At 48.7% G+C, this 121896-nt stretch overlaps 1 protein-coding gene and 1 long non-coding RNA gene across 3 annotated transcripts; one reads left to right on the forward strand and one right to left on the reverse strand.

Annotated features, from left to right (window-relative positions):
• Positions 1 to 34078: 34078 nt before the first annotated feature.
• On the reverse strand, positions 34079 to 81661 carry LOC110350695 (uncharacterized). Its single transcript, XR_002397424.2, has 5 exons — positions 81500 to 81661; positions 71146 to 71254; positions 68440 to 68646; positions 35013 to 35085; positions 34079 to 34920 (listed from the first exon to the last, which is right to left on the reverse strand). It is a non-coding gene; the product is annotated as an uncharacterized LOC110350695 (long non-coding RNA).
• Rgma (repulsive guidance molecule BMP co-receptor a) lies at positions 81608 to 120823 on the forward strand. 2 transcript variants are annotated; one of them, XM_087188351.1, is made up of 4 exons: positions 81608 to 81753; positions 98293 to 98420; positions 111265 to 111779; positions 118555 to 120823. In XM_087188351.1, the coding sequence occupies exons 2-4, from the start codon at positions 98339 to 98341 to the stop codon at positions 119260 to 119262; spliced, it is 1305 nt and encodes a 434-aa protein (XP_087044477.1). In that variant the 5' UTR covers positions 81608 to 81753; positions 98293 to 98338; the 3' UTR covers positions 119263 to 120823. The 2 variants fall into 2 exon arrangements, with proteins under 2 accessions (XP_087044477.1, XP_004852770.1); XM_004852713.4 differs by lacking the exon at positions 81608 to 81753 and adding an exon at positions 82268 to 82586.
• The last annotated feature ends 1073 nt before the right edge of the window (positions 120824 to 121896 follow it).

Consider the following 121896-nt stretch of genomic DNA (forward strand, 5'->3'; position numbering starts at 1 on the left):
ATTCTTGCATTTCTCCCTACAGGACTTTCAGAGTCACCACTGTGCATCCTAATTTCTTCAGCCTAATTCAGATAGTAGCTGGGTATGAGTTTGTCATAGTTTATATCAAGAATGTCCCTCAAAGGCTTCATGCATGCATAGGTGGGGCTTTCAGAAGAGGACTGATCCATGAGGATGCTATAGCTGACTTGCTGTTAGGAGGTGGAGCCTGGTCAGGGGAGACAGGTCACTGGGGCATGACTGGAAGAGTGTATCTTTCTCCCTGGCTCCTCCTTTCACTCTTTGCTTCCTGGCCACCATGAAGGGAGCAGCTTTTCTGCACTATGCCCCTCTGCCACACTGGCCTGCCATGGAGCCAGTGGACTCCACTAGAGACTAAAAACGTGAGCCAAAGTAAGCCTCTCCTCCTGTAAGCTGTGGGTGTTGGATATTGTGTCCCAGTGACAAGAAAGTGACTGAGACATAGTTGCTTCCACTCAGCCAACGTGGAGCCAGGTGGAGCTTGGGCCTGGGAGTGTCCTGGGGGACCAGACACATACATTCTCTCACCTTTCTCTTGTCTCTTCCCCTTCCTGACTCCAAAAAGTCCTGATTTCATGGTTGAGATCTCACATTAGAGCATCCCAAAGTGAACAAGCAAAATACAAATTTTCTCCTTAACACAAGCCAAGATCTTCCTCCCACCTTCCCCCTATTATCATGATGAGTTCCTCAATATTCAGAGAACAAACTCTAAAACAAGGTGAACTACATAATTGTGATTTCAAATTGGACTTGGAATGGAAGTATGAAGAATTGAACAACAAAATTTAAGACAACATTGACCTAGAACTCATTTCATCTTTAAGTAATAGAAGGTTCTACAGAAGTAGAAGGATGTTCCCTTTGAGTTCTGCAGAAAACACATTGTCTGGGAAGGTTTTAGTATGCAGCTGTAAGTGGAGGGAACATGGGAGCTGGACCAGAGCCCTGGGTTCAGGTCCAGATCCTTTACATAACTCATTCCAAGTCTTCACACCTCAGTTTGCACACTAGCAAATTGGGGATCATTACCCCAGCAGGGTGAAGGAGTTGATTTTGAAATGGTGAGAAGCTCTGCAGATAGGAGCTTTTTAACTTTTCTAGTCCATTTGAACATCTTTGCAAAACAACCAAGCTTTCATCTTTCAAGCAAGGTTGTGGCTCCCAGATGTCCCTGTGGTATGTCTATGTTCCTCTTTTGGCATTTTCTTAACCCCCTTCCTGAACACCTGAGTTGCAATAAAGCCTTGAAAAAGGGTCCAAAGAACCCAAAGTGTTGCACTGAGTTTTGGCCTGTGATCCATGCCATTAACCAAAGCCCATGGTGTATTGAGGCCAGAAAACCTTTTCAGTGTAATTTGTATGTACGTACAAGGGGGTGATCAAACTATATAGTAAATGTTTACATTTTTAAAATATGATTACAGTAGCAGACATGTTGTCAAAATTCCCTTCAAAATATTCCTTCTTGTTTTGAACACACTTATCCCATCATTCTTGGGCCTTTCTGAAGCAGCTCTGGAAGTCTTCTTTCATAAGTGTCTTTACCTATGACCAAAAATACAGTGAATGCTGTTGTCAAGTGCCATCCAATGGAAATGTAGGCTTGTACAATCATTATTGTGTGTCCTCATACACTTTATTCATCAGATCTGGCACCATGTGACTTGTGGCTTTTCCTCAAAGTCAAGATGATAGCAAAAGGTAAATGCTTTAAATGATTCAAGATGTCAAGGTAGCCACAACAGCACAACTAAAGACACTCAATGAAAGAGGACTTCCAGAACTGCTTCAGAAAGTGGAAAGAATGAAGGGATAAGTATATTAAGGGGATTCGTAGTGAAGTGTTGTTTACTATAATAATTTTTTTTAATTTAAACATTTACCATATATTTTAGTTACTTTTCTCATAGCTGAGACAAAATACCCAACACCCACAAGTTAAGGGAGGAAAGGTTCATTTAGCTCACAGTTTATGGATGTTTCAGTCCATAATCAGCTGGCTCCAAGGCAGGGTGGACAGCAGACAGGCATTGCAGAGGAGAAACTGTTCATGGCAGGCAGGAGGTAGCAAAGCAACAAGAGACGACCACAGCTCTTTCTATTCCTTATATCTCATCCAGGCTACTTAGGGCAGGTAGCACTCACACCCATAATCCTAGTGCCCTTGATCCTAGCATTATACTATGAATCAATTCCAACATCACACACTCTAGATCCAGCCACCTCTGAAAAAGCCCCACCTATGACCACATGAGGCTTTGGGGAGTCTTCTAAACACAAGCCATAACACTGTACATTTTGATCACCACTGTGGGTGTGTCCCTACTCTTAGCAATCTTCTTGGAGAACTTCCCAACACACCAGGGACGTTTTATCTACTTGGCCTCTTCTAGTAATCCCATTCCCACCAGCCTGGGAATTTTAACAGGATAGGATGATTACTTTCCCCATCCCAAAATTCAACTGAGTTTCCCTTTTCCAGGCAGCCTTTCCCTAATACTATCTCTACTCCAACCCCTCTAAATGCCCCAAAGTAATATGGGGAAAAGTCTGGAGATGACTCTTACCCTGTACTGGAATCACAAGTTGAATGATAAGCTACTTGGTAGCAAAGGTTGTACTTTCTCTTCTTATTCACATCTCCAATCCAAACCCAGGGACATTGGTATGAACCAACTAATTGATATCAAATGCTCATTTGGTATTTATTCTCTCTGAGTTCTAGCATCCCAGGTGACAATTATAGCAATGGAGAAATATCCCAAAACAAAGGTGAACATTTTTCTTGGAATTATTTTAGATGAGAATTTGAGAAATCAGTGGTAAGAAAGTTATAGGTCAGAAAAGTGAGCTTCAAAAAGAACGCTTCAGGGTCTCCTAAGGATTGCAGCTGACACAGGGGCTCAGAGTGGCAGTGACTTTCCCCAGAAAAGGTAGGCCCAGATGCTGTGGAGCCAGCCTGGCTACAAGACACTCGGTTTTCTTCTTGGACTCAGGGATGACTTCTGACATGGAGAGAGCTGCAGAATCCACAACAGTGTAATGGGCCACTCCTCCATCACCCCATCTGCAGTTCATCATTTCTGAAAACACTGCAAAGGCATTGGAGAAGCCAGTTGCAAATGAAGAGATGCAAATGGTGTAAGCATATATAAAAGGATGCACTGTTTCCATGATCATTTTAAAAGCAAATTAAAATAAGGAGACATTTTCTCCCAATAAAATTGTAACTGATAATATATTTCATCAGTTTTGGAAAATATACAAATAAGTGAGCACATTTGTCTACTGCATGGGGGAATGTAAAATGGTAACTTTCTGAAAAATTACTAAAAATTTTGAGTCAAAATCTGCAAAACACAGGGCTGGGGATTTAGCTCAGTGGCACCATGCCTGCCTCGAAAGCACAAGGTCCTGAGTTTGATCCCCAGTACCAAAAAAATCTGCAAAACATAGGCCAGGGACATAGCTCAGCAGCACACTGTCTGCTTGGCAAGTGCAAGGCCCTGAGTTCAATTCCTGGTACCAAAGAAAATCTACAAACATACCCGTTCTTTGATTCAGCAATTCCCCTATTATCCCACTATCTAAGGAAATGATCAATGATTATTTTGTGATATATATATATATACATGCAAGCGTCTATATAGCTGCATTGTTTAAATGGGAAAAATCTAGAAACAATAGAGTTGAACAATATAAGCATAAGATTGTAACAATATGTACATATGATTAAAAATTATACATATTAGTGCTTGCTTCGGCAGCACGTATACTAAAAATTATACATATGAATAGAATGCAGCTCTGAGAGAAAACAAATTGCCATAACTTTTCTTGGATTAAAAAAATATTTTTGGACAAAATGCAAAAAAGGTTGGATACAGTATTTTTTGTAATACAGATCAACAAGGGAGAAGAATTTCATTCTTTTTAGACTAATAACATTTTTATTAATTGATGTTCAAAGTCAGTTTTCCTTATCATCAAATTGATTTCAAATGTTTACCTGTAAAAAAAAAAGTCACAGCTCCAGTAAAAGGAGACAACAGGCCAGCTTGTTCCTGTAGTTTACAGATGCCTACAATAAAAGAACACTTGCTAACATGGAAGAATATTCATGAGATACTGTTTTGCAGATACTAAAATAGGATGAGCAGGGTGCATGGCGATCCTTACTGTAATTCACCAAATATTTCCAGATTTCTGACTTTTCAGGCACTGCACTTCCCAGCTCCTGGTGATTTCATGGGTCCATGTCACCAGTCCTGCTCAGTGGGTCTCAAGTGGAAATAATGCTCCACTCTGAGGCCACAGGCTGCCTTAGTCAGCTTCCCAGCCCTGTAACAAATACCTGAAATGATCAATTTAGGAAAAGAAAAGGTTGGTTTTGGAAGTGTCAGTCCATGGTTGGTTGAGCCAGGATGCAAAAGAGAGGAAGATGGAGCTGGACACCGATCAAAGGCCCCCCAGTGACCTGCAGACCCCGCCACTGTACGGACCAAGCCTTGAACACTGAAACCTTTGGGACACATCCCAGATCCAAGTTATAGGACAGGCACTTTGGGAAAGTATGGCCATTTCTTATAAAGTTAAATATCCCAGGTACTTCTAGGGTGTAGGTATGGGAGGAGTAGGTGGCTATATACAAGAGGGCAGCAGGAGGGAGTTGGGGTGCGGGGGTGATAGGACTGTTTTTATCTTGATCATGGTGTGGTCGCATGAGTCCATGCATTTGCCAAAACTCATAAAACTACACCAGCCAGGTGTGGTGCTGCATGCCTGTAATCCCAGCAACCAGGAGGCTGAGGCAGGAGGAGTGGGGAAAAGATGGTGCTCACAGCAGGCTCAGCACCCCAAGTTGAATGGATTGCTGAGCCCAGGTGGGCTGCATGGAGGTGACACAGGTGTCCTGCCAGCCCTTTCACCCAGCGGCCGTCCTCCCTGCCAGCATGTGCAGCCTGCAGGGCCAGCTCTGTGCTCTGCACATTAAATGAGACCAGCCAACATCTGCCACCAAGAAGCCCCAGGTGAATGGCTGCTGATGTCAGCTTTCCTCCTGCCCCTGACTCAGAGGTCCACGTCCCAGCCTGAGCCCTGGTTGCAGGTGGAAAGTAAAATAATCCACCAGTGGGTCTGAGGCCCCTATGTCCCAGCTGCTTCCTCACCCCTTACCCCTCACACCCCACAGCACTCGAGGCTGCGTGCTCTCAAGGACCAGCCTTGTGCACACAGCCAGACCCTCAGCAAGCTGCAAGCCTCAGTCCCAGGCTCCCAGGGAACTTGGCAACCAGCACAGGTGTTGTCACATCTGCTGAAAAATGAATGAATGGACCCCGCTGCAGAAAGGCAGGTCTGCCCACACCCTACCGAGGTCCCCAGTCGCGCGGAACACACGCCAAATCAGCCCGCTGAAGACAGGTCCTGAGTTGCACAGAACACGCTGAATCAGCCCGCAGCAGAGAGGCAGGTCTGTGCACCCCCTACCGAGGTCCTGAGTCGCTCGGAAGATGCCTAATCACCCCTCTGAAGACAGGCCCCAACTGATTCCACACTACAAAGACACACAAGACACCAGACCACCAGACCAAGGTACTGAGTCCCACTGTTCCCGGCCCAGAGGTAGGGGCTTCTGAGCCATCCTCCCACTGCTCCTGGTCCAGAGGAAGGGGCTTCCCGGTCACCATCCCTCCGGCTGCTCCCAGCCCAGAGGAAAGGGCTTTTGGGCCACCTTCTGTCCCACTGCTCCTGGCCCAGAGGAGGGGACTTCCGGGCCACCATCCCTCCCACCATTCCGGCCCAGAGGGAGGGGCTTCTGAGCCACCATCCCACTGCTCCTGGTCCAGAGGAAGGGGTTTCCCGGCCACCATCCTTCCGGCTGCTCCCAGACCACAGGAAAGGACTTTTGGGTCACCAGCCCTACGGCTGCTCCCGGCCCCTGTGCCACCTCACCCAACTCAGAGGAGATAATCTGTGCAGGCGCTAAGAGCCCCCCGCCCCAGTCGAAATTAGAAAACAAGTAAATAAGTCTCAAAACCAGACTTTCAGATCACCTACAGCAACCCCAAAGGGAAATGAGATGGAAGACTCTGACACTCAACCACCTGGACCCACTGAACTGACAACAAAGGGGATCTGGAAAAAATGAAATCAGAAATAATTTCTCAGATAATAGGAGAAATTGTGCCCCTAGTGCAAGACATGATGAATAAATCTAGAGAGGAGCTGAGGAACACGATGGAATCCCAACATAAGAAACAAATGGAATCCATAAAACAGATGCAAATAGATTTCCAGGACATGAAAAACTCCACTGAAAGTCTACACAACAGAATGAGCCAATGTGAGGACAGAATTTCAGATATAGAAGATAAGGTTGCAATTAGTGACCAGGAAAAGAAAAATTGCTTCAAAATTATAAGGGACCATGAGAAATCAATCCAGCAGCTGCTAGATGATGCAAAAAAGAATAGCATAAGATTGATTGGGCTCAATGAAGAAACAGGAGAGAGTGCACATGACATAAAAAATCTCTTCACAGAAATAATGGCAGAAAACTTCCCAAGCAGGGGAAAAGAGCTTGACATACAGATAAGTGAGGCATATAGGACTCCAAATAGCCTTGATCAAAAAATATCTACACATAGGCATATAATTGTTAAGATTCCAGAAACACAACAGAAGAACAAAGTTCTCCAAGCAGTCAGAGAAAAGAAACAAATCACATACAAAGGAAAGCCCATCAGAATCACAGCAGACTTCTCAACACAAACCATCAAGGCAAAAAGACCTTGGAGTGACATATTCCAAGCCCTAAAAGAAAACAGCCTCCAACCCAGATTGATGTACCCTGCAAAACTATCTTTCAAAATGGATGCAGAAATAAGATACTTTCATGACAAAGAGCACCTCAGGAACTTCGTGAATACCAAACCAGCACTCCAAAGAATTTTACACAATAGCCTAGGAACAGACATTGAGGATCACAACCCCAGGAAGCAAAGCAGAATGAACCCATCTGGCATGACAAGAAATTAAATGGAAAGGGGGAGAACCCAACAAAAAGAAAACGTCATGGCAAGGACAAGTCAATATGTTTCAGTTATAACCATTAATGTTAATGGTCTCAATTCACCAATCAAAAGAAATAGACTGGCAGAATGGGTCAAGAAGCAAAATCCAACAATATGCTGCATACAAGAAACACACTTCATTCAAAAGGAAACTCATAGACTGAAAGTTAAAGAGTGGAAAACAATACACCATGCAACAGGAACCCGAAAAAAAGTAGGAGTACCTATCCTCTTTGCAGATCAAGTAGATTTCAAACCAACACTGATCAAGAGAGATGAAGAAGGACACTACATCCTTGTAAAGGGAAGAATCCAAGAGGAAGAGGTGACAATCATAAATATCTATGCACCAAACTCTAGTGCACCCAACTATATAAAACAAATACTAATGGACATGAAAAGTCATATATGCACTAATATAATTGTAGTGGGGGACCTCAACACCCCACTGTCACAAATAGATAGATCAACTAGACTAAAAGTAAGTAATGAAATACTAGAACTCAATCAAACTCTTGAACAACTGAACTTAACAGATGTTTAGAGAGTCTTCCACCCCACAAAATCAGAATACACATTCTTCTCAGCTGCACATGGGTCATTCTCAAAAATAGACCACATACATATAGAACATGTTTAAGTAAGTGCAAAGGAATTGAAGTTATCCCCTGTATATTACCAGACCATAGTGTGGTGAAATTGGAGATTCATAGCAAAAGAAACTCAAAACATTTCATAAACACATGGAAATTGAACAATACACTTCTGAATAACTAATGGGTCACAGAGGAAATTAAAGAAGAAATCAGACAGTTCCTTCAATTAAATGACAATGACAATACAACATATCGGAATCTATGGGACACAATGAAAGCAGTCTTTTGAGGGAAACTCATAGCAGTGAATACGCATATTACGAAAACAGAACGAGCCCAATTAAACAACCTGATGCTGAACCTCAAGCTTCTAGAAAAAGAAGAGCAGGACAAAACCAAAGCTCATCCAAGGGAGGAAATTATAAAGATCAGAGGAGAAATCAATGCAATGGAGACTAAGAGAACAATACAAAAAATCAATGAAGCCAAGAGTTGGTTCTCCAAAAGAATAAACAAAATTGACAAACCTTTAGCCAACCTTATCAGAAAAAGGAAAGAAAAGACCCAAATCCATGCAATTAGGAATGAAAAGGGTGAAATGACAACAGACCCAGCAGAAATCCAGAGGATCATCAATACCTACTTCCAGAACCTATACGCCAATAAGATGGACAACACAGAAGAAATGGACAGATTCCTAGATACATATGAATTACCAAAGTTGAACAAAGAAGACCTAAAAATTCTGAACAACCCAATATCAACCAATGAAATTGAAAATGTAATTAAAAACTTATCAACTAAGAAAAGCCCAGGCCCTGATGGCTTCACTGCTGAATTCTACAAGACATTTAGAGAGGAACTGCTGCCACTACTGTTGAAACTCTTCAATGAAATTGAAAGGGAAGCAATACTCCCAAATTCATTCCTGGAAGCAAGCATCACCTTGATCCCCAAAGCAGAGAAAGACCCAACTGAAAAAGAGAACTATAGGCCAATCTCACTAGTGAACATAGATGCAAAAATCCTTAATAAGATACTGGCAAATGGAATGCAGAAGATCATCAAGAAGATCATACACCCTGATCAAGTGGGATTCATCCCAGGGATGCAGGGATGGTTCAATATACACAAATCAATCAATGTAATACACTATATCATTTGAGCCAAGGACAAAAACCATATGATCATCTCCATAGATGCAGAAAAAGCATTTGACAAAATAGAACATGCATTTATGATAAAAACCCTACAAAAAATTGAAATAGATGGTCTCTACCTCAAACTGATAGAAGCCATCTATGAAAAACCAACAGCCAATATCATACTAAATGGTCAAAAACTGAAATCCTTCACACTAAAATCAGGAACAAGACAAGGATGTCCACTATCACCACTCTTGTTCAATATAGTTCTGGAAACATTAGCCACGGCAATTAGACAAGAAAAAGAAATAAAAGGAATAAAAATAGGAAATGAAGAAGCCAAATTGTCCTTATTTGCAGATGACATGATACTCTATGTAGAAGACCCCAAGAACTCCACCAAAAGTCTTCTAGATTTAATAACCAAATTCAGTCAAGTAGCAGGTTACAAGGTCAACACACAAAAATCAATAGCTTTCCTCTACACAAATGACAGACTCACTGAGAGAGAAATAGGGCAAATAATTCCTTTCACAATAGCATCCAAAAAACTGAAATACCTAAGAATCAACCTAACAAAAGAAATCAAAGACCTCTTCTCTGAAAACTATGGCACTCTGAAAAGAGATTGAAGATGATATCAGAAAATGGACAGACATCCCCTGCTTCTGGGTAGGAAGGATTAATATAGTGAAAATGGCCATAGTTCCAAAACTGCTATATAGAGTTAATGCAATTCCAGTTGAGATCCCAGCAGCATACTTCATGGACCTTGAGAAAACAATCCAAAAATTCATTTGGAACAAGAAGAGACCCAGAACAGAAAAAGCAATTCTAGGTAACAGAGACATGGCAGGGGGTATCACAATCCTCAACCTGCAACTATACTACAAAGCTACTGTGATAAAAACAGCATGGTACTGGCCAAGAAACAGACCTGAGGACCAGTGGAACACATTAGAAGATGCAGAAACAACACCAGTCATACTCAACTACCTAATCTTTGATACAGGAGCCAAACACCCTCACTGGAGGAAAGATAGCCTCTTTAATAAATGGTGCTGGAAAAATTGAGGTTCAACTTGTCAAAGATTAAAACTAGACCTATATCTCTCACCATGCACTAAACTAAAATCAAAATGGATTAAAGATCTAAATATTAAAATAGAAATTCTGAACCAGTTGGAACAGAGGTTAGGTAGAACCCTTGAAGACATCAGTGTAGGAAAAGATTTTATGAACAAAACCTCAGTTGCCCGGGAACTAGCACAAACAATCAACAAGTGGGATCTCTTCTTATTAAAAGGCTTCTGCACAGCAAGAGAAACCACCAGCAGTGTGAAGAGACAACCCACAACGTGGGAAAAAATCTTCACCTGCTCTTCCTCAGACAAAGCTCTACTATCTCGAATCTATAAAGAACTTAAAAAGATCAGACCTCCCAAATTTAAAGACCCGATCTGAAAATGGGCATCTGAAATGAACAGACATTTCTCACACAAAGAAGTACAAATAGCAAATAAATATATGAAAAATTGTTCAACATCACTGGTCATTCGAGAGATGCAAATGAAAACAATGCTGAGATTCCACTTCACTCCAGAAAGAATGGCTGCTATCAAGAAATCAACCAATAACAAATGCTGGCGGGGCTGTGGGGAAAGAGGAACTCTGCTCCACTGCTGGTGGGAGTGTAGACCGGTGCAAGCACTGTGGAAATCAGTATGGAGATACCTCAAAGAACTAGGACTGGAAGTCCCATTTGACCCTGCTATTCCACTGCTGGGGATCTTCCCCAAAGAATTAAAAGAATCATACCACAGTGATATATGTGCACCCATGTTCATAGCAGCACAGTTTGTGATAGCTAAAACTTGGAAACAGCCCAAATGCCCATCAACTGGAGACTGGATGAAGAAAATGTGGTTTTTTTATAAAATGGAGTACTACTCAGCCATAAAAAATGAGAAATTAGAGACATTTATAGCTAATGGATGCACATTGAGGCAATACTCTTAAGTGAAATAAATAGGACACACATGTATAAATACTGAATAGTTTCTCTGGTGTGAGAAACTGAAAGTGTAAATAAGGACTATAATGTATAATAGGTAATGTGAAATAGGAAGAAAAGGGGCAAAGGGAAAGGAAGTGGGATGGCTGGGGAAAGGATAGAAGGGAATGGGATTAATATGAGAAAATGGAAAAATAGGGACAAAATCTTTGTAAATAGGGAGGAATGGAGGGGTTGAAGGGAGGGCTGGGCAAGGGTGAAAAATAAGAACCAAGAGAGATTATGTAAAGGTGCAAATTTCCAATGATGAATGTCATTATATTGTATACCTAAAATGAACCAATGATTAGAATGAATAATCAATAATGTAAAATAGGAAGAAAAGGTCCAAAGGGGTAGGGGTAGTGGGAGGGGCAGGGGAAAGGAAAGAAGGGAAAGGAAAAATGATGAGAAATGGAAAAAATGGAAATATAATCTTTGTAAATAGGGAAGGGTGGAGGAGGGGAAAGGAGGGCTAGGAATGGGGAAAAAACAAGAACCAAGATGCATTATGTACAGGTACAATTCCCAATGAGAAATGTAATTGTGTTGTATACCTACAATGTACCAATAAAAGAATTTAGTAAAAAAAAAAAAGAATGAATGAATCAATCCGTCAATGACTGAGAAACTAGAGACATTTATAGCTAAGTGGATGCACATTGAGGCCATACTCTTAAGTGAAATAAATAGGACACACATGTATAAATACCGAATAGTTTCTGGGGTGTGAGAAACTGAAAGTGTAAATGAGGTCTAAAAGGTATAATAGGTAATGTGAAATAGGAAGCAAAGGGCCAAAGGGGAAGGAAGTGGGAGGGGTAGGGGAAAGGAAAAAAGGGAATGGAATTAATATGAGAAAAAGAAAAAAAGGAAACAAAGTCTTTGTAAATATGGAGGGATGGAGGGGTTGAAGGGAGGGCAGGGGAAGGGGGAAGAAAAGAAGAACCAAGATGCATCATGTAAAGGTACAAGTTCCCAATGAGAAATGTAAATGTGTTGGATACCTAAAATGTACCAATGAAAGAATTTTTTTTAAAAAAATCAGTCAATGACTGTGTGCACTGTCACCAGGCTCAAACCACAAGCAAATGATCAAGCTCAGTGAGCACCAGAAAGCCTAGAACTCAGGTAAGCACTATTGAGGGCTGCCCCAGCCACATGGGGACCACAGACCCCACCCAGCCACTTGCTGGCTATCTGCGGCTGGACTGACTCTGAATGCTCAGTTGCTTCACTAGTTCAACATGGGGATTTGTGAGGCCCAGCCCCTTCCATCATGGCCATGGGGGTTAAAGGAAGTAATTGTGAGAAGCACTCAGGGCAAGGCAGGAACAAAGCAGGCGTAGCATTATCAATGTCATAATCATCGTCACTGTGCAGATGTATTGAGAGAAAGGAGCAGCAAGAGTTGAAGCAGCAAAGTGGGAGCCGTTGGCCTGGAACCCCCAGACTGTGGACAGGACAGGCTTAGTGAGAGGGACGGAATTAGTAAGTTCCCTCGCAGTGTCTCAGCTGCTGTTATAAGGAGAGAGTGCCTGGATGGTCCATTGTAATGCCCCTTTTTCCTCTGATGCCTCCCAGAAAGGAAGACAATGACAGTATCAGGCTCAGCATCCATGCTATTGGTGCCCTGTTTGCTTATTTCTCCACCGCTCTCCTGGGAAAATTGATCCCCGAATCAGCTGGAGGCAGACAGGGCACTGTGACCTCAAGCCTTTGGAAGGTCAGCTCAAGAGGCAGTGTCTTCCTAGCAACAGTTGCCAGGGGAGATTATGAGGGTGGACTCACCTCCCGGGGGATGTGAGGATCTGGAGAGCTAAATAATTGGCGTTTATTGCTGAGGAGGCTGGGCTTGCTGCCGTGAAGGGTATGGACAACCTCCCCAGCTAGCCTGTGGGTCGCTCCCTTTGTTAGGCGGTCTGGCTGGACTTTGTGTTTTATTTTGTGTCATTTTGTTTTCCTCAAAAATAAGAGCTGACTGTGGTGGTGCACAGCTCTCCTCGCACAGCATTTTGGGAAGCTGAGGCGAGAGGATCACAAATTTGAGCCCAGCCTGGGCCACTAAGCAAGATCCTGTCTCAAAATTTAAAAATTAAAAAGAGCTGGGGCTATAGCTCAGTACAAAAGCCCTGGGTTCGATCCCCAGTACACATATGTGTGAATCTGTATCCGTACATGTATGTGTACATCTACAAGTAAGAACTGAGGGCCAGGGATTTAGCTCAGTGGTTCCAGCACCTGCCTCTCAAGTGCAAGGTCCTGAGTTCAATCCCCGGTACCAAAAAAAAAAAAAGTGTTTTTGCAGGGGATTTAGCTCAGTGGTTTTGGCACCTGCTGTGCAAGCGCAAGGACCCAAGTTCGATCTCTGGTACAAAAAAAAAAAAAAAAAATTCAAAAGTAAGAGCTGAAATTATTCAGCTCAAAGTTTCTTAGTCCTACCAGATCCAATATCACATTTTATAGGAAATACTTTGCCATATTCCCTTTGCTATTCTTAAATGAAATTACAGACATATAATCAAAGTACATATTTTTAAACATAATGTCCTATAATATAATTGAGAAATAATATATAATAAAATAAGATTCATTTCCAATATACAAATGCTTGTGAACAATATACCTAGAAAACATAGTAAATACGTAAGACACTTATACCTGTTTATATGATTCACAGTTTTTTCCTCAGTTAACATTTGGAAATAAGGGCTACATTGGTGCATTAATGGCATAGACTCACCTAGAGCTCAATGCCAACAGATACAGAACAAGAGGACACTGATACCTCAAGCGCCAGGAAGGGTACCATCCCCAGGGTTGCAGTTTGTCAAATGGGGAGTTGACTCCCCATAAAGGTACAAACAAAGCAAAGCACATACTTTCTTCATTTATACAGTACTAACCTGGCCCAGGGATTTAGCTCAGTGGTTCCGGTGCCTGCCTTGCAAGAGCAAGGTCCCGAGTTCGATCCCCGGCACAAAAAAAAAAAAAAAAAGTGAACATTATACAGTACTAACCTTCCCAGAGAGTGCAGTATGCATTAGGACCATGAAGAAAGGTTTGGGTTCCTATGTAAAATAGCGTTGAGTCTGAGGCCTGGATAATTACACACAACTCATTCATTCCTTGGATGGCCAGCAGGAAGAGAATCATTGGCCAAGGATGCCTTGTGCACTCTAGGACACCATGACACTCTGGTCCCCACCCACTGAAAGCCAGCAGCACCCTGACCCATCACTGTGACCACCAAAAATGTTTCCATGGATTTCCAGAATGTCCCCAAGGAGTATCAGTGATCGGGTCCAATCTCCCCATGACAAAAGTGGATAAAGTGAGAATCTGAGGGGCAAAGTGGCTGGTACAAGGGGAGCCCAGTGAAATCCAGCCTTCAAGCGTCCGGATCAGGGATTAGAACATTTCACTAAGATTTTGTGACTCCTGCCACTTCCTGGATGTGTAAATACCAAGCTATGACAATATACTGATGCTATTCAGAACGTATTTATCATCTCCTCTTTTAGATCAACCTTGCTTTCCAATGGTCCATACTTTCTGGTCACAGACTAAATTGTGCTATTCTGAAGCTCTGCTTTTAGTAGAAGGACATTGCCTTTTGGAGAAAAGTGCAGTTTCTCCACCTTCATGCTTATCTCAGTTGGAGGAGCTCAATAATAGAATCTGATGCCTAACCAGGAGGCCACAGAGAATACAGACCGGGTGTGAGGGCACCATGAACAGCTTTGACTCACTGTACTACATGTGAAGGAAAGAGTTTAAGGACAAGAATTTTATCATCTAACTTACTTTATAAAAATTTTCATGTTATCATTATTATTGAAAAAGGCATCTATTGATTGGGAAGAGAGGGCCAAGGTAGAAAATGAGGTCAGACCTGGAGGTCACCTGACCAGCCCAGACCAGCCCAGCAAGCCAGCAGGACAGAACCCTCAGGTAAGTCCATGTTTGGGCATCACTCAAAGGCAAGATGCTAAGGAAGGATGCTGAGAAGTAACAGGGCAAATGAAGAAAGTACTGTCATAAAGGATACCTACTGCCAGGTATTGTGGCACACACCTGTAATCCCAGCTAATTTAGCAAGACCTTCCTCAAAATAAAATTTTTAAATGGAGGGGGCTCCGGCTGTAGCTCAGTGTAGAGCACCTCTGGGTACAACCCCCAGTACCACAAAAAAACAAGCTGACTAGCCACAAAGATAGGCCTGCACTAAGAGCTTTTTGACCCTCATCATCTCCTTTGTTCTTCACCCACCCTAAGGGGGGGTCAACTATGACTTCCCCAGTCCATACTTCGGAAACCACAGCAAAGGAAGGTTAGATAAGGTTAAGCATCCAAGAACACACGTTACCTTAAGAAGGTGCAGAACTAGAATTTGAAGCCAAGTATTGCCAACAAAGATTGCCCTTTAACCTTCTGCAAAATTACAGAAAACCAAGAGGAAGGGGTTTCCCAGCCACCATCCCTCCCACTGCTCCCAGCCCAGAGGAAAGGGCTTTTGGGCTGCCTTCTGTCCTGCCGCTCCTGGCCCAGAGGTAGGGGCCTCTGAGCCACCATCCCCCTACTCCTGGTCCAGAGGAAGGGGCTTCCTGGCCACCATCCCTCTCGTCGCTCCCAGCCCAGAGGAAAGGGCTTTTGGGCTGCCTTCTGTCCCACTGCTCCCGGCCCAGAGGAAGGGGCTTCTGGGTCACCATCCCTACCGCCACTCCCGGCCCCTGTCCCACCTCTCCCAGCTCAGAGGAGGTAAGCCGGGCAGGTGCCAACAGCACCCCCCCTGCCCCCCCAGTCAAAAATGAGAAAACACGTAAATAAGTCTCAAAACTAGACTTCCAGAGCACCTACAGCAAACCCAAAGGGAAATGAGATAGAACACTCTGACACTCAACCACCTGGACCCACTAAACTGGCAACAAAAGGGGATCTGGAAAAAATGAAATCAGAAATAATTTCTCAGATAACAGGAGAAATTATGTTCCTAGTGCAAGACATGATTAATTAATCTAGAGAGGAGCTGAGGAACATGATGGAATCCCAACATAGGAAACAAATGGAATCCATAAAACAGATGCAAATAGATTTCCAGAGATGAAAAACTCCATTGAAAGTCTACACAGCAGAATGAGCCAATGTGAGGACAAAATTTCAGATATAGAAGATAAGATTGCAATTAATGACCAGGAAAAGAAAAATTGCTTCAAAATTATAAGGGAACATGAGAAATCAATCCAGCAGCTGCTAGACAATGCAAAGAAGAATAACATAAGACTGATTGGAGTCAATGAAGAAACAGGAGAGAGTGCAACTGACATAAAAAAACTCTTCACAGAAGTAATGGCAGAAAACTTCCCAAGCAGGGGAAAAGAACTTGACATACAGATAAGTGAGGCATATAGGACTCCAAATAGCCTTGATCAAAAAAAAAAATCTACACATAGGCATATAATTGTTAAGATTCCAGAAACTCAACAGAAAAAAAAGTTCTACAAGCAGTGAGAGAAAAGAAACAAAATTACAGAAAACCAAGGACCAAAAGTTGTGCTGTGCCTGTAGTATTCATAACAAAATCCTAAGAAAAATTTTGGGCTTCAACTCCCATGTTGAACTGGGGGCTACAACTCCTGCCCCTGAAAGCTCTCAGAGAAGGGCAGATCAGAATAGAGCAAGCTCCATGTCCTTCACCCACCATCACCACCCTCCTGCTGGCACAAGTGTGAAGATGGAAAATTTCTCATTATGCCTTACATTGTCTTCTCAGTAAAACAAAAATTGCTCCTCGAGCACCAAGAAGGTAGGCCTCTCGGGCCCCCATACCACTGCCCCAGAGCACCGAGGAGGTGAGCTGCATGGCACCAGCACCACCTCCCCCCAGCTGTGCCGAGCCATTACCTGGATCCACACCACTGAGTTGCAGGGGCCATAAAGGACATTGTTCTGAGCTTGAGAAGATAGAGTAGAAGTGAACAACAGAAAGAGGGCCTCTCAGAGGCTGCTTGATGAAAATTAAAGCCTACCAGAAAAGTGAAGTAAATCTCTGCAATAAAGGCACACCAGACCACCTTAGTTGGGAGAGCAGCAATGTAGACCAGAGCAGTGAGGCTGCAAGGAGATCCCAGCCAGGGCTCTCCCCCAACCACAGAGGCTAGGGCACACTAGCCCAAGCCAAGGGTCTGCCTGGAAAAGAGCTACACAGGCACACAAGGTTCACCCCAGTACCATCAATAAGTGCACAAGACCCTAGCCAGAAGCTTGCTCACACAACAGGAACTGTGGTGCACAGCCCCCAGCCAAAGGCCCTCCCAGACAACAGCTACATAGGGGCCCTAGCCAGTGGCACACCTAGATACCATCCCAAGTGTGCACAGGCCCCAGCCAGAAGCCTGCCCAGACAACAAGTCAACTCGGATAGAGAAGGCCACTTTTCTGAACTCAGAAATTAGTGTACTGGTGTGCAGCAGAAAAAGGCAGTTCTGTGGCTTGCTGAGAATTGAAGAACACTGGGTGAGCAAAAAGTTGCCTCAACAAAGGCACAACAGGCTGCACCTGTTGAAATGAGAAGACACATAAACAAGTCTCAAAACCACACTTCCAGATCACCTAAGGCAACCCCAAAGGGAAACAAGATGGAATAATCTGATACGCAAACACCTGGACTCCCTGAACTGGCAACAAAAGAGGACCTGGAAAAAATGAAATCAGAAATAATTTCTCATATAACAGCAGAGATTGTGCCCATAGTGCAACACATGATTAATAAATCTAGAGTGGACAAAGATTAAAAAAAATAGAGGAGCTGAGGAACATGATGGAATCCCAACATAGGAAACAAATGGAATCCATAAAACAGGTGCAAACAGATTTCCAGGAGATTAAAAACTCCACTGAAAGTCTACGCTGCAGAATGAGCCAATGTGAGGACAGAATTTCAGATATAGAAGATAAAATTGCAATTAGTGACCAGGACAAGAAAAATTTCTTTAAAATAGAAAGGGACCACAAGAAATCAATCCAGCAGCTACGAGATGATGCAAAGAAGAATAACATAAGACTGATCAGAGTCAGTCATTCCAGAGATCCAGATGAAAACAACACTGAGATTCCACCTTACCCCAGAAAGAATGGCTGCTATCAAGAAATCAGCCAATAACAAATGCTGGTGGGGGTGTGGGGACAAAGGAACCCTTCTCCATTGTTGGTGGGAGTGCAGACTGGTCCAACCACTGTGGAAATCAGTATGGAGATACCTCAAAGAACTAGGGCTAGAGGTCCCATTTGACCCAGCTATTCCCCTGCTGGGTATCTTTACCAAAGAATAAAAAGAATCATACCACAGCGATATATGTACACCCATGTTTATAGCGGCACAATTTGTAATAGCTAAAGCTTGGAAACAGCCCAAGTGCCCATCAACTGGAAACTGGATGATGTGGGTTTTTTTATAAAATGGAGTACTACTCAGCCATAAAGAACGAGAAACTAGAGACATTTATAGCTAAATGGATGCATATAGAGGTCATACTCTTAAGTGAAGTAAATAGGACACACATGTGTAAATAGTGATAGTTTCTCTAGTGTGAGAAACTGAAAGTGTAAATAACAATTAAAATGATTAAATCAAATAATTGATAATTTGAAATAGGAAGAAAAGGTCCAAAGGGATAGGGGTGATGGGAAGGGAAGGGGAAAGGAAAAATTATGAGAAAAGAAAAAAAATGGAAACAAACTCTGTGTAAATAGGGAAGGGCAGAGGGGATGAAGGGCACACAGGTAATGAGGAAAAAAGTAAGAACCAAGATACATCATGTACAGGTACAAGCACCCAATGATAAATGTAAATGTACTGTACACCTAAAATATACCAATAAAAAATTTAAGAAAAAAAAAAGACTGATCAGACTCAATGAAGAAACAGGAGAGAGTGCAGATGACATTAAAAAAAAAAACTTCACAGAAGTGATGGCAGAAAACTTCCCAAGAGGGGAAAAGAACTTGACATACAGATAAGCGAGGCATATAGGACTCCAACTAGCCATGATCAAAAAAAAAACTACACATTGGCATATAATAGCTAAGATTCCAGAAACACAACAGAAGAACAAAATTCTACAAGCAGTTAAAGAAAAGAAACAAATCACATACAAAGGAAAGCCCATCAGAATCACAGCAGACTTCTCAACACAAACCCTTAAGGCAAGAAGAGCTTGCAGAGATGTATTTCAAGCCCTAAAGGAAAACAGCCTCCAACCTAGATTGATGTACCCTGCAAAACTATCTTTCAAAATTGATGGAGAAATAAAATACTTTCATGACAAAGAGCACCTGAGGAACTTCATGAATACCAAACCAGCAGTAAAAAAATTTTAGACAATATCCTAGGAAAAGACAACGAGGATCACAACCCCAGGAAGCACAGCAGAATGAATCCATTGGGCACAACAAGAAATTAAACACAAAGAGGGAGAATCCAACAAAAAGAAAAAGTCATGACGATGATAAATCAATATGTATCAGTTATAACTATCAACGTTAATGGTCTCAATTCACCAATCAAAAGAAATAGACTGGCAGAATGGGTCAAGAAGCAAGATCCAACAATATGCTGCATACAAGAAACACACTTAATTTCAAAAGAAGCTCATAGACTGAAAGTTAAAGTGTGGAAAACAATACTCCATGCAATAGGAACCCCCAAAAAAACAGGAGTAGCTATCCTCTTTGCAGATCAAGTGGATTTCAAACCAAAATTTGAAACACTTCTGGTCCTAAGAGTTTCAGATAAGGGACCGTCAACCTGTATATATAAATCTAGTGTGAACATGTGTTTTCATTTCTCTTAAGTAAAAACTTAAGAACACAACTGTTGCTTCTTAACAGTAATACAAGAAATTTCCATATTGTTTTCCAAAATGGTTTTATCATTTTATATTCACATTAACAGTATTAGAAAGTTCTAACTTGTTCACACCTAAGCTGACATTTGTTCTTTTAAAACTTTTAACTTAATCTCCCTAATGAGTATATAATATGATCTTGTTATTGTACTGATTAGTATTTTTCTGATTCTAGTGTTGCACACCTTTCCTTGTGCTGTACTGGCTATTTATCATCTTCTTGTGTCTACTTTTTAATTGGGTTGTCTATTAATGAACTGTAAGAGTTCTTTATATATTCTGGTCATAGGTTATATGTATTATAAATATGTTCTGGTTAAGAACTACTTGTCATTTTCTTAACGATGTCTTTTAAAGTTCTAAATTTTTGATGGAACCTCATTCATCAATTTTTTTCTTTTACACATCATGTTTTTTGTATCCTAGGAAATTCTTGCCTACCCTAAATTCGTGAACATTTTCCCTTATAATTTCTTCTTAAAGTTTTGTAGTTTTAGTCTTTCACATTTAGGTTCATAGTTCCTTTCAAGTTATTTTTATGTATGGAAATAAAGGGTTGAGGTTAATTTTTTACACGTGGATACCAGGTATTCTAGTACCATTTGTTGAAAACATTATCTTTTCTTCTGCTCTTGAGTTGAGTTTATGTTCTATAAAATGTTGATGTTAAATTATCTTTCAAAACTCAGTGGATCATATATGTGTGGTTCTATTTCTAGATTCACTGTTTTATTCCAATGATCTATATGTCTTTCCTTACACCAACACTGCCTTGATTACTGTGCTTTAGAAGAAGTCTTAAAATTAGGTAATAAATGTCTTAAAACACTGTTATTTTTTTTTCCTTTTACTTTTCCAGGTCCCTTGTATTCCTACATAAGTTTTAAATTTCAATATCCAATTCTTCATTTATAGCAAGTATACATAGACCTGGATTTTTATATATACCTTGTGTTTTCTAATCCTGCTAAATTCAAATACAACTTCTAGGGGCTCCTAGAGATTTCTTAATATTTTCTCTGTAGATGATCATTTCATCTACATATAAAGATTTTACTTCTACCTTGCCAATCCTATGCTATTGGTTTATTTTTATTGCCAGACCATTTTGATTTGGGCCTATGTTTCAAAGTTTAATGGACAGATGAAGAGTAGGCATATCTGCCCTTGTTCCCCACTTTAAGGAGGAAGCATTGTATCTTCCATTTATATAAGGTGTTTTTGCTGGAATTATACAGTACATGACTTTTATCTGTTGAGAAGGTTCTGTTCTACTTCTAGTCTCCTGATAGCTTTTACCATGAACAGCTGTAGAATTTAATCCAATATTTTTCCTGCAACTACTGATAGGATCATATGACTTTTTCCTTTCCTTTGTTAAAATGAAGATTTATGGGGGTGGATCTTCCAATGCTGAACCAACACTTCGATCCCTATAATAAAACCACTTACTACATACTGCTAGATCTGACTTCTAATAATTTGTTTTGTTAAACAAATTTTTATTTATGTTCATACTTTTCTATTCATATTTTAGTATTAGCACAATGTTAATTTCCTAAAATGAGGGGAGAATTGCTCCTTCTTTTTTCTGCTTTAAGTGTTTGATATAATTTATCAGTTAAAATGTATGTGAGGGCCGAGGATTTAGCTCAGTGGTTCTGCTGTCTGCCTTGCAAGTGCAAGGTCCTGAGTTCAATCCCCAGTACCAAAATAATGAAAATAAAAAATAAATTTAAAAACTGTATATGAGTCTGTTGTTGTCATATAGGTAGGTTTTCAAGCTAGGAATATACTTTCTTTAATAGGTGCTATTCAAATTTTATATTTCCTCCAGAGTCAGTTTCATGAACTTGTCTTCCAAGGTACTTCTCAGAAGTTGTCAAATTTATTTCAAAAAAGATTTTTGTAACATGCTTTCTATATCCTTTTAAATTCTATAAAATCTGTGGTAATGTCCTCTAAATCATGATATTGTAATTTTTTAAAATGTATAATTGATATTGTGTAATAGGAATAAAAGGTCTAAAGGAGTAGGAAAAGTGGGAAGGGTAGGAGAAAGGAAAGAAAGGAAAAGAAAAAATATGAGAAAAGGAAAAAATGGAAACAAAGTCTTTGCAAATAGGAAAGGGTGGAGGGGGTGAAGGGAGGGCAGGGAATGGGGAAAAAATAAGAACCAAGATGCATCATGTAAGGGTACAAGATCCCAATGATGAATGTAACTGTATTTTATACCTAAAATGTACCAATAAACTTAATGGAAAAAATTGCTCCCCAAAATAGAACTTCCCAGACAAATAAGTAAATGGATCAACAAAGAAAACATGTGTCCAGGCTATTACATGGAGCAAATGAATTGGATATTGAAATGAGGAAAGCCAAGCATCAATTGTGTCTCTGACACTTGGTAATTCTCACCTTTCTCCTGGGCAGTCTGCTCATCCACTTGAAGCAGCGATTCCCCCACTCTTAGGAACAATTTCCTGGCAGGCAGCAAGAGATGAGCTCCAACTCCACCCCACAAAAGAAAACCAAGCCCAGCCTTATGGGTCCAAGCCATTCCACAAGAATGGTTTCCCACCACATCCAATGAAAGGATCCTTATAGGAAAACTGCAATCCATTGTTTATTCTAGACTTTGAAGGATACTTGGCTTTGCCAATCTCCTGAAGTAGAGGAAAAGTCAGGTGAGGCTCAAAGCCAGCCCTAACAAGCACAGCCCTGCTGAGGTTGTGATGATGGTGAAGTGTGCAGATTTGGGGACATGGAGGAGCTGCTCTCCTATGCTCTACTCTTTGCTCTACTCTGAGGCAAGCTTGGCAGAGCTGGACCAATCCCACCCAGGGTTATGGGGATGGAGAAGCAGGCCCATGGGGACTCTGGCTGTGGGGGGCACTGCTACACAAGGTGCTTTAAGGCCCAAGAGAGGCTTTGGCAGAAGTCTGTATGGTATGAGCATTGAAATAGGGGACAGGACACTGCTGGGAAGGGAGCTATCAACTGTGCTGCAAGGGAGGGGTGCCAGGAAAAGCCACTGAGGTTGTGACAAGGAGCTGAGTCTTGACATGACACTGAGGTTTCATCCCACAGATCATGAGGACCAAGCCACATCCAAGTGGAGGGAGGCTCAGGGCAGACACTGGACATAGCAAACTCTGGGGAGACACTAACACAGTGACTTGCCGATGTGCAGGCAAGTCACTAGGGAACCCGATTAAAAATTAAACAGCTGATTCTCCAGCCCAACCAACAAAAAGAGTCCAATCCTGTAGGTGTAGGGAGGGCCTGGAAATCCACATGTCCAGCTGTCATCCCTGGTAATAACTGTGCAGGGGTCCCCAGAGGGAACAGAGGTGCACTGGGCAGTGGTGCACATGGCTGCCTTTCTGGAGGGAGGAGACAGATGCAGAAGACAAGGATGGAGAAACTGCAGCCTGTGTTCCTGGAGGCTGGGAGAGCAGGGGACGTGTTGGTTTTGGAAAGACCACCCTGGGCAATGGCTGCTTCTCCCACCAAAGGACAAGCCTGGGGGTCTGGATTTGCTGCTACTCTGTTGCTCCCTGCATGCTTAGCACATGGTAGGTCCACAGAAGTGTTCCATGGATGGATGGATGGATGGATGGATGGATGGATGGATGGATGGATGTGGCAGGGAAGCAGATGGGCTGGAAGCAGGTTGGGAGCTGAAGGCTCTTCCTGTCATCTGAGCCTAGGATGAGGCCCAGCTCTGTGGTGGGGCAGGAGGGATGCGGGGCTTGTGGAGCCCACAGTCATCCTGGCATGTTCGGGGCCAGACAGGCCTTGCAGTGCTTCTTGGAAGCTTTTCTATATTTCTGGCATCTTCAGAAATGTCTCCGAAACTAAAAACTCCGTGAGATATAATCGGAATTGAAATGCATTCCCAAGCTTGGCCTCTGCCCCACCCACGTCTGGGAAACAGCGCAGAGGGCTGGGCAGTAGGAAGGGGCTCCTGCCTGACCCAGACCAGAGCACACCCAGCCCAGCCGCGGCGCTGAGCTCATTCCAGCCCAGCTTTCATTCTGGGCTTGGCAGTGGTTTGGGGGTTTTGTATCCCAGACACACTTAACTCTGTACTTAATTTAGGTTCAATAGGCAGCTATTATGTTAAATAGAGACCAGCTGAACTGATTATTTAAAACACAGTTATGGTCGTTTAACAACTATGCGGCTTGACTGTTACATTTCAATAAAGGCTTTCCAGTACCCGCCTATTATGATGATTTTGTACTTGGTGAGTGTCCTTATCTACTGCTGCCCTCTCTATAACTACTGCCTGACAGTCTGGCGGTTTCCAGCTCTGCTCGTTCCCTCCGTCCACTGGCTTCTTGGCCAATGTCTGCGTATCCGTGAGTATCCATGGCGATCGGGAAGGTAGCATTGAGCCCACAGGTGCATAGCTCATGGCTGCAGGCCAAGCTGCCTTCCGGACACATGTGTCTCCCGAGGGCAGTGTGGCTTTGTCGGGAAGCTCAGAAGTCACAGCTGGGCCCAAGAGGTGACTAAGACATCTGCGATTCTTCTAGGCGAAGTCAGTATACAAGAAAGAGAATCCGGAAGAAAACCACAAGGGCTCTAATTCCCTAGAAATATCCTCTAACATTATGGTACTTGTAGTGTGAGTCATAGACCCATGCAAGCCTGAAATGCATTCTAACTGATTTGCAAACTAAGAATGAGAAGTTCAGGACCTGAAGAGCAATGTGGAATTGCCAGAAGCACAGATGGACTGAGCTGGCTCACTGAAGGAGGGTGGACTGGAGAGGGCATCTTGCAGCCCATGTGTGGAGACACCTGCGGCCCAGGCTGCAGCCCGCCGTGCGTGTCAGGACCACACATCTGTCCACCAAAGACTGCACAGTAAAACACAGTCTCCCAGCTCCGACGCTGAGACACTGAGACCGCTTTAGCACCGTCGCCCTCACCTCGTGATCTTCCTACCCCATGTGCACACTTTGGAAGACAGGACTTGAAACACATTCTTTACGCATATCTAGAAATGGTTAAAATGAGAAGCCTGTGTTATGCATATTTTACCAAAATATGAAAAATATCTTTGAACTGATTCCTCCTATTTCCATTGAAAGGGACCTACCTGCTGCTTTAGAAATAAGAAAGACTGAGCAGAATTATACACTTTAAAGGGGTGACTTTATGGCCTGTGAATTATATCTCCATGAAGCTGTCTTTAAAAGATTAGACGGATGGATAGATAGACAGATAGGTAGACAGGCCCACCCTAAATGTCTTTCTGTGTCAAAAAAAATCAAGGAGGTTAGGCACACGTGTGTTTGCTTCATCTGGGCTGGGTCATCTCCAGTTGCCAATTCCAGATATCCCCCATGCTGCCTTGCACAGATGCATCACTCTGAATACCCTCGAAAGGATGTTAGAGGGCAGGAGGGCCTGGCATTAACCCCTCCCCGCCAGGCCACAGCCAGGTGGTGCTGCGCCATCCCCTACAGCTCACTCTAGCTCTGGCTGTTAACAGCCCCCTGCTACTTGCCCCAGGCTGCTTCTTGATTCCCATTTGATACACCAGCACCACTCACAGTCCACCGGGCCTCCCCCTAGATCCTCCCCACTACCTTCCTAAATGTCATGTGCCCTCCTGGGACCCTGATAGATACAGGGTACAATTCACTCCAGGTCCCATCAGTCTTTCCCAAGACACATCGATTTTGTGCTGCCCCATTAAAAATGAAGTCTGTTCTCAGTGAGACACAAAATACTGGCTCATGAAACTAAGGGCAGATATGAAATAAAGAAAATGTTAGTTGTAGAATTATTGGATACCTTATTCTGGGTAAATTCACAAAGCTGTTTTAAATCTGCTGTTGTAGTCAGGGTTTGCAAGGGAGTAGATTTAATACAGGACAAATAATTTATAGGATTATTTTATAATAGTCACCCAAAAAGTCAAATGCAGAGGAGAGCAAGAGATCTGTGCACACATTAGAGACCCGAAGAATCCTGCCTTGGGCCTAGATCCCATGGCAATGTCCCACACAAGTCCAGCTAAAGGCCTAGAGCCCAAGGCAATGTCCTCCATGAGTCCAGCCAGACGCCTAGAGCCCACAGCAATGTCTCGTGCAAGTCCATATGAAGGGTCTGCTCCTGGAAGACCCAAAGGCCAGTGTTGGAAGCCAAAAAGTCTATACCAGCAGGGTGAAGGCTCTGTGCCACCAGGCTGAGGGATCTGCACTGGAGCCAGGAAGCTATGCTCACAGTGAAGATCAGAGCTCCCCCAAAGAGAGCAGCAGCCATTCCTGGTGACAGCAAAGATCCAAACTCCTCGGTCAATGAGAATGGCTGAGTTTGTATCAGGAAAACCAGCTGCAGCGAGCTTCTCCAGGAAAATGAACAGCATACACTCTCCCCCTACCCCACTCCAGTTCTTTTATGTCTTTGGCAACAATTCTCAGGTGGATCTTCCATGCCCAAACCATGCTCAGTTCAGCTGGGCATTCCAAGCTGATCCACCACATCTGCTGTTATTCAACCTCACTGATGGGGAACACAGTCTCCACCCAGCCTGGAAGTCTCGTGCCTGCCTGCTAGAAACGCCACATGGGAAGAGTATTTAGAAGAGAGTCCCAAAGGAAGCCTGAGTCTATCACGTCATTGCCAAGTTCATTCTTTTCAAACTGCCCAGAGTTCTTTCACCTTGATGTCCCTGAAGTGCCTGAGAACTCCACAGAGCCAAAGCCAGGACTGGGATTCCTCCCTTTCCTCACCTCCCCCAGGCAGCCCACTGTCAGACTTTCCTAAACAACTTCAATTCCACTGAATCCAAGGATTCAGATTTCATTGGGGTTTGTGCGTACTGTAGATGCTTAGCAAGTGGCCCACAAGGGGGATGTGGATGGGCCGAGACTTCAATGTTTGACAATTTTTCATCTAATATCTTCACTGCCAAATGTTTTCCTGTAAAGTATATTTCATTTGCTTCATCTTAAAACTCAATATTATGTAACAAACCATGGTAACGCCAGTCCCATCCTCTGCAATGCGTTCAGTTGTCTGCAGTTGACCACTATCCAAAAATATTAAATGGAAAATTCCAGAAATAAACAATTCATAAGTTCTACATTGCACGCTGCTCTGAGCAGAATAACATCTATCTCCATCCTGCAGAGTCACAAATCATCCCTTTATCCAGAGTATCCAGGCTGCGCTACCCATGTGTAAGTCATCTAGTAGCCGGCCGGATGATCAAATCAAGTGTTGCAGTAACGCAGTACTTGTGTTTAGTACCCTCATTTTAGAGAACAGTGGCCCTGGAATATAGGAGTAGTGACCCTGGCAATTTGAATAACCAAAGAGAAGCCATAAAATGCTTTGTTAAATAGCATTTCTCAACATCACCAAGAAAGTAAACATAGTACAAGATATTTTGAGAGCAAGAGAGAGATTCATGTATCTTTTAATTATAGTAAATTGTTACAATTATTCTATTTTATTATTATTTTACACTGTTACTCTCTTGTCTAATTTATAAATTAAACTTTATCATAGGTGTTATGGCTCTTATCTACATGTCCCCTCAAAGCCTCATGTGCTCATAGGTGGGGCTTTTGGGAAGTGGTTGGATCATAAGTGTGTGATGCTGGATTAGGGTGTATGAATATGGATTAAGGGTGTGTGATAGCTAAATTAGTCCACTGATTTGTTTAGCATAGTTCTGGATATGGATAATGGGAAGCCCCACCCTGGGTGTGGGGAGCACCAACCACCTGAATGGAATAAAACAGAAAGAGAGGCTGCTGCTTGGAGCTTCCTGCCTACCCTGCCATGGACTGTTTCTCCTCTGCCATGCCACTCTGCCTTGGAGACTGCTGGCTATGGATGAAAACCTCTACAAACTGTGAGAGAAAATAAGCCTTTCCTCCTTTACCTTGTGGGTGTTGGGTATTTTGTCCTAGCAACAAGAAAAGTAACTAAGAAAATAGGTGTCAATAATACAGAGAGGGGCCGGGGATTTAGCTTAATGGTTCCACCACCTGCCTCGCAAGTGCAAGGTCCCAAGTTTGATCCCTGGTACCAAAAATAAGACAAAATAATATATAGAGAGAAATGTAATCTATGTAGGGTTCAGTAGTATTCCAGGTTTCACACATCTTCTGGGGGTCTTGGAACTTATCCCCAGGAGATAAGAGGGGACTTTTCTCCTTACACCTCTCAATAAAGTGTCCCATACCCTGCATGACCTTGAGATGTACTCACAGACTCCTGTAGGTGAAACATCTCCTTATAATATTTACGCTGAAAACCGAACACCAGCTTAGATATGTAACTAAGGTGATGATGTTGTAGAGAATCCTCTTTCCAAGAATGTAGCTGCCTCAAAGAATTACTCTTTGTTTGGTCTAAAACTTTCCAAATGTCTTTCACCATTTGGAAAAAAATCCTTTCACCTTCAGCAATGCCTCTCGGTGTAGCTCAGCTGCTTGTGAACAGGTCCATATCTGAAGTCACTGTACCTTCAATAACCCTATGAATATCCACAAATGGACATATGTGACCTTTATTTCAAAAGATCCTAAGAGGTTAGAGTTTTGAAATTATTCAATTTAATATTGTCTTACTGGTCACAAATCCAAATTCATGCACCAAAACTCTTGCACTTTGTTGTGAAATTCAAAATACTTTCTGACAAAATATTTCCTATTATTTCTTCTTTAGATAACAGTGAGCCAGGATTACAAGTGGCACACACTTGTAATCCCAGCTGGAGTATAAACAGGTGTTTCAATACAAAGCCAGAGAAAGCAGAGGTGGATCTGGTGAGGTTGGCTTGCACTGTCCTGGATCACTGGCTGTCACTGTCACTACCACGTGGTTTCAGATGGATCTCAAGTGAAGTGAGCTGCATACCAATGGCCTTGGCCCCTGGGCCAGTGATGGGTAATTCATTCAGTCATTCAACAACCGCCTATGATGCCAACTCCTTGCCAGGAGCCAGGATAGACTCAAGACACAGACCTGCTGTCCTGGAGCCAACAGGAGCTGGCAGAAGACAGAAATCAGTGCTCAGCTAACCATGCTTCTAGGCCAAGGGCATAAAGGCTTCGGGGAACAATGAGCACCGAAGACAGAGCGACAATTGTTTTCCTGCCAGTGTCAAACTCCACATGACAAAAACCAGCAAAAGAAGGAAAAGACAGAAATTGTTACAATTTTTTTAAAAGCTCTACTTATGTGGTGACAGTTTACCACTGTGTCTCTTCTGGTTAACAGGATTTTGGCTGCAGTATTTTGACCCCTGCCACACAGCCATTTAACCAACCACCTCACTTGATTCACCCCGAATCCAGACCACTCTGAAGCTCAAGGGCTCATCAGGCACAGTGACTCTGGACTCTTGGACTCTGGCTGCAATGAGCTGTGACATGCTAGAGCCTGAGACAAATCTGGAGGAGGACGGTCTCCCCTCGGGCTCTCAGGGCCAAGCTACTGAGCACCAGAAACAGATGTTTTCATCAGAGTCTCAAGGAAATGAGAGGCGGAAATCTCAAAAACAGCAAAGAGAGGGAGGCAGAAAAAAAATCCAGGCCCAGGCAATCAGAGATGTCTGGATGATGATATCCCAGCAGGGTTTTCTCATTCGTGGTCCAAAAAAGAATCCTGATGCAAACTTAGCTGATAAATTTGGGGAGAAAATAGTTAAAGGAGGGGCTTCCCCCATGGCTTTTCAAAAGGAGGACAATCAAGCACATGGAGGCGAGAGTTCTGGAATCATCTCTCTCAGGCCTTAACGACACCCAAGCAGAATCTCTGCAGGGCACAGCTTGCTGAACGCCTGAGAACAAATCAGAGGTCAACCTGGATTCTGTCTTCTTGTCAGGGTGGGTGCAGCGTGGATGATTTTACCCCTAAAGCTGGCCCGGTGCCTCCATCCACCTCTACCTCCTCTCAAACAGTTCTCCCAAAGCCATTGATTTACTCACCATGAAACAACCCCACATACATTGTGAGCTCTGTCAGGAGAACACTCTGCTCACAACTCTTATTTAAGTTTTTCCTCAAATATTCCACCGTGTGTGTGTGTGTGTGTGTGTGTGTGTGTGTGTGTGTTTGTTTTAGAGTTTCTTTAACAGAGGCAATTTAACTGAAACTATGATTTCTCATTCTTGCTAGAGAGTTATTGACTAACTTGTGAGTCAAAAAGCTGATTCTCGCCAGCTCCTGCTTCCGGGGAACGTGCCCTCCCCATCTTTCTGCAGATCACAAACACAGGGCTGCTGTCCATCACAATCCAACTTTTTATCATAAATTCTGAGAGAAAGGTCTCGCCTGGGTGTCTCTGCTGCCCCAGCCTGTGTTCCCAGACAGTTCCCAGGCATCCCGGGCTACGCTCGTCTCCCCAAAGGCCAGCATCGCAGACCTGCCAACAGCTGAAAGTTATAAATAGGACGGCCTGGGACAGCGGAGGGAGGGGTGTCAAGAAACGAAGTCTAATAAGTACTCAGATGCAGCAGCCAAGAGAGCACTTTGGAAGGCCAGGGAAGAAAAATCCTGGTGCAGTGCTTCTAATCCCAAGGAGCCATCATAGGAACCCCATCCACCAAGCCTGAGGCCACAGACCGTCTGCCCGGCCAGGGGAAACTGAGGTATTGTTGAACTTGGGAATGAATGTCACTTCCCCAATTAGATTCTTACCCAGCTCTTGGGCCTTTGGGAAACTAAGCCTGGTCATCCAGGCCAAGAGGCTGATTTGGGGGCACAAGTGGTACCCCCAGAGCAAGGGCACGGCCGGAAGCCGGAAGTGTGGCTCGGTTTCTCCCAACACCCAGCCCATAGGGCACACCGCGGGTGGCCAGGTACCACCTGCTCATGCGCCAGCTCTGTCACTCGCCATTCAACCCCACTGCCTGGTGCCTTCCTTGTCTCTCTATGTCCTTGCGTGGTGGGAGGGGCTGCTCACCGCTCTGATGGCACTGACCGCATTCATGGTGACTTTGTCCTCACAGCCTGATTGCCTCCCAAGAGCGGGGAAGAGGATTAACAACACAAATCAGGAAAGACATGGCATTCAAATACGACTCCTCTTGGCCTCCGCTCGCATCTTCTCCCCGGCACCTCGGGTGAACTCCTCCTCAGGAAGACACGCGATTGAAGACACCCCACTTGCGCGGCTTTCCTATGCTATGCATTAGGAATTTATGGCTTCAGGCTGGGGATTTAGCTCAGTGGTTCCACCACCTGCCTTGCAAGCAAAAGGTCCCAAGTTCGATCCCTAGTAAAAAAAAAAAAAAAAAAGAATTTATGGCTCTTTGTTTATCCGTGGTGTCAGCTATTCCTCACCTAGAAGTATCTGCAGCTTGGGAATTAAGAGTAAGCCGTTCCTTTCTAAAACAGCTCAGGAAAGCCAGGCTGTGGAAGGAGAGGTATAAAACTGCAGAAGGGAAACAGCTCGCTCTGGGTCCTACTCACACTGTGTTCCAACTTTCCTGACATATCAGGGTCAGGCAGTTCTGGGTGACTGAGCTTTTCCACTCATGGGAATACGTGCTACCTCTTGTTTTGCTGCTGCTGCTGCTGCTGTTGTTGTTATTGTTGTTATTGTCATCATCGTCATTTTGGATTTTTTTTTAGACAGGGTCTCCCAAAGTCCCTAAATTACCTGAACTGGACTCAAACTTGGCAATCCTCCTGCCTCAGCCTCCCAGAGTGCTGGGATTACAGGCATGCACCAACACACTGGGCTTACGAGAATGATTGAGGGAGAGCAAACCCAGGCTGTGTCCAGTGGTTCTTCCGCTTGCACTGAGTGAGGCCTCCCATCAGCCCCTGGACTGGCTTGAACGCCTGTGCTCGGGGGTGAGGGGTAGGCTCAGGCTCACTACCCCTGGGATCCCCTAAGAGACGAGGACAGGAAGGTGGCTGCCTTGCCGGGCTCCCTGGAGAACAGAGCTTCATGGGACAGGCTGTTCCTCTCCAGGAGCAGAGACAGCCAAGAAAATCCTTGGCAGGGGCCCAGCTGGAGACAGCACCGTGGAGCCTCGAGACAAGGCTTTGGCAGTAGGGGCCATACGGCTCAGGGGCGGGCCTTCTCCAGGGAGCAGCTTCACCTGTCACTCAGTGGCCCCACACAGGTCACTTCTGCTGGTGGCACCCCCTCTCCACCCACACCCCACAGACACACCTGGGTGTCTGCCGAGACTGTGGCAGGAAAACCCAACACTCCACAGTCCTGCCTCTCTTCCTCTCTTTCCAAATCCCATGGTGCATCTGCCTGGGGGAAGCAGGCCCAGGCCAGGGCCCAGCTAAGGGGTCGGAGACCTAGAGCCCGTGCTTGGCAGCCCCCCAGGAGGACCATGAAGGTCCCTCTGCAGGGCCACCTCACCCCACTTCCCACATATATACAGGCTGGCCAAAAAATACAGTGAGTGGGGCTAGGGATTTAGCTCAGTGGTTCCGCCACCTGCCTCGCAAGCGAAAGGTCCCAAGTTCAATCCCCAGTACCAAAAAAAACCCAGAAAATACAATGAGTGTTTACGTTTTTAAATTTTACTACAATAAAAGACACATTGCCCTTAATCCCCCTCAAAACATCTTCCCCACCACCAGCAGCACTATTGTTCTCACCACTTTTGAAGCAGTTCTGGAAGTCCCCTGTGGTGAGTGTCTTCATGACATGTGATCAAAAATATGGTGAAGGCTGCTGCCAAATGCCATGGCTAGAAAGGAAAGCTTGAAAAACATAGCAATGTGTCCTCCTCCACCTTATTCCCTGAGTCTGGCACTATGCAACTTCTGGCTCTTCCCCCAAATCTAAATGACCATGAAAAGTAAAAGTTAAAGTTTCAAATCAATTCAGGACATCAAGGCATCCATGAGAACATAACCAAATTCACTCAGGAAAGAGGACTCCCAGAACTGCTTCAGAAAGTGGCAAGAACGATGGGATAAGTGTGTTCAAAGTAAGGAGGGGTAGTTTGAGGGAGATTCATGGCAATGTGTCTCTTACTATAATAAACTTTTTAAACAGACATTCACTGTATTTCCTGATCATTCCTCACATCTTGGATCATACAGACAACCAGACAAACAAAAACCCATCGTTGCTGAGCGTTTAGGACTCACTGCTGGCCTGCTAAAATCTTTGGGGAAATGATACCAGATAGAAACCTTGCACGGTCGCTGGCTGTTAGGTAGAAGAGGCAAATGTATGTGGATTAAGAGGAAGTAAGAAGTTTCCACCCTTTCTCACTTCCTGCACCTAGATTTAGGGATAGAGTCAAATAATAGTGCAGCTGTCTTGAACTGTAGAGCACTGACTTTCAAGATACCAAAATACTTTACTTTTTATCCCTGACCCCTCCCTCTACCCACCTGCAAATCATCCACATGGTTTAATGGCACAGGCTCTGAAAGCCGACTGCTTAGGTCAGAATCCTGGTCTCACCATAGGTCGCCATGGGACCTTGCATAAAGTATTAACCTCTCTGAGCCACTGTTTCCCTTTCTTAGAAAACAAAATGAAATGCAAAGAAATGAAAAGAGCATAGCGCCCATCTCCATAAATGCGTTGATATAAATAAAGCCCTAGCCCAGTGCCCAGTGCAGTTAGCTGCTGCTGTGACAGACTGTGTGCCTGCTTGGGACCAGAAGTCAGCCACTGGAGGTCAGGCGCTGAGAAGGGCAGTAGGAGGGGCTGGCCCAGCAACATCAGCCCTGGCAAACCTGTCACATCGGTGACAGTGGTGCAGATATAGTGTGGGTTCGAGGGGGGAATTAGGAGTTTATGGGAGCCCATGAACTGGCACTACCCCCAGCTGAGACATGGCTGGACTCTGTGAGCCCCATGGTGAAAGCGCCAGGAGACAAGGAGCTGTCCCCATCAGACTCCACGGGTGTGCGGGGTTGCAGAGCTGCTCCAGATGTGTGACCGTGCACCAAGGGCGGTCTTGGTCCAGGGAGAGCAGAGCCCTAACCCTCTCAGGCTGGCGCTGCCGGGTCTGCCACAGAGGTAACTCAGCCAGCAGCTGGCCACCAGCTCCCTGCTGAGAGCAAGGGGAAGAGGAGCCTCAGTCCTCTTGGACTCCCTGCCTCCTGGACTCCAAGTTCCTGCACAGGCTCTGGCTGCCACCAGAATCTGTTTTCTGCATCTCATCGCCTCTGGGAGCCAGGGGTCCTGAAGCCCCTCCCTGGTGTGAGATGGAGGGCGAGTGAATTCAACATCAGGAGCAGCTGAGTGTTGAGACCCCACTGGGACAACCCTGGAAAGCCAGGCTGGGCAGTCCTGTCCATACTCAGAAGAAGGAGTTTGTGTCCCCTCTGGCCCTTCACCCACTTCCCTGGGGACAGACACTCACACCTCTCAGGGGAGGACCCTGAGTCCTTGGGACAGCAACCAACAGTCTCCTCCTCTCAGGAGCAAGGACTTTCGCAGGAATCCAGGGGCCACCGCCATGTGTCATTGTAAGTGAGCTTGGGGACTGGAGAACAATGCGAGGCAGAATCATGGTCCCTTGTGCGTCAGCTCAGGTGTCTGTGCTGTGAGTGAGAGGACCATCAGATGCCATGATGTGAGCGTCCTCTGTCCTCACAGGTCGCTGCCACAAGGGGCCCCAACAGCCACGGAATGAAGACAGCGCTGCATCACCGGGAGAGGAAAGGAACGCAGTGGGTCTCCCGCCCTGACCTGGAGGGGCTGCCGTCAAGGGAAGGGGAGGCAGCAGAGGCCAAGGGCCAGCAGTCCCAGCCTCTGGGGAGGAAGGCAGGTGGGCAGGTCTGGAGGGAATTTGAGGCCAAAATGTTACACTGGCTGAATTTTAATAACTCAGAGTACCCGGAACCCTCCAAACACAGGACACCTGTGCAGTTCAGTCACGTGACAGGAAGGACACAGCACGGCTGGCAAGAAGATCCGTGAATGGGGTGTGTTGGTCTTCCTGAGTTTTCAGTATTTTCCTCACTTTCCACAAGCATCTATTACTTTTTGATGCAACTGGGGATTGAAGCCAGGGCTTTTGTCCTGAGCTACATCCCCAACTTTTTTTTTATTTTGAAACAGTCTTGCTCAGTTGCCCAAACTGGGCTGGAACTTTCAGTCCTTCTGCCTCAGCTTCTCAGAGTGCTGGGCTTACAGGAGCACACCTAAATAGGACAAAAATTGAGATGGAAACCAACCTCTGTGGACTATATGTTTACCATTTAAGGAATGCTGGAAGGAGGTTGTGGTGTCTCACCTGGAGAAGATTTAGAGGAGATTTATCATCACAGATCTAAAGGAGTATCCTGTATCCTTTGTAACCGCCAACTCTGTGAACACAAACACATGCACTATAAATCATAATAATAATGTTTGGAAGAAAAGAAGGCTGATTCTATGACCTGCAAGATGACAGAAAAAAAGTCACTGGTTTCCAAACTTGGGGAGACAGATTTCTGTCCCACATGAGCACAACACATCTGTCATCACAGGATGAGACAGAATCAGCTGTCTGCCCACGTTCCCCGCTGGCTGAATTACTGACCCCTGAGGAGTGACCTCCATGGCCCATCCAACCACAGCATTTCAGGATTCCCTGGCTACCGGGGCTGGCCTAGAGCTTATTATTCGTGCTGGTCAGCTTTGTGCCACTGTGACCAAACACCTGAGAAAATCAACCTATAAGAAGGAAAGGTTTGTTTCGGCTTATGGTTTCAGAGGTTTTGGTCCATGGTTGGCTGTTTCTGTTGTATTTGGTCTGTACCAAGGCAGCACATCATAGTGCAGAGCGCAAGACAGAGCACAGCTGCTCAGCTCGTGGTGCCAAGAAGTGAGGGAGAAGAGAGAAGGGCCAGGGTCCCAATACCTCCTTCAGAGATATGCCTTCTCCTGCCACTGGGCTCCTCCTCCTCCAAAAGGTCCCGCCCCCTCCTGTTGGCACCATAGTCTGGTGACCAAGCCTGTACCATATGGACCTCAGGGCACATTCAAGATCAAAACCGTAACACTGTTTAATGCTAGATCCAGCTGAGGAGGAACAGCCCATAATCAGTATCATCCATAAACTGTGGTTCTGAGACTGTCCATGTATTCGGGGTGGCTCATTGCAGATTAGGAAGCCAGAGGGACTGACAGGAAGGGGGGCTTCCTGCTTGCAATAAAAGGAGCAAGTTTGGTGAGCACAGAGTGCACCTGACATGAGTAGTTTCCTGTGTTTCTAGCACACAGACATCCCCAGAGTATTGGAGGTGTTGTGGGCAGTGCTACAAAGAATTGGGTCACTGAATTCTCCAAGTTAGAGAGCCACCGATGGATTAATCCCCTTATAAGGCGGTGGTTGGGTAGCGTGAGGCTCCTTGACAGGCACAAGGAACCCTGCCACTGTGCCCACAACCATTCCAGAAGCCCCTGACTCCAGTCCTCCAGCAAGTCTCTGCCTGTGCTTGGGGCCCAGCCCCTGTCATCCTGCTCTTTGGATCACCCTCTGGAACCCCTCAATGTTCCTGAACGTCTGCTTGTGAGCCAGACCACACCCTACTGGTCCCTGTCACTGCACCTAAGACATTCCTTCCTTTGTCATCAGCTGCCCACCTCTAGACCCTCAGCACCTTGCCGTGGGACTTCTGTCTTCTCAACCCTGCATCCCAGCACCCACCCAGCAAGCTCCAGCTGAATGATAGAATAAAGGAACCACCACCCAAAAGGTGTTGTCTTTTTACTACAACCTATGGACCAATTCAGAAGCCAACTAGATTGCATTTGGAAGGAGCTTAAAATCCTGGTCTCTCTGTCCCTTCCGTAAGTCTCTGATGCACACTCTAAGCCAAAGACATCAATCACGGCGGACACGATTATTGTGCACTTTGGTTAATTGCAAACTCCATCAGTTCCAATAAAAAGCTGGCATTTTACTAAAGTAAAAACAGGCCATGGTTTCCAAAGTACATGTGATGTGGTTTCCTGATGGGCGGAGGAACTTCAGAGCAATATTTACTGTGCTCATGGATGATATCCTAGCTATTGTCTGTGTTCCTTTTTATGGAGACATAAAGATTACGTTTATGGTCAGGCTGGCTGACATCTTCATCCAGTTCCCTCCTGAGCACATTCTCTGGGGCTCTCAGGACCACAGAGTAACATTCTGCAACATTCAACAAAGGTTTATTGAGTGCCTCCTTTGAGCAAGGCGCTGGGTAATGGGATTTGTCTCCAAAGCTTTCTAATTTGCTAAAAATATTCCCAATTCCACAAGCAGTCAGGACAAATATATATACATAGATAGATAGATAGATAGATAGATAGATAGATAGATAGATAGATAGATATTTTGCTCCAGTCTCCCTTCGGGGCTTACTGGGTGGATGTGCACCTCCAGTTCACCAGGGAAATAACACCTCCCTTCATGGACCCTCCAGATCTCTCCAAAGGTTTTGCCTCCAGCTGTCTCAGGAGAGCATGCTCATTAAATTCAGGGCACAAGCGATGAGTCTAAGTAGCTGAGTTTCATGGCACACAGAAGTCCATCGCCCCCAGGATCTTGCCTAAGCTGGGTCCCAGAGACCACAGGAACCACAGAGGGTCCCCAACACCCCCTCCCTCCCTAGGTCAAAACCTTCCAGGCAGAGGGATTGGCACAGCTGGTTACCCATCTGCGCCCCAGTTCCCCCTTCTGCAAACAGGGCCGACACTCCCCCCAAGGTAATCTGGCTGTGCCCTCTGTGTGCAAGGCATCCCAGACATGTGCTCAGAAGCTCGCCTCTGTGCCATGACCAGGTAAGACCCTGGGCTGCCATGCACATGTGGCAGAAGGGGTGGAGAACCGGGAACAGACAGGCCAGGAGCTCGCCACACTGAGACCCAGTGACGGGCCTGGCTGGGAAGGGAGGGAAAAGAAGGTTGGCAATGGTGCCGAGGTTCCAGCCCGATGACCACGTGGACAGTGACACCATGGACACCACCCAGGAGGCCCAGCCCTGCTCTGAGAGCTCCGTGGCCTGGCTTCTGCTCTAGCCTGTGCCCTCTTCACCCACCCACTCTGCTCCCCTTCTAAGCCCCATGTTTCCTCCTCCAGGAAGCCTTCCCTGATTGCAGGGAGACCATTCCTCTCTCTCTCACTGTGTTTTGTTTGTCGCTCATTCCATAATCACGGACTCCAGTCCCTCTCCTTAGGCAGGAAGGATGGGATGTGCCTAGGTCTGGGACAAGCAGGCAGAAGACAGACGGGACTGAAAGTGTCATGAATGAACAAAGTATACCCATCAACTCCTGGAAACAGAATCCAACTCGGACGGTTCAGTGGAGAGACCCTTATTAAGAGTGCATTTCAGAGGGGTGGGCAGGACTGAGGGGTATTGAGGTCCCCAGAGGTGGACACCAAGGAAGCTGTTACCAGCCCTGGGAGGAAGGTGCTCCAAAAGGCAACTAGCAAGGAGATGCCTGTCCTTCCCCATCCACAGTGAAGGCTCAGGAGGGGCCAGGAGAACACCCTGACCTCCTTGCTGTCACCCTCGGAGCTCTGGCACATGGCCACTGTTATGGGCTGGATCTTAGCCCCCAAAATTCATAAGTTGAATTCCTAACCTCTAATACCTCATGCTGCAGCTCAATGACCACATGGACTATATCTTTAAAAGAAAGAATTATGTTAAAATGAAGTCTATCAAATAAGAAAATGTGGTCTATACACACAATGGAATATTATTCAGCCATAAGAAGAATGAAATCATGTCATTTTCAGGAAAATGGATGGATCTTGAGACCACAATGTTAGGTGAAATAAGTTAGACGCAGGAAATTAAATAGCACACAGTTTCTCTCTTTTTCTGCTGTTTTGTTTTTATGTTTTATCATTACATGAGTGTAACACATAATGACTACATTCCCTGTGGAGAGTTGACACGTGTACAGGACACATCCTAATTCTGTTTTCACCCCTTCCCCTCCCTTCTCTCCCCCTCCCCCCAACTCGATTTCCTTCCCCTTAGAAAATGGTCTATCTCCTGACTTCTTATTATCTATCTTTTATTTTTCTCTTTATTTAAACTTTGGGTTTCTCATACAAGAGAAACCATATGATATTGAAGCTTCTGTGTCTGATTGATTTCACTTAACATTGTGGTCCACTTTCCTACAAATGCCTCGAGTTTATCTAAACTAAAGAGTAACTAAGGGAGAGATGGTAGGAACCAGTGAGGCAGACCTCTTGGAGACAGAGGAAGGGACCAGGTGAAGGGGGAGGAAGTAGGGAAGGGCAGGGATGGAAAGTTATTAAGATATGATATACACACGTATATCATACACCCCATTCCCCAACACGAATCCAACTATGATGTATGGCAAACATACACTAATAAAAAAATAATGATGTCATAAGGGCCACCATATAAGAAGAGGCGATCAGGTTGTGGACACATGCAAACCAAAGTCCACGTGAGGACAGAAATGAGCAAAGAAAATGCAGATGATCCCTGACAATACCGTAAAGAGGGATGAGCAGAAGGACCAAAGGAAGGGAGACCCAAAAGCCAAAGGAGAGAGAGGACAATCCTGCTGTGTCCCACCCCACACAGGTCTCTGGACACTGTGGGACCTGTCTCAGAGTGGCACGGGCAGGCTCAGACGCAGTGAGGAGGAGGGGCCAGTCGTAAGGGCAGCACTGGATGAGGAGGAGCAGGGCCTGACTGCACAGCCTTGGGGATGTGTTAATAAAGCCCACAGTGAGGTTATTTGTAAGTCAATGGAACAATTTGTAGATGTTAACAACAATGAAGTGGACATGTGTGCTGCTATGGGGAAGAGTTGGAAGACATTAAATGACATTAAATGAAAAAGACAAACTGCAGGGCAAATATATACGTTCCAAATTCAAATGGTCCCCAGTGTACCAATGCCATGTTTCAACACTATGATGGTGCCAATGTGGTACCATTTCAGTGGAAATCACACCCGGAATTTTGAATTTTGACCTTTTTCCAAACCAGAGCTATTTGGTACAAAACTCTCCTGAGATGCTGGGCACCAGCAGCTCCTGCTCAGCCCTAGCACACTGATAAACTATGGCGCTTGGCAGGCTAGGTGTATCAGACACATTTGCATTTGCTACTAACAATATTTTCAACTTATTATGAGCTTGTTGGGTTGTAACTCCATCCTAAGTCAAGGAGCACCTGCATGTGAAAATAGAGAGAGAGAGGAAGTGCACTAGTAGCCACTGAGCTATGTGCTGAAGAGCCACAAGATTTCTTTAATCCATAGCAGCTAAAATAGAGAGCAAAATAAAATATCACCACATAGAATGAACTTCTGAGGTTCCAAAGTAAATCTCCGTCTATAAAAATCAATTTGTACTATTAGAAATGAAGAACCAAATCGTAACAGTTTGACATTAAATACTGTAGGTAAAGAATTATCTATAAATGTGCGGGTGCATGCATGTGTGAGTGTCTGTGTGTGTAATAGGAGGACTAATCTTTGTCTAGTTCTGCCGATGGTAAAATGAACACCAAGTTACTGAGAATCCTTTCTTCCCCGGTAGTAACTGTCCACTAGAAAGATACATCTCCTCCTCTCCACCTGTGACAGGTTGGATTATATTCCCTCCTTCCTGTCCCCTCCATTCCCCATATGACTTTGTGGATGCTCCCTCTACAGGACACCCCAGGGTTGAACCTGACCACATGACCTTCGTTAGCCAATGGTGTGTTAGCAGACTTAAGAGCAGAGCAGAAGTTTAAATGTGCTCACTGACTGCCACTTGCTATGAGAAAAGTTGTCCTGCTGACTGCCACTTGCTATGAGAAAAGTTGTCCTGCGTAACCACTGCCCCAGAACAAGGGAGACACATGGAACAGACCTGAAACCAACCTGAAGGCTGGGGTCCAGCAGCACCCAGCCAAGGCTAGGTGCACCCAGCTGAAATCAGTTTAACCCTAAGCTGCCTTGCAGATTCGTGAACAAAACCAGCAAGTGGCGGTGCAAACCACTAAGACCCTGGCATCGTTTGTTCTACAAAATTACTATAGCATTAGTTGACTAATAACACAGATACATACTACACATTTTCAGAAAAATGAGAATTACGATTTAATTTTTACTATTTTGCCGTATATTATTTAAACTTTGATAAACATTTGTAGGCTCAAAAATAACTTCATAAAGTTATCCTAGACTATCTCTCTTAATAGTTGAATTAACCATTCAACTATGTCAATCCATTTTCTTTTTCTTTTTTTTTTTTTTTTTGGTACTGGAGATGGAATTTGGGACCTTGCTCTTATGAGGCAGGCAGCACAACCACTGAGCAAATCCCCAGCCCATTTTCTTATTTAACTATTTGAAAGTTTTCAATGGCAGTTTTGTATGTCAGATGAAGTATCATCCACAATCACCAAGTATTGCAACAATTTAACTTGCAATAAATAAATATGCATTTATACTGCTGTTGAGTAACAGTTTGATATATAAGACATATAGATTTTCACTCTAGCTCACATCCAAATACCTATCTATATTTAATGTAACTATTTTTGTAGTATCTGCTCCAAGTCCCAGTGACAGGTCTTATTCATTGTGTGGACATGTTACCTTTATTAGAAATGATGATTTCCAGGAACACAAAATCACTGATCATAGACAAGCTCAAGACTGCCAGAATACTGACATAAGCACAAGATGAAGGCCAAGGCAGAACCCAGTTCTTTCCTTGGCTTCAAAGCCTTCAGTGGCTCCCACTGTCTGAGAAATGAAGTCTAAACTTGCAAGCAGTTTGAAAACTGCCCTCACCCTCTTCCTTCCTATCCCTTTACGTCCCAGACACCTGTCTGGGGTGTGCATTACTGAGTGCCTGGGGTGTGCATTACTGAGCCCCACTGACTTTGCTCTGCTGTTCTTCAATCCCAGGATGCCCTTGCCAACACCCATCCCTCTCAGCACGGTCTGTGAATCTTTAAGTTGTAAGGCAGGCTCTCATGGTGGAGTCCCACGACAACTATGTCCTTCTATCATTCACTTTACTTCACCATATGGCAATTAGTTGTTAATGCATCCACCTCCTCCTCTGGTTTTGGAGAGCCCAGAGTTTGAGGCCTGGGCTACGTCATCTAGATCAGGACCCCCAAACCCAGGGCCACAGACCAGTACTGACCCATGACCTGTTAGGGACTGGGCCTAACTACAGGAAGTGAACGGTGGGTGAGTGAGAGAAGCTTCCTCTGCATTACAGCTGCTCCCGATGGCTCACATGACCACCTGAGCTCTGCCTCCTGTCCAGCATTGGTGGCATTAGACTCTTAGGAGAACAAACCCTACTGTGAACTGTGTACAAGAGGAACCTAGGTTGTGTCTTCTTTGAATTATCCTGAAATCACCACTACCGCCTACTCCTAACCATGGAAAAAATATTTTCCACAAAAACCAGTCCTTGGTGCTGAAAAGTTTGGGGACTATTGATCTAAACATAGCACAGTACCTCATGGTAAGCACATTTTAAGGGAAACAATAGCTTGCTGAATAGATGTGTAAATGGATGGATCTTTCTTCATAGCCACAGCCAATCCCTTTAGCAGATAAAAGAAGATAACAATATAATAAGGGTGGCAATAATAACCCAGCTATTGGGCACGAGTCCTCTGTGTATTAGGGGAATAGAGATGGAGTCCAATTCCAAGCCTTCTCCGCCTTTCCAGCAAGAGACCATGGTTCATCTCAAATCCCCTGCAACTGGCAGAGGTCACCTGTGGAAGTCGGCTCTCCAACATTCATCCCTGGTAGCACAGCACTGACCCCCACACAAACCCACTCCCCATTCCTCCCTGCCTCCAGGGGGCAGAAGGCCCTGCTGTCTTCTAGCCCTTCCCTTTCCTGAATGCTCCCCCCTACAGGGACAACACTACTGCTGTCATGACCATGCCATTCGCCTTGGAGGTAAATCATGCCACCCACCTGAGCAGTCCCCGATCTGCCTGCTGAGATTCCAGAGTTCCCAGTATCCTTGTCCCATGGAGTTTTTGAGACCCTATGGCCACATTGATTGGCTCAGGGGTGGACAATTGGTCCAGCCAACCCAAATGAGATTCAGTCCTGGGACTTTGGATGGGGCTTTCTTTCCATTGTTAACCTGTATGAAAAAAGCCACAGCTGCTGGTAGCCACTGTGCCTCTGTGTGGGAAAGGCCTGTCCAAAGTGGACCCACAGAGAGGAAAGAGATAGGCACACAATGCTGATGCCTCCATGGATGTATTCATGGCTACTCATGCCTGGTGCTAACTTACCCCTGGACTTCTCAATGACCTGAGGCAGTGACATTACTTCCCTTCACTTGAATCAGTTGAGATTGGGTTTGTATATAATCCTTCAGGCAGCTGAACTACCCCTGACCTAGCTTTGTACCTTAAAATATAAGGTATGATCAGAACACAAGGTGAATGTTTTAACTTTTATTATAGTATAAAACATATAGCCGTAAACCACTCTTGAAAATACTTTTTCTCCCTTTCAACAAAGTTACCTTTTCACTCTTTCCCCTTTTGGAAGCAGTTCTGGAAGTTATACTTTACCAATTCAAAGCATTTACATTGCAGGGTCATTTTTTACTTTTGGGAAAAGCCAGAGGACACACAGTGCTAGGTCTGGTGAATAAGGTGGGTGAGGACAGCACAATAATGTTTTCATGAGCCTGCTCCGCTGAAAGGTACTCAGCATCAGTGTTCACCATAGTTTTGATCACACTTGGTAAAGACAATCTAAAAAGAAGACATACAGAAGTGCTTCAGAAGGTGGTGAGAACAATGGGATAAGTGTGTTCAAAGAAAGAGGGAGTGAGTGCAGAGAAGGCTTCCGGATCAATGTGCCACCACTCCCAGTGCAAAGGAGGTCAATGTGCCACTGCTCCCAATGCAGAGTAGGAGGCTTCCAGGCAAACATACCACTGCTCCCAGCACAGAGGAGGAGGCTTCCAGGTCAATGAGCCAAAAGTCCCAATGCAGAGGAGGAGGCTTCAGGGCAAATGTACCACCGCTCCCAGCAGAGAGGGGGTGAGCCATGTGGACGCCAACACATCTCCCCACCCCATCAAAATGAGGAGACATGTGAACGAACCTCAAAACAAGACTTCCAGACCATCTATAGCAACCCCAAAGGGAAACAAGATGGAACAATCTGATACTCAAACACCTGGGCTCCCTGAACTAGCAACAAAAGAGGACCTGGAAAAAATGAAATCAGAAATAATTTCTCAGATAACAGCAGAGATTGTGCCCATAGTGCAACACATGATTAATAAATCTAGAGAGGACATAGATTAAAAAAAAATAGAGGAGCTGAGGAACATGATGGAATCCCAACATAAGAAACAAATAGAATCCATAAAACAGATGCAAATACATTTCCAGGAGATTAAAAACTCCATTGAAAGTCTACGCAGCATAATGAGCCAATGTGAGGACAGAATTTCAGATATAGAAGATAAGATTGCAATTAGTGACCAGGAAAAGAAAAACTCCTTTAAAATTGTAAGGGACCACAAGAAATCAATCCAGCAGCTGCTAGACAATGCAAAGAAGAATAACATAAAACTGATTGAAGTCAATGAAGAAACAGGAGACAGTGCAGACAACATAAAAAGACTGTTCATAGAAGTGATGGCAGAAAACTTCCAAAGCAGGGGAAAGGAACTTGGCATACAGATAAGGGAGGCATATAGGACTCCAACTAGCCTTGATCAAAAAAAATCTACATAGAGCCAGGGATTTAGCTCAGTGGTTCCACTGCCTGCCTTGCAAGCTAAGGGCCTGAGTTCAATCCCCGGTACCCAAAAAATATATATAATAATAATAGTAATAATGATAATAATAATAATAATCTACACATAGGCATATAATTGTTAAGACTCCAGAAACCCAACAGAAGAACAAAATTCTACAAGCAGTAAGAGAAAAGAAACAAATCACATACAAAAGAAAGCCCATCAGAATCACAGCAGACTTCTCAATGCAAACCCTCAAGACAAGAAGATCTTGGAGTGATGTATTTCAAGCCCTAAAGAAAAACAGCCTCCAGCCCAGATTGATGTACCCTGCAAAACTATCTTTCAAAATTGATGGTGAAATAAGATACTTTCATGACAAAGAGCACCTGAGGAACTTCATGAATACCAAACCAGCACTCTAAAAAATTTTAGACAATATCCTAGGAAAAGACAATGAGGATCACAACCCCAGTACTCCCAGCAGAATGAATCCATCAGTCAAGAAATTAAATGCAGAGGGCCAGAGATTTAGCTCAGTGGTTCCACTGCCTGCCTCACAAGCAGAAGGTCCCGAGTTCGATCCCTGGTACCAAAAAAGAAAAAGAAATTAAATGCAGGGATGGGGACTTAGCTCAGTGGTTATGCCACCTGTCTTGAAAGCACAAGGACCCGAGTTCAATCCCCAGTACCAAAGAAAGAAATGAAATGCAAAGGGGGAGAATCCAACAAAAAGAAAAAGTCATGACAATGATAACTCAATACGTATCAGTTATAACTATCAATGTTAATGGTCTCAACTCACCAATCAAAAGAAACAGACTGGCAGAATGGGTCAAGAAGCAAGATCCAACAATATGCTGCACACAAGAAAGACACTTAATTTGAAAAGAAACTCATGGACTGAAAGTTAAAGGGTGGAAAATATTACTCCATGTGACAGGAACCCTCAAAAAAGCAGGAGTAGCTATCCTCTTTGCAGATCAAGTGGTTTTCAAATCAACACTGATTAAGAGAGACAAAGAAGGACACTATATCCTCATAAAGGTAAAAATCCAACAGGAAGAGATGACAATCATAAACATATATACACCAAACACTAGTGTGCACAACAATATAAAACAAATACTAACAGGCATGAAAAAATCATATAAGCACTAATACAGTAGTAGTAGGGGAACTCAATACCCCACTGTCACAAATAGATAGATCAACTAGACAAAAAACAAGCAATGAAATACTAGAACTCAATCAAACTCTTGAATAAATGAACTTAACAGATGTTTACAGAGTCTTTCACCCCACAAAATCAGAATACACATTCTTGTCAGCTGCACATGAGTCGTTCTCCAAAATAGACCACATACTCGTTCACAGAACATATTTAGGTAAATGCAAAGGAATTGAAGTTATCCCCTGTATATTGTCAGACCATAGTGTGATGAAATTGGAGATCCATAGCAAAAGAAACTCGAAAAATTTCATAAACATGTGGAAATTGAACAATACACTTCTGATTAACCAATGGGTCACAGAGGAAATTAAAGAAGAAATCAGACAGTTCCTTCAATTAAATGACAATGACAATACAACATATCGGAATCTATGGGACACAATGAAAGCAGTCTTGTGAGGAAAATTCATTGCAGTGAATACTCATATTAGGAAAACAGAACGAGCCCAATTAAACAACCTGATGCTGAACCTCAAGCTTCTAGAAAAAGAAGACCAGGACAAACCCAAAGCTCATACAAGGGAGGAAATTACAAAGATAAGAGCAGAAATTAATGCAATGGAGACTAAGAGAATGATACAAAAAAATCAATGAAGCCAAGAATTGGTTCTCCAAAAGAATAAACAAAATTGACAAACCCTTAGCCAACCTTATCAGAAAAAGGAAAGAAAAGGCCCAGATCCATGCAATTAGGATTGAAAAGGGTGAAATTACAACAGACCCAGCAGAAATCCAGAGGATCATCAATACCTACTTCCAGAACCTATACACCAATAAGATGGAAGACACAGAAGAAATGGACAGATTCTTAGATACATATGAATTACCAAAGTGGAACGAAGAAGACCTAAAAATTCTAAACAACCCAGTATCAATCAATGCAATTGAAAATGTAATTAAAAACTTACCAACTAAGAAAAGGCCAGGTCCTGATGACTTCACTGCTGAATTCTACAAGACATTAAGATAGGAACTACTGCCACTACTGTTTAAACTCTTCAGTGAAATTGAAAGGGAAGCAACACTCCAGAATTCATTCCTGGAAGCAAGCATCACCTTGATCCCCAAAACAGAGAAAGACCCAACCGAAAAAGAGAACTATAGGCCAATCTCACTAATGAACATAGATGCAAAAATCCTTAATAAGATACTGGCAAACAGAATGCAGAAGATCATCAAGAAGATCATACACCCTGACCAAATGGGATGCATCCCAGGGATGCAGGGATGGTTCAACATACGCAAATCAATAAATGTAATATACTATATCAATAGAGCCAAGGACAAAAACCATATGATTATCTCCATAGATGCAGAAAAAGCATTTGACAAAATCCACAATGTATTTATGATAAAAACCCTACAGAAAATTGGAATAGACAGTCTCTACCTCAATCTGATAAAAGCCATCTAATGAAAAACCAACAGCCAGTATCATACTAAATGGTCAAAAACTGAAATCCTTCACACTAAAATCAGGAACAAGACAAGGATGTCCACTATCACCACTCTTGTTCAATATAGTTTTGGAAACATTAGCCATGGCAATTAGACAAGAGAAAGAAATAAAAGGAATAAAAATAGGAAATGAGGAAGTCAAATTGTCATTATTTGCAGATGACATGATACTCTATATAGAAGGCCCCAAGAACTCCACCAAAAGTCTTCTAGACTTAATAACCAAGTTCAGTCAAGTAGCTGGATACAAGGTCAACACACAAAAATCAATAGCTTTCCTCTACACACACAACAGACTCACTGAGAGAGAAATAGGGCAAATAATTCCTTTCACAATAGTATCCAAAAAACTGAAATACCTAGGAATCAACCTAACAAAAGAAATCAAAGACCTCTTCTCTGAAAACTATAGCACTCTGAAAAGAGAGATTGAAGATGATATCAGAAAATGGACAGACATCTCTTGCTCCTGGGTAGGAAGGATCAACATAGTGAAAATGGTCATACTTCCAAAACTGCTATATAGATTCAATGCAATCCCAATTGAAATCCCAGCAGCATACTTCATGGACCGTGAGAAAACAATCCAAAAATTCATTTGGAACAAGAAGAGACCCAGAATAGCAAAAGCAATTCTAGGTAACAAATACATGGCAGGGGGTATTACAATCCCCAACTTGAAACTATACTGCAAAGCTACTGTGATTAAAAACAGCATGGTACTGGCCAAGAAACAGACCTGAGGACCAGTGGAACAGATTAGAAGAGGCAGAAACAACACCAGACACACTCAGCCACCTCATCTTCGACAAAGGAGCCAAACACCCTCACTGGAGGAAAGATAGCCTCTTTAATAAATGGTGCTGGAAAAACTGGGTTTCAACTTGCCAAAGATTAAAACTAGACCTATATCTCTCACCATGCACTAAACTAAAATTGAAAATGGATTAAAGATCTAAACATTAAAACAGAAACATTAAACCAGCTGGAAAAGAGTTTAGGAAGAACTCTTCAAGACATTGGTGTAGAAAAAGATTTTACGAACAAAACCTCAGTTGCCCATGAACTAGCACAAACAATCAACAAGTGGGATCTCTTCTTACTAAAAAGCTTCTGCACAGCAAGAGAAACCACCAACAGCGTGAAGAGACAACCCACAATGTGGGAAAAAAAAAATTTCACCTGCTGTCCCTCAGACAAAGGTCTACTATCTCAAATCTATAAAGAAATTTAAAAAATCAGACCTCCCAAATTTAAAGACCCAATCCAAAAATGGGCATCTTAAGTGAACAGACATTTCTCAGACAAAGAAGTAGAAATAGCAAATTAACACATGAAAAAATGTTCAAGGTCACTGGTTATTTGGGAGATGCAGATGAAAACAATTCTGAGATGACACTTCACTCCAGAAAGAATGGCTGCTATCATGAAATCAACCAATAACAAATGCTGGCAGGGCTGTGGGGAAAGAGGAACCCTGCTCCACTGCTGGTGGGAGTGTAGACTGGTGCAACCACTGTGGAAATCAGTATGGAGATACCTCAGAGAAGTAGGACTGGAAGTCCCATCTGACCCCTCTATTCCACTGCTGGGGATCTTCCCCAAAGAATTAAAAGAATCATACCACAGTGATATATGTGCACCCATGTTCATAGCAGCACAGTTTGTGATAGCTGAAACTTGGAAACAGCCCAATTGCCCATCAACTGGAGACTGGATAAAGAAAATGTGTTTTTTTAATAAAATGGAGTACTACTCAGCCATAAAGAACAAGAAACTAAGACATTTATAGCTAATGGATGCACACTGAGGTGATACTCTTAAGTGAAATAAATAAGACACACATGTGTAAATGCTGAATAGTTTCTCTAGTGTAAGAAACTGAAAGTGTAGATAAGGACTAAAAGGTATAATAGATAATGTGAAATAGGAAGAAAAGGGGCAAAGGGGAAGGGGAATTGGGAGGTGTGGTGGAAATGAAAGAAGGAAATGGAATTAATCTGATAAAATGAAAAAATGGAAACAAAGTCTTTGTAAATAGCTAGGGATGGAGGGGTTGAAGGGAGGGCAGGGGAAGGGGGGAGAAAATAAGAACCAAGAGAGATTATGTAAAGGCGCAAATTTCCAATGATGAATGCGATTATGTTGTATACCTAAAATGTACCAATAAAAGAAAATTTTTTTAAAAATGAAAGAAAGGGGGAGTATTCTGAGGGGAGTTGACGGCGATACATCTTTTACTGTAATAAATCGTCTCATTCCAACATTCCCTGTATGTTGCGATCACACCGTATATGTTGCCCATCCCCTCCCAGACAGCTCCAGCAGTTGATGCCCCCAGCCTCTGCCTCCTAGGCCCATGCCTGTGAGAACATCAGGATCTCCTCTGTCCTTTCCTTCTCCAGGGGCTGCTGTCACAGGCAGCTGAGCCTTCCTGTATCCACAGCTCCCTCTGCAAGCCACCTCTTCAGCCCTTACCACCGTTGTATTTGCCTTGGGTGACTTAAAGAAAAAGCTGAAACAATCCACTCAAAAGCAAATACCAACATTCTTTCACACATTGCTTTTCAGTGCCTAATGCCCAGGGCTGCCTGGAAGCCACACCTGTCATTAGAGAGCAAAGCGCCTGGGTCTGAGCCAACGGGGACACTTAAAGTGGTGAGAAGAGTGATCGATTGTTGGCGTGCGGCTGGCTCCTCAGTGCAGGACATCAATAGCTCATCAATGCCTCCTTGCAAGTGTTTAATAACTCGCCTCCTTTGCTACCTCGGACAGAGCACATGCGGCTCCAGCCATGGGAAATAAAGAAGAGCTCAGCCATGTAGCACAAGCAGCAGATCGTCACAGAAATATGCTTCTCCCTCCTAATCCGTTTCTTTGTTTCAAATGCTCTGAGCCCCAGTGGCCCAAGACTTAGTCACCACGATCTCCTAGCTGAGGTTTATCCATTTACCTCACAACTACCCACCCTGATGCTAAACCCACTAAACACAAACCCCCTGCCCTCCACCGAGAAACCATGCCCTGCTACAAGGTGCTCGGAGTCAGACTTTCACTGGGTCTTGGCTCTGGCCCTGACAGCAGAACAAGCCTCTCCCACTAAGTCACTGGGATTCAGCTTCCTCTTTCCATTTCACTGGGATACTGATGTAAGAAATTTCAATGCAACTGTTGACTAATCAGGCCCAGTGTAATCTCCTGGGCAATTGCACCCACTCTGGGATCCATTTCCACTCTAACGCTATTTCCAAGGTCAGAACGCATGTCTGGTGTGACTATGTCTTTGAGCCGCAAACTGGAGCTCCCTATCTTCAGGACATTCTGCAAACACCTAAAGGCAATATGTCCAAAATCGAACTCAATATCGTCCCCCAAACCTGATCATCTAGCTGAATCTCCTCTCAGTCTATTGAGCCACCCATGTGCTCATGCCATATCCACGACAATTATTCTCCACTCGTCATGTTGATTATGGCATGCTCCGTGTCTCTTTGCCACCCCTCCTCTCCATCCCTGCAGCAGCTCTGGCTGGCTGTTGTGGCTTAAATAGAGAATGTTCCCCAAAGGTCTTGTGCACCCCTAGGCAAGGCTTTTTCCGGTGACTGAATTATGGGGATGCTACAGCTGACCTGCTGTCAGGGTATGGGGGCTCCTAGCTCCTTCCTTCTCTCTGCTTCCTGGCCACCATGACATGAGCAGCTTTCTAACCCTGTGCCCCGCTGCCATGGACCCAGGAGTTGACCGTAGACAATAAAAGTGAGCCAGCATAAACCTGTCCTCCTTTAAGCAGTTGCAGGTGTCAGGTATGGGTCTCAGTGACAAGAAAGTGACTACAACACTGGCCTAGAACAACAGCCTTCTATCCCATTCCCTGTGTCCCCCAATCCACCTGGCCCTCGTAGCCATGATCTTCTCTACCATGCACATCTACTCTGCCTAGTGCTGGTCTCTAGGGTAAACTACTTCCAAATGTAATGTTCCAGCCAGCGAGATCTGCACACAATTCCCCAAGCCATTTCTGCTACCTCCAGTCCCTCCTCGTTCAGGCCCCACGCTCCCCAGAAGGCTCACCTTCCCCGACTCCTTGCCTAACACTCGTATCTGTGTCACCTGTAACTCGAATGTTCCATGTCACTTCTCAGGAACATGAGTGCCACATTTTACCCCCAGCTAAATCCCCACCAGGAAATCAGCATTCAGAAAATTCCTTCTGACTAAAGATCAGAAAGAGAGTTTCTGCCCGGTCGATAGCATTTCTCTTGCTCCTAGGATGACAGGCTGACCTCAGAAGGCACTGGTCTTGGTGCACAGGCCCTTGTGTGCAAGGCCCCACAGGGTCCCAGGGCCTGGGCTAAAGGAAGGTGACTCATAAGTTTATGCAGGGGACCTGTCTGTTAAGGGGGAAGAGCAGTAGTGCAAGCCCCCTCCCTCTGCAGCAATTCCAGGAGCTCTCAAAAAGCGCCCAGTGCCCCGTGCATTATCTGTGGTCACCTAGGAGCACCCCTGGTATTTACAAGTGCAGGGGCTATGGCTATCGGGCTATTTAACCTCCAAAGACAGCGCTCTGCTTTTGAGTGCACTTTTCTCCTCTACCTCATTAGCCGGGAACATTTTTATGGCTTAATGCTGGCTCCCCTTCTCAGACACGGAAATGTTCGGGGCTCCTTCCTGGAAAGGCCTCTTCATTCCCGAGCCTCATTTCACCCTGAAGTAACCGACAGGAGGGTGCTGCAGGACCTCCGCTTGGCCTCTGAGGGAGGTGGCCTCAAACCCCAGGGTCCCCAGCTCCCATGACAGCTTAGCTTCCAGATGAAAGGACAGAAGGGTTGGAGAGGAAGCACCAAGGCTTCTCAACAAATTGCAGTCTAACATGTAATATCTTATCATAAGGTATCCAAACAGGATGATTGTTCCAGCCCAGCCTGCTGGGCAATATAGCAGATGAACAAGATCCTGTCTCAAAATAAAAAAAAATTTAAAAGGGCTGGGGATGTAGCTCAGTCCAAAAGCCCTGGATTCAATCCCAATACAATATATATATATATATATATATATATATATATATATATGGATATATCAGAGCATATATCTTGTGTTATAGTATTAATACTTTCCAAATAAATGCATTTAGCACAAAAATATCCCTGCAGAGTCAGCTTCACTCACAGTCCTGGAATCCACAGCCAGTGGCAGGTCGGGGAACAAGCAGTCAGGAGAAGCAGCAGAGAGGCTGAGACAGGAGCAGAACCTGTAGTCCCAGTAGGAGCCGGCACGCAGGAGGAGCTGTGGCTGGACTGAGTGGTGGGCTGTGGATTCTACTCCTGCCTTACCTCTCTGCAGTTAGGAAGGGATGGGCTGTAGGGGCAGCTGTGGAAGCAAGGAGCTCACTTCAGGTGGCTGCAGTCGGTCCAGCACCAGGGCTATCATTAGAGTGGGTGCTGAGCAGACACCAGGTTGGAAGGACTGCAGGTGTCCTCGGGGCACAGTGAATGCTGGGTGGAAGCTGAAAGGGGGGAAAGCATTCATGGCCCCACCTGGGCTCTCCACAGGAGCAGCTAGCAGGACAGAGGTGCCATTTCTGAGACATGCGAGTAGGTGACATCCAGAAAGCAGTTGGACACCCAGAGACAGCAGAGCAGAAATGTGTTACGATCCCAGCCCCCAGGAGGAAGGGACCAAGCTGTCGGAGGGTCCCAGAGTTTCGCTCTAAGAGACAGGCTGGTTTCAGGGTAAAACTGAAAAATTTCGAAAGGGAGGCACCACGTCCTGGCAACCAGCTGCAGATTTCCTGTGCTTTGGGACAGGGGCAAACCAGCCCTGCACCCCCAGGCTGCCACACTCTTTTGAGACCTTGGGCAACCCACGGTGCCTGTTCCAGCCTCAGGGTCCTCCGCTGGCCAGTGACTGAGCTGGATCAGGGCTGTCACTGTGGCCCCTTCAGCTCTCACCTAAGTCATCCTTGGACTCACACCTTAGGTCGGTGCAGTGCTACCTATGGTGGGGGTCAGAGGGGGTGCTGGGCACATTCAGCTCCGTGGGTCAAGAAGCCCTTCCCTAAAGCTGGGAGCCGGCCACGAGTGAGGAACGCTGGCCAGGTGACACGGGGACATCTCGGAAGGTCCGACTTGTGAGCTCTCCTCTCCTCATCTGGACAGCTGGGGGCCTGGGCAGGTGAGGGGGGGAGAACTCCCCTCTTCGTGGTGGAGCAGTGATGGCACTGAACACTGTCTCGAGCACCAAGTCTGAGCTGTGGGCAGAGCCACCGTGGAGCGTCCAAGGGGAAGGAGTGAAGAAAATCACCTGCTGGGTCCTGACTTCCTCTGAGCTTGGAGATAAGACTCAGGCTACTCAAGCACTCCATCAGACCCTGGGTCCCATTACAGACATAGGGACAGGGCTGGGGGGAGAAGGAGAAGGCGGAAGAAGGATAGAGAAGGAGGGAGAGCAAAAGGAGAGACGATATTGATGCTGAATCATCGGGGCGTGTGTGTGTGTGTGTGTGTGTGTGTGTGTGAGAGAGAGAGAGAGAGAGAGAGAGAGAGAGAGATCTGGGGATCAAGCCCGGGGTTTTACACATGCCAGGCAAGCATTCTACCACTGAGCTGTATCCCCAGCTCTTAACTATCTATCAATATCAACACGCAGAGAGATTTTAGAAGTAAAAGTGCCATGGTGAGGGAAAGGGAGTGAGAAAGTAAATGCAAGTGAGAGCTGGCCATCAAGAAGAGGGAAGTGCTGACAGACACAACAGCGTAGATGAGCCGTGTAAACATGCTACCTGAGATGAGCGAGGGACAGAAGACCGCACCTGGCATAGCTCCATTTGCACCAAACATATCCGATGTCTGGAAGGGGCAGGTGCATGAAAACAGAAAGTGGCCTCATGGCTGCCTAGGGCTGGAGGGGAAAGGGGAATTGGACCAGGGTGATTGAAGGTGGAGCATTTCTTTTTGGGGTGATGGAAGTGTTTTAAACTTGATCACCATCATAGCTGCACAGGATGTGGACATACTAAAGATCATGGAACTGTATACTTTACCTGGGTCAATTCTCAGTAGAGCTGCATATGTAGATATTTTTACTATGCTGAAGCATTTGCTTAGCCACTGCCTAATTCCAAACAGTGAGAACTGAAACACTGTTCTTTCAATTGTTGAAGCGCCGAGGACTCTGTCACCCGAGAGCGGAGACTAACCAAGGAATGTTGTCCTCAAAAATGACTCGCCGAGCTCATTCTATTTCGGGATTTGTTGTCGGGTTGGAAAGAATGACATCGTTGGTTGTTTGGGAGGTGTGATAAAATGAAATACATGTTTTAGGATAAATGTCACCACTGTCAGCTCTGGCAGTTGCAATATGGGCACAAACAGGACTCTTTCTGCGGGGTGTCAGAGGGAAGGTGTCAGCAGGGCTGTGGCCCCGGGCCAGAGGGAGGACCCACGCCAGGGGACAGGATGCTGGGTGTCACCGGCTGGCGGCATGGGACGGAGCAGATGCAAACCTGCCGCACATCAGAGAGCATGACCCGGCTCCACTTCCTCCCACTCAGTTATGCATCCCGGTCCTGCCTGCCCTGGTGGCCTGGTGGGCCTCATACTGGAGTGCACATCAGAATCTCCGGCGGGATTTAGGCCACAGCTTACCGGGCAACCCACCCCAGAGTTCCCGAGTCGACAGATCTGAGAGCTTGCGTTTCTGCTTTCTCCCCACCTGACTCCCCAGGACTAGCGATCGAACCCAGGGCCTTCCCACTGAACTACATCCCAAGCCCTTGTTTCACATTTTGAGACAGTGTTTTGCTAAGTCCCTAAGTTGCCCAGGCTGGGCTCTCACTCCTGCTCTCAACCCTGGGAGTCCTCCTGCCTCAGCCTCCCAGAGTGCTGGAATTACAGGTGTGCACCACCATGCCTGGCTGAGAATTTCTTTTTTTTCTTGTTGTTGTTGTTGTTGTTGTTGTTTTTGGTACCGGGGATCGAACTCGGGTCCTTGCGCTTTCGAGGCAGGTAGCGGAACCACTGAGCTAAACCCCCTGCTCTGGCTGAGAATTTCTATTCCTAACAAGGTCCAGCTCAGAAGGTGATCCCGAAGCCCCTGTTGATGAGGAATCAGATAATCTGCGGCCCACACTTCGAGTAGCAACAGCGAAGGTAAGCTGCCAAACACCCTTACTCCAGTGCCAGAGACACTGCCCTGAGAACTCTTCAACAGGCATTTCCAAAGCCCATTCTCAAGATGCCCCAGGGGCAGAAAGGGTTAAGGTAGAAGGGGCTGTTCCACCCCGGCAAGACAAGCCAGGCCCTCACACACTTCAGATTGGATTCCCAGCTTCTTGCTTATTGATTGTAATCAGTCAAGTTATCCCTGTAACAAATTGCTTTAAATTATTAAAATAGTAATAAGCACAGCTGGGTAAATAACACACAGGATGGTGCAAGTCTATATTCATTAAGAGGCAGCCCACACTCCCCAACTCCCCAAGGCTGGCTCCAAATGTTCCCTTCCCACCAACCGACGTCCCTGGGGGCGGCTGTCTGCGCACCCTCCAGGTGAGGATGTGGAAATCCCTCAGGCCCTTCATACAGGTCCCTGAACCCAAGGTTTCGATGCACATATCCGCGAAGTAGCCACACAGACTCGAATCCAAGGGTCTTTAAGCTGCTTACCAACATGTATGCTAAGAGTGTTTAATATCTCCTGATGATAATGAAACTAACGATTAGAAAGAGGTATTCTCAATTACAGGCCGCAATAGGAGGAAATTAATGAATTTGAATCCAAGAAGCCTGTTTTCAAAGTGCAAATCATTTTTCTTCAAATGTTGAGATTTTGAGATTCCAATATTTATCCTGGTGAGACAAGTACTAGGAAATGCATTGGGTTCTTAAGGAAACTTTCCCTGTAACGAGATAGGGCCGAGACTAGCCATGGCAGAGCAGGGGAGGATTAAGATAGGCCCCTTGGAAAGCACAGAACATGCAAATCACCATGGAAACCAACTCCTGTAATTATTGCATCATAGGTTTGCTAATTATTCTAAAAAGGCAAGAAAGCCCCCTGCCTAAGGGGAGATCAGGGTGGTTATTAATGAGTAAGACAGCAAGAAGAGGGAGGAATAGGCAGCTAACAACATCCACCTCTGCCTGACCTGCCTGGTGGTGGTGTTTTCAGGCTTGGCCGGAGAGTGTCTTGCAGTGCCCCTGGAGGCAGGGACGTGAGGACCCGTCCTGGCCTAATGTTCAGTTTCCTCAGCCTCTGAGGCTTGCTGCCACCCGGCTGATTCTGGTACTCATGGAGCCTCCTGGGGTGGGGGGATTGGGCTGCCACTGTCACATCTTGAAAGCCTGGCCCCCGTGTGAGACTGGAGCAGAATCTGAAGACAGAGAAGGAGGGCATGTCTCCTGAAGCAGGCAGACCCAGCCCTAGGACCTCCCACCCCACATCAGATGCGCTTTTAAAGCCCAGGAAGCACAAGGTATCTGCCGGGCAGCCGTTGAGTACCCAGCCCTGAGCCCTTTCCACATCTGACAACCTCAAGCCTGCAGGACCACAAATGAGGGGTGGGACAAGCTCTCGGTAGGTAAGCACAGACTCCACTTAACAGATGTAAAGTTGCCACATTGATTTCGGAACTTTTTACTCCTTCATGCACAGATTCCTCACATGATCACAGTGACTTACCTACAGTCAGGTGACTCCTTCCTTCTGGGTCTTCATGTTTTTTACTAAGTACTTATCATGAGCAAACAAATAACACTGTGTGTCTTTCATTTGACATAAGTGGTATCATACCGTATTCTGGAGCTTAATGTTTTCATTTGATATCAAGTGCTTCAAGATGCTGACCTATGTGGTACATTGCTAGGTCTACCCCATGAATAAAGGGCCTGCAAGGAACGGAGTGTGAATGATGTGTATCCTTAGGATTCCAGGCCTCGAGCCCTCCAACAGTGGCCCACTTTTCGTAAATTTCCCATGTAGGCCTGAGAATTTCGCACTGCCTCTGTCTATTAGCTTCTGTGTACATACACAGGTCACCAAAATATGCAGTGACTGCTTAAATAAAAGCCTTTATTACAGTAACAGATACATTGCCACTAATCCCCCTCAAAATCCTCCCCCTCACTTCAAACACATTTATCCCATCACTCTTGCCACTTTTCTAGAGTGGTTCTGGAAGTCCTCTTTCATGAATGTCTTTATGAGGTGTGTCCAAAAATACAGCAAATGTTGCTGCCCAGTGTCGCCCAACAGAAAGGCGAGCTCATAAAATATGACAGTGTGACCTGGTCTACTGGCACTGTGCAACTTCTGGCTCTTCCCCGAAGTCAAAAGGATCATGAAAGATAAACGTTTTGTTTCACCTCAGGACACTGAAGCAGCCTCAGCAGGGCATCTAAAGATATTCATGCAGGGTAATTAGTTCACCAGTTACTCACCAATCCTAACCCAATGTCTTCTCAGCTTTACATATGGGTTTTTCTGCCTGTAAACAGTGGAGACTAAAATGGCAGACTCACCAGGACACTAATGTAGCTTGGAAAGAGCCTTCTCAGGCCCTATACTCAACTCTGTATTTGTAATTATTTTTTCTTCTCAGAACAGACTCAAAAAAAAATCTTACAAACTTTGGGCTGCCCAAAGCCTGAGTCCAACCTGCAGAGAGAACTCCTTTGTCTTGGTGAAGTCCTAGTCACCAGCGAGGTGCCTGCAGAGTTCTAAGGCCTGCTCTTGGCATTAAAGCTAGATCAGAGGTGCATGCACAGCCTGCCTCTGTCTGGTACCATCCACACGCTTGTCAGCCTTGGCACCACTGCCCATCTCCCGGGATGTGCTGACCTTAGTCACCCGTGCTCCACTGAAGCCTTCAAGCTGGAAGGAAGGCCCTGGCTGAGCTCAGCAGTCTGCCCGGGCCTGCCCTGCTCCAGCTGTGTCCACTGGGCTCTTAGGGAAGGGCCAGGCCCATGCCAGATGATCTGACTTGCTGGAAAAGGGAAATTCTCAGCATTCCTTCTGCAGGAGACATTTGCCAACTACAAAGCAGTGAGGAACAGCTGGCTAGGGTTCCCTTGAGCAGCCAAATGCATCTTCAACCCCAACAGAGTCCAGGATGGAAAAAGCGGGGTCAACTCTCAGTAACTGAAGTTCGTTGGCGAACATGCATCTGCTGTGGAGCAGGGACCCAGGAAAGGGGAGGCAGTGGGAGAGACCATGGGAAGACACAGGACCACGCCCTGAAATGCCCTCTCCATGAACACAGACTTCCATTTTGGGGAAAATGTCTTCGTATTCCCAGAAATGACCCAATGGAACAATCAAATTATATTATTTTCTCCATCAATGCACAGTAACAGTTCCAGATGGAAAGGGCCAAAATCCTATTTTTAACCCCATCCTGACTCTCACACTCACTGATGACCGGAAGTGCTCAGAAAGGTCCTTTCCCCAATTCCTCGCTTGCTTTTCTTACTGGAGAGTGCTCAGTCCACCAGTGTGAACATCCCAAGCCAGCCTAGACTGTCACATTTCCCCTGGGGCATTGCAGGGGTGTCCAGAGGGCTGCCAGGCCCTCTTCCCTCCCCTCCCACAGCCAGTGGGACAATCTCCTGCCCACGAGCTACTTCCTAACAGACCCTCTTAGAAGCCTGTGCATTTAGTTAAGCCTTATATTATTGTGGTCTTTTGGCAAAGACAAATTTTTCTTCTGGTCTCAGCAACCTGTCCACAAAGCCCTGTCTGACCACCTTCCCAACACGAGGCTGAACCAAGCCTCCCTTCCCCCTGAACATCTCCGTGTGCGTCCGTCTGCTTCTGTATCCAAGGACTCCACATTCAAGGATTCAAGCAAACACAGATGGAAAATACAGTGTGCAGAGGAAACTTGTGGCACCTGAACATCAACAGGCTTTTTTCTCTCCTGATTATTTCCTTAACAATATAACAGAGCAATGATTTGCCTAGTATTGACGTTGTGTCAGGTATTACAAGGCATCTACAGATGCTTTAAGGCCTACAGAAGGAATTGTGTGCATAAATTCTACACCATTACCTTACACATAAGGAACCTGAGCACCTGTGGGTACTGGCAGACAGCGTAAAAGCGGTGTGCTTTTACAACTGCCCGTATGGCCTCTACCATCCTCATTGAGCTGGAGACGTCGCACTTCCCTCTCCCCTCCTGTACTTCCTTCTATCCCTACTATCCTGTTGAGTTCGCAGACACATCTGCTGACGGCTTATTTAATCGCCATGATGATGAGCTGACAGCTTGCACAAGGGAAAGCTGTGACCTGGAAAGATTGTGCAAGTGTGTAAGTGTAAGGGTAAGTGTCAACACCCAGACAACAACAGGTCTGATTTTGAGTGTGGAGTCCCTTTCACTGTCCAGAAATGAAGATACTGTCACAGGAGAGAGGAGGGGACAAAAAATCTAAAACACAGCGTTCTGCTCCCAAACAGATTAGATGACAAAAATCAGGGACAAAGTTACAAAAACTATACTCGGTCACCAACTAAAACCCCTGCCGAGGCCGGGCAGGGGGCTGTGAACGGTCGAGGGGGCCCAGTGGGGACCTTGGCCCACTGAGAAACTGCACCCACCTGCAGGGCCCAGGCTGGGTTCCGAGCCCACAGATCGCTGCCACCTGGGAACACAGGCCCAGAATTTCTCATTTTATGTTTGTAGTTGGAACTGAGCTTGGATATAAAATCTTCAGTGTCCTTTACTGGAGGGAAGTATCCCGAGTCTGCAAAAGCACCGAGGACCGAATCCATCTTTAAGCAAACATGGGGGAAAGGCCACCAGTTAGCAGCCTCTGGGTGGAACCTGAAGCTCAGATCACCCATGGGACTTTAATCAGCCCCCCGCTGCTGCCTCGCTTGGGGACAAGAGTTTCCGAGACGCCAAACAGAAATGCGGCCCTCGCCAACAGGCCACTGCTTCAGCTTAACTCCTTGCTCTTTCTCGGTCCCACGTTGCACAGTAGAATAACCTCCCGACCTTCCTCTGCCCTCGCTCCGTTCATTCATGTCCACAGGGCATTTACCTTGCTTTCCTCACCCTTGCGGCTACTTTCTTTCTTTTTTTTCTTTTTTTTTGCTTAAATTCTTTTAGTGGTACATTTTAGGTATACAATACGTTTCCATTTATCATTGGGTGCTTGTACCTGTACATGATGCATCTTGGTTCTTATTTTTTCCCCATTCCCTGTCCTCCCTTCACCCCTCCACCCTTCCCTATTTACACAGACATCGTTTCCTTTTTTTTTTCTTTTCTCATAATTTTTCCTTTCCATTCTTTCCTTTCCCCATCTCCTCCCACCACCTCTACCCTTTGGACCTTTTCCTATTTCAAAGTATCAATTATTAGTTATTAATCCTTTTTATCCTTATTTACACTCTCAGTTTCTCACACTAGAGAAACTATTCGGTATTTATACATGTGTGTCCTATTTATATCAGTTAATAGGATGGCCTCGATATGCATCCATTTAGCTATAAATGACTCTAGTTTCTCATTCTTTATGGCTGAGTAGTACTCCATTTTATAAAAAAAACACATCTTCTTTATCCAGTCTCCAGTCGATGGGCACTTGGGCTGTTTCCAAGCTTTAGCTATTATAAACTGTGCTTGCGGCTACTTTCTTATGGGGTCTCTTTAAGATTCCTCTTCAGGTGCCCTCAGGACCTCACACGGTATTTGCCCAAAAGTGAGCACAGACGTGCGATGCAAGAGCAAATGACTTCCCAAGCCTCCTGTGATTCCCTACTTCCTGTTCCTCTTTGGGCGTTTCTGCCGTAAACCAGCTGCAAGCCCAGGGTTCCACACCCAGATGCGCCCACGCTGTTCCTCCCATCACTCAGCACTGGCCACAGGCCGGGCACCCTTCCTCACCAAACCCTCAGAGCAGCCCTCCCAGGCAGATCCTGACCGGGCCTCATGGTACAGCTGAACAGGCTGAGGCCGGGACAAGCCAGGCACCCTGAGCAACAAAGCTGGGATCTGAACCCAAGTCACTGTCCTTCCAGAGTCCATACCCAGGAATGCCAGCTGTGTTCAGCTCACTTTACAGGTGGGAAAAGAGCCTCAAAGAGATTAGAAGACTTCCTCGAAGTCACTCTCACCTGTGTGTAAAAGTTCATGGTTGCATGGGGTTAACAGCAGGCTCAGACGAAAGAAGCTCAGAACCAAGATCCCCTTCCAAATGTCAACAAAGGCTTAGGTGAAATGAAAAACATGATCCGCAGAAGAATAAGTTGTAATGCTACCTTTGCTCTAATCCCTGTTAATTGTGAATCTAATTAAAATCTAAACATACAGTCCAGCTCGGCACGTTTTATCTTCCCATTCACCTGTGAGTCCGATTTCCTCCCTGCTCACAGGAACACCCTGTCTCCCAGCCTCCCCATACCGTGAAGCAGCAGTGGCAGCCCTGGCTGTGAGGTGAGGTCCTGAAAGGGGTACAACCCGGACCTCACTCCAGACCCACTGAGTGCGCCAACAAAACCCCTGGGTAGTCCGAGTGCATGGTGAAGCTGGACAAGCCGGGACCCCAAGAAAGCTTAGCTATCAGCAATTAGAAGGTCAACTTTCCTTGCTACGTCTAAAGACAAGACTGACTAGTAAATGCTGGGATTTTGTTTGTTTGTTTGTTTGGTACTGGGGATCAAACTCGGGACCTTGCACTTGCAAGGCAGGCGGTGGAACCACTGAGCTAAATCCCCAGCCTTATGATGGGATTTTTCATAGAAAAATTCTTCCAAAGACACCGACCCTCAAACAAGAACCACTTGTGTGGCCCACAGTGCAATGCCTCAGAAAGCCCATTTTCCTCCCAGGTCCAGAGGCCCATGCCTATAGTGCCGGCACTGTGGAAGGCTGAGACAGGAGGATTGCAAGTCTGAGCCCTCCCTGGGCAACTTAGCAACTTAGCAAGACTGTCTCAAAATGAAAAATGTTTAAATGGACTGGGGATATAGCTCTGTGCAAAGGTCTTGGGTCCAATCCCCAGTATCACAAGGGAAAAGAAAAGGAAGGAAGGAAAGAAGGAAGGATGGAAGGAAGGAAGGAAGGGAGGAGGGAGGGAGGGAGGGAGGGAGGGAGGAAGGAAAGAAGGAAGGCAAGCATGTTTTCCGGGTGGGATTCTGCCTTAACCCAGAGCCCCCAGGCCCCTGCACCTGGCCCCACCATTGCTGCCTGGTGGGTCACCCACCCCTCTTCCTGCAAGTGTTCTGGGCCTGTAACTCCCAGAGCTGCAGGGAGGATGCTGTGGGTTTATCCAAAAATTTGGAAAAACAAAAAAAGTAGCTAAATGACTAGAGAATAAAACTGATGTTCTGCCATATGGAAAAACCCACCCCAAAATGAGGTAATGGGGGAATAGCCATGAACCTTAAGGGCTGTCCATAAACTCAACCTAGGATGAGTTTGAAAATGTCCTTATAAAGCCACATCGGATGTGCCACTGGAGATCCCTCGGTGGCCAGGCTGTGTGTGGTATGGGGCTGAGACCAGAAGCGTGGAATCCTGGGTCACAGGAAGGTCAGAGCATTTCTGTCACCAGCCAAATCTCCAACTGTCCTGGGGGGAGGTGCTTAAGAAGGGACTCCCGGCTGCAAGAAGGACCCCGGGCTGGAAAAACCACAAGCCTTCTCCAGGAGCGGATGGTACTTGGCTCTTCAGGGGCTGCTGGAATTTCATTAGCTTGTTCACACAGTACAGATGGGAATTTAATAATTAATTAGGGAATAGTTCACCCCAGAACCCGTACAGGGGGATTATGCAAATCAACCAAGATTGTGGCAGGGGGCTGAATATTTTACAGTGTGTTTAATTTGCAAATATTACCCACTGAGAAGGCTTAGGCAGGAAACCATCATAATAATTATTATTACTCATACAAAACTACTTGAGCTTTTATCAAGCCTTCATCCTTTCAACTGCTTTCACCAAACACTTTCCCCCAGAAATGTAATATTTTTTAAATGAAAAACCAGAGGGTGCAATGCAAAAGCATATTAAGAATGAAGTGCACCTGTCTGGATAAAATAAAAACTAACCTGTCCTCTATCTTTTGCCCACCTTACAACTCTTTTACCACCCACATGCTCTCTGTGCTGATGACTTTCGCCCGAACACCCTCTGGGCCCCAGCTGAGCTGAGGCGCAGAATATTAAATAAGAGCAATGTCCTGCCCCTTTGCGCTCTGCACACTATTAAGGCATTAATTAAGCCACCCACTGATTCTGTGAGCACCCCCCTATCCTTCTAGTAAACTCTTCTTTGCTTAAATAGCTGAGCAGTTTTCTACACCTCCCGACAAGAACCCTAACTGCTCTCTCTCGGGTGGATAATGGAAACCAGAAAACCACACACCTCAGGGGCTCCTAGCTAACTCTACTCCTCCACCACCAGCAGCAACTCCATTGAAAACTCAATCACCCAGAACAGGGTTGGCAGATTTTGCTGTAAAGGGCCAGACAATAAATATTTTAGGCTTTCAGGGCTATATGGTCTTTGCTGCAGCTTCTCAGCTCTGCTGTGTGGCACAAAAGCAGCACCGGCCAGTATGTCAACAAATGGGCATGGCTGTGTTCCAATAAAGCTTTATTTATAAAAACAGATGGTGGGCCAAATTTGGCTGCCATCCAAGCCTTCTGTCAGTTGACAGTCTACAGTTTTTAAACACTTTATGTAATTTTATTCTTTTTTTTAAGTCGCACTATGATTCTGACCAAATGTATATAAACTTAAATGGATTCGTTTAGACCAGTGGTTCTCAGTGAAGACAATTTGGTCCCCCAGAGGACATTTGGCAATGTCTGGAGACTGGGGTCATCTCTAAGGGTATGGAAGTTGTATGGTCACGTGGGGTGCTGAGCTTAGAATAGCTTCAGGTACAGGGAATAGAACCCAGGGCCTCATGCATGCTGGGCAAGCGTCCTACCACTGAGCCCTTTATCTTGATATTCTTAATAGATGTTTGTCCAAGTGGCCCCATATTTTTATTTTGCTCTCAGCCCCACAACTTATGTTCCCCATCCTGCTGAAGACATAAAACCCTCAGTTTGATAAGACTGGGGAGGTACTACTCTGGGGGCAGGGGCTGCTGAAGCCATCCTGCAAGGGGACTTGCTCCCAACACAACAGAGAATTACCCAAATGTCAACAGTGCCAAGGTTGAGGAACCCTGGGTTACACCCAGTGACAATGGCAATAATCTATGATTGCTGATGTACAGATACAGCCATTTTTTGTCTTTATAAGACATAAAAATTTTATAACCCAAGAAAATAATCATCTCCTGATCTAAGCATATCTGATTTATTTTTGCTCACCACAATAAATGCATGCCATCTGCCCCAATTTCTATATTTGTGGGTTGACCTCTTCATTGTTTTTTCTAAATAAGTAACGCATGCAAATGCCACAAATTTGATTCAGAAATGAAAGCAGCACAGGTGAATTTCCCATCTACCCCTCCCTTGTCTCTGCTCGCCTCCTCAGATAGATTCTATTGATCCTTCCTTGATCTTCCACAAACTTTTTGTAGACAGAGACATTCTGCTCTTATTTTCCTTTATACATCCACTCAGAGTGTTCACAAAAGACCCTAGCACCTGGCCTCTCCCTGCCCTGCTCCCCATTTTTCTGGGGCCACCTACTTCGCAACAAGGGCTCCAATTGCCCAGGGGCCTCCTGTTTCAGGAACTTTGCCTCCTGGAACTAACAGAAGAGAGCTTTCTGCTCCCCTTCTGTGGAAATCCCCTGGCTGAATTAAAAGTTGCCGCATTCCCTTTTCCAGCCCAAATTTCTCTCCATTGGAACTCTTTGTCACAGAAAGTATCATCGCTCTATTTAAAGTCTGCTGGGACCCAGTGCCTGTCAAAGCCACTGAACAAAGTAGAAGGCCCTTGCACTCCGATCAGGCCTAACTCTGGGATTGGCCAACGCTCTTTCCAGTCCAAGAAGAGCAGGGAAGAGGCGCTAACTTCCCAGTGTGGGACCTGAAGAGGGAAGGAAGGGCAGCCCCTCTGCTGAGTGTGAGCATGGGTGTGTGTGGTCACGCACATGCTCCTACACTGTTAATACCACATGTAAATTAAAAAGATAAAAAGACCAGCAAAGGCACCCAGAAAAACGCAAGCAGGTCGGGAACACCAATTCGAGAGAGTGATCAATTATTTAGAGGTATTTAACTCTATCTTGATTCAAGGGCAACATCTCCAGCTGGGAGAAAGGGGAAAGCGTGGCTTGGACCCTATCCTTGGCAGATGGCGGCTGGGGAGCAGCAGGTCCCTGGGGTTCTGCACTTCTTTCTTTCTTGGCCTTTCCAGGGCACCACGGCCCGAGGTGCTTTGTCTCCCCGGAGGAAAGCGGCAGGCTTACATTTCCCCAAACTCTCCAAGGAGGGGAGAAGGAGACACACAGGCCGCTGTCCAAGCTAACAGCCCGGGTGGACAGGGAAAGCTCGGACTCAGAACCTGCGCGGGATGGCTCTCCTCTCCCCAAGTCTGGCTGTCATTGCCCTCCATGGCCTGAGGGCTGGTGGCAACAGCAGGACAGGCAGGAGATGGGCGTTGCCAGCTGCTGGCAGGGGAACCCTTCTGCCTTGCAGAGCTGCTGCCGCAGGGCCTGCTGGGAGCACCGGCCCCTCCACTTCTAGGCTGCCCCACTGGCTGCAGGCCCACCTCAAGGTGGCAGGGTGGAAAGGCAGGCTGCAGGAGAAGCAGGGCTGTAAAGAACAGCACAAGATTTGGAATGGAGGCAGAGTCACAAGCCCAGTGCCCAGACTCACTGTGTTAGCACAGCTTGTGTGGCTTTTTTAATGTCTTCAGTGAAATGTACACAAATTAAAATCAAGCACTTCAGCTTACTGAATGATGTGAGTACATTCGTACTGTGCACAGCCATCACCACCATCTATTTCCAGAAGCTTCTTATCATTCCTGACTGAAACTCTGCCACCTAACTCCATTTCCCCCATCCCCACCCCAGGCCCTGGCAACCACCATTCTTTCTGCCTCTATGCATTTGACTCCTCTAGGCACCTCAGGGAAGTGGGATCATATAATACTTGTCTTTTTTGTGACTGGCTTATTTTGCTTACTGTAATGTGTCCACTATCATCTGTGTTATAGCATGTGTCAGGATTTCCTTCCCTTTTTGTAGCTGAGTAGTATTCCATTGCATACATATACCACATTATGTTTTCCCATTCATTCACCTGTTGGCAGACACTGGTTGCTTCCACCTTTTGGCTGTGAATGATGTTTCTATAAAAGTGGATATACAAAATCTATCAGAGCTATGCAGCTATATATACTCCTAAACCATACCTTGGAAGATTCTGTCTCAGTAGCTCTGGAGTGAGGTCAGGGAAACTGTATTTTTAACAAGAGCCCTAGGCTGAACCTAAGGCCAGACCATTTGTAAACATCAGCTCCCAGGTGTGAACCAGGCAGGTCTGATTTCCTTGTGCACAATAAGGAAACTGAGGCTCAAGCACAACTCAGGCACCAGAGTTCAAGCTGATCCCGCTGACCACAAAGACCTCGCTGTTTCACTCACAGGAAGCACTGCTATGACTCCATGAAGCCCCAGCAGCTTGGCGGCTCTGAGTGACCTCTGACACAGGGACACCTGGTGAGAGCAGAGACTCGGGCCACATCAGAGTGGGGCCCTGGTGTGACAGGGCAGCACCCGAGAGGTGGGCTCTTTCCTCACTCCTGGGAAGGTTCAGCCACAGCTTGGAAATCATTGATTGGAATGGTCTGCATTTTGGTTTTAGAAGGGGCAGTCAGTGCCCCACTGTCTTTAAGAGGAGACATGCAAGAAAGACAGAGGGCGCCCTGAAATGCTCTCTGGCATTAACTGCACTCCTGCCTCCTGACCAGGGCCCTGCACGATCTCATTCACTCTTCACCTCGATCTTTCAAGGAAAGATCCTCTCCACTTGACAGGTAAGAAATGAAGGCAGGTGTGGTGGTGCACACTTGTAGTCCCAGCACTCTGGGAGGCTGAGGCAGGACAGTAAAACTTCAAGCCTAGCTTGGGCAACTTATCATGACCCTGCCTTTAAAAGATTTTTCAAAATTCTTTTTTTTTTTTTGGTACCAAGGATCAAACTCGGGTCCTTATGCTTGCACAGCAGGCGGCGAAACCACTGAGCTAAATCCCCAGCCCTCAAAATTCTTTTTAAGGGCTGGGGATATAGCTCAATGAGAAGGCCCTGGGGGGGGGGGGGGGAGGAGGAGGAGGAGGAGGAGGAGGAGGAGGAGGAGGAGGAGGAGGGGGGGGGGGGAGAAAGGAAGAAGAAGAAAGAGGAGGCAGAGGGGAAGGAAAAGAAAAGAAAAAAGGAGGGAGGGAGGTCAAAGAAGTTCCTCAATTTGTCTGTGGTCTTCCGCACTTGGAAGGCCAGAGTCAAGATTTTCTTCAGCCTCTGGGAGCTGAACACTGCAACCCCCTCACTTTTACTCTCTCCACCTCCACCTCCAAAGCAGGCCCTGGCCTGCAGCCCTCCCTCATTCAAAACACCTCACAAATCAAAAACGCTTAAAACAACCCAACTTGGACATGGTGCCATGGAGGGCCCACCCCCCACCCCCAAGAAGAAGGTCACACGCCCTGGGAACGTCCTGCTGAGCCTCGAGTCCTGCCCTGGCTGGTGGAGGGCAGGCTCGAGTTCCCAGGAAAGCCGGCTGTGTTTAACCAAACTTCCGCATGTCCGAGTTCCCACAGCACTGTCCTGGTGGCTTTTCAGGGAGCCACAGGCTGAACCCGTCATGTTCCCCGTGCTGGTACACAAGTCCTGTCCCTTTTTTCCAGAGCCATCCCAGTCACGGCTGGGCAGATGGAGAAATGGACACATAAGCCTGATAGGCCTCAACCTGTTTAATGCTACGTGAGTCCAGGATTCCCAGAGAAACAACCATATATGCAGTTGGGCCCATGTCTGTAGATTCAATCAACCTTATTTAAAAATATTCAGGAAATCCCTGGTACCAAAAAAAACCCCAAATACTTTAGGCCAGGGATTTAGCTCAGTGGTTCCGCCACCTGCCTCGCAAGCACAAAGACCCGAGTTCGATCCCCAGTACCAAAAAAATAAAACAAATTTCAGGGAAAAACAAAAACCTTTCAGCTGCACATAGTGGCACACATCTGTAATCCCAGCACTCAGGAGGCTGAGGCAGGAGGATTACCTGGGCTACACAGCGAGACCCTTCGTACTGAATATGTCGACCTTTTCTTACCATCACTCCCTAAGCAATGCAGATGACAACTTCTTCCGTAGTGATTCCATCATGGTAGGTGTGTCCATCCTCTAGGGAGGACTTCTGGGAGGATGAACATCAGTTACACACAAATGCTGCTCCACTCTATACATGGGACTGCAGCATCTCAGAGTCTGATTTCCTTGAAGGTCACAGAACCAGTCCTCCGTGGGTACTGAGGGACAGCTGTGTACATAAAGAGAGATTTATTTTAAGAAATGGAAGCTGTTCTTACTCTCATCATCAGGGCTGGGATTTTGTTTCAGGCTTGAAACAGAATTTCTTCTTCTTTGGGAAACCTCAGTCTCTGCACTGAGGCCTTTAACTGCAGGGATGAGATTCAGCCTATTATGGGGGTGCTCGGCTCTGCTGAAAGCCAAGGGACTGTCACTCTTAGTCACATCTAAAACTGACCTTCAGAGCAACATCTAGACTAGTGTTTCACCAGCTGGCACCAGCAGCCAGCCAAGAGGACATAAAATTGCCCATCAAAAGTGCACCGCTCCCAAATCTCAAAATTTATAAAAATGCAAAACACTATGGATACTGCTAAATGGAAGGAAAAGAAAGATATTAAAGGCCAATGAGTGTTGGTAATAAGATGACAATGGACACAAGGTCTAGAGCTGGGATATCCTGTTACTATTTATATTCTGCTTGCTTACAGAAAATATTTAAGGAATCAGAATGAAGAGCAACATCCAGAAACGGTCAAGGGAATAGCAATTTTTGAACTTCACTAAATGTTCACTCCAGTGAGTAATAAAATTAGATGTAGTCTTATCTTTACTACATCATAGAATTTGAGAACTATGAAGGCTCCCAATTTGGAAGCCACTATTTATGGGAAAGGAGCCCAAGACCAGAGAGCTGAATTAATTTACTGAAGGTCATATCTAAATAAGCCATGTGCCTCAGCCTTTCTTTCCAACCAGGTCACGAACTCAAATTAACTTGCCCTTTATTGGGTACCAGCCATGTGTGAGTCTTGCAGCTAAGTATTGGGGACACCTGGCCAGCATGTCCAGGCACATAAAGCTATTTAATCCTCACCATAGTGCTGAGTTAGGCACTGTTCTTTTTTTTTTGGTACTGGGAATCGAACTCAGGACCTTGCATTTGCAAGACAGGCACAGCACCACTGAGCTAAATCCCTGGTCCAATTCTTGGACCTGTTTTACCAGAGAAATATTGAAGCACAGAGAGTGTAAATAACTTACCTGAGGTCACAACTCTGCAGGGCCAGGTTGCTGGAATTCAAGCCCCCACTGCCAGGGCCCTGAGTCTGGATTTTTGTCCAGTGTACCAGACTGGTTCTCGGGGGAGAAAAAGTATAACCAAAGGCTTTTGGTTTTATTTTTCTAAGGCATTTGGAGGGGTGATGTTAGACAGGAGTCTTCTGGGATGTCTGGGAATTATGCAGCTAAGACGTGGGGGAGATGGGGAGATTCAGATTTTTGAAGGACCCGAAGCTAATAAAATTTGAGGACCCTCCATCAAAATACAAAATTTGGTACAAAAATGAATACTGACTTAGAATAAGAAAAAGATACCATAAATTACAAATTTTGTAACAGTTGATCACAAATCTTACACTATACAGAAAAACTACTTAATCCTTTTGTTGACTACCCATAATGATTTTATGCTCAGGTATTTATCCCACACACTCTTTGATCACCTCTTCCTAGCAGGAGATAATATCTGATCTACACAGAAAACAGATAATTCAGTTGAAGGACAAGGTAGATCGAAACTTTATTTTTATTCTTAACAGTTTCCAAAAAAAAATCCTTCCACGTCCCAAGTAATTCCTGACATGTTTGTACAACAAAAAGCTTCCCAGGTTGTACAGGAGCTATGATTTTTCAGGAGACTTCGGGGTTGACTAATCACTAATCTTGATAGTCTCTGAAGTCTTTGAATTGATGAAACTCATTGGCCAGTTGTGGCTGATTTCTTGGTACTGTGAATAGTAAAAGTTTATCTTGCTGATGTCACTGATTTGGGGGAAATCAGCAAAAAACTTAAAAATTTTTCCAATGTGTTCACATGATTTGGTCCTCACAATTAACTGGGTTATCAAAGTACCCAAGATCTTAATCATTACTTTTATTAGAAGTAGTATACTATCTTTCTCTTACTGAATTTTTTCTTTAAATATATTTCTTAAATTTTCTATAATTTTTTTAAAAGCCAGAATGTTTTCTACTGATTTTGGTGTTTATTTTGAGCATATTTTGTTCATAAAAATCAAGTTCACCTGCATTTATTTTTCTCTTTTTCTTTCTCCCTTTCTTTCCTTTCTTCCTTTCTTTCCTTCCTTCTTCCTCCCTTCCTTGTTTTCTTAAGAGATGTGGTCTCACTCTGTTGCCCAGGTTGCTCTCAAATTCCTGGGCTCAGCGGATCCTCTGCCTTCTAAGTACAGTAACTGGGACTACAGGCATGTTCTACCCTGCCCAGCACTCCATCCTTTAATAAATAAATTTAATGATAACAAATTAAGGTTGCTTTCATCTACGTCCAAATCAGAGTCTGTAATTTTTCACTTCTGTTATTGAAATATTCCAGAACCTATTTCCCGATTCCAAGAAGAATGCATATTCAAGCTTTATTGACTTTCTGAGTAAACTTTTTGCCTCTCATTTACGTTCAGGCTCCTCTCTTCCAAGTCTTTGAAAATACCTTTCATAGGTCTTGACACATCGTCCCATACTGTGAGGCTTGAACAGCTCCATAGCAGGCAGACATCCTCACAACAGACTCATGAAAGAAAACTCCAGGCTTGCCAGACCTAAAAAGAAACCATGCCACAGAGGCTAAGAGTCGAAATAGTCAACAACTTCCGGCCGGTGGAGAAAATACCGGAAATGACTGCTGATTGCAGTGCGTGTCTCTCACTTCTGCAAATTTACAGAACGTGTGGCCTTGTGAACGCGCTGCTAAAACCCCTTCTGGGGCCCTGCAACGGAGTAGGAGTCGGAAAGGCAGAGAGAGGCTGGGTGTCCGGAGTAGGAAGTAAAGCGAGGTCACAGGAGGGGCCCTGAGACAGCTTGTCCTGGGGGATGCGGGCCTCAGGAGGAGTTCTGATGTGAAGGTTTTTCTCAGGTAAATAAAAATTAACGGGGCAGGAGGAATAAGAAGTATTTAGATGGCACAATGCTCCAGTTGGAGAAGACAAAAAAGTCCTCGAGATGGGAGACTATGATGGTCACTCAACCATGAGAAGAATGTCCTTAAAGCCACAGAACTGCAGGTTAAAAATGGTCAGGGTGGCAAATTTTACGTTGCATACATTTTACTACAATAAAAATTTTGTTAATAAATGTAAATGTTTTTAAACTGACAAATGGAGATCACTGTGGATGCACATGCAGTCATGAGAAACAGTAAAGAAATCTCTTGTACACTTAGTTTCCCTGAATGGTAACATTTTGCAAAAGTATGGGACAATGACACACATATATATTGACACATATACAATCCTCCCACATCTTGCTCTGATTCCCAGGTTTTATTGTGCTTGATGGTGTCTTTTGGATTTATATCCACCCTCACACGAAGATCCCTCCTGCTGCCATTAATAATAAGCACACAGGGGCCGGGGATTTAGCTCAGTGGTTCCACCGCCTGCCTTGCAAGCGGGAAGTCCCGAGTTCAATCCCCGGTACCAAAAAATAATAATAATAATAATAATAATAAACACAACTTTCCTCCCTGCCCCCTACCCCAAATGCCTGGAAACCATTAACTAGTCTCCATTTACAGCATGCTGTCATTTTCACAGTGTTGTGTGACCACATTCATACACTCACACATACTGTGGGTTTACTTCTCTTATGCTCAGCATCACTTCCTGGCCATTCATCCCTTTATGTATAGCACACATCAGCAATGCTCTCCTCTGTGGAATAGGACTGCAGGGTCCAGAGGTCTCACGGTTTGCTTAACCATTCACCTATGGAAGACAGCCGGGCTCCAAGGACAGTCTGACTGTCAGGAACAAAGCCACAGGGATCATCTGTGTACAGGTTTTCATGGAAACAGCACCCCCACCCCGGGAAATCACCGGGGTAAGTACAACTGTAAGGTGCTATGGCCATCGAAGTTTTAGGTTTTTAAGAAACCATCAGACTGTTTTCCAGAGAGTCTATGCCATTCTACATTCCCACCAGTACTGTATGAGTGATCCAGATTTTCCCATCCTCACCAGCATTCGGTGGTGTCACTACTTTTGTCTTAGCCCTTCCGATGGGTGTGCACGGCCTCTCATCTGCATTTCCCTAATGACAACTGATGTTGTGGGGACGGGTAAAGCATGGGAGTGGTGTGGCCAATGGGAACTTCCAGAAGGTCACTACCTGGATGGCCCTGGTGACAGCCACTGAGGGGCCTGAGCTAGGCTATGACAGGGAAGGGACAGAGAGGGCTGTGGGAGGGGGATTCCAGAAGTTGGCCAAATATGGTGACTGAAGGGAAGAGGAAAGAACCCAGAATAAGTACTAGGTTTTTGACTCAGTTGGAAAAGAATTTGGGGTTGGGGGGGGCGGTTTGTATCGGGAATTGAACTCGGGACCTTTTGCTTGCGAGGCAGGTGCCGGAACCACTGAGCTAAATCCCCGGCAAAAGAATTCTTTAAATATGTTGAGCTTTGCCAATAAGACATCACAGAGCTCAGGAGTGCCTGGATGTGAACCTTCAACACCCACACTGTGTCTGGGCTGAAGACAAGGATTTGGAAGATCAACTCCACCACTAAAGGTAGAGGGAGAGATCTGGTTCTGTGAACATCTAGTTGCCTGGTTCCCACCTGGAGACGTCCAATCCCTGGAGCCTGGACAGCCACTAGATTCCCACACACATAGACTGCTCGGCCTGGTTTGAATTTGCCACCCTCCCGCCTCAGCCTCCCAGCATCCTCCATAGCACAGGACACTTGTCATACACCTAAGCTCTATTTTTCAGGTGTATGGAAACTCGCTTAGGGTTTCTCCAATCCTTTTTCTTTGCTGTAGTTTTACAACTATTTCACAATCAGATGATAAAAGAACTAAAACTGATGCGAAGGCTGCATGAGCTCTGTCTACTCCTTTAGAAGCAGCAGTGCTGGCCGGGATCCCTGGGGACAGGGCTCCTGGCAGCTCCACAGTGCGGCTGTAGGGTCCCCCGGGCATTACGTGGCAGAAGCGCACGGCCTGCTGTGCTTTGGAGGATCCAGCTTTCCTGCTCGGCTCCCCAGGGCTCCCCACAGGTGCCTCCCCATCACAGGACAGGTAGCAGCGAGCCTTGCCTTTGAGGAGACTCTCTCTCCTCAGTCCCGCCCTGGCAGAAACCATGGTCCCTCTGCTTCGTTCCCAGACGGCCGCCCCAGGGCTCATCTGAGGGTCCTGGCCCTCCCGGGTGGGCACACAGCACACCTCTGCTCGCCACCCTCTCACACAGCTGTGGGCTTTGGCTGCAGCTTTTAAGATTTTTTTCATGGCAAATTTATTTGGTTGGTACATTTTAGATGCACATAAAGATCACACTCATCATAGGGAATTTGGAGCTGTACATGATAGATCGTGATTCTTCTTTTTTTCTCCATGTCCCTCCCCTCTCTTCAACCCTTCTTCCCCTCCTTATTTACAAAAGCTTTGTTTCCATTTTTTTTCCTTCCATTCTCTTTTTTCTTTTTCTTGTCCCTCCCTTCCTTTAAGATTTTTAAATTACGTTTACCAAGACCTTCCGGTCTCCAAGTGTACACCACTCACACCCACCCATACCCCAGTCTCCGGGCAGCCAGTCTCCCAGAGTCCCCCGTACATGTGGCCCAGTGGGTCACTCTGCAGACAAATGGGCAAGATGGCTGCTGCTTAACTATAACTCCGGGGCCGGGGATTTAGCTCAGTGCTTCCGCCGCCTGCCTTGCAAGCACAAGGACCCAAGTTCGATCCCCGGTACCAAAAAACCCCACAAAAACAAAACAAAATATTATTCTGAAGAAACCGAAGTTACCCTTGGAGGGTGGGGAAGAGGGGGAGCAGGAGGAGCCAGCAAAACCCAGCGAGGCCTATTCTATTCCCGAACTGACCTTGGCGACTTAGAAGCCATAAGTCAGATCCAGGATCTTCCTGCAAATCAGGGAGATTTTTCTCCCAGGAATATGATTCTGGTTTCTTACCTCCTGCTAATACCTCTGCAGCGTCCTGCCCCAGAACCATGGAGAACGATGATGACACAGTGAAGCGATGCGGGACCCCCCTCCAGCACAGCTGCAAATCCATTTCGTGAATTCTCTGTTTTTCAGTTCTGGGCTCCAAAAGCTCCACATCATGCATTTTTGTGCACAAGAGGCAAAAGAGTGAAGCTTCTGCTGTTGCTGCTTTTATTTTTTACTGAAACTTCTATTTATCTTTTTGCTTTATTTTTGAGTTTTCTAAAATTAAAAATCTGGTATCCGGACCCTGATTATTTAAAAACAAGCAAGTTAACTTCCGCTGAATAAACTGGCCCCTGAAGGAATCGTTTCCCCGGGGCCCCCACGATTCCTACAAGAACCCGGGAGGAAGAGGAGGAGGACCCGGACATGAGGAGTCCCCCCACCCCGCCCCAAGCTCTCCCTCCAGAGGCGTCTCCGGCCCTGCTCACAGGCCCTGTGTGGTGCCCGCTGCTCCGGGGCTCAGCGGTACCTGCCGTCCACATCCACAGCGGTGCCAGCCAGGACCCACCTGCTCCTCGCTATGCAACGCCAGAGGAGGCTGAAGCAAGCGTCAGCTCACAGCAAGCTGGCGCTCTGCAAAAGCGACTCCCCTAAGCCAGCTCACCCCAGCCGCATGCCGTGGAAAGCCTGCGTGCAGAGCAGTGGACCTAATGACGGGTCTCACAGAGAAGAGGGAAAAACCGGAGAGAAGTACGCGTTTGCCAGGTTTTCACTTTGCCAAGAAAGCAAACAACCTTCTCCTTTCACCACTGTTTCTTTTTGTTTTATTTCTAATATTACTTACCTTTTTACTTTTCTTTTTATTTTATTAGTTACGTTAGTTACACAGAACAATGGGTTTCATTTTGGCACACCCAGACATGTGTGTAACATGTTTTGATTCTGTTCACTCCATCACTCCTCTTTCCCTTCTCTGAAAATCTGCCCTCTATTTTCCTTTGATCTCTTTCTTTTTTTCTATTTCTCCGAGTTTTTTTAGAGTCCTCATAGGACTGAAAACGTGACATTTGACTAAGTCTTGCTTGTTTGGCTAACATGATGGTCTCCAATCCCACCCATCTCCTGCAGATAACATGATTTCCATTGCTTCTTCTAAGAAAGAATAATGCAATGCACATAGGTGCCCATTGTTGGAGGGGCAGAGCTTCTGGGCAGGGTGTTGGCATCATTCCCTCCCTGGGCTGGCATGGCACCAAGCTGCCATCCGTGGCTTCTCTCAGAAAGGGTCTGTGGGTCTCAGACTTCCGTTTCCTGCTGTGAATTTCTCAGTAAATGAACATGAAAATGAACCAACTCCTCTAAAAGAGCAGAACAATAAAAGACTAACAACAAAAATGGAGGTACCACTCTTTAACCATCATGAACCACATATGTTTCCATGCTCAGTGTCAGCCTGAAACTCGTGATTCCATCTCAAGGGTGGGAGAGGCTTGGCACAAAGCATGATGAGCGCTTCTGCTGGAGAAGAAAGAGCATCTGGACCTCTTCCAAGGCCTCAAGCAATGCAAAGACTCCCTGAGATCTAGGGGCCTCTCAAGACCCCCATAGTCTGCAATGCCACAATGCTCGAGAATGCCCATCCACCCAGTTAGCTTGGGCCAACTCTGAACATGTCTGCAGAATGGAGAAATGGACACTCTCATTCCGATAGATGCCACTGCTCAGCCTTGGGCTGAGTGGAGAATTCCCTGTCATATTCAGAAGCAGTTTGTCAGGGTCTGGCGGCCTTTGAGGGGGATGTGTCCCTGACCCAGGGTTGGGGTTGGGAGACTTAGCTCAAAGGTTTATCTGAACTGTTAGGTAGGAGATGTATAAGCTTTATTCTTGAAGTCATATTATTGTTGAGTTTCTTTGTCACAGCAATTCAGCCTTACCCTAACTGATATGCCATCTTGGCATTACATATTTTTTAAAATCAGTGATGTCTTCTGTTAAAAAAAATAATGGAACCCCACCAGCATACCCCCAGGCAATGAGTAGCGCACTGAGTCTCTCCACTCTTGTCCATGTTGAACTTGCCTAATCTGTGGACTAGATTCAATGCCTGATACGAGAACCTGGAAAAGCAGTCTGGATTGGAAACCGAAACAGCATGAACTCTATGCATGAGGTATAAGAATTAATTTATACCAGCCAGTGAGATGCCTTCTAAAGAGCCCAAACTTTGGCAACCAACTTCAGATCCCCAGAAGCAGGTGTGACGGTCACTTCCTGGTGACTTCATTGCAGTACGTGCAGGAATCCAAAGACTCCCTGAACTTCCCTGGGGTTCCCAATTTTGACAGAGCTGCCCGGCAAAACAATGCACCAACCCATCTTGTCACTGGACTCTGGGTGCATCTGCCCGAAGGTCACAGCACTGCATTCATGCTCCACTAGCTTAGGCAGTGCTGCAGAAAGTGGAGCATACAGTGCTCCCCCTAAGTTCAGGGCAGAAGTGTTTCCTAATAGGAAAGGAGAGAAATAGCAGATAAGAAAAAAGGCCACGAGCTTAAGGAAAATGCTCTGGTTTTGGACTCAGATGGACATGGATTCCAATCCTGACTCTCCCACTTGCTTATCAACTCACTTCCCATTTGGACTCGGTTTCCTAGAGAATACAATTCCTATTCCTACCTCATATCCAGGTATTGAGGACTGAGGCAGCAATTGGAACATACGTTGAATGTACCAGCCAGGAAGGAGCTCAGTAAAAACTGCAAAACAAAATCCACACGGAGCCTGCCTCCAGATGAGGAAGTGGGCAGGCCTCCCCCTCCCACAGGTCACCATGAAGGGAGCGTGGCCTGCCAGCTGGCCCCAAGTTCTCTAAGTTGTCAGAGACAGGCTTCTGTGGGTGCCGCTGTGGGACAGGAGGACGTGCTCACTGACCACATCCCAGCTGTTCTGTAGCTGTGGCTGCCCAAACCCTGCAACGATCCCCGTGTCTCAACCACCCAGCAAATCACTCAGCCAAAGCCCCAAGGGAAGTCATGTTCCAATCACCCTATTCTGTTGCCCAAATCCAAGAGATAAAGATGAACAGACATGATTTTGCTTTCTATCCCTGCAGCTGACAGTTGACTTATTTAATGAACAAACCCCACAGAACTAGAGTCGGCTTCCTACCTCGATGGTAGTCCTTACCACGTGATGGAAAGTGAAGGCCTGTGGGAAAAGAGGCTGCAGAGAAGCATAACAAGCTAATTATTATCATGAGCATCAGGTTTTTAACTTAGACATACACACACACTACCAGATATGGAACATTGGGTGATTCTTCACACCTCGCTTGGGGTTCCCTCTCATGCTGAGACCATGGTGCTGGGTCCAATCATCATCTACCTCTCCCTCACTGTGCTCCCCTCCTGATTTTCCAGCCTCTGTAATGAGCATCATCAACGGGGGTGGGGGGGATCATCTCAGCTCTTCAGGGAATTAGATACTCCTGCTGAGTTTGCAGATTGTCCCATTTCTGCATTTAGATTCTCCAACAGCCTCCGACTTCCCAATGTGCTCTTAGCATTCCAGGTCACACTCTTGCTAATAAATACTATGTCATGATTAACAAACTTCCAGCTGGGCTTCTGCCTCCTCACTGTTCAAAGCATCTTCCATTCACCCACTTACAGTGGCGCTCCACCCACGTAATTCCTCTGCTTGGGAGCCTTCAGTGGATCCCTCTGGCTCATTCTGCAGCCAAAGCGCTCCACGGTATGGCCCTATGTCTGAAATTTGTTTAATGTATTTGCTGCTTCAACATCTGTTTTCATCTGACATAAACTGTTCGAAAGCCAAGTGTGCCTTGCCACCTCTGGCTTGGTTAAACTCCCCTCCCAGTGTGGTTTTTTGCCGCGTAGTCCATGTATTCCTCATTCCCTAACCCCAAACCCACAGCTGCTGGACACAGTTACATCTAGTGCTCAGTGTCAGAGGCCACTTCACACGTCCTCCTTTACCAAATGCAACCCGCCCCAAAGCCTACCGGAGAACACTGGGGCCCTTGATAAAGTCCTCTCTCTCTCTCTCTCTCTCTCTCTCTCTCTCTCTCTCTCTCTCTCTCTCTCTCAGCCTCCACCCACTGGATGAGCTCCCCACTGCTTTCAGCCTCCCTCCTGACTTCTCTGGGATTTTTAAGTCACCAAGTTCTTCTGCCTCAAGCATTTTTGGGTCACCTCCTCATGGAATCTCACCCGAACAGTGCATTTGAACTTGACTTTCCCCCGTCAGGCTTCTCGTAGGGTGGCTGTCTTGCTTCATGGGCACTGCTTTTTATTATTATTCGTATTGGTATGAGTCCATGTTTGCAGTACCTAATGATTCCATTCCTTGTGGACAGTTGGTACCAAACATGTCTTAGTTTTTTCCATCCCCTTCCCACCCCTCCATCTCATTCCCTTTCATCAAAGATCTATCTCCCTGTGTCCTATGATCCACCTTTTACTTTGCTCTACATGTATATTTTGGGTTTCTCATACTTAAGCTTGTGTGTCTGATTTATTTCACTTAACATAATGGTCTCAAGGTACATCTGTTTTCCCACAAATGACTCAAGTTTATCCTTCTTAATGGCAGAGTAGTACTCCATTGTGTGTAAATACCACATTTGCTTTATCCATTCTGCTGTAGATGGACATATAGGCTGCTTCCAATATTTACCTTTTATGAGTTGTGCTGCTACAAACATGGATATGCATGTTATCACTTTGATATGATGTCTCCAACTCTTTGGGGTAGATATCTACAAGAGGACTAACTGGGGCCAGTGGAATTTCTAGATGTAATTTTTGAGGAGTCTCCACCCTGATTTTTTGGCCACTCTTGATAAGGAGGCCTTAAGACCCCATTAGAAAGAAACCATACAATCAGAATGACCACGCGCTGCCCTCTCTTCTCCATCACTAATCCCCTCTCCCGTCCAGTTCCAACTGGACTCCTGCCTTACACGCCCCCTATGCTCCGTGCATGGATGCTCCAGCTGCTTCCCTCTCATCTGAACCCTCCAATCCAACCCGCCCACCGAGACCATCTCAGTGATAGGTGTCCATAAACACTTTCCATCCATGTCCTCAGTCCCCGGATGATGAGCTCCCTCTCCCTCGCAGGGTGGGTTCCAGCACCAGCCTCCTGGAAGGAAAGCCGGAGACTGACTTGCTTACAGGAGCGTGTGCACACGGAGCTGCGCCGCCCCTGCCCCTCCCCCAGCCACAGAGGGCGCAGTTCTCTTCCCTCCCAGTTCCACACCAGGAAGCCGCCCCTGGTCCCACTGGAGCCTCGAGTGAAAGTCGGCCCCTCCTCCTCCCTCGGGCACCAGACAACTCCGGGCCTGCTGCCCCTAGAAGCTGCCCTTTCACTTGTGAGCCTGACTTATCCGATATACCGGGCAGGGCACCCGGTCTGGGGACAGTGCCCAGTGCCAGCTCCCTCGCACACCCTCTCTCGTCAGCGGGGAGAAATCTTTCATCCGCTTCTCCTTGAGGCCACTTTGTGAAGATGCGATCTTGCCCAGCAGGTGCCCCAGCCATCTGCAATAGCCAGACAACAAGTGACGTCCCATTCAGCGTCCCCCAGGAGTGGTACCCAGCGGGATGAGGTGTGCCCAGGCTCTCCACCACCGGGCAGGAAGGGACAGGTGGCCAAGAAGAGGCGGAAGCCCTGGCTGTGTTTGTTTGCCTCTATCAACGCGGGGCCGGTTTTTAATTTTCCCCTCGGCAACTCTCCACACCGGCCAAGAGAGAAACTAATACGTTATTAGTCTCGTGGTGCTGTAGACGTTTACTTCCTCACCCTTGTTTTTTAATGGCCTTGCTGAACCCGGCTGGGCCTGTTTCCTGCTCAGACTCTGAAGGAATTCGGGCTTTTTGCAGGGAAGAAAGACAAGGATCCCCCAGGGTTTTATATTAGGAATGTTTCTAGATTGTTGGTTGCAGGCATATACACTTGTTAATTTGCACCCTAAACACACCCCATGACCTCATTTAAATCTGAGTGTTCGTGCGTGTATTCCGAGGGCTTGTGCATAGTTCCAACTTAATCAAGTACTTAATGGGGAGCCTTAGTATTCGTTGTCTTGTCCGTGGGCATCTATGCTCATCAAGGCAATAGCTCCTGGCTGTGTCCAGCGCTCCACGGTTTCACTGAGCATTGCCTGTCCCCATCCAGGGAGTGGACTGTTTGTCCCCCAAGGCGACAAAACCTTGCAGGGCACTTTCCAAAAGCTCCATTTGAAAAAGACATGTTTCTACTTATAGATCTTTTGGAAATGCCAGGCATTTCCAATTTAGAAGAGCTGTAAGGAAGCTGAGCGACAAGCCTACTGCGTGCCAGACACCGCGTTGGGCTGAGGGAGGCAGTGATGACCTGGGAGTCCTGGCTACAGCCCCCCCCCCCCGCCCCGGACTACAGTGTGATTCGGAGGACAGGTCGGGAAGGGAGGCCCAGTGCAGAATTACAGGCTGAGATCAGCGCCAGCAGGCGGGGCTTGAGATTCAGGATTCCACCCTGAAGGGAGGTTTCCCTAAAGAAGGCTAAAGTGAAAGATGAAGAGGGAAGAAACTGGCTATTCACCAGATGTTAGAGCCGGAACACACAGAATTTGTAGTACAACTCCTCTGTTTATAGACAAGGAAACTGAGGCCTGGCAGAGCTAGAAGACTTGTGCGAGGTCAGAGCTAATTATAGAAACCAGCCCTGCCCTACCCAACCCCTTTCTGCTAAATCACATGGATTTTATTTATATCTCAGTTATAGATTATCCAAATACAGTTGGCCAATAAAACGCAGAATATTGAGTTTTTAAAACCACATCCCTCAAGACCATAGGCATAAATAACGATCGTGTTTTACTGCGGGTGATACCTTTTCATTTGGCAAATCCAGAAGACTTCGCATCAAATCAAAATTCGAGACAGTTTGTTCGGGAAGAACGGGAAGGTCATCGCCCCATCCGAGGTGCGCCCGCAGCCCCAGCCTCGCCGAGCTAATCTGGGCGTGAGCCGTGCCCAGGCTGACATCACGCCCGGCCAGGCGACTCTGCTGTTCCTCGGAGAGGTCCAGCCCTGGGTTCCAGCAGCCCGGGGCTCGCTGAGGCCGGTCATTCGTGTGAAAAGCCGGTGAGGCGCCGTCCGCGGCCGGCCCGGAGAGGAGCGCGGTGGGACCTGGGTTGGGGCTGGGCTCGGGCGCGGAGGGGCGGTCTCCGTCCCTCCCCAGACGCTCCGAAGCTGTGTAAAATGGGGCGCGAGGGTGCATTCGTGCGCTACTGGTGTTATACACATGCACACATTCGGTCTTTTTTCCCCGAAAGATGCTTAAAAGTAAAATCTCGATCGGACAAAGGTGCTTTGCAGCAGGGCGCCCCTCCCAGATGGAAGCAGCCTTCTCGGGACACCTGGACAACTTGCCCGGACCTCCCCGGGCCTGAGGTGGGACGCGCGCCCCCGCCGCACTCCCGCGGAGCCGCACAGCCGGGCTCTTCCGCGTCCCCTCGCCGGCGAGCGCCCCGCGCCCGAGCCTCCCCGCCCGCGCGGCTCCGCGAGGGTGCGGCGGGGCGGGGCCTCCGGGACCGCGCTCGCCCCCGCCGGGTCCCGGGGCGCCCGGCCCGCCCTCCTCCGCGCAGACGATCCTCGCCTCCGGAGCTCGGCGGCCGCGGCGGGGGCCGGGCTAGGACGGGGCTGGCCAGGAGCCCCCTCTGCGGCGTCTGGAGCCGCTGGTCCCGGGAGCACTGCGTCCGCCCCGGCGGCTTCTGCGGGCGCTCGCGGCCATGCAGCCCGGGAGCAGGCGACGCGCCCCGGACCGCTGCTGAGCCGGCGGGGCCTCGGGGACCCGCGCCAGCCGAGCCCCTCCCGCCGAGCCCCGGGCCGCCGCGCGCCGCCCCGCACCCGGTCTTCGCCCGCAGCCCGGCCGGCACCACCCCCCGCGGGCCGCAGGGGCTCATGCAGCCGCCAAGGTAAGCGCGGGCCGCGACTCGTTCTGCCCCGGTCGGAGCTCAGCCGCGCCTGGGTCGCCGTGGCCTTTGGCGGCAGCAAAGTTTGGTGGCTGAGCGTCTGTCTGCTCTTTCCTCCCTGAACTGCTCTGCGCCGCAGCCCCTCTCCCAGCGGACAGTCGACCGCTCCCCCCCCCCCCCCGAGCCGCGGACCGGGCCGGCCTCCCCGCGTCCCGCCGAGAAGCCCCCTGGGTCCGCGTCGCCCGGGCATCTGGCTCCCCGGGGCGCGGGGTTTCGGGGCCACGAGGCGAGCGCCTGCCCGGGGGCGTGGGCGCGGGGCACGTTCCCGGCACCGGATCAGGTCCAAGCGCCTCGAGTGCGGACGCGCGGGACTTCGGGGCAGCGTGGAGCTAGGGGTGCGGCTCCCCGGGGTCCCCGGCGGGCGCGGCGTGCAGGGCACCACCGGAGCTCGGCTCCTGGTTTACGCCCCGGCTCATCCCGGGGTATAAACTAGGGTACGGGGACAGGTGTATTTAGGGGGAAGGCGCCTGTGAAGCGCTCTAGGATGCAACTCTTGATTGCATCTTATTAATTGTAATTGCATTAGATTTGCTCGGAGGTAGAATCAATTTCCCCAAATTGGGATTTTTAATGGGAGCCTGTGAGCTGCTATTATGCGGTTTCGGTAGGCGTTGGATTGTATTTGTTTTATAAATTGGGTGTCTTGCGGACGGATTGGGGGGGAGATAGCGCCATCTAGCGGACGTGGTGAGCCGTGCCTTTCAGGCAGCAAACTTGGGGCGCTCTCAGATTCCTGCGCCAGGTGAAGAGGCGGGAGCAACCCTCACGTCTGGGCAAGACTAATTCTGGGTGTCCTTGTGGTCCCCCGGAGCCGAGCGCCGCGCCTCCCTGAGCTCAGCACGCCTAGCTCAAGAGACGGAAGTGCAGGTTGTACGGAGTGGCAGGCTGTCACCTCGAAGACCTCTATCATTTTCTCCACCTGGTTTTAGGCTCCCCGTTTATAAGGTAAAATGTTACCTGCCTTGAGGAGATGCCCCTTCCCCTGGCATCTGTCGCAGAGATCTGGAAATCCTGTGCGGGACCTTGCTTTCCTGCGGTGCATCACAGGTGGCTTTTCTGGCGGCTCTTGAGCCAGGGCCCCCTGGATAGGGATTGGGGTGAGGGGAAGGAGAAGCGGGAGAGGGCTTGTGCCTGCTCCTGCACCGGGCAGTGTGTCCCAGGCCGCATTTTTGCCCATATAAATTGGGGGGAGGGGTGCTGCTGCTGCGCTGCCACGGCAGGTGACAAGAAGCCCCCTTGCCGGACACGGACAAGGTCTCGCATTAAGAACTAGGGTAGACCCCGCTAGGTGGCACCCAGGCTGCACAAAGGCGCTGGGTGGGGCACCTACACCTTCGCGGGCTCCGTGTTCTGCGTGGGAGGTTTGTGCTGCCACCTTCCAGGCCAGATGATGTTAGCGATGAGCTGGGTTCTCCCTGTTCCGCAGGGCGGGGAGCACTGTGGTTTTCTCTTGTGAGACGATGCCCCCCTCCCCCAGCTCCTCTGGACTGTGGTGGAAATGAGGGAGGCCCAGGCTCCTTTGTTCAAGACCCCGGCTCCTATCGATTCCCTCCCGGGTGACAGACAGGTGCATAGGCTCCCAATACACATGTGAGGTTGGTTGTCTCCCCTCCCCATGCCGTCTCCAGCTGTCTCTCCGGGCATAGGTGTGGGGCGGGCCTCTTCCTGATGCTGCCCCACCCGCGTGTGTAACAGCGCCAAGGAAGGTGGAGACTCCTGTTCAGCAGGATCCCTTGTGGGAGCCCCACCGGCCTCCTAGAGGAGCAATACAAAAGGAACAGACCCTGAGCACCCTCCGCTGGGACAGGGGCGTCCTCAGCACCCCGGGAGCCGTGCTCGCTGCCCCTAGGACAGGGCCCTGGACACAGGCATTTCCAGTTCTGGTGGCCAGGGTTCTGTGAGCCTGCAGGACGTTTTTCCTCTTCGGCCTTGCTGAATGAGTTAAGTTTAAGCCCTTGCTTTCAGCAAGTGTGGCTACAAAGTTTGATCGTGCCTAAGGCGCAGCCTTGGAGACTGGGAAGGAGATGTGGTCTCTGGTTCCCCGAGGAGTCTGCCATCCAGAGAGTGAAATTGAACAAAATCGAGACAGCCCGAGCAGGTTACTTGGAATCTGGTAATGCCATGAAATGAAGTGAGCGCTGCCCTTTAAAGGTAATTGTTCAAAACAAAACTTCTAAGTGTCTGAGGTGGGCGTCCTTAAGGGGACCACTTTGCTTTTCAAACGATATTCAGTCATTCAATAAAATAACAGCACAAGTTTAACTTGAAGAAGAGAGGCCTCCCTACATCTCTGATATTCTCACCCCTTCCCCCAAGCTGGTTCCCCACCTCCCCAAGCTGGGAGCACCTAGAGCCTCATGCACGCTAGGTGAGCACTTACTACTGAGCTACATCCCTGGCCTTTTTTTTTTTTTTTTCTTGTTTGACCTCTATAAACACTCGATATCAGCCTCCTTTCTTATAGCAACAGCTGAAAAGGAACAATGAATAGTAGAGGCAGTGGAGGAAATTAAGGACTGGCTTGCCGTAGCATTCAGTTTCCTTGGTGACAAATGAATCCTTTAGAAAGGATGCGCAGTTTCTTAGCCAGGTCTGTCCTATGAGTAGAAAACGCTGCATCCTGTTAGAACTCGGGGCTCAGCAGGCAAAAATGTCTACTGTGGTGTACAACTTTATAACTCTAAGGGCAGAAAGAAAAAATTTTTGAAATTTGGGCAAAAATTGACAAGATAAATGCAAATCGCTTTTTATTGGCACATTTTTAAGTCATTGCTAATTCACGAACCTAAAAATGCACCACAAACCTGTTCAATTTATGAAATTTATGATATCCAGATTACTACAGTAAAGAATGAAAGTGCAGACAGCACAGTTTATGAGTGATTACAAAATTGCTGGCTGGATTTACTTCTCATTTTGCAGTTGTCCGTTTAAAGCAAAGCTGACAAATGCAAAACTTTCTGCAATCGAGGTACTACATCTACCAGTCCGAAAAGCAGGCAAAAACCTTGAAAACAAAGAATTCTACTGATTTTCCGGTAAAACAAGACCAATTCCCGGAATTGTGTCCCCTGTCGGCCAAAGCAGAGATCTGCAGATATGAGTAAAAATGCCCTAAAATGTATTGACTTCTGACTCATTGGGGCTTTTTAGTATTTCAGATCTATTGTGGCTTCTCAAGATCTTTGTAGCAGCTTGCTGTGGCTGACAGCAACGATTTGTCCTGTCATCTGACAATCCATCCTTCTAAATAAAGCTATTCTGCCCAAATCCTCAGTGAGAACTGCAGCACCATTACTTTATTCCGCCACTGGCTTGGCTTCCTCAGGGTGGAGGCAGACAGTTTTTCATCTTCTGTAGGCATTTTGAAGAATTTTCTCTTTGATGATATATGATATCTTTAAACAATATCTCATGGAAACATACTGACATAGAGACACTTTGGATGGGCCTCTAAACGTCCTCCGACATGTTATACAGTCATCAGCCACAGTGCAAGCTACTTGGAATTCACTCTCCTGCTACACTTTTACACACTTCCCAGCTGACTTTATACACAATCCCTGTAGATTGTCTCCAGATCTGTTTGTGTAAGTTGCTTTCACTAAGCTTGATTCTCTTAAAGTCGGATCTGTTTGACCTTGTGGTTTAATTTCCTTTGCAGGGTAACCATTTTACCTGTTAGGGCAAAGTCCATGCCATCTCAGTGACTTAGGAATTGGCTTCCAGGATCTGTTTTCAGCTCCTGACATTGCCATCCTGAAAAACAGATCACTCCACCAAAAACATCTCCAACAGACCCTGGCTTCTTCCATGTGTGGGTTTATCTGATTGTCAGAAGAACACACACAAATGTGTGTTCCATTTACAGGAGCATAAAAATTACAGGGTTTCCTCAAAAATAATTGGTACCTGGAAGAGAAGAATAATTAGTATTTGGAAGTTTTGGTGGATGATGTGCTGTCACTGAATATCCTTGGAGGTGGGAGGAAGTAGGGTATAAATAATAAATAGATGTGTAAATGCAGTTGAATTTTCTCAAATGGACATCCTCTTACACAAGAGAGGCAAAGCAGAAAGAGATGCAGCCTGGACAATGCCTCGCCTGCACATGCTACAGGAATCACGGGGAGATTGGTCACAGGCGCAGCCCTGCTGGTAACCCCACACTGCTACATTTGGGCAGCTCGTGTTGCCACGCACATGAGCTTCGTAAGACTTTAACTGACTTGGTCATGCATCCATCAGTGCAGCTAACTAGTTTGACATTCAGGTTCCAAACTACTGATTTCAAAAGGCTTCCCTTGCTGTTGATCTCAAGACCGTGTGGCAGAGCAGATTACAGGCCACCTCCTCCACATTGTGAGAGTTTTATGTCACTTTCTTTTTTCTCTGCTGGGAGCATCTTGAGAAAGGAGCTCCCTAAACTCCAAGCTCTGATTTCTCTAAACTCTTGATTTCTTCATGACCAAATGGATGCTTTTGGCAGAGTCTACTGACTCGGAGCCTGGTAGGGAACATACTGACCCCAGAGCGTGAGTTGAGAATCCAGAAGAACAAGGAAAAGCGAAGCATCTGGCTTAATATTTGATTTTGGGGGTGGTGGCACATGCCTGTAATCCCACTTATTCAGGAGGCTGAGGCAGGAGGATCCCAAGTTCCAGCTTGGGCAACTTAGCAAGACTCTGTCTCAGAATAAAAAAGAGCTGGACATATGGTTCAGTGGTAATTGTGAGACTCTGGGTTCAATCCCCAGTAACTGTACACACACACACACACACACACACACACATTAAGACATCCTCTGAGTGACTTGTGAACTAAAAAGACTATAATAAAATGATAAAATAGATAGATTTACTTAAAAGTTTTTCTGTTGCATAATACTTAGCCAAGGAAAGTACTCTATGAATATTTGACAAAAAAAAAAAAAACTTGCTATCCAAAAGACAGATAAAGAATTCTACGTTCTATTTCAACTTGGAAAGTCTTTTAGGGAGGACAGGAGAGACTGCTCAGTGAAGTTTTCCTTCCCTTAAAATACTTTCATATTTTTGTTAGTGTCTGGAAAAGAGTATTTCTGTAAACATATTCCCATTTCTAATGTGTGATCCATCATTATACATATGGGATGTATTATTGGTCTGACAGAAAAAGATAAACCCTGGGTATAGATGAGAAGCAGCTGTGGTTTGTTCAGAAAAATACTAAACTTGGCCTCATAGGGCCTGCATTTGGCCTTTGCCCTGCCATTTATATTCGTGGGGCCTTGGACAAGTCCCTTAACCAACCTAAGCCACAGCCTCCGATTTCAGAGAGATGGCTGTGCCCGGTGCATAGTTAAGACAGCTGTTCTTATAATGAGTGCTTGCCAGGCCTGGAGGATAACTGAGAACACAATCAGACCCCATCCAGAAAAGCAAGTTATGTAGGAGACCTTGGGGAACCCTGCAGATTTCCCCCCCTGGTTCCCACACATGCAAAGGCCATAGCAGAATCCATGCATCAGAATCACAGTACCATAACCCAAACAACAGCTCTCCCCCATGATACGCAACCAATACTGGCAGCTGCTTTCCAGTGCTTTCTCTGCAGCTGTCTGAGTAGGTTACTACTGTGTGACCTCAGTCCCCACATCAACCTTCGAAAGGGGCTACTAGAGATGTCCCACTGGAGAGATGAAACAACTGAGATCTTAGTCTGTCCGACCATATGATCTCAGCCGCCATGCTGTATTGCCTCTCAGGTATAAAAGCAAATTTTTTCTCTACCTGGCACAAATTTAAGAAAGAAAACGATGGTGGTGGAGAAGACGGTCTCGGGAAGAATAGACTCAGGTTCTTTCCCGGTTGGCCCTTTTCCCTCCCGCCATCACCCCGGGCTCTTCTCCATTCCATTCTAAGCAGTCCTGAATTTGATGAATAACTTGGTTATCTGCTCCTATTGCTAAATGCCTATGGTATTTGCACTTGGCACTGAATCGTTCATTAATCCAAACCCTGCAGCCTTCTGCTGGTTCAGGGAGACACGGACGCGCTCTTGGTTCACACAGTTGCCATTTGGTCGATAAATGGTCCCAAGCTGGCTGTTTTTCCCAGGCACTTGCTGGAATGGGGGGAGGTAAACACTGTGTGGCCTTCATTACCGGAACCTAGTCTGTCCTATGTGAGCGTGCCCAGAAGCTGCCTTAAAAGTGACAGGATGTTACTTAAGGTGTGGTTTCAGGTGTACACAGTATGATTAAACATTACGGTGAATGTTTAAATTTTTTTAGAATTTATTACAGTAAAAGTCATGTTACCATTAATCCCCCTCAAAATACTCCCTCTCTCTTCAAACACACTTATCCCATTATTCTTGCCACTTTCTGAAGCAGCTCTGGAAGTCCTCTTTCCTGAGTGTCTTTAGTTGTACTCTCGTGGCTACCTGGATGCCCTGAATCAATTCAAAACACCTACCTTTCATGGTCATTTTGACTTCAGGGAAGAGCCTTATGTTGCCTGATGCCAGACCCAGTAAATAAGGTGGACAAGGACTCAAATAACGGTTTTACAAGCCTGCCTTTCCATTGAGTAGCCCTGGGCAGCAGCACTCACGGTATTTTTTATCATACCTCATAAAGACACTCACAAAAGGGAAAGTCCAGAACTGTTTCCGCAAGTAGCAAGAATGATGGGATAGGTGTGTTGGAATTGAGTGGTGTTTTGAGGAGGATTCATGGCAATGTGTCTTTAGTGTAATAAAATTTTTATTTAAACACTGTATTTTCTGATCAGCCCTTATCCTGTAGTATTGTGGGGAATCATTACCAAACTCTTTCATGCTGCCATTAAAACCTAAAATGTCAGGCCAGGGATTTATCTCAGGGGCACCATGCCTGCCTCGAAAGTGCAAGGTCCTGAGTTCAATCCCCGGTACCAAAAAAACCCCCATAAAATGTCACTCTTCAAATAACATTTCCTGATTGTCCGGCCACATCTTCACTTGAGAAAAGTAGAAGTATTACAGATGAGGCACCAGAACGGCTCCTCACAGTCAGATTTGGCAAACCCACTGGTTACAGAGCCAAGGAGAGTTGAGTGAATCCCAGAACAGGGGACCATGGAGCTGGGAGACACAGGGGCAGCCAGGCCATGATTCTGCAGGCAAAGAAGCTAAAGATCCAGACACCGGGACCGGACATGGTTGAACCGCACAGGTGGAGGCAGAGCCATCCCAAAACCCAGGTCTCTGTCTTTCCCCATAGCCACGGCAGGATCTTGAAAGTTTCCATCGCAACACTGACAGTTAAGCAGTTCATAAGTGCTCTTATTTCCTCAGTGAGTTCTGTAGGAAGAACCTGCAAGCTTATAAACCAGATGGGGTCTGAGACAAGGAAAGTGGGGGGAGAAACCTTCATCCTGAGACTCTGGCTGTACGCAGGTTTATACTCACACACTTCCAAGTGGGAAAAAATACGGCAGGAAAAAGCACAGCGGATCTGGGAGTTTCTTGAGAATCTTATAACTCGACGTGGACAGGTGCAGAGAAGGAAGAAAGGGCATAAATGACAGTGCCCTGGAAACGCAGCTGCAGAAACTACTAGCAGAGCAGGAGGCTCTGAGCTGGTGTGGCCAAGGCTGGGGACAGAGCACGGGGCAGCTTGTGTCATGTGTTGGGGTCAACAGGCTGAGAGGAGACTGAGGAAGTCTGTGCCAGGGAAGCAGCAGGGAGCTCACCAGAGGTGGCATGACAGCAGGAGTCACCTAGACCTGCCCAAGCCCCACTGTCCCCAAGCCAGCAGGGTGATGTCAGGCAGGTTACTTACCTTCTGGGACAAAAGTTCAAGTAAGTAGGCAGGCCTGGTGGCACAGCCTGAAATCCCAGCACTCTAGGTGGCTGAAGTTTTAACCCAGTCTGAGCAATTTAGTGACCTCCTGAGACATTGTCTCAAAAATACCAAAAAACAAAGGTGAGGGAGGCTGGGGATAAGGATCAGAGAAAAGGCCCTGGATTCAATCTCTGGTATCTAAGTGTGAGTTGTCTGGTACCCAAATAAGAAGGGACAGAATAAGTGACTTTAAAATGGGAAATGAAGTTCAGAAAGAGGAGAGGAAGTAGCTATGTGAAGACACTTAGCGTCCCTAGAAGGGACTAGTTTGTGTTTTGCTCTGGACTGGTGCACACCCCTTTGGCTGGAGACCATGGCGCTTCTGACTGTCTAGTTCCCTGTGGGATGAAGGGGTTCATAGCATTATTAAACTAAACAATAATATAAAGTAGAAAACACTCACTGGGGAGGGAAAAATCAAAACTAATAGTTTTGGGTGAAATTATCAACAGATTAGAGAAATCCATTGATGGATCAGTGGGTGGGTTTGATATGAGCTTGTATGCACATGGAACTATCCGGAAAGATGAACAAGAAACTGTTGACAGCTATTGCCTCCAGGGAGAGCCATTTAACAGGAAATTGACTTTTTAATCATGGGCCTATATTCCTGTTTCAGTCTTTTTTTTTTTTTTTTTTCAACATATTTGTCACTAGACTGACAGAAACTGAAAGCCCAGAAACGTAGTCCTCATGGCATTGTCTTCCCTGAGCAAACCCCTTCCTCTCTGCCCAGCACAGAGAGCACAGGGAGGGACAGGCTTTGGGGAGCTTCAAGAGGACTGCTCGGTGCACGTGTCCCTGCAGCCCCTGAGGGGTCCCAGACTCTTCCAGACTCTTCCTGAAAGGGGTCCAAGGTCACCGACCCTAACTACGGGGCGGTGTGGCCCAGACTGCCCTAGAGATGAAAGCTGATGGAGACTTTTTCAGGCAGTGTGAAGTCAGTGCTAGTGAAGAGAAGCAGTGTGGATCAAGTAGACATTGCCCAGCCAGACTCTGGACGTCTTGTACATGTGACTCCGAGCTCTGTAGTCAGTGGTCCTGCTCTCAATGCCCCTCTCCAAAAGCCTCACCAACCCCACTGTGTCAATGTGCAGTAACGGGGTGTAAACTTGGGTTCCAGCAACACCACAAAAACGCAGCACCCGGGGTGCTGGTCACACTGCCAAATGGGGGGTCCTTGTATCCGGCTCCTCCAGCTCATCCCAGGACCCCCAAAGTCCAATTCAGAGCTTTCCCAGAGCCACACTCAGTTTTTGTTCAAAGTACAGTACAGAAAAAAATCCATTAATAAAAAGAATTTGCCTTCTGTGAATAAAATGGTTCTGATCTGCTGACATACATTTTCAGACATGTCCAAGAGCAACTAATATCTGCCACTGTATTTTAAATGCATATGAACGAATTCAAATGGAAGGTGAGCTACTTCTTCAGTCTTTAAAGAGAGCTACAGAAATATCCAGGAAATATGGTTTTTTAATTAAAATACTGGGGAAAAGTACCTGTCTTAATTACTGTGAAGAAGCCTTCCTCATGGAGAGGAAGATGCCTGCCCCAAAACCAGGGAAATGGTGTGCACAGAGAAAGGAAAATGAGATGCCAAGTGGGATCCAAGGAGCATGTCCTAAGATTCTCCAAAGTCAACGATGAAGAGTTTTCTGATGCGAGAGCGGGGACAGCGAGATCATAAATGCCCTGGAAGCAGAGCAGTAGGGAGAGGCCTTCTCCTATCTTGTCATGGAAACAAACATGACAAGGAAGTCGGATGGCCACGGGTCCCAGAACCACCTCCAGGGAAGAAAGCAGTCACAGTGAAGGAGGGCAGTGATGTCCTTATGGCCACAGTGGGCAACTGTCCTTCCGCATGGCCCCTGTGTGCCCCCTGGCCACCAGTGGGCCTCCATAGCGGTGGAATATATGCTAAAAGAACTATCTAAAGCCCTAGCTTGAAAGTTGTTCCTGGACAAAGTACAACACAGTTCCCAAAAAGAGAACATGACACAGGACCATTTAATAGAGGAGGTAGAAGCGGGCATGAGGACAAGGGATGTGTTATGTTTAGACTTTCAGAATTCCTTCTGCCCAAGCTCTACCCCCAGTCATTTACAATACTAAGTCACTCCTGAATATGGGGACAAATTGCTTTAGAGATGGGGGAAAAAATAGGATGAACAAGTCCTTTTCTGAATGATGAATTATAAACAGGAGGATCACCCTCCCCTGGAGTTGCTCTGCTCCCAGACTCCTGTAAATTTACACAGATTATCTGAAGGGGAGAAAGCTCATATGGTTCCAGTCCTGTGGATGAAAGGAAGGCTCTGCAGAAATAGCAAACAAATGGTGATTAACTACAGCACAGGCTTATGAGTGAACAAGAAAACGCAAGTGAAGTTTTTGTGGGCGCAAGGCTCAGTTAACACATTTACAAGAACATAATCCAAATTACAGGAAAAGGGTCTCTGTTGTCAGTTTATAGCCACCAATGAGGATTTGGGGTCTTTGCAAAATGCTTGCTTGCTAAACGCCACACAGGACCAAGTGTTCAGAAAATGCCAAAATGCTATCAGAAATGGTACTAGAAACCAAGCCAAAATAGTGTCTTACTCAGGCTCTAGAGACCTGGCAGTTTTATTCCCTTCCTCTGCAGAAAATATCTCAGCAGGAAGGTAGAAGGATGACCAGGGAGAATCTTTCACAATAGCAAGGCTGCTTTGCTCCTGAGAGCTTTGGCGTAGAAAAGCCAAAGCCAGCAAGGGGGTCTGATCAGAGTCCAAAGCCGTGAAGGTCATGGGGGGTGCGAACAAGAATGAGGTCATCAGATCTGAGAGGACCAGGCCCTAAGGCAGCTCATGAAGTTTGAGGGAAGAATTAGATAAATGGAAAAGACTGGATCCCACCCGAGTTAGAGAGTGAAGCAGCTTATGACATGCTCCAAGCAGAAGTTGTTCAGGGCAGGGGGTGGAGAACAGAAGGCTGCTGGGGAGATGTTACTGAATTTGGGGCCATAGCTGCACTGGTTGGCCAAAATACCTGGGACCAGTACTGAACTATGAGCTTTTTCCTTATGTGGCAGGGATCTCTTGACGCAAGTGGAAGAAATCTAAATCCAGGCTAGTGTCAAGCAAATAAGGACAATATAAGCTGTGGTTCCCATAGCTAGAGAGGTCCTGGGTAGCTCAGAATCCAAGGATGACCTGCAGGGGGCAACACATGGCTTGGAGATGCGATAGCCCTGAAAATGTCTAGCAGCCCCCAGAATTCACAAGATAAAATGCAACTTGAGTAAAAACAGTACGGGAAGTTGGGCGCAGTGGCACACACCTGTAATCCTAGCACTGTGGGAGGCTGAGGGAGGAAGATAAACCAAATTCAAATCCAGCCTGAGCAACTTAGTGACTTAGCATGAACCTGTCTCAAAGTTTAAAAAAAAAAAAATTGGGGAGCCAGGGATTTAGCTCAGTGGTTCCACTGCCTGCCTTCCAAGCACAAGGTTCTGAGTTCAATCCCCAGTACCAAAAAAGGGGATCGAACTCGGGACTTTGAACTTTTGAGACAGGCAGCGGAACCACTGAGCTAAATCCCCAACCCCCCCCAAAAAAAAAATTTTAAGGGCTGAGGATATGTAGCTCAGTGAGAAGGCCCTGGCTTCGGTCCCCAGTGTGGGATAAATAAATAATTAAATGCCAGCTCTGCCAATACAGCCTCAGCCACCGACACTCATAAACAGCCGCCTTCACCCCAGGTCACTACTCCCACACTCATCCTGTGTTGGAACCAGAGACCGGAACCAGGGGTTCTGTTTTGCCCATGTTGGGTCGCCAGATCGTGGGTGACATGCCAGCCTCTACTTTACCGAACAGCCTGTTCTCTCTGTCTCGCCTTGACTTTAAACCCGATGCTCTGTGCACACAGGGTTGCTGGAGGGACACGCGTACTAGAATTTAGGAACCTAGAGACTCTTCTACATGTCAGCCCCCTAGATGCGCTCATTAAACATGCTCGTGTTCATGGCCTGTAGCTCAGTGGTAACATCCTTGGGTCACACACACAAGGCCCTGGCTTTGATCCCCAGCACTGCCTGGTGGACATGCAGCTGCTGCCTGGGCTGTTTCCCTGGAGACTGAGATGCAGCTGCTTAGGGTGGGCCGCAGCATGTGTATTATTTTTACCACACACACACACAGTGGGCTCCCAAAAGAAGAAATTGCTGACCGAGGCCTTGGGTGGGGCTCCTGGCCTCAGTATCTCCTCCTTCTGCAGCCCCTCAGCCTCTTCACTCCAGCTTCTGCAGCCCCTCAGGCCAGCCCCCCCACACACACACACACACCCGCACACCTCACCTCGGGAGGGCTCCCCCACCACACGCCCCCGGCCTGTGCCTAGGTTCTGTGTCTGTTCTACTTGCCCCTTACACCTTACTGGGAGGATCTGTCCTGCCTGACTGTAAGCCTGGGGCCGACCTGTACCCCACCATGCACTGAAGGCATGCCAACCGTGGGCTTTGCATTTATCAGCCAGTACTAAGCTCCTCAGCCTAAGTCTCCTCAGTGCACACAGGGTGATCATTGAACCTTCCTGCGCTCAGTGTCTAGAACTGTAGCACCTCACATAAAAGCAGCTCAGAATATCTGCCATCGCTCCTCAAAACAAATCCTTCAAGACACCTCAGAAGATGCAGCGCCATTTTGATTAAAGTCTTTCATTCTGAGGTCTCTTTTCCCAATCATTCTTTCTCTATTAGCTGTTTCCAACAACACTTCTCGCACAGGGGCTGTTTGTTAGCTTTCTGTCACTATCACAACATAGCGGGTATGGTGAACCTACAAAGAGGAAAGGTTTATTTCCAGCTCACTGTTTTCGAGATTCCAGGGCAAGATCAGGTAGACCCGTGGCTTTGGGCCCTGGTGGACATGCAGGATGGCAGTGGGAGGGAACATGGGGTGGGGCACCCATGCACACCCATGGTCTGCAAGCACAAGAGAAAGAGGCCAGTGCCAGTTCCCAGGGAGGCCATGCCCTCTGTACCCTAAGGGCCGCCCACTAGGCCCCACCTCTTAAAGGGCCTTCCACCTCCTAGTAGCATGACCCAGGACCTTTGGGAGATATTTAGCCTCCAACCTACAGCAGGGGCTGTCATATTTATTTCTTATTCCCCGTGGACTTGCACACTGTAGGTCCTGAATGTCTATTTGTGGACTGATGGCCCAGACCCTGGATTTTAGGAACACCCTGTTCTTACTCAGAAGCAGCAAACTTGCAATCCCTGCCACCACTGCCCCAGGATGGCTCCAGTTTCCTGAAGCTGAATCCTTTACCAGGGCCAGGCAGGAGCCACCAAAAGAAAGTCTCGGGCTGGGGATTTAGCTCAGTGGTCTCGCCGCCTGCTGCGCAAGCTCAAGGACCCGAGTTTGATCCCCGGTACCAAAAAAAAAGAAAGTCTCTGCCCCAGGGCTTAGACCACTACGTGCAGAAGGAAGCAGAAGTGCTCAGATTCTGTGGGACTATTTGTCCGAAGTGGATACACTATGAGTTAAGTGAGTGTCTATGGTACATAGAGTACTGAGTCCCCAAATCCAACATTCTAAGAATTCTTATTTCTGCAGAGTTAGAAAGTTGTTCATAAATCGGTTACTTTGGCCAACAGAGACAGATTCCTCCAAGTCGACACAACTTGGGGCTGGATTTCTCTTGATAGTCAAGTGTGTAGTGTCCACATCCCCACTTTTGGGATGTCCAATTCAGCCTCACATTTCTCCTCGCGGTTGCCGGGAGGGTTGCATTCCTTCCTCAAATTCTTTGCTCAAGGGTCTTCTCCCAAAATGGCGGCCCACCACTAGCAAAGTTGCTGGGGAAGTGCCCAGGCCCAGTGCCCCTCCCGAGTTGCATTCATCTACAGTCTTGGGGTAACAGTATTAGCCTGACCTTTTCAGGTGATGAAAATGAGGTGTGGAGCTTCAGAGTCCTCCTGCCAAACTCAAGAAGCTGGTTGCTTTGGCCAACAGAGACAGGGCATTACAGGGAGGGCCTACTGTCAGGTCTTTGGAAGGCTGTACGGTCTCGCTGGGTCCTGGGCGTTGGTCTCTGACCTGGAGATGCAGCTGGCGTGAAGGTGGTTAATTACAGTCGGGCGCTGCTGGGAATGCTAATGGATCTCTCCTCTCTAATTATCGAAAGCCTTTAGAACAAGCTCGGGAAAGGCAAATTCCAGCAAAGGGTGTTAATTGCTGGGGGGGGGGGGGCAGCGAGGTGCCTGCCTCAGTTTGCCAGGATGGCTACCCGAATGAGCGGCCGGGCTGTTTCCGCGCTGTAAATTGCTGGACTGGCCCGAGCGCCGACACGTTTGAGACCTGGATTTTGAGATGGTGAGCTCTCTGTCCCCCTACCTACAACATTTTGCAAACTGTACTATGCAAACGGGTGCTTAAAATGAACACCAGTTGTGGAGAAGAATAATTAGACTGAACCTGTTGGTCTGAGACCTAAATATTTGAGGGAAATACAGGGGCGCCCCAGCTGTAGAGAAAAAGCTGCTTCCCTGACCTAAGGAAACCAGCTTCCCCGTGCCCCGTTGCAAAGCGGTCCCCTTTCTCATCTGTTTTGGGGAAGCCAGATTCAGAAGTTGGGCTTCGAAGTAGAGGCCTCGGGAGCATAGGGCCTTCTCCCCTTTCCGGACCGCCTGCCGCGCGCGCCCGAGCCCCCTGCCGGGCAGCGGAGTCCTAAATGCAAACAGCCCTGAAGCTAATATGGCCCGCAGCAAGTGAGAACTGCGATAGTGCTCTAGAGGAACGTCCAAATTGGATTAAATACCCAGATTTTTTTCCCCAAAAGAACTAGATGGGCAGGCTTGGGAGTGAGGTGACTTAAAACGCTTGCTCTGGCTTATTTGTGTTTCATCCAAAAGATGTTTCTCGGGGTACGTCGCCGGTCCCTTAAATACCACTGGAGCAAAAGCGCTGCGGGCCCTGAGGAACCCTGGGGAGGAGACAAGTTTTTCTCCCGGAGAACAGGCGACCGAGTTAAGGTCGGCCTTGCACGGCGCTCCCGAGCGCCCCGGGGGCCTCTGCACCCACATCTGGCCCGAGGTGGCGGCTGTGCCAGGCGTGGACGCGCGTGGCCCGCAGGCACCCATCTGGGGACGACCGGAAGCGAGCGACGAGGCGCCCAGGACGGGTGAAGAAGGCAGGCGGCCCCGTCCGGAGCGGTGCCGGCGGGCGGGAGCCTGGAGGTGCGTCGGTGGCCGAGACCCACCCGGCCCCGACCAGGGCCACTTGGAAGCGGATTTTTAGCCTCCTGCTCTGGGGACACATGAAGGGGGGGGGGGGGGGTCTGGTTGCAGAGGAGGCTGGGGCTGCTCTCCAAGCTGTTTCTCCTTGGACGGGCCATTTGTGGGGAGGACTTGGGCGCGCTGCTGTTGAGGTTCCGCCGCCCTCCCGGCGGGGTGCCAGGAGTTTTCTGCGTGGGCAGCCGCGGGCGGGGAGGGGACGCGAGGGTCGTGCCCTGCACTCCCGGGTCCCCGGTCCCCGCGGCGGGCGCAGCAGCTGGGCCGCCCCGCCCCCTCCTGCAGGCCGCGCCGAAACCCGAGCGCGCGAGGGCGGGGCCGCGCGGGCAGGCGGCGAGGGCGGGGCGCGGGGCCGGGCGGGGCGCGGGGCCGGGCGGGAGGGGCTGCGCCGGGCGCCCGCGGCCGAGGTGGACCGAGCCTCGGGCTCGCTGCTCCCGCCGGCGGAGCGAGGCTGCCCTTTCTCCGCAGCAGCGCGACTGATTTTCTTCTCTTCTTCTCAGCTCTTCTTCCAGGGAGAGGCTAGTGCTAACAGGCCGAGCTGGATGGATGGGTATGGGGAGAGGGGCAGGACGTTCAGCCCTGGGATTTTGGCCGACCCTCGCCTTCCTTCTCTGCAGCTTCCCGGCAGGTAAGGCACCGCGTTCTGGCCGGAGGACAGCCGACCGGGGCTTCCCGGGGACCCTGGGCCACGGGATCGCCAGCGAGTCGGGGCTCAAGCTCGCCGGGCCCCCTGGGACCCCCGCCTCCCGTGCCCACGGGCCTTTGTCTCCCTGCTGACCCGCCGAGGGCGTGATGGGTGCCCGCGGAGCCCCGGGGGGACGCGCCCGAACTGCGAAGGGCAGCAGCGAGGGAGGGGACCTGGGGCGCCTCTCTCCTCCTCCCAAGGGAGAAAGAGGGTGCCCGGACGCGCCTCCAGGGGTTCCGGAGGAGAAGGGGAGCCAGGCGAGCTTTGCTCCAGCCTCTTCTCCACCAGTTTGCAAACCTGCCCGGTGCCCGGGGTGCAGTCGGGGCGCCCCGGAGGTCCCCGCTGAGTCCCCGAAGGTCCCCTTTCCGGGGACCCCGTCCCGCCTCACGCGCTTCCCCACGCGGGCAAGACCACCGACCCGGTTCAAATGAGCTCATATCCCTGTTTGATTACATTCTGTGTCGCCCCCTGTTTGTTTTTATTGTGTCAGAAAGGGAGAGAATTTCAGAATTAAAGCTGAAAAAGCCCATCTGTTTCCAATGAATCCCCCATAGTTTTTCACAATGTTTTTGGCAGATCGCTGCTTTCAAATTCCTCGGAGCCCGGACCTCTTGTTTTTGTTGGGGGAAGGGAGACCAACTCCACAGAGAAGCATTTGTTCCTTCCCAAACGCTCCGGTTTCTTTACATTTTTTTTTTTTCCTCCTCTTTTGGAGGGAGAGGGAAAGGCACGAAACTTAAATCCCCAGTGCGTTTTCTTTATAATGTTTCATAAAACTTTATTTCATTTTTTCCATATGCTGCCCACAGCCTGGAAACACCAGTTAAACCCTTTATACCCATTTTTCTCGCGCTAAAAAATATAAATAAACACAGTCCAGGACCAAATGGTCCTCCGTGCAGGGTGCAACTGGCCGCCTCTTCGTTGTGTGGCGGGGTTCAGAGGCGTCTCTTTGCAGAAATTCCAGCTGGTTTCACAAGGCAGCCAGGCAAATCTGCAGCCCCTGTGCGCAGCCGAGATCTGCAAGAAAGGACTTGAGTTAGTCTCGGATTGGATTGTTTTGATTTGCTTTTCAGCCAACTGGGTTTCAAGGAACTGGCAGAACTGAGCAGTCCCGACTGGGCCTGACTACAAGTTGGGGCTCCCAGTGGCTGGCCCAAGTAGACCGTGAGCAGTGTGGGACCAGGGCTCAGTTTACCCTCTAGTCCCAGTCCGGCTGGAGGCCCCCAGCACCTGCCTGGCCAAGTTCTCCCAGATCCCTCAGCCATTGCAAGTCCCCAGGAGTGGCCCAGGGAGCCCCGGCCTGCTCCAGAGCCCTAGATTGCAAGGGGGACCCTGCCAGGGACAAGACAGGGGTGTCAGTGTCCCCAAACGCCTCCGCCCCCACGTGCCCAGGAATATCAAAACCTCCCAGAGGGTCCAGTAGCACCGCGTCCTGCTGGGATCCTTGTTTGGAAAGACAGTTGTTTCTCCATCTACTTAGGAATCTGACCAGATGGCCAGATTAAAACAATAAAAATCACTCTCATTTTTAAAAAGAAATCCCCCTCTTGCCGAAGCAGGAGTTTGCCGTTTGAGTTCACCTCGGTTTGGTCTAGATAAAGATCCAGCCCATTGGAAGTTTTATCAGATGGGTTGATAAATGGCTTTTGTCCTTTGGCTGCCTTGGGGGATGTGATGTCAGCCCAGTGCTGAAACTGAGAAGAGGGGCTCCAGGGCCCTGAAAACACCACCTTCCCGCTCTTAAAGCCACAGCACTTAATTTCTCAGGCTAGAAGTGGAGAAAAGGGAAGGCTAGCAGAAGTTCTTAGAGGTCAGAGGTCTTTGTGGTGCTTCTTGATTCATTTTTGCCCTTAAAACTTTCCTTTATGTTAAAGAATTCCGGCAGAGTCTGAGGAACACTGGTGGGTTATATAATTCACAACCCAAATTCCATCACTTTTGTTTCCAAGAAACACATTTCTTTTTGGCTTCAAGGCTGGTAACTAAAACCTAGCAGATGGCGCAGATAGCTGCTGGACTGTGAAGCCAACTGGCTAAGGTTTTTCCTCCTCCTCGGAGTCCCTGACAATTGCGTGGAGTCAGAACTGCCCACCCTAATGAAAACTGAGCTTCCCGTGGCCTACAGTGAAATACACAGCAGCCTCTGGAACCTGGAACTTGTGTGCTCAAGAAACCTTGGTCAAAGAACAGTTCCCCAAGTGAGAGATAAAACGGGGATTTTCACAACAAAGAGGAGCTGGCACAGGGATGCTTCGGAGTAAAGTCAGAAGCCCAGTTCTGTGGGACAGCAGGGTGGGACTTAGAGAAAGTAAAAAGCCTGGCGAGGAGGAGTCCAGGCCTAGAATCACAACCGTCCCCTACACGGCTGAGAACTGGCTGATGATCCCAGGAAAAGTGGGAGCATAGATTTGCAGAGCTCAACCAGCTTGCAGGTGGCCAGGAGAGAGGCCAAGGGGAGCAGATTAGATTGGGCACAGGTAGGTAGAGAAAGATGCCTTGGCTCTGCCCTGCTAGCCTGAGAGTGTTTGTGTGTTTTATTTACATTTACTTAGTCACATGTACAGCCAGTCTACTATGTCCCTGCCTCCATGACATCTTTTGGGTCCCTCAGGCAGACACAGCCTGGTAAAGGAAAGCCCCCTGAAGTGTCTCATACCGGCTGGAAGGGCGTCTGCTTGGGCAATGCTGTGAGGACCCTGGAGCACGCAGAGGCCAGATCTACTCTACACGGGAGACCCGCCAAAGCTTTTCAGAAGAGACTTCCGAAAATAGCATCCTCTTCCAAACACAGCAGATAGGTACTTCTTAAACTCAGGGGCCATGTGACTCACTCAGACCAATATCTAAGGGAAATCCATCAAGGCACATTGTAGGGCTGTTGACATGTTTCCTGTTACTGCACACGGATGCTGGGTTCCAGCACAGTGCTTCTCAAAGTGGGGTCTCAGGACCTGGGCCCAGCCTGAAGCAGGTCGATTCTCAGGGCCAGGAGCCCCCACAGTCTGTGCTCTGACAGGCCCTGCAGGAGATTTGGATGCACACTCGAGTCTGAGGCCCACTGTTCACAGAAGTACTGCACAGCCAGGCATGGTGGCACACACCATGTGTAATCCCAGCACTCAGAAGGCTGAGGCAGGAAGTCCTCAAGTAGAGGCTGACCTGCACTACATAGTGAGACCCCAGGTCAAAAAATATATATATTGCACTGCAGCCTTTGTTTATTTCCTGTTTCTTTCTCTTACACTTTTAAACTGTAGCAGGTTTAGAAATCTTAGTCCCAGTGGGGAAACAAAGGGCTGGGGAGGACAGAGTCCCACACAGTGTCCAAGCACACCTGTGTCACTATAGAGATGAGACTATTTCTATCCGAGGTGCTGTTTTAAAAGTGTGCGTGCAAGGCCACCTGTTGACTACGTTGCTTTCTCTCCCAGTTGACTCTGTGTCCCAGGAGAGTGTGTCCGTCTGTCTGGACTGCTGTGACAATACCACAGAAAAAGCCTGTGAGCGATGGAGCCCCTGCTCACAGTGCTGGCCAGTCTAAGTCGGGTGCTGGGCCCATTTCCTGGTTCATGGATGGCGTCTTTTCCTTGTCTCTGTGGGGCAAGAGGGAATGTGGGTTCTCTGAGGCCCCTTGATGATAGGAGCACTAATCCCTTTCTTTAAGGCTCTACCCGCAGGACCTAGAGTCCCCTCCCACCACCGCCTACTCCTAATACTGGAGGCTCGGGTTTAACTGATGAATGGAGGGGTTGGGAACAAAGGCTTCCTCCCTGGGAGAGAGGAAGAGGGCCTTGCAGCCAGTGTGTGAAGGGTCTTGCGGGCCAGAGCTTGGCTCCCAAGGAGAACGAACGCAGACAGGAAATCCTGTAGGTGGTTGACCCCTTCAGTCCCAGCAGTGAATTAGGGGGTAAAGGAAAGGATCTCCTGTCTTCCCCTTTGGAGAAGTCAGAGAAATTCCTCTTAGTCACCCCAGCACCCAAAAGAAGGGAGCTGGAGAGAGTTGGGGATCTGAGGAGAGGTGACCCAAGGCACAAACGAGGCCTCTCTGAGGTGGGAAGAGCTCAGTAGGCTGGGGACTGGCTTACGTGAGGGGTGGAGGGGTCATTCCTATTAAAGATCCTATCTTGAGGGGCCAGGGATTTAGCTCAGTGGTTTCACCACCTGCTGCGCAAACTCAAGGTCCCCGGTACCAAAAAAAAAAAAAAAGATCCTATCTTGTGTGGAATGCCTCAAGCCTAGGCCTGGACACTGCACCCCCAACTTCAGGTTTGGGTTGAGCACCAGTTGGGCACCACGCTGTCTTGCATCAGGTCTAAAATGCAACCTGCCTAACACTAAAGACTTGTTTCTCTTGGGGTAACCAGCTCATCTCAGTTTTGCCTAAGACTGTCCTCGTTTTAAAACAGAAAGCCAAGAGTCCTAGCATACCAGGATGGTTGGTGCTGGTCACCTTGACTTCATCCCCTCACCTGTCTCTGTTAGGCGATTCCGATTGTCACCTTGCTACATCTCCAGCAGGAACAACCCCCCTAGGACCTAGGCATCCAGCGGGAAGGGGCTCTGACTTCCGGTCCTAAGTCTTACTGAGCCTCATTTCCATAGCGCCTAGTCCATCCCCGAGCTCCCCTGGCCTCCCCATACACCACCCTCTCCCCACCACCCTTACCCATGGGCAGCCCCAAGCTTGGCCATGGCACCACCTGGTTTGGGGTGCAGTGCCCACCATCCACCCACTTGATCAAGGACCAAGCTCAGTGCCGGGGTCCATGCAAGCCTCAACACCCTGAGCATCTGTCACCTAGGCTACTGAGAGCTAACTTTCCCCCAGCTTTATAACCTTGGGTTTTGTTCTCTTCTGAAGCACCACTTCTGTTGGTAAGGGCAGGAACCCCGCTTTGTTTGATAAATCCCTCTCCTCCTCACTCATCACAGACATATCCCAGCATAGTCCCAGGAACTACAGATCTGGGGTTTTTATGTTTCTGGTGATTTGGGGTTTTGCTCAAAACAAAAAAACATAGGATTTTTTTTTCAACATTTTCCAAATTAATTTTTCCTGATTCTAAAACTAATACTCATTTTTAAATCCTGAGACCAAACAGGATAAGAAAATAACCCAAGTCCAACCTCTCACAGATGACCATTATTAATTACCACTCCATCAACATCCTTTAGGATATAATACCTCTCTTACTACTCTCTCTAAGTATGATTATTTGAAGGGATAATAATCTTTAAAGCTCTTCTGTTGATTGGTAGCCAGGGTGCACCAGGCACTCTGCTAGAAACCGTTAAGCACGTGTCGGTGAGGGTCATCGCTGCCATTGTACTGTGAGCCTACAGAGCGTCAGAGACTGGCTGATACTGCACGTGCAGCTGCTTACCTAGCAGAGCTAGAGGTGACCCAGAGTCCTCCCCTTACCCATATGTCAGATTCGGGGGAAACACCCCCGGATTACATTTGCTGTGTGGCCTAGAAGGCACTGAGGTGGTAGAAGGGAGGATATGATAGGATAGTGGGCTGAAGCACCCACACTGCCCACAGACCTGGGCTTTTGCCTCCTCCCAAGATCCCTCTCGGCCTCCTGTCTATCTGTGGTTTAGCATTCCAAAGAGGAAGAAGCCACTCCATCCCAGGTCAGAAAGATGAGTTGACAGGGCTATCATTGTGCAGATGTTCTCAATCAGACTTGTGTCCTCTAGGTTTTGTGTAGTGTTCATTCTGTGCTCCGCTTCAGTGAAGCCATCAGAATACACAGACACCTGTTGCTGTCCCCTCTGTCCCTGTCTTGCAGAGAAGAGCCCAGTGCTAGGGAATGCCTTGTGCACGCCAGCCCTGTCCCTGGGCCGAGCCCAGCCTGCATGGGCGCACTTGCCTTTCCAGCCTGCGAGGGAGGTGGAGAAGGAAGCCTGCCAGGCAATGGCAGGGGAGGAGAAAAGCCACTTCAGATACATTTTGACCTGCAGCTAAGCAGATGCCCCAGGGTTGTGGGGACAGGGCCAGGATGGAAAACCGTGTCTCTGGTGCCAGCCCAATAGACTCAGGACAAAGGGCCCCTGTGCCTTCAGGCAGGAAGACAGCCCCACACCTGCACCCGTTGTTGACATCTGGAAAGTGATGTCGCTGCCCTTGCCAACCTCCTTGTGGCACCCAGGGTAGCTTGGGCCTCTGCCCTGAGGCAGGCCAGATGCTCCTGCCATGTGATTCTGTGCCCTTGACCACCCTCTGACTCTGAGAAGCCCTCCGCCCTGTGACTGATGGGTGGCCTGTGGCGTGGGGCTGTGAACACAGGGGCCTTCAGACCATCCTGCCTGCGAGGACCTGGCTCCCCATGGCCCATTTGGAAAGCTGAGGTGTGCCCATTCTTGCAGAGATTTGGCCAGCAGGGAGGCCGAGGCAGAGCAGCTCTGGCTGAGTGTGATGTGTGTGACAGGACAGTGCCTCCTGCCTCAGTCCCATGAGTGGCATTCAGCCACCTTGCCCTGGCTCCCTCAGCTGCGAGTTAACCCTCCATGACCCCGCTCCCCAGCCTGCTTCCTTCCCTTCCTGGGTCAGCAGAGGTTCTCAGGAGAGCTTCCTTCTGACTCGTCCTCTGTAGGCCCAGTCCCAGGGGAAGCACCCTGGGAAAGTCCCACTGGAGTGTCCAGCTAGAGGAGTCCCCTGGTGCATCCTCAGGCTGGACCCGGGGGCAAAGGCCTCATAGGAAAGGATCCATTGGATGCTGTAGGTTAAGTAAGGCAGGCACTACTACACCTGGAGAAAAATCCAGTCCACCTCCTGGCTGTGTCCTTTCAGTTCTGCTCAGGAACCCAAGATCCAACCTGGGTGTTTCCACCGAGAGAACTAAGTGCAGGAAAACTCCAAAACAGCAAAGGGGAACCACTGAGTCATGGGGAAACGCAGGAAGCAGTTTCCCCCTCTGCACCCAGAGCTTGAAAGAGGGGCTCCCCGGTCACTCTTGGTCCTCCTGGATGGCTCAGCGTGCAGATGCCGAGGCTGGCAGGGGACATCGCGGGGGGGGGGGGGGGGGCTTGGGACAAAAGGTCAACCCTTCTCTGCCTCCAGGGCTCCTCCATCGACTGCCCCCTGGTGGTGGAATTGATCAGGGAGCCGGGTGACTGAAGAAAAGTGGGGTTTGCAGAGACCTTTGCGGTTGACTATCTGTCAAGTTCAAACTCCTTTTATATGCTCCCCTAGAACCCTACACCTCCATCCTTTTTTTTTTTTTTTTTTTTTTTTTGGTACCAGGGATCGAACTCGGGTCCTTGCGCTTATGAGGCAGGCGGCGGCGGAACCACTAAGCTAAATCCCTGGCCCCTACACCTCCATTCTTAAATCACTGTGTTCTGGTGAAACATTCTCTTTGCGTTTCCACGAGTTGTTAACGGTTGACCCTACCTAAGCGCAGAGACTCCCCCGGGCTTCTTCCAGGAATGGCATCAATCAGAGTTCCGAGCACATGGCGGAGTCCAGAACTTCCGGCGAGTAGGTGAACCCAGGAGGTCACTCTGCAAGCCAGAGGTGGACAAAGGCACCTCGTCCCTGAGGCCTGAGTCTAAATGAGCCTTACCGCTTTAAGAGGAGGCAGGTTAGGCTCCCGCTCTGCGGGCCCCACCCCTCCTACCGGGCAACTGAAACCCGATCTAATCCCTTTGCACGCGGGTAATTTATTGGTCTATTGGGCTTTTCTTGGTGGCAAATTGCATTGTCTTTATTCCTGGACTCGGGCTCTGGAGCGGCTCCCCACATTCCTCAGACTCCTTCTCAGGGTTGATCCTTCACACCCCCTCGGTGCACAGCAAAATAAGTTTTATTGGGCTCCTTTGTTATGCAAACAGGGTGGTAATAATCAGGCTATTATTCTGAAAGATTGGGCTTGATTAACAGTTCAAAGGAGGACTCTGAAAGCTGCTAATGCTGTTGTGGTGGTGCCTAAATATTTCCTCCCGCCTGGATTGGTACTGCTGGCGTCCAAGCCCCCTGCTCTTTCCCAGAGGCACTGGCTTGCTTTTGAGAGAAAAAAATTAAATCCGACAGGCTATGTGCCTGGGATTTCTCTCTGCCATGGCTCAGGCCCCAAGGAAGGCCATCTGGAGCCCACTCGCCAGGGTGTGAAACTTTACCTGCACGCGTTCCTGTGTGGGCTGCGGGCTGGTCCCTGGGTTTGGGATGCAGTAGGGGTTAAAAGAGCCTCGAAACTTCTGAGAAGCTGTGGGACTCGTGGGAGCCAGGGTGGGGTGGAGAGGCCCGTACTCCTGGGATTCTCGGACAAGTGGGGAGCCTGCATCTTGGTGGCCCTCCCGGAGGAACCCCCTGGACAGGTGTGGAGAAGGCAGAGGGAAGCCCAGGGGCAGCCTTGATAAATCTCAGATAACAAGCACTGGGCGGTTAGAGTTTAGCCTTATGGCTCTAGAGTAGGGTAGACACTTAGGGAAGTCCCTAAGGCCGACAGAGCCATCCTGGGGAGGAGAGGCCAGCCCCAGGGGATGTCCCGCCTCAGTGACACCAGAAAGTGGTGACTGTGTTCCAAATGGCATTGCCTTTAGTCACAGAGTGGTCCCAGGGCCCTGGGGGAGGCAGGCTCCCCGGGGGAGGCAGGCTCCCCAGGGGAGTAGCGAGCTCTGGCCCTGGTAGTGGCATCAGGAGCAGTTGGTTCGCGTAATTGCCTGGGTCCCACATTGACCTCCAGGGCCCTTCCACCCACATGAGGTTTTGGAGCCCACCCTGTCCATAGCCATTGCCTAGGCTCACCCTTTAAGTCACATCCTTTGTCTCATGGGGCTCTGGTACAAGTTCAGGGGCTTCCCGTTGGTGAGTCTGGGCACTGTGACTTGCAGGCCTCTGGATTCTCCCATTTGACCCACAATAGCTGGTTTTGAAGTTTGGAAGTCTCCAGAGACTTGGATCAAAACAAAATATGCAAAGAACGCAATGCCTCCTAATAGGCCTTTAAGCAGCATAAAGGTCTGTGAGCGCCTTTGCATCTTTCTGGGGCATTTGTGAGGTGCAGCTCCTGTCCAAGAGCAAGACTTCTAACTTCCAATCAGGTCCCCTCCCTCTAAGCACCCAGGCCATCTTGAAGCCCCACGGGGTGAGAAGGGGCTGCTTTCTCATCCTCAGTGTCCAGGCAGGAATGGCCAGCTGCCACCCACCACCCTGTGGGACCGCGAGGTCCCTTCTGCCGGCTCCCACCGGATCACGGGTGGCTCGCTCTGCAATCTGGTTTCCTCTTTCCCCCTGCCAGAGCTACCGGAAGATCTGCTTCAAACCCTCAGGCTTTCCTGCCCTGCCTTTTTCCTGGGACATTAGTATCAGAAGTCTACGGTCTTGTCCTTTTTTTAAGAGATGACCCATAAAATTCAGGCCCTCTGGGATCAGGTGACTCCGAAGCCCTGCTGGATGTGGGGCTCAGTTCCTGGCTGGTCCCTGACCTCTGCTGTCAGTGATGCAGGGCAGTAGATCTGGGCAGTGAGGTGACTGGGGTTGGGGCCCCCTCACCCATGGACCACCCAGCCCTGGCACCCAGGTCCCTGGAAAGTGATGGCCCCAGCGCATCCACTTGTTGGCGGTGGGCACCCTGGGTTCTGGGCCCAGCTTGTCCCTGTCAGTGGTGTCCCCAGAGCTTCCTTCTGCCTCTCCGTCTTCGACGGCAGGAAGATGTGCAAGGCCTCAAGGCCCCTCAGAGTTGTGGGCCACAGGGGGACCGCAAGAGTCACAGATGGGTCACTGTGCAGCACCTGTGCAGTTTAGTCATATTAAAACTTACGATTTCATAGAACAAAGTTAATGCAGAATCTTTCATGGACCTCCTTCCTGAGTTCTCTGGGCTTTGTTGACAGCACCTCTTGTCCCTCTCCCATGTTCCTCTGGCAGATCCCAGTGCATTTTCCTGGATCAGAGAGGTCAGTGAAGTTGCCCATAGCCACACAGCCAGGGCTCAGCAGAGCTGGATTGGACCCTGGCTGCCTGGCCCCGCCACCACCTCCCAAAATGCAGTCCCCCACATCCATGAGACTCTCCTCTCAGGCACTGCCCCATGACACAAACTGTCACCTGCTGAAGCTCAGCGTCCCCGTTCTCTATCTCTTGAGGTAGAGAAATGGCCATGAAGAACCCAGGATCTGTCATTTACCCAGGGCAGAGTTGGCAGACTTGCTACAATTGTGCTTCAGAGGTTTCTGATGGCACCATCTCCCCGAGAGTGGGAGGAGGAGGCATTTGGGGGCACCCTGAGAACTTCGGGAAGGAAGGGGAGGTTACAGGAAGTGAGCATCCTGTGTCTGCAGCACGGACAGGGAGGCCAGGGCTCCCTGCCCTGCTAGGGCTCACTTTGCCACCCCTTTATCTCATCCTTCTAAGGTTCCAGGGGAGTGTCTCCAGGCTGGGCACTGCGGGGTGTGGGGAGACAAGAGAGTGAGTGAGCCTGGTCCTCACTTCCTCTGTATTAATCAGCCAGCCGGGCTCCAGTAACCCCATCACTGATGGAGCTGTAAACAAACACGTTGCTTTTTTTTTGTACCAGGGATCGAACTCAGGTCCTTGTGCTTGCAAGGTAGGCGGTGGAACCACTAAGCCAAATCCCTGGCCCAAACACACTGCATTTTGCTTTCTCTTGGCTCTGGAAGCTGAAGTCTGAGGTCAGGGCCCGTGGCTTCTCCTGGCAGCCTCGCCTGAGCCCAGTGCCTTCCCAAAGCCCACACCGCCGGGTGCTGTCACACTGGAGGTTGGAGCTCAGTCTGCAAATCTGGAGGACCCAGTTCGGCCCCGCAGCACCTCCCTGGTCAGAGGCTGGTGTTGAGGGAGGTTGTGGGCTGCAGCCACCATTGGCCATGGGATGTGTGGCCCCCAGACAGTCTGGACCCGTGGGGGTCTGAGTGGAAGTGGGGAGGGTCTGCTGAGTGGGTGGCAGGCAGAAGCCTTCCCTGCCATCCCTGCCATCCCAGCCTGCCATGACTTCTAACCGCTGAGACTGTGGTTAGGTTGGGAACCCTGTTGGTTGAGTGCCCGCCAGGTCTCCAGTGTGCCACAAACACCTAGCTTAACCTCAGCTACCCTTAAAGCAAGAGCTGTCTCTACTGGGCAGTTACGGAAACTGAGGCAGAGGTATGTTTCCCACCACTACCAGCAAGGAAAGGAGTGGGATTTTGAGCCAGATGTCCCCCTCCAGTGCCCATAGTGGGCCCCATGTCCCACGTCACTGTCCCCGCAGACCTCTCATTCTTTGCCCAGTCTTGAGCGATCTATCAGGTAGCTAAGAAATGATGCTGAGGGAATAAAGGGGATAAGGAGCTCCTCCTGGGCCCTGGGGTGCTGCGCTGAGCCCCGTTTTCAAGTCTGGATGCCAGCAGGGCCCCAATACCACTACGATTTCCCCTTAGAGCTCAAGAAGCTGTGTGAGGTTGCCCAGGCAGGGCCACAATGGGGGGCCGGGGTAGGACACCACGTGGACCCCACATTGTGTGCAGGCCGGAAGTGGCCTCTTGAAACTGGTCTGGTGGAGCCAAGGCCCAGGGAGCATGACACTTCCCAGGTCTGGAGCCAACTTGGTAGCCTGGTTCCCACTAGCACTGGGTGGGGACCCCTAGCTGGTCCCCCAGCCCCTTTTTCCTGGAACCTGCATGGAAATGTAACAGGCTCCGGGGCCGTGTGCCGGGAGACTTGTGGTCTCCGTGGGCTTTGCAGGACCCAGAGGCCAGGAAAGGGCAGGTGCCAAAGTCCAGGTCTGTGACTCAGGTATGCCCAAGCCTGGGTTCTCAGGCATCATCATCTTGGCTAATTAACACTAAGGTCTCTAATATGCATATTTATTTTCAAAAGTAAACATGAATTAGGGCAGAGCCAAGATTACATTCTCAGTAGCTTCCCCCCTTGCAGGATAGAGAGAACCAGCCAGTGACTAGGATGGAAGCCAACCTTCCGTGACCAAGCCTGAGGCCTTGGTAGCAGCCAGGGCTCACAGAGCTGCCCGTACTGCATGGGAGATAGATCCTGAGAGTGCCCGGTGCTCCCCACCCTGTGGCAAGGCCTAATGTTACCCTGCTTTCCAGATAAGGAGAAGGAGGCACAGAGAAATTAGGTCATCTGTACAAGGTCATCCCGTCCCCCGAGGGAGCTGAGAACACATGCCTAAAACTGGAGCTTCAGTCCCTGCGAAATTTCCATTGCTTTTTGCCAAAATTCCTGGGGAGAGCCATGAAACGTAAACAGGTAGAGGGTGCTGTCCACACCCACAGAACTGGGCCGCCCCTGCTCTTCACGTTCCTTTCAGCAGCTGGTCTATGTGCCTGGCCACTGGGTATCTGCAGGCTGAGCGCAAGATCCAGAAGGGGCGGGAACACGGTTTTGGTTTTGGTTTTGGTTTTTCTTGTATGGGGATCGAACTCAGGACCTTACGCTTACGAGGCGGCGCCACTGAGCTAATTCCCCAGCCCTTTGATGGTTTTGTTTTCGTGTCTGCGGCGCTGGGGATGGAGCCCAGGGCCTCTGCATGCTAGGCAAGTGCTCTACCACTCAACTGCATCCTAGCCCCTTTTTATTTCTTAAGACAGATCTGCCCAGGCTAACCTGGAATTTGCAGTCCTCCTGCTTCAGCCTCCCTAGTGGCTGGGCTTACAGGTGTATCCCATCGCCATCCCCAGCAAGGGAAATTTTTACCATCTGCGAACACACAGCGTGAGTGGTGCAGTCTGAGGTGAGGTGTGGCAGGCACCCCCGGCCCATGGAGGGAACAGGGGCCGGGGGTCGCCGAGCCCCAGCCCTGACAGCTGTCTGTTGCACCCGCAGCTACCTCCTCGTGCAAGATCCTCAAGTGCAACTCTGAGTTCTGGAGCGCCACTTCGGGCAGCCACGCCCCGGCCGCGGAAGACGCGCCTGAGTTCTGCGCTGCTCTGCGCACCTACGCACTGTGCACACGGCGCACGGCGCGCACCTGCCGGGGAGACCTGGCCTACCACTCTGCGGTCCATGGCATTGAGGACCTTATGAGCCAGCACAACTGCTCCAAGGATGGGCCCACCTCGCAGCCGCGCCTGCGCACGCTCCCACCAGCCGGGGACAGCCAGGAGCGCTCGGACAGCCCCGAGATCTGCCACTACGAGAAGAGCTTCCACAAGCACGCGGCCGCCCCCAACTACACGCACTGCGGGCTCTTCGGAGACCCGCACCTCAGGACTTTCACAGACCGCTTCCAGACCTGCAAGGTGCAGGGCGCGTGGCCGCTCATCGACAATAACTACCTGAACGTGCAGGTCACCAACACGCCCGTGCTGCCCGGCTCCGCCGCCACCGCCACCAGCAAGGTAAGGGAAAGGAGGCGGGCCCTGCAGGGTCGCAGCTCGGCGCCGCCGCGCCTTCGGCTCCGCGAGTTGTTAGCCAGCGCATGCGCGCGCGTGGTGGGGGAGGAAGCTCTGCAGATCTCTGCCAGGAGGGACACCAACAGCGCTCCACCTCTGAGTGTCCCCTAGAGCACGGGTCCCCACCCGCACACACTGGTGCCCTTCGTGGCCTCTTAGGAACTACGCGGCCACACCGCAGGAAGTTTCATCTGAGGTTACACCCGCCTTGGACGCTGGCATCACCGTGGAGCCCCTCCTCCCGTCCATCAGCCCCACCCTAGAGTCTCATTGGACCTTGAATCCTGCCGTGAACTCCGAGTGCGAGGGATCTAGGTTTCCGCTCCTTTGAGTAATCCCAAAACTCCCACCCACCTCCCGACGCACACTCCTCACTCGCTGGAAAAATTGGCTGCCTGGTACCAAAAAGGTGGGGACTGCTGCCCTAGAATTCTGCCTGCGGTACTGTTGGAAACGGCTCCCTAAGGGTTGGTGAAGCCTGTGTTCTGGTTTCAGAAATGAGCGTGCATATCTGTAGATATTTTCTAATACTGATCAGATAGCTTAGCGCAGCATAGCTAGGAAAGGCAGCCTGTGAATATGTTGTTCAGGGTAAAGATAAGTGATTAAGGTAAGTGAATTTCTAATGTGTGTATGCACACAGACTGGGTAGATATAAATGAATTTCTTATGGGGTTGTAGTCAAAAAAGTTTAGAGCCCAGCATGGTGACATGCACCTGTAAACCCAGCTAGTGGGGAGGCTGAGCCAGGAGGGTCAAAAGTTTAAAGCCAGCCCGAGCAATTTGGCAGCACCCTGTCTCAAAATAAAATAAAAAGGGGTGGGGATGTAAATCAGTGGTAGAGTGCTTGCCTAGTGTGTGTAACGCCTTGGGGTTTGAGCCCCAGCCCTGCCAAATATAAAAGTAGAAATGTTCCCCAAAGCACTTACTGTATTTCCAGGCTTTGGGAGTAGTCTTTTCTTACCTCCAAACTGTGTCTCGGTAAGGCTCTGGTGTTAAGACCCGGTGAAAAGGCATGGCTGTGAAACGTATGTCCCCATCCTTGGCCTTACACTGGACAGGTGGACCCACAGCCTGCTGGTGGCCACAGCCCGGCAGGTGTCCTCCTGTGGGCCGGGCGTTTATACACTGGACAGGGTGCAGCAGACAGTGACGCGGCCCTCTGTCCCCTGGACCCCATGCAGCCCCTCCTGGGCCAGCTCGACCACGTGTTACATGAGTGGAGTCGGAGGTAGCTTTTTTTTTAAAGGTCCGGGTGATCTTTATTATTTTTTTTTTTTGGTACCGGGGATCGAACTCGGGTCCTTGTGTTTGCGCAGCAGGTAGCGAAACCGCAGAGCTAAATCCCCAGCCCATGATCTTTATTTTTTTAAGAGGCATAAAGAGGTCTATTAGACAGAATTTTAAGTACACACTCAAAGGAAACAAGAGTGCAGGCCCTCCCGAAAGAGGCACATTAGAGTATGGAGTGGGGGATATTCGTGTGTTTTGGTGTGGAAATCTATGCAGCTTGTGAATCTAGAGAAAGTTTGAGGCCCCAGCGATTGTGATGCACGGTTAGGGTTGGGGACGGTCGCAACCCAGGGTGGTGAGCTGCTGAGCCTGCTGGGCATGGTCAGCAGAGCGGGTCCTGGGCATCCGGGAAAGAGGAAGACAGGAGGTTGAGGGAGCAGACGCAGCCTCGCTGGACACTCCGGGGCTCCCTCCTCCTCCCAGGGAGTGGCCCCATTGGACTGATCTGGAGCCTGAGGCTCGGGAAGACTCACAACCCTCCCCCAAAATGCAGTGGACCAGGAAAACACAGCAAGGATTAGAGCAGGACCAAGGTGGCCCGGAAGGCCACTAAAGGCTACTCACTTTCTGACCCAAGAGGCCTCAGTGTCTGGACAGCAGGACAAGACCTGCTCACACGGCCACTGCCCAGCCACTGATGTGGCCCATGGCCCCAGGGAGGGGTCCCTGCTCTCACCCCAGATTCTCCCTCCCCTCGCCACCCTGGGGAGGGTCTCTGGCGACCTTAGATTCAGACCTGACAGGCCAAGAGGCCTCGGGACCAGGAGGGGGACTTCAGGCCCTCAGAGCCGGGAGTGGGGACATCTGTCCTCCTCAGTGCCTGGCCTCTGTGCGATCCTGGCCAGCCCTCGGGAGCCCCCTGGGGCTTCTGGGCTGCCCTGGCCACAGCGAATCTGTTTTCCTAGGAAGAGCATGTTGGAAGGCACTGTGTTGGGCAGCGCCAGGCTGACCCACAAGGGTGTTTCTGTTCCTTCCCACCCTGTCACACCCCAGGAGAGGACACCGAGGTGACCGGGCAGCCAGGAAAATGTCCATCCCTGCCACTTCCCTCTACTCTGGTGGCCCTGGGCCCTCCTGCCGGGTAGGAAGCAAGCAGGTCTCCGCTGGACGCTGTGCCAGGCCCTCGGCACACGCCTGTCTCCTCCCTGCCCTCTGCAGACTCCAGGACCCAGTCGCCTTCCCCGAGGCCCCCTCACCCACCCAGCACCTGGCTTTCTCGAGCCAAGATAAATGAGTGCTGGAGCCAGAGGCTGTGGCTTCTAAATCCAGCAGCAAACATCCTGCGGGAGGGGACCAGCCTCCCTGCCCAGCGCCTCGGGCTCCTGAGGGCTGGCAGGGGCACAGGGGAGGTCTCGGGGTATGAAAGGCCCCCCATGTGTGTGATGGAGGAGGCTGGGCTGCTGGCTGGGGCTTGGGGGTGGCAGGGTGGAGCCAGGCTTCAGCAGCGCACTGCTGGATGCCACCCTCCGCTCCCAGGGGAGACCCTGGGACCCTGATCGCAGCAGTGCTGTCCACGAACCAAAGCAGGGGACGATTCATTCATCCATGCTTGGGTTTCATTCATTCATTCGATCCATGTATTTCAAATGCCTGCTCTAATCCAGGCTTGCTGCTGGGCACTGTGTATGCAGAATTGACCAGCTGGGGTGAGGGAACCCCCTCCCTGTGCCAGTCTGGAGGTTTCCAGAGGGTATGGGACCACATGGTAGAGTCGACCAACCCCTCGCCGCTGCTGGCCTGAGCTGCCTTTGATCTCCATGGGCCGAGGGCTCTGGTGGAGGCCAGACGGTGACAGCACCAGTGCCTGTGGCCAGGCCAGTCTCAGATCTCAGGCCAGACCGGGGCCTTGTGGTCCCTGGGTGAGAAACACCAGTCCTCGCGCCCTGGCCCGCCCCTACCTCTTTCGGAGGCCTCTACCAATCTCGTGCGCCCCTGCCGCCTCTGCCAGCGCTGAGCTCAGGGCTCCTCTCCTGGCCTGCAGTGCCCGGCCTAAGGAGAACAGAGCCCAGCAGAGGGTGCTGGGCAGCAGGAGGCAGAGGGCCTTGGGACCCTGGCTCTGCCTTCCACTGAACTGGCCGGGACGGTGGCAGGCCCCAGGCAAAGAGAGAGCATCAGTGGCCTGGTGCCTCGAGGGAAGCAGGGGCTTTGATCCCCAAGATAATGGTGCCCAGCGCCCCTCTCTGGCTCCCTCTTCCCAGCTGTGCTGGTAGCACCCATTTTACAGGCAAAGAAAGTGAGGCACGGGAGGAGAGGAACTGGGGTGTCGGCCACCTTTCCTTCCCCTGTTAGTCCCCCACTGCATTCGCCTGTCCCTCTGCAGACTGCGTCTTAGGTCACTGCCCCCACCCCGGACAGTTCTGCCCCCGGGTGTGACCCAGCGCTGCCTTCGCACCGGGCTTGCCTGCGTGTCGCAGAGCAGAGGCCTGGGCCGTGTTGGCAGTGCGCTGCCGGCTCCTGACAGGCCCCTTCATGCCGTTGCTTGTGGTTGAGCCTGGCACGAGTGCCAGGGAGAGTAGGCAGCCTGTCAGCCTTCCAGGAGGCCGCCTCCTCAGAGAGAGGAAGAGAGGGGGAGAGAGATCAGAGCGAAACCAGCCCTTCCTGTTCCAGGGAGCCCAGCGACTCCACTTGGAAAGGAGCCCCTCCCAGGGTCTGTGTGGCCCTGCGCACCAGGCGGGGACACGGCGGCCCTGAGACGTCCCTGCCCCTGCCAGGAGCAGGACCACCCAGTGCCCAGACCACCCTGGCTGCCCTCCTCCGCCCCCAGGAGGGAGGCTGAGTGGCATGGAGTTGCGCGTTGCCCTGGGCGCTCGGGCTGTGTGCGGCCTGGACTGGCTTTGCCGTCCCCACCCCCACCCCATAGCCGGGGTGAGCGGAAGTGAGGGAGCTGGGGAAACCGAGTCCAGCGCTTATACAGCTGCGAGGTCAGGGCCTCCCGGTGTAGACTCCTCGACGTGGCCCGGCCCCGTGCAGGCAAGCAGAATGTGGCCCTCGCCGCGCCTGGCAGGTCCCCGCCAGACCAGCAGGCACGGCGTCCAGGCGAGGGACTAACACGGGCCCTAGAAAAGGTTTCGGTTTCTTCTCAAGTCAGGAGAGAACAATTAATGTGATCCAGCCGCAACTGCATTGGTCCTTCCACCAGTCTCATCAGAAAATGCCGCCTTTAGTTCTCTTCCTGGGGGGAAGGGGCCCCAGGGCCCACAGAGCCCGAGCCCCAGCCCCAGTCACACTGCAGCCGCCCCTCGCACCAGGCAGTGTGGTGCAGCTGCTCTCAGCGATGGCGCAGCGCCGGGACACCTGGTGCTCTGGGCACCTTGTGGTTCTGCCCAGCCGAGAAGGTTCCGGAAGGTTTGCAGCCTCTGTCTCCCCACAGCCCCCAGGCACCAGCCCCTGAGGCCAGGACCATGTGGCCACCCCGCTGAGCCATTCTGTGGCTGCCTTCACCCTCCAGTGCCCCCCTGAGCCTCAGGCACCTGGAGTGGCAGCCGCAGACCCCATACAGGGCCTTCATGGCCCGTCCTGCTGTGATTGTCCTGCCTGTGCTGAGGTCCTTCTTCGGTAACTTCATTTCCTCTGGTGTCTGGCACTTCTGGGACCCAAGACCCCGTCCTCATCATATACTTGCTGTGAGGCCAGGGGCTCCCTTAGCAACTTTGTGTTTGGTTGGTTGGTTGGTTGGTTGGTTGGTTGGTTGGTTTTGGTACTGGGGATCGAACTCAGGACCTCCCGCTTGCCAGGTGGGTGCTGTGCTGCTGAGCTAAATCCCCGGCCCTCCCTTAGCACTTTGTGACAGTCCCACTTCAGGAATCCCCAGCAGCTGGGGGTGAGCTCCCCAGCGGCTGGGTCTGGGGCCTGGCATTTTAGATGAGGGGTTGTCCCGGGAATGGGCCATAATGGGCAGCATGGGATGAGGTGGGGATTTAGCAGGGAGCCCAGTGGCCCAGAGGCCAGCCTGTCCCCAGGCACCACACCTCCCTCTGCTTTGAGTTGGGAGTGCAGGTTCTGCTGCTCTGGGTCCAGGAGGGCACCAGAGCTGCCAGGAGCAGGACTATCAGAGAGGTGCTTATTCCTCTCCCAGTGTCACGCATGTCCCCAATCCGTGTCGTCTAGCTGGTGGGAAAGAGCAGCAGACACCACACCCGGGATGACACCTAGGGTGCTGCTGGAAACACACTCTCCTCCCCGGACGCTAGCCTCGGGCCCTTCTCCCTGACCTCCTTTCCTGCATGATTCTGCCCAAAGGAGCCCAAGGCTGGAAACCAGGGGACTCATCCCACTCTGCCATTTGTCTCCATCAGCTTTGCCCAGCCCTGGCAGGACAGTGCATGCAGCTGACACCCCTGTTCCTTCAGCTCACTGGCACCTTCCCCTTCCCTTCCTCCAGGGCCAGCCCAGTGTGACCCCTTGCAGCAGGTGGCCCTGGCAGCATCCGCGTGGCGTTAGCTTGAGGAGCAGATCTGTTTCCTACTGCTGCTGTGACAGTTGCCGTATAGGAAGTAGTTCAAACCAACAGGAATTTATCCTCTTAGAATTCTGGGATCAGAAGTCCACAGTGAGTCTCACAGGCTGCAGTCTAGGTGTCCCCAGGGCTGGTCCTTCTGGAACCTCCCAGGGAGGATGTACCTTTGCCTCTCCTGGCTTCTGCAGGCTGCTGGTACCCCTCGGCTCATGGCCTGTATCTCTGGGCACCATTTTTCACCCTACCACAAGTGACCTTTTATTTTTAATTTGCTTTGCTTCTATCCTTTTGTTGTTGTTGTCGTTATCATGTTGTGTCTGATTTGGATTTTAGTCTTTATTTCTGTTCACACAAGTTTGCAGGCCATCACGATGCCGTTCCCCTTGGCAGTTGGTGCACACACAGCACACATCTCAATTCCTGTCCCAGTCTTCTCCTGGCCCTCTCACCTCCCTCTATCTCTTGGTCCTCTTCCCATTTGCAAAGAATCCATCTCCCTGTTTCCTGTTACCTTTTACTTGGACCTTTAATGTGTTTATACTTCGGATTTCTCATAGAAGAGAAACCATAGCTCTGCTTCTGTCTTTATGGTTCATCTGTCTGTAGAATAGATGCCCGGATTTCCCAGTTTGGGCAGTGACCTAAAGTTATGCTGAGTAGTTTTGTTTTGTTTTGTTTTGAAGTTAAAAAGGCAAGTTGGTTTTAAGGAGAAATACCAGTGCCCAATAGTGCAGTGGTAGGGGCCGGGGATTTAGCTCAGTGGTTTCACCGCCTGCTGTGCAAGTGCAAGGACCTGAGTTTGATCCCAGTACAAAAAAAAAACATAGTGCAATTATAACTGCGCTCTGACCACCATGGGGAGGGGCTGGCCGTGTCCAGGGGTGGCTGTCGGGGCTCCCCTCGAGTCAGGGCCTCTTAGATGCAGGCCTGGCTTCTCCCCACACCTAACCCGCTCTCTGCCCCACCCTGCAGCTCACCATCATCTTCAAGAACTTCCAGGAGTGTGTGGACCAGAAGGTATACCAGGCCGAGATGGACGAGCTCCCGGCCGCCTTCATCGACGGCTCCAAGAATGGCGGGGACAAGCACGGAGCCAACAGCCTGAAGATCACGGAGAAGGTATCGGGTCAGCACGTGGAGATCCAGGCCAAGTACATCGGCACCACCATCGTGGTGCGCCAGGTGGGCCGCTACCTGACCTTCGCCATCCGAATGCCGGAGGAGGTGGTCAATGCTGTGGAGGACAGGGACAGCCAAGGCCTCTACCTGTGCCTGCGGGGCTGCCCGCTCAACCAGCAGATCGACTTCCAGGCTGTCCGGGCCCAGGCCGAGGGCCCCAGTGCCCGCAGGCCAGCGGCGGCCAGTCCCACACCCGAGGCCCCCGAGACGTTTCCCTACGAGACGGCAGTGGCCAAGTGCAAGGAGAAGCTGCCTGTGGAGGACCTGTACTACCAGGCCTGCGTCTTTGACCTTCTCACCACAGGCGATGTGAACTTCACGCTGGCCGCCTACTACGCCCTGGAGGATGTCAAGATGCTGCATTCCAACAAGGACAAGCTGCATCTGTATGAGAGGACTCGGGAGCTGCCTCGAGGGGTGGCAGCTGCAGCGAGGCCCCTAGGCCCCCAGCCCCTCCTTAGCCTCCTCATGCTCCTCTCCCTGCTACCTGTGTTCTGCTAGGCAGTGCCACGGACTCGCACAGAGGCCCGGACTGTGCCCCTGCACCCGTCTGAGGGCTAGAGATCCCGCCCGGGTGCAGACGTCGGGCAGGTGGCCCAGCGGCCTCTGCAGTGTTCAGGAGCAGAGGTAGCTACCGGCCAGGTGGCTGGGTGGCGCGGGGGACAGTTCCCTTGAGCTGTTCCTGGGAGGGGCTGACCATGTGGGGCCACCCTGCCCTCTCTAGTGCACGTGACAAGGTTGTGGTTGGTGCTGTGGTGTTTGTGACAGTAGAGCTGAGCGGGAGACCAGCTCCCCTCCGCCCCACCCCTGTGTGAATGTACAAAGCAGCCCCCTGGGCTGGAGCCCCCACCCCACCAGAGCAACACTGGGAAGGGTCCGAACTGCCCCTTGCAGCCCTGGAAATGCACTGAAACAGGCCACGCCAAGCCTGGGGCCACCGCACGTGTGCACACACTCGCCCCAGCACACTCGCACACACTAAGCCCATGGGACAGCTCTAGGGGCTGAGGCCGCATCCCCAGGTGGGCAGGGCTCCCTCACGGTAAGCTGGACACCACACAGGGTGCTGCTCGGCACCTTGCAGCCAGCACGCCATGCCTTCTGGCACCTCCTGCCCACGACGTGAGGGGACAGCGCCCTGTGCCTGCCACTGTCCGAGAGCCCTGTGGCCGGAGGGCCATGCGTGTTGGCACGGGGTCCGAGGAGGGCTGCTCCTGGGCCCAGTGCCGCTTCCAAAAACAAGTGCTTGGTTCTAAGTGTCCACACCGAGAAGGGACCCTTTGACTTCTCCACCCTCTCCCATGGGGCCGGGGGCCTGGGCTGCAGGGGGTGGGCAGGAGCCCAGGGGACAGGGCCAGCTGGCCTGCCCTGCCCTCTGCTCACTCCTCCCCTGCGCTGTCCGGGAGTCTTACCCCACCCATGTCTGGGCTCTGGGGAGGAGCTGTTGGCAGGATCCCCCCTAGTCCTTTCCCTGGAGCCCTGTGGCAATGAGACACCTGCCTCAGTTGCCCTGGCTCCCCTCCGGTCCATGGAGCCCGGCACTGTCCCACCACTGCTAATGCTGCTGCTGCAGTGGCCCCCAGGGAGCAGCAAGGCCTCCCAAAGTCTCCTCTCCGAGGCAGGTCATCTGGCCAGGGTCCCGCCGGCCCGGCCCAGCTCGCCAGCATCTGCAGCAGCCCCTCTGCTATCCCCAGGGACCTCTCATACACTGGCCAGGAGGCTGCGGAACCTGCGTCTCTCCGTCTCCCCCAGAGGTCCTGCTCCTCCACCGAAACCACGCTAGGGCTGGGGAGCACTCGGCCCATCCCTTCCTCTCCCTGCTGGCTTGTTTTTCTGTTTTTTAGTTTTGGGGTTTTTTTTTTTTTTTTAGATGATCCCTATGTTGGAAGTAAAAAGTTGAAGCACTTTATTTTGGTTGTGTTTGATCACATTCTGCTTGGAAGTGGGGACCCCTCACCGCGTCCATGTATCTGCGACCGTGTAGAGTGTCACCACTTGTACATACTGTAAATTATTTATTAATGGCTAAATGCAAGTAAAGTTTGGTTTCTTTGTTTTGTTACTTTCTTCTAAACAACGCGTAAGAGTCTGTTTCCGGAATAGACTTCGGTTGGGGGGGCATTGGAGGAAGCAAGCAGCAGCAGAGCCCTCCGCTTCCCTAAGGTCGCTGCTTTTCCTTGCTGGGGCAGGTGGGGGCCTGGCGGGTGCAGGTTTCCCCCTCGGGATGTCGGGTGCTGCATGGTGTGGGGACATAAAGTGCCCCAGGATGTGGCTGGGAGGAGGAGAGCCCTGAGGTCCAGGATGACCCTATCTCGGGTCACTGCCTCCTCCCTGCAAGTCCCTCCCTCACAGCCCCTGAGTGCACGTGGGGGCCAGGTCCTCAGCTGGCCGTGGTCGCATTTCGGCCCTGCAGGCAACCCAGCTCATTAGACTCAGGAGAGACCACTTGCCAGCAAGGGCAGAGCCAAGATGGGCACTGGGTCTATCTGTCTGGAGTCCCTGCCCTTAGCACTGGATGTCACCAGGCAGAACCGCAGTGCAGCTGAGCCAGGCCGCACCCGGCTTCTCCACTGTCCCAGCTTCGGGGCTCGGGGCAAATCATCTAACCCCTCTGAGCCCTGGTCCCTCCCTGCGAAACAAGGAGTCTACCTCTGTGGGCTTGCTCCCACACTGGTGCACAAGACTGTCTGGTGCTGGCAGGAGGCAGGACAGGCATGGGAGGGAGGTGACCCGAGGAACCCAAAGAGCCGATTTGTACCAGTCCCAGGCAGGACTGGAAGACCAGAGGTAGGATGAGAGCTTCCGGGCCCTGCCCTTCACAGGGGCTCCAGAGAACCCGGAGCTGGGTTTGTGAGGGAGCAGTCCCACAGGGAGGACGGGACGCGGCCTCATCTTACAATGCCCCCACGCAACAGTGCCGGGGACCTCACCCTGGGGGCTACGCGGGTGCCACAAGTCGTACCTCCAGCCCGGAGCGGGAGCCAGCAGGGATGGATCACGGGGAAGCGCAGGAAAAGCACTCACTCACCATCGGGTGAAAATGCTGTGGGACGCTTGCCAGCAAATATTCTTGGTTTGGAATTTTTTCAAGACCCGCCCTAGATTTAACCAGCAGGAATTCTCTCCCAAGCACCA

Source organism: Heterocephalus glaber, unplaced genomic scaffold (assembly GCF_053883595.1).
Source record: "Heterocephalus glaber isolate CG9 unplaced genomic scaffold, H.glaber_assembly_v1.0 deba00001531, whole genome shotgun sequence".
Taxonomy (NCBI): Eukaryota; Metazoa; Chordata; class Mammalia; order Rodentia; family Bathyergidae; genus Heterocephalus; species Heterocephalus glaber.

Excerpts from the sequence above, each read along its gene's own strand:
- Rgma (XM_004852713.4), top strand. Across the intron at positions 98,421-111,264 it reads TCTCTGCAGCTTCCCGGCAG|CTACCTCCTCGTGCAAGATC; the intron begins GTAAGGCACCGC and ends TTGCACCCGCAG. Across the intron at positions 111,780-118,554 it reads CCGCCACCGCCACCAGCAAG|CTCACCATCATCTTCAAGAA; the intron begins GTAAGGGAAAGG and ends CCCACCCTGCAG.